The sequence below is a fragment of the Perca fluviatilis genome, chromosome 16, assembly GCF_010015445.1.
Source record: "Perca fluviatilis chromosome 16, GENO_Pfluv_1.0, whole genome shotgun sequence".
Taxonomy (NCBI): domain Eukaryota; kingdom Metazoa; phylum Chordata; class Actinopteri; order Perciformes; family Percidae; genus Perca; species Perca fluviatilis.
In genome coordinates, this window is record NC_053127.1 from 15,739,088 (window position 1) to 15,843,186 (window position 104,099).

The 104,099-nt window shown below is 39.1% G+C and overlaps 1 protein-coding gene across 2 annotated transcripts; it reads left to right on the top strand.

Annotated features, from left to right (window-relative positions):
- Positions 1 to 4,820: 4,820 nt before the first annotated feature.
- LOC120543959 (rho GTPase-activating protein 26-like) lies at positions 4,821 to 97,315 on the top strand. Of its 2 annotated transcripts, none has more exons than XM_039777400.1 (24): positions 4,821 to 5,545; positions 51,586 to 51,681; positions 54,750 to 54,811; positions 55,066 to 55,137; positions 58,826 to 58,927; positions 59,029 to 59,040; positions 59,942 to 60,046; positions 60,584 to 60,713; positions 61,887 to 61,987; positions 63,227 to 63,321; positions 65,031 to 65,109; positions 66,568 to 66,604; positions 66,847 to 66,912; positions 68,665 to 68,739; positions 68,842 to 68,926; positions 70,379 to 70,437; positions 77,240 to 77,345; positions 78,718 to 78,877; positions 80,269 to 80,413; positions 81,472 to 81,655; positions 89,897 to 89,932; positions 90,034 to 90,144; positions 91,403 to 91,494; positions 95,237 to 97,315. In XM_039777400.1, the coding sequence occupies exons 1-24, from the start codon at positions 5,392 to 5,394 to the stop codon at positions 95,323 to 95,325; spliced, it is 2,253 nt and encodes a 750-aa protein (XP_039633334.1). In that variant the 5' UTR covers positions 4,821 to 5,391; the 3' UTR covers positions 95,326 to 97,315. The 2 variants fall into 2 exon arrangements, with proteins under 2 accessions (XP_039633334.1, XP_039633333.1); XM_039777399.1 differs by having other exon boundaries at positions 4,822 to 5,545; positions 59,029 to 59,139.
- Positions 97,316 to 104,099: the final 6,784 nt, after the last annotated feature.

Below are 104,099 nucleotides of genomic sequence, written 5' to 3' on the forward strand. Positions count from 1 at the left end.
TGTAAGTTGTAATACTGTCTAGAGAATATGCAGCAAAAAAAGAGTTCACTGCCAAAAACTGGAGAGCCTGACCTACTTTTCTCCCACCTGTTTAGTGCTGAGCTGCTTAGGCCTTTTGGAAAGAGCTGTGTTACCTGTCTAAACCAGGAGGTGGCAGAATAGGTCAACTATCACAATCAGAAAACCTGCTTGGCTGCTTTTTGTTGTACTACACAACATACAACCTTACCACAATTGATCATAAAAACTGAAAACTGTAAAGTTCCAATGACACTTTAGTTGGCTATAGTTCCCTTTGCACGGTACGTGAAAATAATCAGTCGTTATTTATTTTACCTTGGTTAGGGAGCTGCGAGACCCTCACTATTAGATTGAAAAAACACATTTAGATGATGCTGTATATACACACACACACACACACACACACACACACACACACACACACACACACACACACACACACACACACACAGGAAACACACTCATTTCAATAATTTTCTTCTCAATAGTTGACATAGTATCCCCATACTTTGAGTGTTTGAAGTGTTTGACGTTGTGTTTGGATCTGCCTGATGAATTTGAGTCACTCTACACTCCTTTTAGCACGGTTTTGCTCTCCTCAACTCCCGAGGGAAATATATGGCTCTTTAAGTGCTAAATGCTATCACTGTGTTCAGCAGCTAGTCTCCAACTTCACATGTGTATAATTTGGTGCTGCGCAGGTAGTGTAAAGTGGCTTTCATCAGAGATTTTCCACTACACAATGAGCTGAAAAGACACTGAAAAGCTCCATAAAGCTGAGGAGAACTACAGTCTGGTGCTAACTCTCTGTGGCATATATCTGACTCCTTTCACATACACATATTAATTTGATCCATTGTTATTATTGAAACAGGCTCTAAATGTACTTACACACAAATACACAGGAATCCACTCTGCATATTTAAAGACATATTACTCATACAATTATTGTACTCATTGCAGTGGCAGGATATTGTGCTCAGAAATTAGTTTTTATCAGTCCTGTTTTTTCACCGCCAACTGACTCTGGCTGTCTTCATGCTTTGGGCAGAAGGACATCCTCTGACTCACCATAGAGGAAGCACTTCTGGCTGAGAATATGACACAAGTGGGTCTCTGGCTTCACTGTCCTCCTGTTGAAAGAAAAAGAGGAAAGAAAGTAATGAAATACTGCAGGGAGTGATGGAGAGCTTGAGAAAAAATGAAACAGGACTATGAGGAGCTTGTAAAAGGGATCCTCTTGAACCAGTCCCACCACTAGCAGTTGCTTTAAAGCTGCAGATCTATATTTTAGATTCTAGTCAAGATTCCAAGGTTTCCTAAATGCCAGTTTAAAGTCCAAGCAAATATGTAGAAAATGTTGGAATACTCAGGCATACTTTTCTCCCATTTCATATAAAGATGGCTTTTGAGTGCAGTGCAACATTTATAGAATATAGCTTGCAGTAGTAAATTTAAGATTGTACAATGTGGAAATTTGTTTTCTGACTTTAAGGGGGCTTCAGTTGAAAGTTGAGGAGGATATTGAAGTTATGAAGGGCTGAAGAACTCAGCTTGTCTGCTGTCATTTGCCTAATGTTTCTAAAGAGGAAATGGAAAAATGCATACATATTTTTAGCTGTCGATAATATGGTTACCGTTCTCTCAACAGGAAGCTTTCTTTGGGAGGAGAAGTTGATGCAGAGGATGAAATTAGAGAGGGGCAATACAAATCTAGTTAACCATTATGGTCATCTCAATGACCATAAAGCATCTTAGCAGTGATATTGAATAAGCCACCATCTTTAAATACATTCAGTGATGCTAATGTGAATGGAATTTTTTTTTAACTTAACCAATCTCCAGAGAGAAGCCCGAAGTCAGCATCATTTAAGAAACAGCAACAATTATAACTTTATTAATGTATACACTGTTTCTAAACACTGGCCTCACTACAGACTTGGTTTATGTTGTACGTTGGTGAAGATTTCTTTCTAACATACTGTAGATCAATTACAGTACATGAGCTCTTACAGGGACTAATAGTGTGTGATGGCTAAACATGAATGTGACATGTATTATAAATGAAAACTGATTTCCATTGCAAGATGGCTTAGGAAAAAAAGGATGTTTTCCATACACAAGTTACAAGTTATGTTCTTTCAGCATGGCAAAGGTAGCCTAGTTGACACCAGACCCTTCTCAGTTGTAACTGAGAGTGGGTCTGGGAAAGCTTCATTCACAGCCCATTTCCAAAGGGGTGTCACCAGCGGACGCCGCTCAAATGCCTCTGGGCGCATTGGATAGTCCTTCAACCAATCAGACCAATGGGTGACAGCAGCGACAGCGGCATCAACGGGTTGCTGCGCTTCGGTGGCCATCATGTTGAATGTAAACAAAAAGCTGCTATCGTCAGCGTATAAAGCCTGCCTCAACGGTTGTGATTGGTGCCTCGATTTATAAAAATTGGAAATGGGCTTGAATGGGCCCTTGGCCAGACTGACTTGCAGAGCAAATCTCAAATTTGCCGGAAGTTCGTCAGGGTTTTCCTAGGCTATGTCAAAGGATAACCTGTGTTCTGTTTCAGATGAATGATATCATAATGAAACTTTGGGATTAACCAATTGACATAGGTTGCTATTCTTTAAAGTGTCTCATATTGTTTTACTCTAATTTTGTAAGACCCACGATCACTTTTTAATAGTGAGTATTTTCATTTACAATATCTGACAATAAACTGGTTTAATCTGGTTCTTGAGCTAGCCTCCCGCATCAGACTTCATACACAAACAGCAACAGGCCGTGGTTTCCTGTAAATGGCTATCTCTGTACACCACACTGTGACAGATGGAGAAATGAGCAGGCGGCCAGTCGCTGTGCTGTGCTTTGGCAGAGGAAGTAGCGCGCCTAAATCTGAGCTGTTTTCACACAATAACCACAAACCGTGCATGTGTCAATGGCATTGATGTAATGCTAAAACATGCCATCATTCGACATCGAAGCGACTACAATATGCAGTCAGTACATTTTAGGTTAGTCTGAAGCAGATCCAGTGGGCTTGGAGGCTATTTGTCCTACAGGTTTATTTATTAGTTTGTCTTCTCGGAGAATTTAACATGTAGAGGAAAACATACGTTGTTTGTGGCTTTCCTATCCCATCACAAGTCAAAGTACTAATTTTAACTAATTAAAACCTGAACCTGTACTTTTTAGAGTGAAAGAAGTCACTAAAAGTTGCCCATACAATGTGTTGCAGTGCACCGTCCCGCCAACAGAGGGCGCCAGAGAGTGATGGAAGCTTTAATCCAAGGCAACACAGAAATTCCCTGCTCTGGCTAAAATGACATCAGCGTCTCCTCCCACCAACCAGTTCTCCCAGCCCGCTGCATGCAAAGATTGTGTATGCTCGGTGAGACGGCCCTGCATGCACTCTAACTCTACTACCTTCTAACTGTGCTTCCATTACTTCCCTCACATTATAAAATAACATTAAATGCTTAAACTGGGTATGTTGTTAGCTTTACTGACTGATGTCTGCAGTCCAACTTTTGTGATTGTCAACTTCAGCTCCACCAAGATTACAATCTACAATAGCTGCACACAAATATGTGACATGCTTGTATCTGAAGTATTATTGTTTGGAAAAGACATTATTACTCTCTCTCGACTGACTAGTGTTGTATAGGATGATTTTTGTAGTGGTTTTTCACTGGTCTCTCCTGAATGCAAACACTCATATTATTATTATGCCTATTATTATTTCCTGAATTTACAAATTACTTAGAATTACCTGAGCGCACCCGACGTGTGCACAATAGATTCTGGGATACTGAGAGCTGTAAAAGATTAATTGTGCGATGTCATCCCCAACATGGCTTTGGGGATGGCAATGTTGGTCTGTCGGTCAGTCCTCTGCTTCTGTCTAGACCAAACAACTATTGGATGGCCATGAAATCTTGTACAGACATTCATGGTCCCCAGAGGATGAATCCCTCTGACATTGGTGGTCCTCCCTATGAGACTGATATTTTTGGTTTATATCTCCAAAGCTTTGCCTTGTTGTGAACTTGCAACGGATCATGTTTGGATAGATTCTAATGACTTTGTTAATCTGCTGACTTTTTATCAAGTACCATTATCAGGTCAAAATTTCAGTTTCTAGTTTATGACCATAGCCTAGAAATCTAGACGCACCCTAGCGGCAGCAAATTTTATTTGATGTGGGTCTGGCTTGTCAGGCTATTATGACCATTGAGCCCATGCAAAGTAATAACATTCATGTGAGCCACTTAGTGCTAAGTAGTAAAATGTTAGCATAGAACAGGTTAATAATCTATTACCTGCAAAATATCAGCATGTTGGCATGGTCATTGTGAGGGTGTTAGCATGATGTTAGCATGTAGGCTACACCCTCACAGAGCTGCTAGCATGGCTGTAGATTTTTCTAGTTTTCTAGGCTACAAGTGCTACATCATTTGGAGGAACCTTTGGAATGAGACAATGATGAGTTGTGTCCTCAACAAAGTCTGAATTGAACTGAATGCCTAGTTGAAATGCAACCTTTGAAGACTGCGGCAACTGCTGGGATGCAGCAACACAAACTCTTTCCAGGAACAGCATTTAGAGAAACAGGATCAAAGTGAGCCCTCCTCGCTATTTTCAACATCTCTGTTTTAGAGTAGCTCACCGCACACCCGCACCCCAAAAGGGGGAGGGGGGGTCAGCTCTCCAGCCCGGCCATCTCATTGGCCGAGAGAGACGTCTATCAGGAGATCATCCGTGTCTGGGTAGGTTGATTACGGTCTGCAGTGCTGAGCTGAACGGGGCAGTGCAGATAGCAGCGCATTTAAAACCGCCCAGGGAAGATACCGCATTTACGAGGCTAGTTTTGTTTTTTTGCTTCCTCCCTCCCTCCCTCCTCGCCCCGGGTTGACTCTGTCCGGTCCACAATGAGTTGATCGAGAGATAGGCAACACCGGTTTACCTGAGGAAGTCATTTTTTTTTTTTTTTTTTTTAACCCCACCAGACACTTACTCTGCTGTGACTTTTATTTCATTTCATTGGATTCCGTGTCGGACTGCTGCTGCTTTTGCTGCCATCCTGAAAGAAATAGGGGGACTCTTGCTTTTGTCAACTCTAGAGTTTGCCTTTTGAATTTAAAGAAAAGCAAGGTTATGTAGGTAGGCATTGCTGTCGGGTACATCACCGCTCCGTTGTTTACATGTTGTAATTGGATTTTCCATCATTTCCAGCAGCAGCAGCAGTAGTAGCCTAGTAGTAGCTCAGGGTTTCCTCTCTTCTCCTCCTCTTGTTCCTCCGTCTTCTGTTTGGAACTTTTTTGCCGGGTCGTCCAGGTTGTGTCGAGGCCGGTGGTGGTGGAGAAGAAGAAGATGGGACTACCTGCTCTGGAGTTCAGTGACTGCTACCTGGACAGCCCGCAGTTCAGGGAGAGACTCAAGTCCCACGAGCTGGAGCTGGACAAGACCAACAAGTTCATCAAGGAGCTGATTAAAGACGGCAAGGCGCTGATCCTGGCTTTGAAAAGTAAGTGTAACGTCAGGTGGAAAGGTTTGTTTGTTTGTGTGTGTGTGTGTGTGTGCGTGTGTGCGTGCGCGTTCATTCACTGACATTTCATCCGTGCTGTGTCCACATTGACCCCATATTGGTGCATGTGGTTTTGTCACAATGAGTCACAGAAGGCTTGAGATGCCTTCAGGTGTATGTGAAAGAGACTTCGCTGGAAGTCCTATCTCGGTCACATTGGCATCGCATCTGCGTGTGCGTTAGCCCACTGATAAAGCACATTTCAGAAGTTAGGAGGCAACGCTGGTGAATTTGAGTGAGCCCTGAAGCTGTCAGCACATTTGTTCCCATCAGCTTACATTATAGGGCATTTAGAGGGAGTGTGTAGTCAGTGTATGTTTTACTCTCACGGTATAGTGTTAAAGGCTGTGATGCTGGTTAATGTTGATAAGGGGGTTTAACTACTTTGTCCATCCTATAAAATAACTGTTATAACTGACAGCACTTCCAGATTGCTGCCTGATAGTGAACATGCACAAAGAGACAGTCTGGTATGGTTGCAGCTGCCTGGACTCAACCTCTCTGCTTTTGGTGCAGACAAGCTGGTAGTGAGTGCACCACAATAGATTTGTATTTATGTCAACTTTTACCTCCCCAGTGCTATTAGTGGACTAATATTAGCAACATACTAGTCTCGCATTGCCAGACCTACTTTCACAGCGCTGCGGAGGAGGGTCTGGCGAGTCCACACAGCATTCCGGATTGGGAGAAAAACATGCTCTGGTTTATTGGCATTTCTTTAAACCAATCCCAATCGTCATGGGCGGCGCTAAGCGCCGTACAGAGCAACGGCGCCTCTAGCCTCGGGAAGGAACTTGTTTTGGTGGAACATGTGTACGTTCAAAAGTTGTTTTAGTTGTGCAACAGAAAACTCAGATTGGACAGATAGTCTAGCTAGCTGTCTGGATATACCCTGCAGAGATCTGAGGAGCAGTTAACCAAAGTCCTCTTAAAATGACTGGAGTTTAAAATGCCAACACAAGAGAAGCCCAAGGCAACGGATATCCGGCCTAAATGAGTGAAATCTGGCGGAAATTTCGTCGGCAACGTAGCAATCCCGGAAGTGGAATGTCGTAGGTCTATACTAGCAACATACATATGACAGGTTATCTGGATAGAGGAGGAGTTTGCCTTTCCCATCAGGGAAGACTCCCTCTCCAGCTTTCATCTTATGTGCTTCTTGGTTGAATCCTTGGACAATGCCTAGGGAGTTCAATGAAGCAACCAGTCTAGAAGGGAGGTCAGTCATTGTCATCACTTGAGGATTGCTAAAAAGCTCCATCCCGATGAAGAGGAACAGATCCTTGTATGGCTGATTCACAGCAGCATACTGGACTTAAGTTGAATTTTCAGAATCCGCTTTATGGGCCAATTATGTTTACATGGAATTTGACTCCAGTTTCTAGTTGCTCTCAATGTCGGCCTACTAAACACAGTTCCAAGAATTATGTTCAGGAAGGAACAAACCTAAACGTATAATTTATGTGCAACCAAGCAGGAATAAAAATGTACACACAATATACATTTAATGGCAGGGTTCGTTGCTTTGAATTGAATTTGTGTTATCCAGAAAAACTCTTAAAGGAGAATTCTGGTCGATTTCAACACGAAAAACGAAAACAATCGGTGTTGCCTACACCGTGTTATCCTCCTGCTAACGTTAGCACTAGGGCTGGGCGATATGGAGAAAATCAAATATCACGATATTTTGGACCAAATACCTCTATCGATACCACAACAATATTGTAGTGTTGACTATTTGTGCTTTCACAAAATATTTACACAGTGCAATTTTTGATAAATAATCAGTAATGGAGATCTAATAACTAAGTGGGTAAAGGCAAATAATAGAACAGTTAAAACAGTCTGGTAAGTTGAGAAAATGACGTAACTTTACTGTAATGCAGCCTTTAAAACCAGGAGAAGACAACACTTATGCCATATTATGATATAACGATATCCAAAATCTAAGACGATATCTAGTCTCATATCACGATATCGATATATTGCCCAGCTAGCATAGTTAGCACCCAGGAGGCTGAAACCAGGCAAGTTTTAAACGTGCTTTTAGCCTTTTAACATGTTCAAAATGTCATTACAAGTGGCTACCCATGTGAAGTGATTCCTTCCGAGTGAACACAGTGAATCTGACTGCAGTAGATGTGAAAGAAATGCATAAAATTTGTGCTAATTCAGCTCTGTTTAGTTCCGGTGTCGAGATGGTAAGACGAGTGCTTTGGGATCGTTGTACTTTGTATACAAAGTACAACACTGAAAAGAGATCCAAAAATATTTTCAAAAATAGGCATATGCTTATTTTTTAAAGGTAAGTGCTGTAGTACAACTAGCAGGAGACAAGTTATAATTGAGGTAAGTTTGGAGACACTACCTTATTTAATCATTAAATTAATAAATATTTTTGGTGTTGTACTTTGTAGACGGTCCCAAAGCACTCGTCTTGCCATCTCAACACCAGAACTAAACAGAGCGGAATAAGCACACATTTTATGCATTTCTTTCACATCTACTGCAGTCAGATTCACTGTGGTCACTTGGAAGGAATCCCTTCACATGGGTAGGCACTTGTAATGACATTTTGAACATGTTAAGAGGCTAAAAAAACACTTTTTAAACTTTCAGCCTCAACACAGTGTTGGCAACACCGATTGTTTTTGTTTTTCTCGCTACTGACAGCACTCCAAATTTACAAACAACAGCTACGTGTTGAAATCGACCGGAATTCTCCTTTTTAACTCTTCCCTTTTGCAGTAACAAAACTGGCAGGTGTTTCCACTCTATTTGTTAAATGTGTGTTTAGTTTGCATGGTGCAAGGCTGTACATGCACGCTCCTGATACTCTAGATACTATTATTTGTTTTGGTGTATATAGTGTATTATTCACACTGCTCATAGCCTGAACGTTCCACCCTTGTGTCATCGGCTGTACCTTTTTTTTTTTTTTTAAAACAAACTGCCCAGCTCTCTTGTCACCACAAAGCTCGGTCAGCTGATGTGTGGCTATAAAGACAATTCTGCTTTTGTTCATTGGTGAGATCTAGAAATCAAACAGCGTGGCCTGACTCGCTGCAGTTGGGATGAGAGTGAGAGTCATTTGCTTGTTCTGTGCCATTGTAGCAGGGTGCTGCCTAACAAAGAACAAGTCAGCAGATTTTCCTAGTTAATCTTTTTATAACTGTACTACACAGTATTGTTGGCCTTTACTGGCACATGAGATGAAGCAGTTGCAAAAGGTCTTTTCTAACAGCACTTTGAAGTTCTCCATGCAGCTGCACTGTAAATCTTTTCTGCTGCATCTTTCAACACATCTCGACACCCTCTGACTAGTATTCAGAGGATGTGTGACTGTCCTGGGAAGCCACTCATATTTTGTTAGTTATTAATTGCTGCTGGAGGAGGAGCCCCAATGTCTCCTGACCGCTTTGACATGTGTTTTTATTTAAATTTAACCACGCATTTTACCAGAGAAGGACAGAACATGTTACTCAGAATGTATACAGTGCTACCGTGGACTTACTGAAGCCTGTTCCTCTGTTGCTGCCTTCTTTGGGGTTTTCAAAGTAGTATTAGGGCCGTCAACATTAACACATGCGATTTAATCTTAAAAAATAAAATTATATATATATTTTTTTAATGGAAAGTAATAATTTTCAAGTTTGACCCCAAACTCTTCTCGTTAGCGCAGCGCGGATGGTCACGCTTCGGTCATCAGCAGTTATTAGATGTGTTTAGCCACTACAGAGCTCTGCATGCTGGCTACGGTGCTCCGCATGGTGCTCCGCATGGTGCTCCGCATGGTGCCCCGGTGCTCCGTTGTATCAGCGGTAGTTGGTGGTTCAGTTACCCGAGAATAGGTGACTTTGAGCCGGGTACAGAGAACCGCGAGCTGACGGTCATTTCATCAAACATTACGTTATATAAGTAATATATAAGTAATAAGTAATACATAAGTTTAGGCAAATAAAAGTGACCGTTATGCAGCGAAGAAAGTTAGGTTTAGGCACCGAAATGATTAGTTAAGTTGAAAAAATCGTTACAGCATAGTATCGCGATATTTTCTGTGGAAATAATCTATCGATACACGGACGCCAAGTATCGATCTTTTATTAAATAGTGTTGGTCAGTTTGTCTGCTTGACCATCCCATTTTGCAGCAATACAATTGAAGTGAGATGAACAAAACAGAGAAATGTATCTTTTTAGATAAAACAGATGTTGACAAAGTTTCCTTTTGGGGACATAATTCGAAATTGGGGAAAAAATTTAAGTTGGAAAAAAGGTAATAAATTGCACTATATCGCAAAATATTGCAATATGTTTAAAATCGCAATAATATCGTATCGTGACATAAGTATTGGGATGATATCGTATCGTGAGGCCTCTGGTGATTCCCACCCCTAGTTAAGTTTAGGAAAAAGATCGTGGTTTGGATTAAAACACTCCCAAGGAACACCCATTTCCCCGGGAAGCATACTCCGCTTAGCCTGACAATCCAGACCCACATCAAGATGTTGGGTCTGGGAACTCACCTTTGGCAGGGCTCAATCCGAGGGGCGGGATAAACGGTTGTCTTTCAAATTCCCTCTGCACTCATAGCCAACCAGAGCAACGCTAGTTGATAGATTAAACTTTTGCCGTATCCTGTCGGCAAAACTCCGAACACATCTTCCTTTTTTTAAGAAGGACTTCAGTGCTGTTCTTTGTACTTTTCTCAAAGAAAAGCTGAACTCCAAGTCTTCCAGAGCCGCGGCCAAAGCCGATTCGAAAGACTGCTGTTCACCAGCAGCAGCAGCCATCTTCTTTGTTTTCAAGTAGTAGGGAATTCAACGCGCCATAACTCTGCCGTCATTATGTTAAGTCCCCCCAACGACTCTATACACGATGTGATTGGCCCGGCTAGAGTTTGGCTTTTCCAGCTCGCAAGCCAACGGAGAGTTGCTAGACCCCCTGGCTGCAAATTACATTTGCTGCCGACAGGGTGCGTCTAGATTTCTAGGCTAAACTCCGCTCCCTGGCTTGAAAGAAGAAGATGGCCCTCCTACTGATGGGCTCAGAGTCAGATTCTGATGATGAGGTACTGTCCACAGATAAACCTCTAGAGAGGTACAAAGGCAGAGGCCTGTGTCAGCATGGAAACATGTCCACTAGAGTTGTGGTTGTTACAAGCAGGTGCATATGGTAAGCTGGCCCATATTGCAAAAAAGTACTGGGCTACACCTACCTCAACAGTGGCATGTGAGAGACTGTTCTATTTGGCAGGCAACATTCTGCAGAAGAAGAGGTCAGCTCTATCATCTGAAAATGTGAACAAGCTAGTCTGCTTGAGCAACTGGTTAAAAGAAGAGTAGACTGTAATGATTGGTTGACAGGAGGCATGCTGTACAGATGCACACTGTTTGAAGTAATTATCTTTAACCAATGTAGAGACTGTTCCCTCGATCTCTTCACATACATTATGGCATTCTATTTCTAAAATAGGCCTACTTACTGTTGCATTCATTTGAGTTGATGTTACTATGCAAAAATATTACAGGTAAGCTTTTTGTGACTTTGTAGCAGACATTACTTACATTACTTTGGTTACTGCTAAATATGTCTGCAGTTCATAAGGATGCCTCAACAAATTAAGATTGTTATTGAACACTTGTTTAATAAATGTTAATGGTTGAGATAAAACTGAAGAGTTTGTCATGCATTTATTTATTTCAACACTGCATGTTTACAAATAAATCCTAGTATTTTAAATTTGCGATTAATCGTGATTTAATCACAGCCCATGACTGTGATGAACTTGATTACATTTTTAATCAATTGACAGCAGTACAAATATATATTATTTAAAGCGCCCATATTATGCTCATTTTCAGGTTCATAACTGTATTTTAAGGTTTTACCAGAATAGGTTTACATGGTTTAATTTTCAAAAAACACCATATTGTTGTTGTACTGCACAGCTCTCTCTCACTGCTGCAGATCCTCTTTTCACCTGGTTTCTGTTTTAGCTACAGAGTGAGACCTCTTTTCATCTTCTTCTTCTGTACTATCTTTGATTGCACTCGCACATGCGCAGTAGCTCAGATGTAGATCATGTCAGCTAGCTAACTCTAGAGACAGTAAAAGAAAGCTTGTTTCTCCAACTTTGGTCAGTTACAAGGCAGGATTAGCTGGGAGACTTCTAAATGAGGGCGCACATGTAAGTAGTTCTTTTGTAGATTATGGTGAACTTGTGTGTGTTGTAGCAGTGCTTTGCTATTGAGAACAACGTAGCATGCTAGCGCTAACGCTACGAGCTAACGGTTGTGGTTAGCCAGCTCATTTCGGACTGTGACGTCACATTCCGAGGCCGATTTTGAACAGCTCGCTAGGAGACTGAAAGCAGGACACATTCAGAAACCTGTATCTCACTCAAAACAGCATGGATGGATTTTTTTCAAAGTGTGTATGTGTGTGGAAGCACCAGACACACAAAAGAACACCCCAAATCCCAGAAAAAGTGTTTCTTTCATAATATGGGCACTTTAAATATAATACAAAATGTAATAATTTTTTTCATTTTTGAAACCACACATTCCAATCTGTTTTGTCTTTAACAACTGAATCACTTAAATTTACTGTATCATATTGTATATCAATATGAAATGACATACATATAGCCTATGTCATTTTATATTGACATGTACACTTAGTTTGTTGGGTACAGAAACAGATGATGAGAAAGAGATGAGTTTCTGTTATTTAGATGTGGTGGACATAATAATAGGAACATCTGTCTGTATAACCACAATACTGTTCAACAGCAACCCAAACTGCAGCCTCCAAAATGACCATACAGATAAAATCAACACCTCTCTACATTTGAACCTTTATGAAAGTAGAATGTATTGCAGGACTGTTGTGTCAAGATGGATTAGTTTTAGCTAAGTGTACCTAACAAACTATACTAAATGTGTTTCCACATAGCCCTTCCCTAGACTGTACAGCACATTTCTAATAATAATCAGATGTCCCTAACAGGAAATATAACCGTAGATGTTACTAAACATTGATTACAAATAATCTGAATATAAACACAAATAAAAATGTCCTCATTTTTGCATATATGAAAAAAAACCTACACTGATACTGATGTATCTTTTTATAAGCTAGTTTCTTCTTTTGTTATTAAAGTCAGACATTTTGACATCACATCGGCATTAGTGTAAATAAAGGAAGTTTCACCCAGAGATCACAACTATTGCAAATTAACAGCAGCTCTTTGTGGTTGTCAAACTGGTTTACATATATGTAGCAATTCACACACACACACACACACACACACACACACACACACACACACACACACACACACACACACACACACAGTTAAAGTGCGTGTTAGCCAGATGTCATTTAAGGGCAGATCTAGCTTGTTATTACGGAGCCTGTAGAAATGTTTGATTCTCTGCTCCACCTCTATCATGACACAGCTCAATCCGTTAAACAAACCCTAATTGCCAGCTTGGCATTCACTGGTGCTGTGAGAGGAAATGAGACCCTGTGTTTAGACAGTTTATGTGACACTGACACATGATGTTGCCATGTTTTCAGCTAAAAGTGTAAAGAGCAGTTATTTTGAAGTTCATGTCACTTGGCTCAGGAGAGTATGTTGCCGGTCGTCTGTTTAATGTGTCTGAGTGGGACACCAGACCTTTTTCTTTACTATCACCATCCTCACTATGTAATGTGGCAGAAATGTCATAAAGCAATGTGTAATATTACCAACCAGATCTGTTTTGTGTTGCAGTCACTCAAACGCCCCCGTAGCTTTCCAGAAATGAAATCATTAATTTCAAATAAGCATGGATCAATAGGTTTGGAGGTACTACTGTTAGAGGTACTATATATTATCACTTTCAAATGTTCTGTTATTTTTTTTATCTGTATTATCCTATGTTTCAGTTTAGCTTTTTGTAATTCTTAAAAAAAAAAAAAAAAAGTAAATATCAGAATCAGCTTCAGTTGAACCAAAAGTCTGACAGACTAGTGGTAATCTGTCAGTCAGTACATAATTTACTCAAAAAAACAATTGAACAATCAATGATTGCAGTAATGAAACAAAGCTAGAACCTGTATCTATACGTGTCCAATGCCCATTAACAGCTTGGAGTCTCAGGGCTCAGCTGTCATGGACTAGTTTTTCACAATGAGGTCATTCTCCAATGCACTGACAGCGCTGTTTCCTGGAGTTAGGGATGTTTTAGTCTGAGAGTCATTGTACCATTAAGACTGACATGTAATAATCACACACACACACACACACACACACATACACACACACGTTACAGTGAAAGCGTGCCATATCATTATGTCATGTAGGTTATTTTTCTTACCCATTAAATAGAGCTTTTAGGGCCCGGAGGGCTGAAACATGAGCGAGCACAGCTGGTTGGTTAGATTCCACTGTTAGTGTTGGCTGTGTGTGTATGTATGTGTGGTTTCATATTTGTGCATGTATGATGTAAATATGGATATAGTACATTCCTTATGTAGAGTAGTATTTATGTGGCCTAGTGACCCCTTTGCACACTGTGGCCTACAGTGTGCAATCTGAGAGTGTGTCTTCTGAGCTTCAACAAGCTGATGAGATGACGCTAATTGATGGAGGGTTAACATGTCAGGATGGCCGATACACTTTACGGTGATATAGAGACATACAGAGACAAGAAAAGGAAAACTAGGTGGGCTATAACATCATTTGTCAAAATGTTTTGAAACATACTATCTCAACTTTTCACCAAAAGTAGAACATCATGTTGAAAAGACAAGTTATACTAGATGATTTCTCATATATAAGGTCGAGGTTAGGTTTAAACTTGAGAAGATGTCTTGGAAGTAGTGAAAAAGTCAAATGTTTCTTTTTGAATCTTTAAGGAATTGCATACAGGTTTATTTGAGCAGAAAAAAACAAAGTGAACTTGAAATTGTTTCAATTTATTAAAAGCTAGGGCTTGACGTGGAAGTTTGTCTCTGGTTTAATTTGGACATAAAGGGTTTGGCTGAACCGTAACATTTTAGCCCTACATAATTGTACAGATTTAACCAATAAAACAATGGAGAAATAGTTGATGCCTAAACTTTTAAAAACATAGTCCAAAACTAAAATGACTCTCCAAGAACCACTGCTTTATGAAAATGACCAGAGGCTTTACCCTAAAAGCACACACATATTGTTCAGGCATGTGTGCTCCATTGCATGCAGCCTGTTACTGGTTAAGAACAGCCCTCCACCCATTAGCACCGTCTTAATAATGGCTTCGTTTTCAGGCATTTGCTCTGGCTTCAAATTGAACCATTAACTGCCCCTAGCAACCTCACAAACAAGCTGCGGGCTATGAGAGCTTGTTAATGTCCCAGAGAAGGAGAAGTGGGAGTTCTCTGCGATATCGCGCACTGTTCAAATCCATATCTATCTCCATCTCCTTCTCTCTTTACTTTCTGTCTTTGTTTTCCTGCAGCCACCCACTGTGCTGTTGGTGAGTAATAAGAAGGGTAATAGCAGTCATTCCTTGACATTTCCTCAACTGTCAACTGTGCTGACAGATGAGGGTCACACACACACAACTGCACACCACACCATAACTAATTCTCAATTATGGCAGATGAAGGGAGTGAACCCTCTTTTAAAAAGGCCCAGAGCAAAGGAAGAGTATGTGCCAAGGGGCAAAAGAAAGAGAGAAAAAGAGTGTGCGTGAGAGGGGGTGTTGTCTTTCACAATGGTGTTTAAAAGCCGACATGGCCTTATTTTCTACCCGCCTATAGAGGAGCAGCGCAATGTAGGTTGTGGAGAGGAGAAGAGGAGGGGAAGTGTAGAGGATGGAGGAGGAGAGAAACGAGAATCTGGGAGAGAAAAGCGAGACGGGGTGTCACTGTCTGAAGGCATGCCTCTGCAGACACATAGGAACAAAGAGGAGAGAAGGGTGTGTGTATGTGTGTTTTTATGCATGCAACATATTGTCTGCAGTTATTAAGTGTGTGTGAGTACAGCACAGTGGGGGTTGGGGGTCTAGCTGTGACGTAGCGTGGAGGAGAAGGAAATTAGGGCACGACTCAGCCCAGCTCTGGTGCTATTGTTGCCTCGCTTTTGTCAGGGCAGACACACACACACACACACACTCTGACTCTTAACATTATACTAGATCAAAATTACATAAATTTGTCCTAAAAAAAATAAGGAGCACCATGCACATTCAGCATTTTGCAGCAGAACACATTGTTCTTTCTGGTGTAACTGATCATTTTTAGCAGAACACTGGATTTTGTAAGAATAAAAGACTAAACAACTTAAAATTTGCCTCAAGACAGTTTGACATTGGCAGCCACACACTGTAACTCCTTATGCACAGGATGGTGCTTCAGAGTAAAGCCTTGACTAATAATTATTTGCATACTAAATTTGCATGTTCTCCTCGTGTCTGCACGGACATCAACCCATGTGGTATCTTTTCAGTCTGTGGTTAGAAAATGTCAGTAAGTTGGGATCAAGGTCTATTGTTGCACATTAGCATGTTGCATTACATGAGCACATATGAACTTCTTTAGATTTTCAGAGTAACAGTGGGATTATGGGAAAACTCCTTATGTTTCATCAACATATTGTTTTCATTAAGTACAGTTGTATGTTGCCTACTACATCTAGAATTAAAAAGCTCATTATCAGGGTCATAAATCTGGTCCTCTATTGTATTTATACTGCACATCTAAGCAAACAGACTTGTTACAGAAATGGCACATGTATATACACATCTACAAAGATCCTCTATACTAAACATAGCGCATTTCAACCAGCGCCAATGGTATGAAACGGTACACACTTCCTGTCTCTTAAAGGGGCGTGGCCTCGTTTGAACGTGTAGTGAACGTCGTGTGAATGAATGAAAAGTTGTATTTGAATAATTTATTATGTTCTTTTGCTAACGTTAGATATTTACACAGGTACAAATACATATTTAGCATCATGGTGATTAGTTTTGTAAGGGCGTTCACGAGCTGACGTTAGCTTCTCTGTGTTGCCAGATCTCGCGAGAGTTTGGTCCTGAGACAGAAACAGGTCTCAAACAAAGTTAATTTTTTCCTGATGTGTTACTTTGGTGACTATGGGGCAAAATAATCGCTCATAATCTGTGTTCACATTCACGTCGCCTGTTGGAATCAATACAAATAGACGTGTCTCCTAAAGAGGCGTGGCTGTGGCGGAGCCCACGTGACACATATACAGGAAACTACTGTTTAGTTTACTACTGTACTAGTTTCATTAGTTGAACCTTTGATGTGGATTATTGGCCTTGGACTCTACCTTTACTGAAGCTGGTAAATATTTTAGCTCTGGGGCTTATTTAGTTACACTACCCAGCAATGATACAGTGACTCAGCCCCTCAATGCACTGGTATTACTCGCTTGTGTGTTTTCTCTCACGACAATATGGGACTTATTTTGCTGGTGTGCCACCTCCATTATAGGCCCTAAAGAATGTTTCAACAAGATGACCTATTTCCCTTTTTTCTAGGCAGGTGTTGCCATTCAGAAGTCTTACGTGGAACCCCTTTATCCATAGTTTACTCTGGTTCTGTCTTTAGGCCGTCTTCAGAGAAGAACAACTTTGTCCCCCCATTCTGTATCCGTACCTTTTTATACAGAACAGCGGGGTAGAATAACGGCGCAACATGCCCATCTTTAACAGGCTGTGTGAAAGGCGCTATAATTTGATTGCGTATTAAATGTACAGTATGATTTTGGACAGAGGCAAGAGAGAGGAATGTAGATTTACAAAAAATATTTAGGAATGTAACATTTTTGAGATTTACTGGGTTTAATAGAAATTGTTCAGTCAGAGGAACTGAAAGAGGAACTGCAAAAGAAATACGTTTGTTTTCTCATGGCACATTTATAAATACACTAGAGTTAAGAATTAATTATAATTCAAAATGTTTTAAGAGTACATGAAACTGTAAAGAAGGAAGTGGGATTCAAGCATAAACCAGTATACACCAGTTTGTGTAAATTTGAATCTCTTAACGCTTCAGCACCATCACATCACCATCAGTGAGGTAAGTTAACAGTAAGTTAATTGCAGAGCTGTAAAGGCATCTGTGTCAGTGTACCTTACATAGATGACTCATGCTGTATATCTGCTCGGCCACAAAGTTACAGTTCTGTTTTAAAGAGAACGCTGAGACAATTTCAATTTATCTCATGCTGCTCATTATTGAAATAGAAATCTGGGGTTTCTTGTACAGTGCCGTTTCTACAGAACCACCTTGACCAATATACACCTACAGTATAACAAAGTTGTTTTGTTGCACTGGCCTCAATCAAGTAGCGTTACTCCGCCAAGTGTGATAATTATGTTGCCGCATCATTATCTTAACTTGTCCAGGTGTCATTCTTTAAAGATCCCCTCCAGACTTATTTTAAGACGTATCAGAATGTTTGATTAGTGTTGTTTTTGCACAAAAAAGTTCAATTACCTTGTTTTTGATATCTTATAGGTCTGTAATTTGATCATGTTTCTCCATTTTATATTATGTTTGTTTTATGTCTGAAACTGTCTTAATTATACTGCTGCCTGTCTTATTCCTGGTTAAATAAAGGTTTATATAAAAAAAAAAAACAATAGTAAAAAATCTTAAAATTACAGCTGCTCCTTCCCCCGACAACATGCCTCGTATTTCACTGAAAAGTCAATTATTTTTGTACAAATAAGTCCTAAACTGAGGTTTAAGGTGAGCACAGAAAAACGTCCTCTGTTTAGCAGATGGATGTGAAAACAGTTCCCTAGTGTCAAACTCTGCACATACAGTACATCATTTTGAACAGTGAAGGTCAAACATTCAAGTATGACGTAACAATGAGCGAAACACATTTCGAGTGGAGGGGGACTTTTAAGGAGAAGCCATGGTTGTGTGCGTGGAAAAATGAAATACCTGGTTTGCTAAATGAATTGGTCAAAGGTATTAATGAGTTGTACATGCATTTTGACGTAATAATGCAAAATGTAATAATGTGAATTGTAGAAAACAAGAAAGGAGTTGGTCTGTGTGTGTCTGTGTGTGTGTGTGTGTGTGTGTCTGTGTCTTAAGGTCATTTGCAACTCTATCCTGGCTGCACCTTGTTCCACCTGACTGAGTGTACTTTGTGCCTTTGCAGCTGCACATAAGAAATACCCATCTTAACGAGTTCCAGTGATTTTATTCATAAACTTAGCTCAGTCCTAACCGGTTCCTTTTCTTAAAAGAAATGAAGCAGTCTGCCATTGAGGTGAGATAATGTCTCTTGTAATCCAATGAAAACCAACTTGAATTCAAGAATGTTCTCGACTTGAGCATCAGTTTCTTCTTACTGCTGCAGCTGTCAGGCTTGTTCTCCCTTAAAGATGGAAATGGTTCTGTTAAACTTGGAAAAATGGGATTGATTTTAGAAAAACCTCGCTCCAAGAGTGAATTTGACGCTTGGGGACAAGCACAGTTTTGCTGACTACACATGAATTTGATTACATTACTCTACTCTTAAGACCATAAAGCACCAGGAGTGAAGCAGGAAGAGAGGAGTGGAAAGTGAACTCTGAAGGAATGCTCTTTAACTTTCTGCACACGGCTACCTGATCACTGCTGTTTGCTCATAAAAGCAGACCGCTGCGCTTTTCACAGTTGCTCAAAAAACGGCTTTTACTGCAGGTGGTTATGGACACAAATTGTTTAATTGGAGCCATTTAAACAGCAGATGGAAGGTGGTGAATTACTATACTGTACCTGACACCCCACCCTCGTCCTCCTGCACGACAAACGAACAGTAGCATGACGGAGCTTTTGTGTCAAGTGTGTGTTTCACTTGAAGATGTATGACAAAGGTAGACACAGAAGGGCTGTTATTATCTTTTTCAAGAAGCAGAATTTTACAGTCAAATGGCAGGTAATGCCAGATAAAAGATAAAAAGGTTTTTCCATGTACATTTAACGTCTATAAGTCTGGACTCATTTTACTGAGTATTTGATTAAAATAGGGCTTTAGGAAATGTTTCGTAACGGGCCAGAAGCCTCCAGGAAGAGTCAAAGGTTACATACATACTGTATCGTGTGTGGATCTGAGCTCATCATAGAGCTGGGCAATATATCGATATTATATCGATATCGTGATATGAGACTAGATATGACCTAGTGTTGTCTTTTCCTGGTTTTAAAGGCTGCATTACAGTAAAGTGATGTACTTTTCTGAACTTACCAGTAGGGGTGCACCGATCCGACTTTTTCAGTCCCGATACCGATGCCAGGGCTTTGTGTATCTGTCGATACCCGATACCGATCCGATACCGTTGATGAATTAATAATAAACTGTATACCTTCCACATCATACCTTCCTTCCACCATGTGGAAGAGACTAAAGGCACCAGACCTTCCTAACTAAACATTACTTTCCTAACTAAGACAAAATAACATAGATGTAATGTATTGAATTCTTATTTATTTGTTATTTAAAAAACAATTGTGCATTCAAATCGAAAATATAATGTAATCAAACTTCTTAAAATAAATTTAAATACATAATAATGGGCCATCAATAATGGGCCACCTTTATATAGGTTTATAATGACTTATTCTACTGTCATGAGTACATAGAATATCACAAAAACATGTTAATGTCATCGTGTTTACTAAAAGCTTTGATTAAGGGTTTGCTTGGCTCCACAGTTACAGAAGCTAAACTATTTGTATTGTGCAAACTGCAAAGTAGTAAAATAAACTCAAATCGAATGAATAGCCTACACATACAAACAACTTTAACACCGTTTCCCTTTCAAAACTAAATAGTTGTAAGCTAGTTGTATAACCACTACCTTGGCCACAGGTAAGTTAGGTTGTAGTAGTGTGGTTGTAGTGGGGGACTGAACGTAGCTCCGCTGTCAGCCTCCTTCGCTGTTTGAATAACGTTAGTAGGTTGGCGGACGCATTTCAGCGAGGCAAGACATCTTAAATCCAGAGTTTTAGTCATTGCTCTGAACCCGTCTTTCTCAACGGCCTGTAGCGGGACCGGAGGTGGATTGCGTTCCTAACGTTGCTCCGCTGCATGCTTGAAGTGACAGGTCTTTAACGTTATCGCAGTAACGTTAGCACGGCCGAGTAACGTTAGAGCGACGGGCAACAACCGTGGCTAAATTATGTCCGATTTGTTAGAAAGAAAAAAACTTGGGAACAACAGACGGCTCCTCTCTTGAGCACATGTTGTTCTGGTGTATCTCCGGTCTTTCTTCATCCTCTAGCTAACTTTCTTCTAGGTTCTTGTGCAGTACCGACCGTAGCCTCTCCCAGCTTAAAAGACTGTTATGCTACCTGGCTAGCTAGGCTAGCAGCTGTAATGTTACCCAACATGCCATTCGGCGGTGTAGCTACATTTGTAAATGTAAAATTATTAGTGTTAGAAACTGTTTAGGTCTCAAATTGTTATATGCTTTGGTGTTTTATCCTTTTAAGATAGTTAGTTGTGGGTTATTAATTGTTGTGTTATAAAGTTACTACCATGAGTGAGAAGGGTATGCAGTTAACAGGGGCCCCGGTGCTGCGACGGAGTGTGAAAAAATAAAAAAACTACTGCAATATCGGGGCCGATATCCGATCCTAATATCGGATCGGTGCACCCCTATTTACCAGACTGTTCTAGCTGTTCTATTATTTGCCTTTTCCCCACTTAGACATTATGTCCACATTACTGATGATTGTTTATCTAAAATCTAAGTGTGAAGATATTTTATTAAAGCATCGATATTGAGGTATTTGGTCAGGAATATCGTGATATCTGATTTTCTCCATATTGGCCAGCCCTAGTTCATCATGTGTTTGGTGTCTCTGTAGATCTGACCTATGGCAGTTTTCTTTCTTTTTGGTTTAGGGGCAATAAGCCGTATTTTCAGTGTCACACCTGACAGGGTGTTGTGCTGGATGTTGTTACTGTCCATAAAGTGTCACAAGATCTGAATGACTTTGTTTTGCAGAATTTTATGATTGTTAAGGAGAATAAAATGCTTGAATGTAATATTGCCCAAACAGGAAGCTACTGAGTAAGGTTAATTCTTGTATACCATGGGAATGAAATGCAGGTATTTTTTTTTCTTCTAACCTACATGGAGAAGAAATGCCAGTGGAAGACAGGGAGATACGTATATCTGAACCTCTTAGTAAGTGAAGTAAATCTTCAGCTCTGGGTTTCTCATAACTCCTTGGCCTGCAGTGTTGAGCAGTCAGTCCCAAATTCAAGACGCGTGTGATAATGAACTAGAAAATCTCAGCCCGCGGTGGAGTAAAGGTGTGGCTCTGAGTCGCTACCCTTGAACAAGAAACCTTAGGCCACTGTAGAACTTGCTTAGGCCACACACACACACACACACACACACACACACACACACACACACACACACACACACACACACACACACACACACACACACACACATATACATGCTGACACATGTTGATAAAAGAGCTATTTTCCTCCCACATCAAAGCTCTTAAAGTGAGTCAGAGCAAAAGGAGAAGAGCCAGTGTTACAAGTCCGAGGCCGCCGTGGTGTTTGTATCCAGCCCCTTTTCAGGGAACCGTGAGTCTGCAGGTGGTTGTTGTCCAGGAGGGACGATACTGTCTTTGATACAGGAGAGAACAATCCCTTTTTGTTAGGTTTAAGAAGCAACTCAGATTATATGGTAAGCAGGGTTTCAATGTTTTGAAAGTTCACTTTCTTGTGGGCCTGAAGGAGTAAACAAGTTTTGGTTTCCTGTGGCCACTTGACATTATGTGGATTGCATTTATTCAAGAACTATATTTAAGTACTGTACTTAAGTACCAATTTTAGGTACTAGTACTTTACTTTCATGCCATTTTATACTTTTCAGACAGAAAATTCAGACACAACTGAATACAATTCAGACAGAAATATACACTTATCTTACAGCTATAGTTTGTAAGTACTTTACGCCTTGTGATATTACATGCAAAACATAAAATGAGCTTATAAAAATATGCATTGCTATAACTTAAACTTCAGCAATAGATTTACCTGGACCAACTACAATAAAATGCTTCTAAGCCTTAATGCATCAGTAAAAATGATGTAATATATACAGTAATAGGATAACATGAGTACCTTTGATACTTAAAGGACATTTGCTAATAAATGCATAGTGTTACTTAAGTAACAGATTTTTAACAGTTGACAAACAAAACTTCCTCTCTGTTGTTATGTCTTGATTGCAGTGTCATTTCTGTAAAGCTGAATGAAGCAAGTTCAGGTGTGCTCCTATGAGGTTGTACAGGGGCATTATGGGAAATGTAGGACATCTAGAAATTATGCAGATATATACAAAGCAGCTTGAGGGTCACACCAAAAAGAGGTTATGTGCTAAATTTTAGCTCAAAGAGTAAGATTGTGGTTAGCACCTACAGCCTGCCAGGCTCCTATGACAGCCTTACACAATCCTACTTGTTGGATTTCTTCTTATTAAACTCTTGGTGTTTTTGGAGTTTAACGCTTTTCTTTTTTGTTTCCAAGAAGGGAAGATTAATAAAAAAAAAAAACGTTCACCATCTGTTGATGGATTCATTGTTGTTTGAGAAAGAAAATAACATTAAAAGGTTAACCCGCTGCCTTCCTTTCCATGGTTATCTAGGAAAATCAGGAGTTTGTTTTTAGATGAGAAATTTTACATTTGAAAAAGTTTCAAATGTCATTGGGTTTTGAGTAGAGATGCACCGATACACCGGCCGGTGACCGGAATTGGCCGGTTTTCACGTGCTCGGCCATCACCGGCGACCGGCATGGCTCGCGTGAAGTGTGTGTCCGCGCTATTCTCGTACACGTAGGGAACCTCGTGAATTAACCTGCAAAATGTCAGCTGTTTGGAAATTCTTCAGCGTGTGTGCAGAAGATAACAAGTTTGCAATATGCAAAACCTGCAAGGAAAAAGTAGGGCGTGGAGGGACGACCCCAAAAACCAAAATCACATTTTTTTTTTTGGGATATTGGATGTCAATGGAAGGAAATGGTTCCAACATTGCACTTTAGAGTAATTTATATAGTTCTATTGTTCTATGTTCTGTGCAAAATGGTGGTTAGAAAAAATTTAATCGGAATCAGCTAAAATCTGTATCGGCTGGCCAACTCAATGAAAATCGGAAATCGGAATTGGCCGAGAAAGTTGTAATCGGTGCATCTCTAGTTTTGAGAAACATAATATATGACTGTACTTAATGTTCAATTGTAGGTTATTATCAGAAAATGGTTTATTTCAGAGGGCAGACTTTAAACCATCTCCTCAGTATGAAGGTAAATATGGTGCAAAATGTAAGAGCTTGTAGAATACAATATTCTTTCCGTGACTTCAAATTCAGATCACGTGTGTGCGAATATTTTTTGCAAGTGCAAATGTTAACATACATGTTCAGATTTTTTTGTTCTGCAAGTTCTCACATCGTATTCTCCAAGCTCTCACATTTTGCACCACTTTCTTTACATCCTCAATATCTTGTGTGTTACTGGCAAAGATTTCACATGTCTCCCCCCTAGCATGAGATCTTGTCATTGTGTCACAGAAAAGGCTGACTCTAATTTCCTTCACCAGCTCTCCCTAAATGTTTTTAATAAAGGCATTGCAGCATGTGTTAAAGCAGGTAATGATTACCATGTAAAATTGAATGTAAACATCCCAATCTTCACCTTGAAAAAGGCTTTTGTTTATCACAGCTTACTCTGCTATCAGCATACTTTTAAACAAGTCATGAATGAAAGGCAAATACATCTTAATAGCTCTCATTGTGTTCGGCCAGACTGGCATTGAAGGAGACAGTTGACCTTCCAAAACAATGATTCTACTTTCCCCTTCTCCTCCTCTTCCTCTTGCTTCCCCTTTCCTCTTTCCTCATACACACACATTTCCACATATTAACCTCCTCTTCCTTCACCTCCTTTTCCTCATCCTCCTGTCTCTCCTCATTTCCTTTTGTCAACCTGACATGGAAATGCCTGTTACCCTTCTTCTTTCCTCCAGTCTCTGTCATCCTGTTTCCCCCCCTGATCTAACTCTGTTTCGTGTTATTAAAATAGGATAAGTGCTTGCAGAGAAACCTGACTTGGCCATTATAGGCCATGTCGAGGCGGATGAGTGAAGGTATATTAAATGAAATGCAGGAGCCCCTAACTCTCTCCAGCACTCCCATTGTTTCATTCTGTATCATGGCATGACCGCTTGCTGGCCAGGCCTTGTGATGCATTTTGCCAGAGGTTGTGTTATTTTTATAATGACGAGACATAAGCAAACCCCAACTGTGGTGAAGTAATCATACCGGGCATCAGTCCGGAGCACAGTAGGCTAGTGTAATGATGTGATTCAGAAAATCTCCCGCAGTCGGTACATTGTTAGTTGTTGATATCATTTCTGATTCTGAGACACACGCATAATGAAAGCTGTATTTCCATGTGTGATCACACCCAGCCAGATATCTTTTATACAGTATAGATGTTTACCCCATATTGATGTTTAGGTCTGCAGAATACTTTCATAGATAGAATGTGTGTGTGTGTGTGTGTGTGTGTGTGTGTGTGTGTGTGTGTGTGTGTGTGTGTGTGTGTGTGTGTGTGTGTGTGTGTGTGTGTGTGTGTGTGTGTGTGTGTGTGTGTGTGTGTGTGTGTGTGTGTGTGTGTTTTGTTTTTTTTGTTGTTTCTTTTTTTTTTTTTCTCCCCCAAACCAAAAAACACAGTCACTCCGGCATGGAGAGTGAGGAAGTGTGTGTGTATTTAACAGTTTGCATGTCTGCGTTCAGCTCCCATCCTGCTCCAAAAATAACCCCCTGCTAAGAATATTTAATCCCCCAGGTTAACGCTCTCTCTCTTTCCTTTTATGCTTTGCTCTTTATCACACCCTCACACATTTGAGGTGCCCACTGTACACACACTCACTCACACACGCACAAGCGTGGGGGGGTGGGTCTACTGGTACAAAACCAGTCAAAACTCAGGCTTAGTGGGGATAATCTGGTAGGTAGGTCCTTTATTGCGTGTGGTTGGCCCACCCTGATGTCTGGATCTGGCTTTGGCCTAGAGGATGAGGCACTCTCTGTATTTTTTTTATTTTTTTTCTGTCTTCTTGAGGATTTGAGAACTATATTTATTTTATTTGTATTTTAGATCTTTTAAATCTGCCCTTTGGTCCTGGTCACATCCTGCAGAGACGCTGATGGGACTCGGGGTCAGGAGGGCAAGCCAAGATTAATGCTAGAGAGTTGGAGGATAGGATTGGGGGGGCAGGGATTTGCTGTATGTCCATCTCTGCGGGAAATTATAGCAAACACTGAGCGTTTATGGGTTGGCTTGTGGTGGATGCTGGTGGCAGAGGGTGGGGCTCTTCTCTGGTGGACCATCAGTGTTTAGTAGTGTAACCATATCACTCATAATTGTAGAGGTTTTGACTGTCAGGTTATACTTTAGCCATTTCAGGATGTGATATGTTAAATACGGAAATGACCCAGAGATGAAGGGTTGTGCAGTGTCCTCATTCCGCTCCATTCAAGGCCAGACGTCAGGTGGGTGATGTGGTCATCTTTCACCTGCAAGTTAAAGCTGCAATCAATGAGCATCTAGGCAGTTTAATGTGACTCTCTGTTAGCTCTGCCAACCTAGGAACACAAAGTGTGCGCTATCTGAGGAGCGTGTGTTTATTATTTACTAGAGCTGCACGATTATGGTCAAAATGATCATCACTATTATTTTGATCAATCTTGAGATCATGATTATTCATTGATTTTTAAGGACAAAATGTTTTGATTGCACCTTCACATTTAAATAGACAGAGCACTGCTTTCCCATGTTGTGCTACATTCCTGCTAAACAGCTTTGCATCTAAAATGGGTAGGGCTGGACCCAAATATTTGACTTTTTGGATATTCATTTGTTGGGTAGGTTTTATTCGGTTTTTCATTCTTGTATTTAGTTTTTCAATACAGTAGAATAACAGAATCCTTAAAATGGAATGCCTTTGCTTAAACTGAAAAACAACAATGTTTGGCGAAAAGAAAACATGCATGCATGAGTCTTTCTTAAATCATACCGATTGCATGGGATTTTAGTTGTGATTTTAGTTGTGACATTAATGAAATTGACTGGCCTTGACTACCTCAACATATCCCTTGTATAAAATTGCCATTTGAAAAATAAACTTTAATCTTAACCTGACTTGCTAGATGAACTAGACTAGATGTATAGTTGAGTGTAGTCTGTGTGCTGAGCTGGCTCAGTCTGCCTGAGCGTTAATCGCTGAAAAATAAGCGGTGTCACTGTGTCATTAAGCATACATTTTAGCCGCCTGATTATTACAGACGATTGAAGAGAAATATACGCATGTATCTTGGGTTAATGTATATTTGTATTGTCATTTGGATGCATTAAATGGCTCCATGTTTTCTTTTTGGAAGCAAGAAATAATAGTACATTCAACTGGGATGTGGGGCAGAACTGAATATTGAAAACATATTTGTTTCTTACTCCAGTGGTTAGTGTGTTAGTGCTGAAACCAAACTTTAATATGTTTATGTTGTTATATATTCCCCGCAGGATTTTTAACAACCTCCTAGACAATTAAGTGACTTTTAAGAAAAGAAGAACAGTGAGTCATATGCAGTATCTGGCAGCTGTATTTGATGATGAATGGTTAATTTCTTTTATTTTAAATCTTTTTTTGTACAAAATTTGACAGTGTTTAAGAGTGTTAAGATGTCTTTGTGTGGAAGTTTCTTTTGATTTCATCACTCTTGTGGTGTCACCATCTCCTGTGCTGATACCCTTCTCATTTAGAGAGACGCAAAATTGTAATTACGTCTGGAATTTGCACAAAGAAAATTCTTCTCTACTCTAAATTTAGACCCTTATATAAACGGACAGAATCTTTCCAAAAGTGAATTGGTTTGTTGTGGCTTCTTTTTTTAAAAAGGAACATAGCAAGCCAAGCAAGGCTCTGACTAAATGTAAATACTGTAAATAGCATAGAAGGAGTAAACCGCAAACCTAAAAGATGAATGGAAGCTGTCATGACTCCAATAGTGCACATTTCTTGATCTCTCACATTTAAAGTTATTTTTTTATACCAGCCTTCACTAAATTCAATTACATAATAAACTTTCTCATTACATGATTTTGAGATGCTGCAGTTTGCAATATTGTGACATCGGTTCTTATTTTCATTTGTACAGGAAATGTAATAATTAATTGCCATTACTCCTGCTTTACATAGCTGACTTTTTTTTTATTAAATCATCTTGTAAATTCAACATCAAGAGCCGTGCAATGGAAATCAAAAGCTCACCACAGGAACTGCTGAGGATCATATGGTGATAAAAGCACTTTTTCTGGCCCACAACTGGAACACCAAAACCACAATAATGTAAAGCTCATTTGTCTCGCTGTATGCTGTAGGTCCCACAAAGTTAGTTTCCCATCCACTGTCAACAGACCATCACATGTTGGACTCTTTATCTGATTTCCAGCCAATTGGAGTTATTCAAGTTTCTTTAAGTGGCTATTGATTAGACTGTTCTAAACCAAACGAATAACAAGGTAAAATGGTAAATTGAGTGGAATTCCCTTCCTAGCTTCTCTGTAAACCTTATTTGTAGGTTGTCCAGTATGATTTCACAGATTGACATTGAAGTCTTACACTGACTGAGATGTATTTCCCTTTCAGCTTCCATTTAAAAACACTCTGAATTCCTTCACTGCTAAATTCATTTTGGGGTAATTCTTTGTGATGCCTTTATAACGGGCTACATGTAATTGTATAAATAAGGTAAGGACAGGCGATTGCCTTATTTGCACCCACAATTTCAGATTTGTACTTTAGTCTATTAAAGTAGCAGTATTCAATGTTTGCACATTAACATGTCTATGAATAGCATGTAGGATTATTAGAATTATTAGTTTTGGAGCCTGTGCACGTGCCTCAGCCCCCCTGTCTGCCTGCAATATACTATATTAGCCAAGTTGTAGTTTCTCACAATGGTTTGTGGTCAGCAGGAACATTTATTCAGACATTCACCTCCGTTAAACAAAATAACACTATTTGTTCATGGCGGTTCAGGTCAAGCGTGTTATGTCCAGCCACATTATGTCCGCGTGTACTTCCTTGCACAGACCAAGGTGTCAAAGGTCTGCAAGGCTTCTTGCAAAACTTAAGTACCTGACAGAATATAAAAGCTGTGGAGTGTGTAGTCTTAGTTCTTCTTATCCTGTTAAGAAATATCCACCTACAGACATATGCTATATAGGGTTGGGTAACGTTTGGATTTTTACAATTCCGATGTCGAACCGGTACTTTTAAAACGATTCCGATTCCTAACCAATTCCTAAAACGATTCTTGAAAAATGACATCAAAGAAAGGCTCTTTTATGGAGTTTTTTTTTTTTATTGAAAATTATTTAAGTTTAACAATATATTAACGTTTTAAAGTACTTCAATATAGTAAACCTAAGTCACCTAACACATTACTACAATAATTTAACAAATAACCGTTACGCTATTAACAAGTAACAACAAAATAAATGTTGAGTTGGTATGCCAACCAGCTTCAAACTTTAGCAGTTCTTTTGCAGAAAAATGACCATATTTGCCTTCTCTGGCAAGATACTACACCTGTCCTGACTTATGGCGTGTCCTGCACAGGAGAAAACTCTCAGACGGTGTCCAAGAGGCCTGCACACACCCAGGTAGGAGTTTGAAAGGGCAGACAATTTGGGGAGGCTGTCCTGCCTCCCCCACCACCAGGCTACAGGGTCTTGTCCTGAACGATAGACTAGCAGAGTAGGTTAAGTGTAATATGTTTACTAACGATCAGTGAATGGTTAATATGCTTTTACGTCCGTTTTGGTGAGCCCAGAGGGAAAATATGGCATTTTAAAAGTAGCCTACATTTACGGTGGCTAGCTAACGTTAGACTACAGAGAAAGTGTGATATTTTTACGTCCGTTTCGGCGCGTGTACAAAAAGCCGTCTATCAAAAGTGATTGTAGAGTGCATGTCCAAGAATAGCGCGGACACGCGCTTCACACCGTGAGTGGGCACGTGCGCCACTCGGCAGAAAAGGGAGAAAGAGGGGGAAAAAAAGAGTCTGCCGCTGTCCGGAACGACGGAGGGAAAATATTTCAGTCGGAACCGAAATTTGCGTTCTAATCCGGTCCGACTACTACCGTTGGTGTAGGAACCGGTTCCATAGTGGAACCGGGTTTCGGTACCCAACCCTAATGCTGTATACATACATAATTAGAATACTGTCTCTGTACATTCAGTACCTTTCATGGTCAAAACTCCACAAATTCATCAGGGTTGATGCTAATTTTACCACTAGCATTTTGCTATCCAGTGTAATTTGGCACCATTAGAAGTTTCTTCCCTCCTAGTCTCACTTTGCCAGACCATCCACACACTGCGGAGCAGAGGAGAGTCTGGCTACTCGTGCTCTGGTTTATTGGCATTTCTTTAAACCAGACAATCGTCTTGGCAGTGTTAAGCTCCGCATGGAGACACTGTAAAATAGTCTGCGAGAGAAAACTCTGATTGGACAGAGAGTCTAGCTAGCTGTCTCAATTTACCATGCAACGATCTGAGGAGCAGTTAACCACAGTCCTCATAAATCCACCGGAGTTAAAAATCCCAACACAAAGAAAGCGGATGGAAATGGAATTACATGCATCCGGCGGAATTTCCTGCAGCACTGGAGCAATCCTGGAAGTGGAATGTCAAGGATATATACTACATCCCTCTTTACATACAGTGCATTTTTAGTAATGTTCAGAATAGAATATTTCATAGTATGTTTTGTGACTGCATAGTTGATAAAATATCGGCCGTTTCGCTGTCCGCGACGAGACGAGATAGACATTCACGGTGCATAAACTTGAGGCAAAAAGCGTAATGTGTTTTCGAAGTTAGACTTCCAGCTTGTTCCTCCCAAACTCTGCGTGAGTGCATTTGGCTTGCCACTTCATACGTTGTCTCACTCTGTTTTGAACCTCCAGCCTTATCATCTTTTGTGTCTCTCTCATCTCTGTCCCTCTCTGTGTCGTGCTGGCCTCAGAGGAAGGACTTAAACTGACAAGCCACCGACCAGCAGCCACTCAGGCGCAAATCCCCCAGGCTGCTGTGATCTGTCCTGACAGAAAGGGAGACACAGAGAGAAAGGGGTGAAGAGAGGCAGAGCAAGAAGGAGTAATGGCTACACTAACAAAAGACTGTAACAGACTCAGAGGACAGAACATTCTCTCTGAGTGCACAATGTAATAGCCAATGAACAGAAAAGTGTGTTGTTGTGTGTGTGTGTGTGTGTGTGTGTGTGTGTGTGTGTGTGTGTGTGTGTGTGTGTGTGTGTGTGTGTGTGTGTGTGTGTGTGTGTGTGTGTGTGTGTGTGTGTAAAGCGTATGATGGTACCTTCAGGGCTGCTTTTAGACTCGTACTGGGTGAGGGACTGAGGGGAAGGCAGTTGAGGTGGTCAGGTTCTGCATTTTCTGTAATAAAATCAGATGTGTGTGTATATAAGACAAGCTTGTCAGTAGTGCTTTTATTACCATTACTGTGAAGTGCTGTAATCTGCTGTACTGTAGTTTCTGTATTTTCTCTGATCAATCAATCAAACTCATCTTTCAGATAGTTAAGGTTATGTCTTGTATTTTTGTCCTAATTTTTGTTTTACTGAATATAAATTCATTAGAATTTGGTAAAAACTGGTCAGCGGGTGCTGTTTATAGTGATGAAAGGCTGTTTTTCCTCAGACTTGCTAAGCATGCTTGAGGATTATAGACGATTTTTGGTGCTTTGAAAGTCGGAAAATTTCAAATTCACAGTTCTGCCGTTTTGCATTTCCGTGCGGACTTCTTGTTATTCAGACTGGGAGAATAACAGTTAAGTTATAATTTCAACCATAATTATAGCAAATTACTGACTTAAGTTTATTTTGATCAAGTATTAATTAAGGCTATAGCAAATTTAAATGTTGGAGTACTTTCCACTGCATCATGAAGTGCCTTTTCAAAGATTCTTGTATGTAAAATGTAAAACGTCGTCCTGATGATGTAAATATTGCTGGAACGCAGTTCGGCTGTTGATTTGTCTACATTGCGATAAAATCTATACAGAAAAATATATCTAATCGAAAATTTTATATTGTTTTGATGACATGTATATATCGTCATATTGCCCAGTTACTACCTTGATCAAGACTTTTATCATTTTCGAGAATGCCAAAATATGTCTGAACAACTCACAGTGCATTTAGTTGAATTTGCAAGACTTGTTAAATTGCAGTAATGGTGTAATTAATTGTCATTTGCACCATCCGGCCACCTTTCCTGCATGGAAGACAAAGTGTATGATAAAACAGATGGACAAGAGAGACAGAAATAGGGACAGAAAGTGTTAAACATGGCAAAGGGTATGAAAGAACAATGGCGGGTATTCTTGCATGCATTTCAAAATTGTTAATAATAACCGAAATACAGCCCTGTTTCCATTGGCTGGATATGTTTCTGAGTTTATCCCTCTATGTTTTGACACAGCACCATCAGCTCAAGGCTCACAGAGATTGAGCCACACATATAAGAGTCATTTTGTTATTCAAGTAAAGTTAAAATGTAGCAAAAAAAATCATTGAAATTGGCACTGTTTTTGGTCTGGAGTGGAAAGGGCAAGGAGAGCATGATTTACATGTAATCAGGAGAAAACGTCAGTCTTATGGACCCACAGCCCACTGCTCTGAAGCCTGGCATGACCACCAACCAGCATATGGTATGGTACAGTCTTCCATGAGTTCACCTGGAAACCTGGAACTCCCAGACAGCAAGCATGTTTAGTTAGTCTGTTTCTCTCTGCCGTTGTTGTTTTTGCACATAGAACCGGTCTGGTTAAGGTTACTTAACTGACGTTATAGATGACAGCTAAAACAAGCGCTGAAGTTAGTTAATGTCAGTAGCTATCGGAGCTAACGTTAGGCTGTGTTAGACAAAGGCAGAGAGAAACAGACTTTACTTTCGGTTTGCGAGCTCCAGGTGAAGTCGGGAAAGCTGTTGCTTTAGATGTAATGTTACTGTAAAGCCAGAGGCTAACTGCGGTCAAGCTAGTCTCACATTGCCAGACCTTGCGTCACAGCGCTGCAGAGGAGGGTCTGTTTAGTCCACACAGCATTCTGGGATGGGAGAGAAACGTGCCCTGGTTTATTGGCATGTCTTTAAACCAATCATGATTGTCTTGGGCGGTGCTAAGAGACGCACAGAGCCCCGGTTCCGCTGCAAAATGGCCTCGGGAAGGATCTTGTTTTGGTGGAACGTGTTCGTTCAAAAGTTGTTTTAGTCGCGCAACAGAAAACTCAGATTGGACAGATAGTCTAGCTAGCTGTCTGGATTTACCCTCCAGAGATCTGAGGAGCAGTTAACCATAGTCCTCATAAATCCACCAGAGTTTAAAATTCCAACACAAAGAAAGCGTAATGTAACGGACATCTGGCCGAAAAAAAGGTCATACGGCGGCACCGGAGCAATCCCGGAAGTGGAAGGTCGTGGATATAGACCGCCAAGCCGTCTTGCACAGCAATGGAGATGCTGGTGGGCGTTCTTCTGCTTCTACAGCAACTAGCTGCAGACTAGAACACTTGTAGTCGTATACTGCTCCTGTCAGGTCCGGAAGAATTGCATCCCCCGGTACATATGGTATTGTAGAAAAACGAGTACGGTCACGTTTTCAGAATTTTGGTACCGAAGTACCGTGTCTCATGACGTCACTTGTCCAACCATTTTTGTAACTGTCCGAAAGCAACATCCGAAATTGACATCCACTTCACGCTGTGAATGGCTAGCCGCGCGGAGGTGATAGAGCCCAGATTTCTTTTTTTAGCTACTTCTGTTTCTAGCTCTCCTTTTTCATTCTTGACAGTATTCATGTGAACTATTAAGTACAACACCATGAATGACTTAAAGGAAAGACTGTGTGAAAATATGTGGTGTTACCTCATTTAAATGATTAAACCATATGAGTAACGCAACATCATAATGTTAGTGCAACATTACTCGACCATTATGTAGTGACTTGGCTCTCTGCGTTTCTAACCTCACAGCAGCTTGCTCCAGGCTGCAGCAGGTGTCAGAGACAGCTTGCTTACACATGCATGAGTACGCACAGCAGGAACAGATTCACGCTGAGACACACACCTGCCCCATTAGTTTGCTATGTAGCTATGGCCACACAAAATTTCGCACATCCACACATTTGCAAATGACACCCAGAGTTTTCTTCTTGCTAAAGTACGGATGCATGTTAGGGAATGATTGCTCAAGGTCTCAAATTCTACACTTAAAGCTTGGTTTATTAATAGGATTGCCATCATAACCTGGTAACATCTTGTCAGGAAAGGAGCGAATAGGAGAAAGAGGGATTAACGAAATAGAGAGGAAAGGGAGACTACAGCTGGAAGGTGCTTAGTCTGCATGGGGTTTGGCTCGCTAAAGGTTGAGGTTTCAGTGCTGGTGATAGTGGGGGTCGGGTGTTGATGGGAATGACTTCGAGGCTCATTCATGGAGCTAAAAGAATATTAATTTAAAGGCATATTTCTCTGCCCCTAGGGAGAGGGAGAAAGAGGGAGGGAGGATTAGCCAGAGTGAGAGAAAGGTTTAAATTAAAAAAATTTAAAAAAGAGATGTTCAGACAGGCACACTAGCAGGCTAGACTCCACATCTAGATCAAAGTGCAATTTCTTATTCCTTCTTCCGGATTCTGTTTGAAGCTGGATTTCTCTGAAAACCTCCCGACACCTCTTGCAAACTCTGCTGCCACAACACATAAAGGCAATGAGGTGCAGGGAGGGGGGGCAGGGTTGCTTGGCTGGCTGGCTGGCTGGCTGGCTGGTTGGCTGGCGAATGTCAGATGGCATTGGATACACAACAAGATGACTTCTCTGTATCTGCTCAGTGGATATCTGGTCCTTGGCCAAGTTAAAGGTTGCCATGTGTTGGCCATTCAGACTGTGTACGTGTTCACTGCCTCAGTGTTTAGTTTAAGCATACAGTTATGGTTATATTCCCAGCCCTTTCCCAGTTTCTTAACAGCAGATCCAGGCTTTGTCTTTTGTGTTTTAAGTTGATGTGCACTACATTATGAATTATACATCGAAACAAATTGCAGCTGTGATGAGTTTTATTTATTTTTGAATAATGAAATTGAATGAACTGTAAAATGTATATCCATCTATTACAGTATGCAACCCTTAATTGCAAGCATATATCAGTAAGGGCAGAAACAAGTATTAGATTGTTTGATTGATTAGTTGATTGACAGAAAATGAATCCGTTTTAATAATTGTTTTTAATGCTAAACATTTTCTGTTTCTTGCTCCTTTAAAAATGTAAGGATTTCCTGCTTTCCTGTTATATTATTGTGAAATTAATATATTAGGGATTTTGACATCATTTGACATGAATTACTTATTAAAACCTCTGCAGTTGTTAAAATAAGTTGTACATGTTGTCAGAAAGTTATCTAATGGATCTGACCGCAAGTAATCGGTCAGTCAGTATTAGTTTAGTCTTTTGGGGAAATAGATAACAGCCAGATTTGTTATTTAAGTGTCAAAAGCGGTGTGAAGTGGAGACTGCAGCAGTCCATTCAGTATGTTACTCTTAAATGATTCATTCTAAATTAACGTTTTGACACCACAGAACACGAGATATTTCCTGTGCTATAATAAAACAGAATGTTCCCCTGTCGGCGAATGGGTTGAGTTTTTCTGGCTGGAAAACAGTCTGGATGGAAAACCCATTTCCTCTTCCTGTTCTTGTTTGCCACTTCCTAGTTCAAACTTCCCAGAGCTACGACAAAGAAAGTGGGTGGCCACTGTAAGCCTGGGAAATCTTTTACTATGAACAACAGGCACAGCTGTAGCACTTTGATATAGCAAACTACACTGTGTGTATGAATTCTGACATAATATTAAAGGCTGCAGGTAAAGGTTATTTTTTTAATTAATCTGCAATTATTTTCTCAATCAATCGATCAATTATTTTGTCTAAAAAATGTCAGAAAATAGTGAAAAACGCCAATTATAATTTCCCGGAACCCAATATATATATATATATATATATATATATATATATATAAGAAATAAAAACCTAGTAAGACCTTGAGTTAAGATTAGAGGTCGTCGTTGTTCCAACAGTTTTTTCCTGCTTGCCACATTAATACTGTATGAAGGCTTACTGATTCAGAGCAGCAGTTTTATGACCACTAGCCACATTGTAAATTCCTCAGTTCACTGCCAATTTTCACTATTTTACAAGCCATTTTATTTGGAATTTAAATAAAGAATACAGTAGTCCAGGGCTTCCATGATTTACCTGCCACAGTGGTTGAGTTAAACAAACTTGCCAATAACCAAATTACAAATTATCATTTATATACACACCGTTTAAAGTAAAAGGTGGCTCTGTTTACACACTTACTCCATTTTGATCCTACTTGGATCTTCTTCTGGTCAGAATGTTTGAAAAATAGAAACCACACCCATATTTATACATCATGCAGACCAATGGGCCAAGATCCAAGTAGGTACGAAAGGCCAATCAACCTTTGTGGCATGGAGTAAGTGTGCAGGCGTTACCTTTTCTTCATTGACACTTCTGATAGCTTTACGCCTATGTGATGTGTGTGTATAATTACCCTCCTTCAACTCATAACCTGTGTTTCCCATTTTTACTTCAGTTAGGCTATGACTTTCACTCTTTTTTGGCTTCTCTCTTAATCCTTATCTCTGTCTGTCCCTGAAGAGTTAAAGAAATGAGGTCAGTGAGGATTTTAGCCGATCCTGTTAGAGACTGCTGATTTATTTCCTGGTTAATGTCGCACAGAATCCGTGTTCAGATTGGCTGTCCTGTCTCCTTCGATGGAGAAGACTGGCATTCGTACAAAACATCTTTAACACTGTCACCACTGGCACTCAGACAGCATGTTGGCAGCTAATTCACTGGTATTTCATCCAAGCATTTAGTTGTAATTGAAGTTGGCATCCATAGAAGGCAACTTGCCACGCTGTAGAGCTGGCATTCAAAGGATAGCCTACTACATTATCCATGTAATGTGTTTAAGACTGGCATGGCAGACATACAGTATTAGCTATAGTTGTAATACATTTCACCAGTTTAAGTCAACATAATGCCAACAACATCTCCTGATTAGGTACCCTGATTTTAGCGATTTTTGAGGCCTTTTATTGAAACTTGAGGACTTACTGTGCTACTGTACTTTTTATTGACTAATGCAAGCACAAATAGGTCAGATTGTGTGAATGTTCATACTTCTTAGGTTATCAAGACAAGTGGGGAATTGTTGATATACAGACATTTAAAGATGTGTACCTAGGAAAAACTCCCCATCCCTTACATAAAGATGGCATTACATATTTTTCATCAACGCCACACTATGAATTATCAGTTTGTATGCTGGGATTTTTAAGTCCATAATTGTTCCAGATATGAATGCAATGTACTAAATAAAAATCTGTTATACTTAGTTAACAGTATACAATAGGGATGCAGGGTACGTTTCAGCTTTAAAGTAACCAGCAGTAAACTATGCCTTTTTGTATAATTGAGCTCACAAGGTCACAGTTAAGCTCTGAGGGCGGGTTGGTGGCAGTGCTTTGCTGTATGTTTGTGTTGTCGTCTGGAACAGAGGTCAGGTTTGTGTCGGGCGTAGGGGAGGAAGTGGACAAAGGCTATTTGGAGACTGGTGCTAATCTGGTTAGTGTGCTTTCCACCCTCTCTTTTCTCTGTCTCCGATCACCACTATTGCCATACTGGTCTGATGATGTGCCCAACAGTCTGCAAGTCCACAGTCAAGACTCAAGTACCGGTAGTGGAATTGTTTTGGTTCATTATTTGAGAACACTGCATTCTGAAGAGATAGTCTTTGGCCAGAGCTGATGGAAAAATGTGTGAGCAAAGTTGCCTCAGCATTGTTGCTTTAGTATGATTGATTCACAACCTCTTGACATATAGATAAAGACTAAATGTTCTTTTTCCAGTGTTTGTGCCTGGGACAGTTGAGTCTCCCAGGCAGCTCAGAACACTACAACAAGCCACAACAGAAGGAAAACTACTCTGTCATCCTCTGGCTCTAGTTTCCTTCTCTGTGTCTCTCACCTTGTCTACGAGAGTATGTATGTATGTGTGTATCTTGGTGTGTTTCTAGCATCCCGTGTTCTCTGCACTGTGTAAAGGGAAGGGCACTAATTCTCTTACATTTCCTGTTTTGAAGAGGAAGCCTGCATGGGCTCTGGTTTTAAGTCATGGTCATCATATCATGGAACACTATATTAGATGACTGGACCACCTGTCATTTTTAAGGCTGCAACAAATATTATTTTCATTAGAAATTAAGCAACCATTAATTTTCTCGATTATTCGATAATAGTTTGGTCTATCAAATGTCAGAAAATAGGGATGTTACAATTTCTTAAGTGCCTTCAAACTAGACGGTATTCACCAAAGTGTGACAGTTTTCTGTGAAAATGAATTACGAGGAACTACTTTCTGTGGCTGAATAATATGAATATTATTTTTCAATTAATATCTTGATCCTCATGTTTAGAAAGCCTGACCCAGTCAATGTTAAAGTCATTTTTCAGACAAAAATGCTCATGCTAATTGGGTGTCAAAATTGTCTGTCATGTTTATGGACTTAACAATCACAAGTTAACCAAAAAGGACAAAGTGGCATAAGTAGTGACTGTCTGCACCCTAAAATCACTACACAGTGGATGATAATGGTTGCTCACCTGAAACAGTTTCCAAAATAAACTGATGATGTATAAATCTCATTTTTCTTTCCCCATTTAATCTTCACTTTTCTTTTTCTTCTAATGCTTGTTGCAGTCTATCTCAACATCATAAATAAAGCTGTAGAGGAAATTCTACTGGATATGGATACTTGTGGTGTCTGTGTTCTCCGGTGTTTTTCACAAGAATGTTATAAAACCAGCCGAAAACTTGGTGTTTTCCTTCAAATTACGAGGTCCGTTTTAACTGGAGCAGGGCATTTCTGGTCCAGTGTCCACTCGGATTCCAAGTCAGATTACCCCACATTCCTGCTGTGGATTTTTCCAGCAGCAGCCGGCAATCCACAGGATGATTTCACCCCACAGACGCTCTTTCAAATAAAATAAAATTAAAAAATTAAAAAAGAGAGAGGAAAACCTCCCCGGTTGTCTCTGTTCGCTGTGTCAGCAACAGGCGTGGCAGTGCCAAACTCTGAGCGGGAGAGAGGTTGAAAGAGGGTTACAGAGAGTAGGTGGAGGGGGGAAGAGTGTGACAGAGCATACAAGTTACTAACTGAAAAATAATGAAAGAGTGAGAGGAAAAGATTGAAAGAAGTAAAGATGATAGATGTAGACAGAGGAAGAAATACTGTATGAGAGACTAAAAGAAAAACACAGACAGGCAGAAACTGAACTTCCTGCTCCTTGTGGTTGCCTGGCTTCTTTGTGCCTGTTGCTAGGATACAATAGCTATGTGGCCTGGGACAAGAGGAGGGAGAACGTGAAAGCCTCAATGATTCTCTCTTTTATTTCCAGAGCCACATAATTTCTAAACTATTACAGGCAATCTTACAATTATATAGACGGTAATATAATTTGACCCACAGACACTGAAAAGTTTAATTCATTGTCTTGTTGAAGATATTAAAGGTCCCATGACATGGTGCTCTTTGGATGCTTTTATATAGACCTTAGTGGTCCCCTAATACTGTATCTGAAGTCTCTTTCCCGAAATTCAGTCTTGGTGCAGAATTACAGCCACTAGAGCCAGTCCCACAATGAGCTTTCCTTAGGATGTGCCATTTCTGTGTCTGTAGCTATTGAGGAGGAGAGAGGGGGAGGGGCAAGGTGGAGGGTGGGGGTGTGGCCTTGACCAACTGCCACTTTGCTCGTTTGAAAGCCATGATGTCTCTCTCATGGGCGGGCCAAATTCTCTGGGTGGGCAAAGCAGAGAAAGGGGAGGTAACCTTGCTCCTTATGACCTCATAAGGAGCAAGATTCCAGATCGGCCCATCTGAGCTTTCATTTTCTCAAAGACAGAGCAGGATACCCAGGGCTCGGTTTACACCTATCACCATTTCTAGCCACTGGGGGACCATAGGCAGGCTGGTGAAACTCATATTAATGTTTTTAAAAAACTCATAAAGTGAAATTTTCATGCCATGGGACCTTTAAGTGAATGGTCAGATATTTAACGTTTATACTGACATGTTGTACATTTGTTAAAGCATGACCCATACTGGATTTTGAGGCAGATACGATTCCAGTATTCGAGAGTAGTGCTTAAAGAATTGATTGATTGAACGCCTAGGCACAATTTTGATATACTGTACAATCAATCGATTGAGTCATTTATCAAGCAAAAATGTTGTTTTGTTGGTTTTGCAAAATTAAAATTTGCTGCTTTTCTCTGTTTTTAAATATGTAATGTAAATTATGTAAACATTGAATATCTTTGGGGTTTGGACTAATCCAGCCAGAAACAGTTACCATTTCCTTCTTCTACAGCTCAGTTCCCTCCATTCCTCACTTAAACTATATGACTTTCTTCCTCTTGTTTCTCCCTGTTCCCCCCAACTCTTCCTGCCCCCTCTCCGCCATCTAACTCTCAGTTCATTCTAGTCAGGACTCTGTGTCATTGTTAGGGCTCTTTTTGTTGCCAGGCTTTATGTAGCCATTGTTGAACACTTTGTTGGCCTCCAACCACCATTCAGCCAGTTTCTGATGAGCGAAGTACTATTACAGGGCAAAAAGAAAGCCATTATGCACTAGCACAGATCTCCATTAACTTTCTGTCTGTGAGATTTGGAGGAGATGAAGTAATCTTGTATTTCTGTGCTTTTCTTTTTCTTTGCTCCTTCTTTAAATTCCTTCCATTGGATTCTTCCTTGGGATGGGCAGTTTGACACTCATTAAACAGGAATGAAGATGCAAGTGGGGTGTGTGCGCACTGTGTGTGTGTGCGAGTGCATGCGAGCTTGCATTTGTATTTTTTATTTATAAAATATATATATAATATTTATTTTTTTGTGTCTGTGTTGTTAGATTGTTTTGCTTCATCAGACCTAATGTATGGGGAAAATTAAAAGGTTCTAACTGTTCTCAGTTCACAGTGACCTTTTACAGTACACACAGTCACACACACTCTCGTACACACAAACACTTGTCCCTTCAGTCACTGCACTGACACATTCAGAAGTGATGAAAGCCATCTGTTAAGATAGACAAAGGGAGTGTTTCCAGTGTGTGTGTGTATGCCGGGTCTGCTTTGTCAACCCTAGTGCTGTGTCATGTGTTGGCCCATGTTTGCTCTTATAAGTGGTTCCAAATGTGGGCAAGTGAGTGCCTCCGTTAGTCCCTCTGTGTGTGTGTGTGTGTGTGTGTGTGTGTGTGTGTGTGTGTGTGTGTGTGTGTGTGTGTGTGTGTGTGTTCACTATCATGACTCCCACATGCGAGGGAGTTCCAACACAGCATAGTGGTGTTTATGGTCCACGGAGCTGCTGCTGGCGAACACGCAAAGGTTTTCACAACATTATCCTTGTAACTATAAAAGCAAATGTTCGTAATCTTTTCATCGTCTTGGACATATAAACAAAATGGATTTGTCACCACGTTACACATGTTTTAGGACTTATGAAATTGAAAGTTTTGAGTCTTTAAGTTGTAATATGAAGAACCCAAATCAAGCCATTTGGCTTAATCCAGTTTACTAAAACAAATGACATATATATTACTTAATATACTAGAAAACTAACAGTTGAATTTTCATTCCCTGATTTTAAATGTGGACAAATATTTTAAACCACTGTCAAATGTAAGTACTAAATTGTGGCTTTAATATTACCTTATTTCCTTCTTGATTGCCTTCTGTGGATAAACGTGTGTTAAAAATAAAACTGACAGTGAATGGCTGGCATTTAGTTGGTGGGGGGTCTGTGTGTCAGCCTGTACTTAAACCACCAGCAGGGATATTTATACAAGTGGCGGCAATTAGTGTGTGATTGAGAGGTATGTAGAAACTCTGTGTAAGTGTGTGTGCACGGATGTGCGTGTGTCTTTTAACATTTTGTCTTTTGAAACAGCTATAGTGGATGTGGTAGAGTACGTTTTGGATTGCCCTGGAGCACGCATTCGTGGGCACCATGCTGCTAATAGGAAGTGGAGCTTTGTGGCCAATTAAAGGCTGTTCTGTATCTGCTTTTTACCTAATAAATAATGTAAACTCTTTATTATTATTATTATTATTATTATTATTATTATTATCTTCATTATCAAAATTGTAATATATTGGAATAGATTGGAATAGTGCCATCGTCAGGTTAGAGTATTATTTTTTCATTACTTTGGTTTATGAACAAATACCTGCAAAACTAACGACATTCCCATCATTCTCAGCTGTACCTTGTGTTTATTGCTAATAATTAGCAAATGTTAGTATGTTAACATGCTGAGGTAATATGGTGAACATGGTAAACATTATACCTGCTAAACAACAGCATGCAATTTTTTTCATTGTGGGCATGTTAGCATGCTGACCTTAGCATTTAGCTCAAAGCACTGCTGTGCACAAAGTATATCCTCACAGAGTCACTAGCGTGGCTTTAGATGTTTCATGTATGCAGCTTTCTAGTATGTTAGTAATGTGTAGGGTGACCAGATGTCGCAGTTTTTTCAGGATGTCTGGTCAGCCTAGTAATGTGACATACAGTATCAGTATTAAAAAAAACATATCTAATTTAACCCTAGATGGTGTGCATATTAGTGTGCGCGCTCATACGTTCATGTATGTATGCGTTTGTCTCCTGCGTGTGTGCAGGGATGTTTGTGTGAGTTAGCCACAGCCTGGTGGTTGTCTCGAGCATCTTGGCAGCAGCTAGTCCTGATGACATATCTATGGACAGGCAGCCAGCTTAGCTGTTGGTAGGTGATGAGATAAAACATAACTCTGAGATGTTTTTCTGCTCTTTCTCCCCGTTTTCTCTGCCAATCTCTCACTCTTTCTTTCGATCTCTGAAGTGACGTTATCGCTGTTGTATCCAACTCAAACTTACACAGTGTTGAAACGGTCTTGGATATGATTTCTCTTGTGTCGTAACAAAAACATTTGAAATTGGACTTTCTTGTTTGTGCCCAGTTGGAATACACACTCTCATGCCATTTTTCAAGTCAACCATGAAATGAACACCACACATGCCACAATATTTCAATGACTGAAGAGGCTGAATTTGATTCTACTGCGATTAGTAATCCACCTTTAAGCACGCAGGGGCTCCATGACAAGGTAATCGCAACATAATGTTACTGGACAGCGGTGAGCTTTTTTTTCTACTGTTCTCCAGCTGTGTTGCTGGATCATATTTCAGGCGGATGATGGACCTGAAATGTTGATCTGTAACAGGATCTCCATTCATGGCCAGATTTGACCTTAATCACTCTGCATCACTGTAGGCACAAGAAGAGCGATGAGGCAGTATATGTTGTGCGTCAATGTACACCGACCCAGTTTACTTCCCAAAAAGCTGACTGAACAGAATGGACAGACGAAGGGTGACCTTTGACCTCTGCTTCAGTCCCCAAACCTGCATTCACCATGGCAACGGCTGAAAGAAGCCATCTCCGCTTCCTCGCCCTCTCTCTCACGCTTTCCCTGTTTGGGGTGCTTATTGGGGGCATGCAAGTCGTGTTTCCTCCCCGCTAAGTGTCAAACTGACCTTGTGTTCTCTGTCTAACAGGAATGCCCGGCCACGTACTGTTGGGTCACTTGATGATGTTCACTTACATTGAGAATTCTTTGTTTTGTTTTTTTATGTAATTTTAAAAGTTGATCTCGAGCCAATCCTGTTTTATTGTTAAGGAAGTAAAGAGGCTAAGCAGAGATTCCATTAGATTCAAACTCACAAGGTTTCAATTTGATTGGATTTGTTTCAGCATAAAGCTGTCAGGATGCCACAGTGATGATATTTGAGTTCGACAGTATTGACCTTTTCGGTATAAGCTATTCTCTTTCTGTGTATGTCCCTCCCTCTGCCCTCTGCCCTCTTCTCTCATTCACACACACACACACACACACACACACACACACACACACACACACACACACACACACACACACACACACACACACACACACACACACACACACACAGAAAATAGTATTTAGGGGTGAGGTCGTTGGCTGTCAGATATTTGGGTTTTTCAGGCCTTTAGGGATTTGGCAGCGAAATCCAACCTTCCTTTACTATACTCTACTGTGTTGTGTCCAACTCAGCCTGCTCGTGTTGCAACGCTGCTCTCCTTTGCCACAGCTAGGCTCCGCAGTGCAGCGGTTCACTGCATATACTGCAAAAGTAGAAATTAGAGTGTGTGAATGTAAACAATGGTTGAAAAAAACTAAACTTAAATCGGCCTACGTATTGTCTCAACTATTTATATTGGTATCGTCTGTCAAAATCTAGTATCAGTGAGGCTATACTGTAAACCCAAATATCTTTTACAGTACGAGAGCAGAGCACTGACAACAATTGAGACAATGGCCAACCTACAATACGTAATATAAACTTGACATTAAAAATGTATTGACTTCCTTTCTTTTTATTTAATGTAGGTTCAGATAGTCTATTAAAGAGTCAATATTCCACACAAAGGACATAGTGTCAATATGTTAAGTATTTTTTTATTATAAATTCTTTTACCCACAGTCGGGCTGGAACGGAACTCAACTGCCATGAAACACACTATAGCTGAAACCGTGCGAACCAATGTTACAGCTATATCCACTCAGCAAAATATTGTACTGTAATATCATCACTGTATAGTATGATTTCACAGTCTTTTCACAAATTCTTTTACTTGCTTGGCTGCTGCGTCATGTAAAGAATTAGATGAGGACACTTGAATCTTGTCTCCACAGATGTGTGTGTGTGTGTGTGTGTGTGTGTGTGTGTGTGTGTGTGTGTGTGTGTGTGTGTGTGTGTGTGTGTGTGTGTGTGTGTGTGTGTGTCCCACTTGATGAATAGGGTTTCTATTCACATGCTTGTGGAACAAAGCTACTGCAGAGTTCAAGCTACTGCTGGATATCCTGTTGATATCACATATATAGGCCCATTCTTTCGACTGTGTATGTGGGTGTGTTCGTGAGTTAATACACATAGCAGCCGTTGTACAGTGCTGCTGCATGGTTGTGGTTAATTACAGATTCCCTTTTGTGTAGCTTACAGTGCTGTGTGTGGATGTGTGTGGTTTTCCTTGTGCTTTTGTGAGCAGGATGCCTCAATCCAGCAGTATCCAAACCCCTGTCCTTCAAATGTCATTGTTAAGCTGCAGGCAGAGCATGTGACTGGCATACTGTATAAGGCTGACAGGATTCCCCTCACCAGTATTGATACACATGACAAGTAAACCAGAAAGGAGTGACCAGATGTAAAAACTAAGAATTAGAAACCACTAATGTTTTGCCTCATGCTGACCACCTTTGGCCCTTTTGTCCTAAATTGCCCTAATTGCTAAGTCTGGAACATAGCATCATTACTACAGTGAAGTTCAATTGTGTAAACCGCTTTATTTGGACGTACAAAAAGTGCATGCACTGAAATGTCAGTAATAATCTCTCATTGCAGGGGGAAGCTGTTTGGCAAGTGTAGTGCATCAAAGTTTAAAGAATAAGTCAGTCTGTTAACTGGTGATGGTTGTTTACAACAGATAGTTTGGGTAATAAGTTTACTCTTTATTTTCTCTTCCAAATAAGTTTAAATATCACAAGATCACAAGATCTTTTTAGCGATGTTGCCACGTTCTCATTCAGTTTGTTTGTGTATTTGTACACGTCTCCACTGGGCTTTTTCATGAGCTCAGGAGGGAGTGAAAGGGAGAAGAATGGGGGGAATTCTGTCGTACAAGTGTGAAAGAAGAGGACAGAGAGGCGAGTGTCAACAGGGCCACTTATTTTTAGCTGTCACTGTCCTCAGCTCTCCTTCCTGCCTGGACAAGGACACACGTACATTGACACACAAACACAGACTCAAACACTAAATAGAAGTGACAGCATGGCATCATCCATGCATTTTGCATCTGGGAACCCCCAACAATGTGGCTTTTTTTCCCCCTTCAACTGCAAATCTGATATTGCATTTTCAAGGCATTTAGAATATTTTCCATCCAATGGTTGATTTATCACTTCAACAACAGACCTACGCAACAATAACAGTGATGGAATGCTGCCGGGCAAAAAAATGTATAAATCAATTGTGTCTTGTGGTTCATTTACAGGGACTGTGCACACTAATGAATGTATGAATAGGCTAAATGGACCAGAGTTAGACCAAAATAGCCAAAAGTCAGGGCAGCCCTGGAGCTTAAGGGTTAAGACACCGACCATTAACTTGTGTGTCCTCCTTTCCTGTCATCTCTCTACAATACTGGTTTGGTACTGTATTAACAGGTCTTCTTTTTGTCTTTTTAGTAATTTGGACAAACTGATGCAAATGGCAGCTGCAATTAGTGGCAATCAAGTCCACACCTCAGAGATTATAAGATATGAATGTGTTTTAGTTTGAACTTGAGCTTGAACTCGTGAATCACTGCAATGAAATAACTACAGTACCATAAATGGTAAGGCTTCATCTGTTCTAAGTAGACCCTTTTTTACACAAAAGCTTGTCTGGACGATGTACTTGTTGTGGCATGTAATTCTTTCTTTATTTTGTAGTAATTAATTTGTGTTGACGAGATCTTACAGAATCATTTTGGCCGACAATGTGTTTTTGATTTAGAAACCTAGTCTGAGTGAGCCGAGAGCCCTCAGCCCTTTGAGCCAGTGCTTGTGCATGTATGAATTTACAGTATATGTGTGTTTGCATGTGTCGAAATATGCTGCTTAATTGGGTAGCTATGGGGAGCGAATATGACATGCATGATGTATCTGCATACGAGCCAGAGAACATTTATTGCGTTACCTCATCACATTGTTTGCCAAAATGTACAGTGAGACATCCTCCAAGGGCAAGTAAGCTTAACACAAAGGCATGCTTGCAAGTTTTTTTTTTTTTTTTTATCCCAGTTTTGAGTGATGCAACCTAAAACTAATTGTTTCCAAAGTAGAAAAAAGTCATACTTTATTTGTTTATTTGTCAATTTACAATAGAGTGGACAGTAAAAGTACTTGTGGCATGTAAATACTACTTGGACCTTGTCAAATTTGAAAACATATTATTTCATTAGCAACTCAAATAACTGATAAACAATAATGCAATCATAATAGTTTCTGTTTTCTCTCATGGTAACTTTTGCAGAATTATTGCAATGCTCTGAACACAAGGAAGGACAAGCCTTTTATATAGTATTGCCCATAGTGTAGAATGTGCTACCTTATGATGTAATGTAACAAGACACCACACATTAGGATAAACCATATCCAGAATGAAGTGCATACATTTTAAAATGACGAGAATAAAAGCAACTTGCATAATTTACACACGCAGATTTTCAGCCTTTAATGTCCACAGAAAAATTACCCTTATTCTCATAGGTTACAAATGAAAAAATTTGAAAATCAAAGTGAAGACTAAATGGTCCATCTTGAGAATGCAGGACGGACTATTTAGTTTCAAGCTTTTGAGACAAAGTTGGCTAACTTTAACACATCACAATTAGACTGAATATTTCAGGGTTTCGTTGAGCTATTTTGTGAAACTGACACTCCAAAGTCACTATAGAATGCGCTAATGCACAATACTGAAAGCAGCCCACTTCCCACTTCTCCCAGATACAAGTCATAATATAAAATCTATTAAAACATTTTTTATAATGTTTAAATGCTCTGCTTGAGGTGTATTTAAATGTATGTCAGTTAAAACAACCACATAAATATGAGTTTGATGCTAAATTAAAGGTATTTGTTTTGATTAAGTTTAAAAAAAAAAAATCAACTATGACCCAGCTGTTGAACTATGAACTGACAATATCCAAGTCTGTCTTTTTTAGGGGGGGGGGGGTCATGTTGTGCTGGTCTTAATGAGAACAGTTTGTTGCTATGAATTCACAAAGTTAAAGTCTAGAAAAACAATGTAAAATGTAAGTAGATCTAAGATTTATAGGGGTGACTTCTGGTCCTGTTGTATGATATTTTAAAGAGGTGAGACATAAGTAATCAGTAATTTAAGTAACATATTTGTAGAAATGGGAAAAGTTCCAAATCAGAAGTGGTTTGTAATGTTTTAGCTTTTGTTCTCCACAACCAACAGTTCAATACTTGAGATGTTTTCTGAGCTGAAAAAACAAACAAATGAATGAGTTTTTCAGTTAATAGAGGAGTTTGATTTCAGCTCCAACAATAAACCATGCACCATCAAAACAAACAGGGCATCAATCTCTTTTGTGTTGAGCATGAATTCTGGCTGTTCAAGGAAAAAAATCTACCCTAAAACACTTGAGCTTTGCTGAAAAAGCTGATATTGTATTAGTGATGTACTCACAGGTGCAGAACATCAGCATCAAACATGTTTTGGGGTGAGTCCCTCTGAACCAGAGAAGGGGCTTCTCTTTAAACTGACTTTGCACAGACGTTTGAAAGTTGTACAGGAAGAAATTCATAACCGACCAATATCTCCACTCACAGTCAAGCAGCAGTCACCATGTCTGAATATTGAAGACACTGTTTAAAGTTCTTTCCAATGTGTGTGTTATGTCAAAATGGCAATGGCAAGATTCGCTGAACAAATATACAAACCTTTTTTTGTTTATATTCCATAACTGCATTAAAGTGGTGAAGAAGCTTGATCTGGCCGTGTCTGTCTATCGCAAGCTGTATGATATGACAGAAACTATTACAACCAAGACAGAAAAGCCCACTTTTGGGAACAGATCGGCCAGACGCTGAATGTTGCTGATGAGTGTTGTGCCTTTATCACCACCATACGTAAGTCATAGAAACAGAACCACGCGTTTCATCAAAACGAAGCGCTCCCCAGTGCCCTGCCAGTGCTTTTCTGCCAGAAAAAACAAAAAAAAACGGACACACACCCTGATATTTCTATGAAACTGTGCCAGTAGAGGTTGCTACTAGCAACAGAATGTTCAACTGAAACCTATTGCTGTTGGCAGCACAAAATGTAAGAAATAGTAGAAGTGGATGACTGTTTATGAAGGAGAGCAGGTGGAGTGTGGCAGAGAGTGGAGAAATTAACGACAGCCACGCTTCACTCCCAAGGTGCTGAGAGGAATTGTCAATGGCGAGGAGAGGGAGAAGGAGAAGGGGGGCAAAAATAAATAGAAAGCAGAGAAGCAAGAGTGAGAAGGACGGTGTAGCAAGAGATACAGTTTTGTGTATAGCTCGTGGACACAGCATGTCATCAGTCACACTGAGGCCACCCAGGTTAGTGAAAAATGTGTGATAGAAAACAGGCACTTCAATAGCATCACATCTGAAAAGTTTGATGCTGTTAGTATTGTGTTGTTATACTGTGTTATACCTGTTGTCAGGGCAACCTCATTTGCTAATATTACTTTATAAGGTGGCTGATTTTGATAATGAAAGTAATATATCAACCAAAATCTACATATAACTACTAAGTATAACTACTAAGTTATAACTAACCCAAGCCTAAAGGGCCTGTGTTTAATACTTCAAGGATTTGGGGTAATGACTTTAACGTTGCACCTGTGCTTTAGAAACATGCAAAATAATGATTCTCTTTCACCTTCATATTTTTTTTTCCTGCAACAAAACAATAACATACAATGAATTATTAACTAATATGGCACAGTCCTACCGTAAAATGTCTGCAGAACTTTTCCTGGGTTGTTGAGTCACTGCTAGTATCTCACAGATGACTTTGCCAGGTGCAGACATTTCTGACTTTCAGAGCTGTGGATGCCCACAGCAGCTTCAAAGAGTAGGCTGTACTCTGATTCTAAAACAGAAATGCCATGCTGTCTGAAACCTGAAGACATTTTCATTTGCTCGACAGTGGGTAACCACACCACAAGTGAGCGTGAAAGAATGTTTCATTTTATTGTAAGTGTACTATTGTGGTGTGAAATGTGACAGTGTACAATGTATTGGAGAACTACTGGAAGTAAGAAACTAAAGTATTTCTTTACTTTACTGGACACTGGCATTGTAACAAGTTTGGAGTGTGGTTTCAGTTTGATCATACTTTAGTTATTTTAACGCTACGGAGCCACTGCGACTGTGTGTTTTACGGAGTCTATCCCAAGAGAGAGAGAGAGAGAGAGAGAGTGTGTGTGTGTGTGTGTGTGTGTGTGTGTGTGTGTGTGTGTTTGGCAGCACATGCAGGAGCTCCTTGGTCTGTGTTTCATTTCGTCAACTGGCAAGCTGCACCAGTTCTTTCCAAATGCGCGCACGCACACACACTCTGCACAGTGTGGTATTTACATGAACATGGTCAATTACACTCTGTCTGTCTTCTCTGTCTACACTCAATGTCCTTTCCCTGACTCCTATCTGTCTTTCCATGAGACTCTTGATCTATGCTCTCGCTTCTTTCCCTCTTTTCTCTGCATCATTGTCTTCATTTTAAGTTCTATCATTAGTTTACAAGACTCCTCTGCAATACACATTTGCTTGTGTATGTTTTGCATAGTTTCTGTCCTCTCTCTGGAAAAGTGGGAGATCCCTGCTGGGGTTGTCCACGTCATATGGTTACTCATTTTTTCTTCTTCCTTTGACCATGAAAGTAAAGTAATAATTAGCCAAAGCGTCAATAAAGATGGTCATGATTTAAAAATTCATGTAACACAGCATACCTGTTGTTTCTCAATATATGCAGTTTCTAAGAAAGTTATGAGAAGTGTCCTCGGCCAGTCTGGCAACTGGGAATATATAGGTGAGAAGGTGACCCTGCCTTGAGTTTAAATGGACGGGAAGCCAAACTCGCTGCGAGTGTCTGTCTCCTAGGAGCTCTTAGCGCCTCATGTATTATTTGTAAGGCATCCATCTGTCCAAGGCTTTTCATCGCCCTCACTTGGATAATGTAGGTGAAGTTTAATGGAACTTTTTGCACTTCTCAGCACATACATACTGTATACATGCACAGACACAAAAACTTCCATTCAAATGGAGGACCTGTCAACCTTCATCACACACATTACTAACACCACTGGGGATCCACTTACAGTATCTGCCTGTCTGCATATACTGTAGCCTCTTTCCACTCACTCTCACTTTCAGTAACAGTATAATAAAAAAGTCTAATCAGATCAAGAGAGAGATTCTCTTTTCCATGGGTGTATTACATGTTTTAAGAACTGTTTAGTTTATTAGTTTATAATATCATGGACAGTCCCCCTTAATTAACTGTAGAGTAAAAGGAGCAGCTTTAGCCTATGCGGCTAATTTCCAGCTGTAGTCCCCTGCCATCTGACAATAGGCATCCTAAAATACAATGGTTAACATATTAACATGAGTTACATTACATTTATAATGACAGCAGGCCTAAGCAAAAAAGGATTAAAACATACAAAGAAGTGGCACACAAACATGTTTTAAGGTGTACTGTAAAGGTGAAATATATGTATTTATATCTTTGATAGTAGTAGGCAATGAATTCCAGTTTCGTATTGCCATAACAGAAAATGATAATTGGCCAAATGTGCTTTTCCTGAATGGAATTAGAAGGTCACCCCGTGTGGTGCTTCTGGTGATCTGACTGTTGTTGTTACGTTGGGTTATGAAAAAATACAAAGCTTCATATGAAGCTTCATATATCTCTCTCTATATATATATATATATATATATATATATATATATATATATATATATATATAAAGCATGCTGTCTCTATCAATGGTAAAATAAACATCAGTAAACCTTTTTTTTTTCTCTTCTCTTCATTCTCTCAGGTCTGTCAACAGCCAAGAGGAAATTTGCTGACTCTCTCAACGAGTTTAAATTCCAGTGTATTGGAGACGCAGAGACAGATGATGAGATATGCATAGGTGAGCTTGCTGTTTTAAAATCCAATGTATTCCCTCTACTAGCAGAAAAAAGCCTGTAAATAGATGGTAGACAGTGCTCTGTCATTAATTAGTGGCTTTAATAGAACAGTCACATCAACGCTGATTTAAAGGCCAGCTTGGTTTTCAATGCTATTATATAGGAAGCCGTCTCAAAGTTTCTCTGCCCTGAATCTGTTTATTATTTCTTTTTAGTATCAAAGCTTATTCTTTTATCAATAGTGTCGAGTGGAATTGATTGGCAAATTGTGAAAAAAAAAAAAACATCATAAGAAAAACTATGTTGGTTTAACTGCAGGGACATTCTCATACTTTCGTGCCTAAACAAAAAAAAAACGTCACATTTAAAGCCTTTTCCGCAACTAATGAACAGTCAAACAAACTAAACAAAGTGGGACTCGTACATTATTTGAACGTTGGACCATTTGGTGATTTTTTTTTATTATCTTTAGTGGCCACCATTCATTTTTCTTTTATCTAAATGGTTTTATTTCATTCCATGGTGGAATATTTAAAGCGCAATGTAATATAATATCATATCATATAAAGTACATCATTACCTGGAAATAAACTTTTCTCTGGATTTGGGCAAAACACAGAAGGTGAAGCCAGTCAAATGATGCAAAAGCTTAATCCTCACTCTTCACCTTCATTTGTCTGTTGTCATTATGTTATATATATATATATTCTCCACAATAAATGCTTAACTTACATAAGACATACAGTCATGATTACAATGTCAATGTTGCCTTATCCTCTATAATTAAAACATGATCAAGTATCTTATTTGAAGTGACATGTTTCCTAGCTCTTGCTTTAAGAGTAACTACTGTTTTTTTTCAACCCGGAACCTATTTTCCTATGTGTTTGTGTCTAAGTGACTGATGGGAACGACAATCTTTGATATTGGTCCAGTATTAAGCAAGATCGCTGCAGTCGGCAGTGGGGAAACAAGCTACATAAAGGTTAGTGGCAATTAGGGCAATCGGCTACCTTTTATATTCACAGTAAGTAAGCTCGTTTTGCCACTGTGTTTGACAACACTGTGTCGGAAACAATTTGGAAACTGGAATTCTAAGGCGACCTAATTTAGTTAATTTTTTTTTTTAAACATAAAAACATCTGCAAAATTGCGTTCGCTAAACCCACCAGACTCCATGTAAATAAACAGTAATTTTAGCAGCGTAAAATACACTTAATTCGAAGTCGACAGAAACAAAGTAAATCTATGAAATGCCGTTTTGGGTCGTCTTTCCACTTTCCAACCAACACAACTCTGAAATAAACACATAGTGTACCAATTTACATGTGAAAATATGTTGGCTCTCACGCTAAAAGTATTGCTTTTTTAAATGGAGTCTGGTGGGTTTAGCGCTAGCGACTTCAGAGCGGTTTCTGGTTAAACAGAAAGGTCTCAAAGAGGTTTTAAAGGTCTATCTCTGAAGGGATCCTTTCCATAATGTTGTCACAGATACTTAGAATATTAATCTGAGCCTGTCAGTGGCAAAACGACCACTTTTGTGAAGGTAAATACAAGCTGCACAATTGCCCTATTAACTTACATTGTAGCTTGTTTCGCCACTGCCAACTGCAGCAATCTCGCTTAATACTGGACCAATGTAAAAGATTGTTGTTCCCATCAGTCACTTAGACACAAAAGCATAGGTCCAGGTTGAAAAAAACGGTAGTTACCCTTTTAAGCCTGTTGTACAAAATCATGGTTTTTGTTACTTCTAAATGTTGCTCTTGTCTGATTGACTACTCCCCCCTCTCCAACCAGTGTTATACACTTCATGCTGACACAAACATACATGAGCATATTAGGTAAAATTGGTGTAATAGTGGTCTATAGTACATGAGCATAAGATTGGACTCATCCAGACCTTGCATTGCTCTTTCTGTCACTGTCCAAGCAGCCTGCTATGAAACATGCAGCAGTCACCACACCCTCCTATGCTGCCTGGCTCTGTCTGTGCAGGCTGCAGCTTCTCACTGGCCTGACCCACCCACTACTGTTTAACTAACCCGAGCTATCTTTCCTGAACAGCTTGTGTTCAACTGGGCTTCACCACGGTTGTTTTTAGGATATTCAGAGTCATACTCATGTCAAAATCCGTTTCATCTCTCTGATACAGATAAAGATTTCACTCCTAATTGATCTATATTTAATGAAATTACTTGTATAAATAAATTAAAAAAAGGTTTCCTTTCCTTACACATTAATGGAAAAATAGCCTACAAATAGTTAATAGTTTTACTGGGTTTATATTTCATTGTTCTCTCAGTATCACATTTTTACTATTCCATGTGATTGATGAAGAATGTGTGATTGAGCCTACTGAAAGGCTTGACTGCGTTTTATGAGCTTTATTTGGGGATGGCACTGTTTTTCAATGCATTCCTCGCATAGTCCAGAACTTCTGCTCCCTTTTAGTTGGATCTAACTTCCAAGAAACAAATCCTGTAACTTGAAGTCTGATGTTGAAAACCAGAGTAACTGAGTGTAAGTGTCTCTTTGTGATGGTTAAGGAATGCACTTGGACTCCACTGTCTATGTGCATGCATGTGTGATTTGAACATGCCAGTGCACATGCTCAGTATGTATGTGCACTCACTGCGTGTGAGGAACTAAGTGTGTGCATGTGAAGTGTTTGACAGGGACGGCGGCACTTGAAGTGGAAACTCTGACCCAAAACAATGTAACCAGCCCTCCGTTGCCAGCGAGTGGGGAAACAAGCACGGAGCTGTGCTCACTGTGAAAGCACCATAGAAACAAACTATCTCAATTGCGGTTTCATTTCGAGTTAATTACTCTGCTGTGTCATGAGTTTAGAAACATTTGTAAGAGGTCCAAGAGCAGAATCAAAGCTTCATCCCCACCACCTCTTGCCAACAGTCTTCAAACACTCTCCCACTTTCTGTTTGCCTGTACTTGTGTGTCTCTCATGAACACTTTTTGAATTACCAACTTTCTCCCCCTCTGTCTCTCTTTCCAATTTTCTTTTCTCTGTTATGTCTCTCTCTCTGCCTACCAACATGTTTGTCATTAGCTAAGTCGCTACAGGAGTTTGCAGCGGTCCTACAGAACCTTGAGGATGAGAGGACACGTATGGTGAGTGACCTATCTAATTGTATGGAATATTATGGGTGGTTGATGAGAGGGTGAGGAGGGTGTGTTTTGCAGATAAAGCTTGTCTTTTCTCAGCAAATATTTTGATGGTGATAGGGCTCACCCCTCGAAGACTAAGGTTTCAGTTTGCCATTTCATAGGAGATAATGAGTAGTCATTATAATTTCACAGACAAATATGCAAATCCATTGTAATCTGAGGTGTGTGTGTATATGTGTGTGTGTGCCCGCCCCCAGATTGAGAATGCCAGCGATGTGCTGATTATGCCTCTGGAGCGGTTCAGAAAAGAACAGATCAGTGCAGCCAAGGTAAGGATACATGCATACTGGTTACAGAAATGGTTTTGGCTACACATGTACTATGCATCATTATTGATAAGCTGTCGGTGAAACCTAAATCAATAAAATCCTTTAGTGCTTTTACAGCTCTTAGAGGGGCACTATTCACCATCTCTCTGTCAGTTGTTAGCTATGTACAGCCACACATTGACTTGCACCGACAGAATATGAGAAAGTGCTTTTAAGATGGGCATGTAATAAAAAGCTATAGTATAAATACATATATATAATATTTACTATATGTGTCAGGGTGTCCCTCTTCTCCCATGATTATCCATTAATCAAGGGCTGAACCATTGCACTGACCTGGATGGGAGATTAAAAGGAATACATAATCCTGCCATAAATCATTAGGGGGGTCTCATAGGCCAGCAGGGCTCCCTCACGGCATGGCCGGTGTTGTCTTAGAGTTTCAGTGTGTATGAATCTCTTTGCACCTAGACTGAATGTACAGGAGGGTATGGAAACATTGAACATAAAAAGTAAGCGAGTAGGTAAACAGGAGGATGTTAACTCAAGATTTACTGTATAAATATTGTGCTCATTTGACTTAAATTTCAATTTATTGCACTGCAGACCTTTAAACAATAAATTCTACAACCCTCTGAAATGAAGCACCATACTGGACATTTTTGGCTAATCCCTTCCCCAATGTTTTAAATATGCCATGTTTCAATGTTCAAATCTCCTTACAGCAGGCCATGGTGCACTTACCCTGTGCAGTCATTAGCCATAGGACCTAAATGAGTAGCCACGGGGGTTCCCCCGATACATGCAGTATTTAACATGTTATCAGTGTATACTCTGCTAATCCATCCCCTTACTGTATAGCAGGTCATTGTTTGATTGTACATGGTGGCCGGATTAAGAAGTGAACGCATAATCTGTGCGGTGAGGTCATCTTGAGCGCTGTACTAATCCCAGTTTAGCCCTAAAAGACCTGACCGCATCTTCGCCTGCCACAGTTTGACCTTGTCCTAAAGCTCCAGAGCTGTCACAAGAGAAGTTTTAGGAGAATCACAGTGAATGGATAAAGAACAGTAGGAACTTGTTTAAAAGAGTTTATTTAAATATAAAAAAACAAATACAAAAAAAACCTCAGGTCCAGGTCCTAACCTTATTCACAGTGGAATTCACGCAAATCAGATTGTGGCAGAAACACTCTGCACAAGTAATTAGATTCCTTCAACAGTCACTGCAAGCAGAAATACTGAAGCACAACACTGCTTTTAAGACTAATATGAGGCTGGCACCCTTGCACTATAAAAGACATAGTTGGTAATGTGAGGCCCATGTTTGTGTAACAACAAATATATCAGTCCTGCAACAACAATAGAAACCTTTTTTTCTGAATAAACACATTGAGCATAAAGATCTACTGCTGTAATGATTTTGGAGAGGTGTTAGGTAAGTGCTATGAATTAGGTCTGATTGTGAAGAATTGCCAAAATAAACACTCACGCATGTGAGCAAAATTAGCAGATGCTGCTTCTGTTAAGAATACCTTTTATAATACAGTACAGTATATGTATTATACTGTGCGGGGAACTTTGGTTCTGCGGTAAACAAAAATGCACCAATAAAGTGAGTGTTTACAAAAAGTTGCCATGTGCTGTATGCAGAAACAGGCAGCCAGTGATGATGTATTGGTTGGCTTCCTGTTTCAGTGGGATTTCCTAGTAATTGTTGGCACGATAGAGCAGTGGATTGTGGAGTAAAAGTTGAGTCAATCCGGTGGTAGGGCATGTTCCTGTATCAAAACATTCTATTTTGTTTACTCTTCTGGAAAAAAGAAAACCATCAGTTAGCATTCATACTGGGAGTAGGTTGCCACCTGCTGGCTGAGGATAGAAGTAAATTAAACCAATTTAAAACCCCTTATCTTTTTTTACCTACAGTTTGGGTTCAAAGAAAACAGTAATTGTTAGAAAGCATGACATTTATACTGGCTGTGTAATTTGTGTTTTTCCCTCACACCTAACTTTCACAAAGGAAGTCCGACAATCTAGCGTGCTTAAGTTGAGTTGTTAAATGTATTTTTAGTCAGAATTATGTCATGAAACCCATAATGAGGGACAAACGGGAGAGAACTGCAGCAACATTCTTTGCAGACATGATTTCCACAGTGAATATATAAAAAGTAAAATAGGCAGACTTAAAACAGAGGCCTTGTTGTTTAGAGGAACGTTCATCATCTCTGATGCGTTCTGCAGCTGCTGTCTGTTTCTCCTCTGGCCCTGAGGACTCTTCTTGTTGTTGAAACTGGCTTGGCAACTGGCTTGGCAAGACCGCGACAGGGGTTGACATCACCTCATTATTGCCATTGATTATGGCATTATTTCGATGTTTTCACTGATCTGGTTTAGTTTTATTTCTTTGGCAAATATTTTTCCAAGAGGCGTTTGGAAAAACTAATTCTGCTAACACAAATAACCAGGCAGGGAGACTGGCGAGTCCAGCAAATTGCATACATGACAGATAAAGAGAATTCAACACATTAATGCAAACAATCCTGTAACTCCCAAAATATCATAAAACAGTGCTGATTAAACCTACATTGTGTAATTTTAGTGTAATATAATTTATTGGTTATATTTTGTATTGTTAATCTGAATCTTAAAAGTAACTAGTAACTCAGATAAATATAATGGAGTAAAATGTACAATAATTGCCTCTGGGATGTAGTGTAGAAGTATAAAGTAGCAGTTGGCAATATTACTTGATAAGTGATTAATGAAATAAGTTTGTTTTCTATCAGTTAACTAAAAAGGGGGTTGTGAGTGTTTTTTATGTAAAACTTGAACGATAGAAGTACCAAATCTTTTAGTATGCCCCATGTTTTTGACCTTGTTTCTGAAGCTCCAGCCTGATCTAGTGATGAGTTTGGGATAAAGAAATGCAATAATGTTAACTAATGTTAACTGGCCCAGGACAGATGTACATAAATAACCCCAGGGCCTCTCTGACAGAGGGAGAGACCCACCCTGATCTGCCCTTCCTCTGTTTGTGTGTCCACTTCTCTCCTCTTGTTTCCCTTTATGTCTCCCTTCACTGATATCCATATCTCCCCCTTCAACTGGCTTGAATTGGATTAAAGTTTAATGATCCTCATCTAACGTGACCATGAGAACATGGTCAGAGAAGAAACAGCTGCCGCATGTTTTTTCCTCATGTCTGTCTTGATCTTCTTGGACACTTTTCTCAGTCTTTTTCAGTCCAGCAATCTTAGGAAAGATATAGTACACACCCTGCTCTATCTGTCCCTGGTTTATCATCCATCCATCTATCTATCTGTCTCTTATGTCAGTGATGTCAGCTTTCATGAAACAGTCTGTTGTTTAATATGCAGCTGTGCGGAGGAACAATCTCATCCCTGAAAAATGGAAGATATTATGTGAAAGCTAAAATAAATTCACATTAAGGGAAGCTTGTCTTACTCTCTCTTCTCAACATCTGCAGTTCAGATTGTCTTTCCAACTGCACAAGGGCTACAGTATGGTTGATTGCAGATGGTAGTCACTGATCAAATTACTTGTAGAGACCATGTTAATATGATGCAAATTAGAATAACTGTTTGGTCTGTTGAGTTAGCAGAGATGAAGCTTGATTATTCTGCCAGTCACCCAAATAAATTTCTTTTTTGTTTTGTCTGTTATAGGAAGCCAGGAAAAAATATGACAAAGAGACCGAAAAGTATTGTGCAGTGCTGGAGAAGCACCTTAGCCTTTCAGCAAAGAAGAAAGAGTCACATCTACATGAGGTAAGATGCTGTGTCCGAGTTCACATCGTTTTCCTTTCTCAAACCTTTTTTCTCCATAAATACCAGTCTGTCAGTTTTCTTATTGACCTTCCCCGTTGTAGGCGGACAACCAGGTAGATAATGTACGGCAGCATTTCTACGAGGTTTCTCTGGAGTACGTCTTCAAGGTGCAGGAGGTCCAAGAAAGGAAGATGTTTGACTTTGTGGAGCCTGTAAGACACTTGTTTTTTCTTCCTCTTTTATCTAATAGGCCTGTTTTCTTTTTTTTTTTATTCTTTTCCCCACTTATTGTCCAGTTATTGTGCACACATGCATTTTTTTCAGCAGTGGTTTGTATTACATTGACTTGCTTTGACATATCCACACCTAGCAGCTGCTCACTACAATCACAGTCCTCAGTTGTTGACAAACAGGTTTTGGAGGTTTTGGTGCCTTGCTCGAGGGAGAGAAATTTGGCAATTTCAAAAAACATCACACAAAGATCACACAAGCCGGTCTTTGCAAGTGTGCTCTAATTCACTGCTTCTGTTTTAAGTTCTGTCTTTTAAAATGTAAAGTGTTCTTTTTGTCACATAGCAGACCATTATATTTCACTATTGGCCATAGTTTTGTGGAGCATACTGTACATAGTTGCAAATTCTCCTTACTTCTTGTTCTATGAATCTGCTAGTTAAAACATCTATTCACTTTTTCTACATTTCCTTCTGTTTCTTCTTTCTCTCTTCCTTTTCCACCTCCTCCACTCGATCTTCCCCCTCTTCACTAACCCACCTGTGTTTACTCTTTCTCCTTTCTGCACATTTCTTCTCTCTTCCTCCAAATGCTCAACCTTATCATCCTTCTCCACATTCCTATATTTCCTGCTCTTCCTCTTTGTCTACTCACACTGCATCTGCATTTACTCCCCATCTGTGTTCATTACCTTTCCATATCTTTCTCCTTTTCTCGGTTTTCTATGTTTACCCCTTCCTCTTCGTTCTTCATCTACTTAATTTTCTGTTTTGTGTCCCTCAGCTGTTGGCATTCCTCCAAGGCCTGTTCACCTACTATCACCACGGCTATGAGCTGGCAAAGGACTTCAACCACTTCAAGACTGATCTCACCATCAGCATACAGAATGTAAGGTGTCTCACACACACACACACACACACACACACACACACACACACACACACACACACACACACACACACAAAATAACCATGAGCACACACAATCTTCAACTGAAAAGGCTACTTCACACAAAATGCTACATTGAAGCATTGATGTTGAAAGTTCAAGGGCCATCCAAAGTCATTCTGTCATTTAGGTCTGCTTCATTAGCACGGAGGAAACATTTTAGAATGCATTTTGGACGTCTCAAAGAAAACAATTGTCCAAATGTGAAAAGGCTGCAGGCTGAAAGGAGTTCAAAGGTCAAGCAGTTACTCAAAGAGTCGTAGGAAATTGAAATCGAGACTTAAAGGACATCCAAAAACCTCACTACAAAAAAGGGAGCTAAAAAAAAAGGACATTTTTTTGTTTCTGTAATATAGCTTTTTTTCCAATGTATTTCTTATTCTGCTAAAACAATAGATACACTGTGGTTCCAAGTTAAGCTGACTCACAATCAGCCCAATAAAAGGCCTCTGTGCTCCTCTGTGTTCGTGTTGACAGACGAGGAACCGTTTTGAGAGCACGCGGTCGGAGGTGGAGAGTCTGATGAGGAAGATGAAGGAGAATCCACATGAACACAAGAGTGTCAGCCAGCACACCATGGAGGGATACCTGTTTGTGCAAGAGAAGCGTACGTATCGGCCCACTTCTGTGTGTGTGTGTGTGTGTGTGTGTGTGTGTGTGTGTGCGTGTGCGTGCGTGCGTGTGCGCGTGCACATGTTAAGCCGCAATTCCATCAAACACTTTTGGTGTAGTATGTTTAGAACCGTATGTAACCCGTATGGAAAACACTAGATCTTTTCTGTGTTTCCGCTGCAGACGGTACTATTAAATGTAGGCGGTGTTGTTACTGGATGGTAATAGCCGTGGACAGCCATGCGCTGAGAAACGAGCTGAAAAACGAGAAAACGAGCTGAAAAACCTATTTATTCCTCACTGCTCCATCCATTCCTCAAAAAAAATGTACTAGGTTCTCCCGTCAGTGCCCTTGATCAAGGCACTGGCTCAGATCTGGAGTTGGTCCCCGGGCGCTGTAAATGGCTGCCCACTGCTCCCTTGAGGGATGGGTTAAATGCAGAGAATGAATTTAAATTATGAATTTTAATTTTGGTAGGCGGTGTCTGACGGTGCCGGTTGGGGGTGTAATGAACAGTGGCAATTATAGTCACAATAAAGATAATGGAACTATGACTATGAAAAAGTAGTTGTAGTAGACAACAGAGGGGAAGCGAAAAAAACGGAATGTAACGTAGCAGTTCTTTTCGTACCATCCACAACTTTTGACAACGGAAATGCAAAAATAATCATTAGAATGTGTTGTGGAAATAAGGCTTTACCATGAGGGCACAATTTGGCAACAATTGACCGTACCATGGAAACATGAATGAGTATGTGAGTGGGTGTGGTGTGTATATTTCGGCACAGTATGGTAGGGGCATGTTGTTTGGCACACGCGTGCACACACACACACACACACACACACACACTGTCAGAGCAGCAGGACAAACAAACCCTAATAAACCTACGGTTGAGGGAGTCAAGTCTGATCCATTGGAGACGTGACAGCAGCTCTGACCGCGTGCGGTTACCATGGTAACCTATCTAGCACCAACGCAGGCATGACTAAGACTCCTGCCTTTCCCATCTTTTTTTATTTTAACCCTGTCTCTCCCCCCTTCTTTTTTTTTTTTTTTTTTCTCTAACTGTTTGACGTCACAATTTTCTCTTCATGATTCTCTTCTTCTCTGGTTTTGTTTTTAACCTTCTCTTCACCTATCTCTATTTCTTTCACTCTGTCCCTCAGGCTCATTTGTATCTACCTGGGTGAAGTACTACTGTACGTACCATCGTGAGCCCAAGAGGATCACCATGGTCCTGTTTGACCCTAAATCGGGAGGGAAAACGGTGAGTTTGGCCATTTAAATATACAGATAAGTTTAAAATGTCACTAAACATCCAGGCTATCTGTCTAGATATCTACATATATATTTATATGCACGCAAATGTTCCACATGCTTAGACACACAGACACACTAATACAGACAAGAATGTCACTTCAGTCTACAACACAACAAGCTCTCTTTGCATGTTTGGGTATATTGAGGGAAGCTACAATGAAAATTTGTGAGCAGAAAACTGTTAAACTATTTTAAATCATCAACGGAAAATGCCAAGTTTTGGTTCAGTCCTTTGGCAACAAGAGGAGGAGCGTTTCTGACGCATGGTGCCATTTTACACCAGCATGCAGTCGTACAGAGAAATATCAGTTTTAGAATAGAGCGATAACAATTTCTCCCACTACTGCAGCCTCAGTAGATGAAAGTGCAGAGTCGCCAAAGATGTTTTGACTAAGCAACATGACTCCAACTAATTTCTCAAAGTGTATTCTGTTATTATCACTCTCTCCACCCACAAACTGAAAAAGCCAAAGCTGATGCAAGTTCAGGCCTGTTTTTATGCAGGTTTGCACGGAGCATTTTGATTGGTTAACTCAAGGAAAAGTAGAACAAGACATATAGAGGATCAGAGTCAAGATGATAACATCAGATCTGGGCCATAACTGTTTCGTAAGACAATCAAACCTCACGGAAATTCTGTGTGTGTGTTGATTGTATCTGTAAAAATGTAAATAAAATATTTACAACAAATATGTAAAAAAAAAAAACTAAATACTATATATATATACTAAATACCAGTATTTTGAGGGCCAGAAGTGGAACTTCCCAAATTGTCCATGTATACTTAACCCTGTTAGTGAAGAAACTAACATTACATCAGACAGCCACTTACATCATATGACAAACCTAACATTTTTACATGAAGAAACGTTTTAAGCAGATGTTGTTCTTGCATGAAGCTAAGGAGCGTCTCATGAAGAGTGTGTGATGGGGTTCAGTCTTTGATGAGGCAATGCTCAAATCGTTTCAATTGCTTCTGTCTGTCCAACATAATCTCAATGTGCTTAGTTAGGCAAGTTGGAAAAGCTTCAGTTGAAGTTGAGTCATGAGAGGAATGTGAGGGAGTTCTGTCCAAGAAAACATCCTTCATCATCTCAAATGTTATCCATGGTGTGGTTAATACTTCAAAATGATAGTAATACACTATGATGTTTTTTGTGTGGATCTTTTACTCTCTCTTTGTCAGGGAGAAGAGGAGAGCTTCACCCTCAAGTCGTGCACCAGGAGGAAGACCGACTCGATAGAAAAGAGGTTCTGTTTTGATGTGGAGGCTGTGGACAGGTCAGTGAGTGTGTGTGATTTGACTGTCTCCGGTTCAAACCATGGACTTGCCACACGATCTTCCCTTGACCCACCTCCCAACTGCTTCCTGTCCACATTGTTCTTCTTTATCTCTTATCAATACAACACATTTCATTTCTGTTTATGGTACACAACCGTATCTTTATTTTGGAGTTTGATGAATTATGTAGGAATTACAGGGATATGAATAAACAAGAATCTGTTTCACAACTTGTTTCACACAAAGTACAAAAGGTAGTGGTTTCCAGGTGATTTTTTCCCCCCAGCAACCCAACAGCTTTCTGAAAAAGACACAAGCAAGGCCAGGGAAGAGTTAAATATTTAGGGCTTCTGACTTTGTTATAGAAGGTCACGGAAGCGTCATGAAATTTGACACCAGTGAATTCTGTCATCATGCAACTAATTACAGCTAATAGGCCACCAGTTCAGTGAGTGGCATCAGGTTTTCTTTTCTTACTTGGTGTTATTACAGCTAACCGACACATGGGGGTGCTCAGTTAATTTGGACTTGAAGACGAGACATTGTGGCTGTGGCTCTCATGCTCGGCCCCCTGCAGTGCTTCTCTTCCTACAATCCTCCTCCTCCCCCTCCTCCTTCTCCCTCCCTACTCCTCCTCAACAACCCTTCCTCTTTCAAATATACACAATTATCACATGCTCTTGTTTCCTGTATTACCTGTGTGTGTGTGTGTGTGTGTGTGTGTGTGTGTGTGTGTGTGTGTGTGTGTGTGTGTGTGTGTGTATGTATGTGTGTGTGTGTGTGTGTGTGGTGTGCATCTGTTGGTGTGTGTTTGTTTGTCCATCTCTAAAGTAGAATAAAGTATTTGATTACATCCATTTTGTAAACAGTTGTTTTGCTTTGCATGTATTTGTATGTGTGTGTGTGCACCCATGTGCAGAACGTACTGTAGCTGTGCACATGCATGTGAGTGGGATTGAACTCTGGGTGGTGTGTCATGATTGAAGGACAGTGTATAGATTGGTGTGTGTTGAGGGGGTTGTAGTGCTGCAGAGGTGACGGCTGAAGGTGAGTGTACTGCCAGTGACAGGATGACAGACTTTATAGGACCTATTGAGAACCTTTAGAGGACTAGGTGGACATGACCTGTGTGTGTGTGTGTGTGTGTGTGTGTGTGTGTGTGTGTGTGTGTGTGTGTGTGTGTGTGTGTGTGTGTGTGTGTGTGTGTGTGTGTGTGTGTGTGTGTGTGTGTGTGTGTGTGTGTGTGTGTGTGTGTGTGTGTGTGTGTGTGTGTGTGTGCTACGCCTGTATCAGGGTGATCTTTGTTATGAATCCTCTGTTCATTTTCAGGCTAAATTCTTTGTCCTTTTTGTGATCCTTTTATGGTGAGAAAGCTGTTGATCATCTGTTTTTACTGGAAGGTGATCCAGTAGTCATACCTCTGGCACCCACAAATGAATATGCTTTGCCCTTGAATATGTATGAGATTTGCATGCAGAGATCTTTTTACACGACTGTGTTCATCTGAGGGGTGGCTACAAGGAATTTCTTTAGGCGAGAAGTTTTAAAGTGTGATGCTATCATTGTTATGACAAAGTATTTGCACGTTTGTCTTTGTGTGCGTTCCACAAGTATTTGCGAGTTTTGGTGATAGTTTTTGACCCAGTTTCCACTGATCTTGATGTCAGATAAGCTAATTGTACCTCTTGTGTGTTTGTGTTTGACCAAGACCGGGAGTAATGACCATGCAGGCTCTGTCAGAAGAAGACCGCAGGCTGTGGATGGAGGCCATGGATGGGAGAGAACCGGTAGGTTACCAAGGTTACCAGTTAGAACATGTCAGCTAAGCAAAATAAGAGCTCAAATAATTTTTTGAGCATTGGCCGGACTTTAGCAGCCCTCCCTCTGTACATACCGGCAGAGCATACATGCATTACCGTTGCGTTACCTGCCAACACAAAGATAAATCTGAGGGGACAACAGATGATTAATGAGATAGTAAAGGAGACACAAACACAACACGTTTCTCTAATCTTCTAATAATCTTTTAATAGAAATGCTGGGTAATTTAGATACTTCAGACCTTAAACAATGAAACAATCAGTCTATGGTGCTGTTGCTTACAGCTCTTCACATACAGTATGCAACCTGTGATAGGGCTTCATTTAATAATTTATAATTTAATAATTTATACTCTTTATTGATCCCCAATGGGGTAATTACAATTAACACTTTATTACACACTACACACAGGCCTGAAATACTCACAAGCAAGAAAGTTTTGGGAACCACTGGCATTATCCCATAGACAATGTTGGTGTTCATGTTCCTAATAGAAAAGTTGACTGACAGGCAGTTTCACCAACTCTTGGTTAATGCCTTCTTATTATACCGCTTTGTTTGCCCTAAGGCTGGAAGTGTGCGTTAGTGCTTCGTTTCACACTCTTTATTTAGTTACGTTCATGTCCCAACACCTCCCTAATGCTCGTGTCTGCATTCAAACGTGCAAAGGTAATCACCATCAACAACGCCACTGCAAGATTCAACAAGCACTTGCTGAGCACAGGCAATCTGTAATAAAACAAGACAAGGTTGATGTTTCACTTAAGCACATCCTACCTTTGTAGTTGTTGAGACCTCTTCTTTGTCTGTTACTGTACCTTCACCTTGATAGTCAATACAAACTCGCCACTAAACCACAGCTACAAGGTGCACACCATGTCCAATTCATCCTGATCAAGCCCAGACAAATGGGGTGGATTCGAGCGTCAACACACACAGTCATATATACAGTAGCTCAGGCATAAAGATGTACACACCATTACCATGGGAACAGAAGTTATGCAGATTGTTGAAAAGCCAAAAATAAATGTGACATTTGTATATGTTCCTCAATATCCTGATGTATCCCAGATTTTATGTTCAGGTTTTCTCTATTAAGGGAAATAAGCAGCATTTGCTAAAAAACATTCAAAGCATAATAGGCACATAACTAGGCACATAATAAGGCACATGTAGAAAAAATAGCACAACAGCATGTGCTTTTCTTTTTTGTGTAAAATGTTGACTACAGATGTGATGTTCAAATATATCATGGCCCCAATAGGCTTAGCTGTAAATCATTTTCTGTGTGTGTGTGTGTGTGTGTGTGTGTGTGTGTGTGTGTGTGTGTGTGTGTGTGTGTGTGTGTGTGTGTGTGTGTGTGTGTGTGTGTGTGTGTGTGTGTGTGTGTGTGTGTGTGTGTGTGTGTGTGTGTTTATTTGCAGGTATACAATCTGAACAGAGACAACCAGGCTGAGGGCAGTAAGTAGCTTTAATTGGTATCAATAAACTGTTTATTCAAGGGTTCAGTGTTATTTAGCATTATCATCTGACTGTATGTATTGGTAGGGTTAGGGTTAGCTTAAATAACATGGATACTGCATTTATATATGAATATTAAAAATGCTCTGTATGTTTTGTTTTTTCAAATATATTCATATTTCATAAATCAAACGCACTTCTTCTGACTCTGTAATCATCCTGTTTGTCTCCCTCTCCATCAGTGGCCCAGCTGGATGTGATTGGTTTCAATGTGATGAAAAAATTCATTTATGCAGTGGAGACTCGAGGTACAATGTTAACTCAGATTCTTGTCTGTGGATTTCCTGCTTCTTTAGTATGATGCACTCAGATGTGTACTTTTCATGTCCCACCACAGTGGTATACAGTCTAGTGGATTGATAATCTTTTTGTTTTGGATTGTTGGTCATACAACACAAGTTATTTGAAGAGGTCATCTTGAGCTTTCGAATACTTTAACAGCTATTTATTATTCACTATATTCTGACATTTTGTAGACCAAAAGATCATTCAAGAAGTCACTAATTTTAGCCCTAAATTAATACTACAAATCAGAAATTGTGAAACCCTTTGTAATGTAGACAGGATCTGTGAGCGGCGAAAGCTTTTACACTATAATTCTCTCTTATAAAAATGTATCTATGTATGTGTGTTGGAGCACCTTGTAATAGTGTGTTTGATGTATAACCAAACATATAAAATATAACACATTTTTATCCTTGATACTTTGAAAGTATATGAGTATGTAGTTGAAATGAATACCAACCATGAGTTATGTGGAGAGAAATACAGTATATTGACATGGATATATTAGCAAATTAATCATGACTTTAATGACCTCATTAGGTGAATATTAGGACATTGATAACACCACATTACATACAATATACAAAAAAAAAAACGTTACCATACGTTTATGCAGTATGTGTACATATATACTATGTATTTAGGTGCACAGCTATGCAGCGAGCTAAAATCAGTAAAGCTTTTACTGGAAGCTAATGTGAAACTGTATAAAACTGTATTGGACAACAAATTCAATGACAGTAAAACAAAGTATCACCGGTGAAAGATCAACATTTAGTTCTATCTCCAGAGACTTCTTGGTAAGGTGTGTGCATGGTAGAAATATAATTATGTACAATAACCTCAGCATCGTGCAGCACAGAAGCTGTTAGAGGTTGTTTTTCAGAGCTTCCATACAAGTTAATGAGTGGGATTTAAACCGTCTCCTCTGAGTATGTTGTATTCTGATGCACCTGGAAGTATTTCTCTACAGACTTCCTTCTGAAATGTCACAGTAAAAAGGTCCACATGTGCAATATCACTCCCTTTCCTGTCATAGACTGCATTCAAAGCATCTATCACGGAACATTCTTTGGCTTTTCATCGCTCTGCAGACGCATTTACATTTTGATGGTATAGAACGCCATTGTGTTTCTGAGATGCCAGGATTATTCTTTACATGGGGGACATGTATGAACATAAAAATGGAACAAAGAAAATGGTTGTTGATAAATGTTGATAAATCAAATGTCAAGGCAAATGTACATGTACTTAGATGTTAAAATCTACTTTTATTATACTGAAATGGTTTGTCATTTCAGTAATCCTTGCTCACTGTCCTGCTCTTGGTTCTCATGAAATGTATGCTGAGTAATAGTCTTCCTACACCTTTTTAGATTCAGCAGTTTGATTTGATATCTGTGATGTCATATTAATTGAACAGCAGTCTTTGAGTGGTGCCAGGTTTAAAAAACCTTCTATGTAAGCATGGAGACGTGGCATCTTATTACCATTAATGCCTTCTTCCTGATGTTAAACCAGAAAACTGCCTGTATTTTTTTTTTTACCAACACCATCTAGTTTAGGATTGATTGTCAGTGGATAAATTAGCATTTGCTTGGTGAAATTCTCTTGCTAATGTACTTTACCTTTTATCTTCAGTAATTTTTAAATGCAGCAAGTGTAATGCTGCAGGAAGCACTTAAATTAAGAACGGGGTAACCTCTCTTCTGCAGGTATCGATGATCAGGGCTTGTACAGAATCGTTGGCGTCAACTCCAGAGTACAAAAACTACTAGGCCTCGCTATGGGTAAACACACACTCACACAAATTTAGTCAACCTGAAAATAAAATATATTTTCTCTTCTGTAATATATATTTTTTTCTTTCTATCTTCATTTTTGTCCATTAGATCCTAAGACATGTGCTGATGTGGAGCTGGAGAACTCAGAGTGGGAGATCAAGACTATCACGAGTGCTATCAAGCACTATCTCAGGTTTGTGTAAAAGCTTACAGAAATGCATTTACATTATAAAACATAAAACAATCTATAGATGTAGATAATACAAAAGTAAACCTCAAGTATTACTTATGACCCACTACAAGTGTGTGGTAGTATCTGTATCTTCAGGGGTGTAGCATAAACTTCTGGGCCCTGTAAAAAGGCATTCTCTATGGGCCCCTCCCCATATCCACAATTATTCATTCTAGCATCTTTTTGGGCCCTCCTTACAAGAGAGCCCTGGGTACTCAGTCCCCTTTTCACCCCCACTCTGACACCCCTGTGTATCTTCAGTGACCCTGTACTCTGCCTGCATTTTGTCTTCCCTTTTTATTTTGATCAGTCGGGACGTTTTGGGCTGTTAACAAAGAGCCTTTGGGCCCCACGTGGGTGTGTAACCCCCAGGCAATAACAGCCAGTAGGTTGTGCAGCCCCTTCTCATTTCCAACTGCTGCTTTGCCGGCATCGACACACACGTTTAACTGACACAGACACACATAGAAACAGACAGGATGAAACTCTGCATTCACTCATATTCCAGCAATGTGGCACCTTCCCACAGAGGTGTGTGTTTGTGTGTTTGTGTGTTTGTGTGTGTGTGTGTGTGTGTGTGTGTGTGTGTGTGTGTGTGTGTGTGTGTGTGTGTGTGTGTGTGTGTGTATTCCTCTGATTCACTGCTTTTTTCAGTGCTCCCTATCTTTATTCATTCTCTAGCTTGCTCGAACACTGCTGCACCAACTTTGAACTTCCTGTGTGTTAACAAACGGTTAGGCATACTCATTACATAATATGCCTTTAAGGGAAGTTTAGTGACATGCTTTTATATTATCGGCAAGAAGTCAAATATCTTTGACTGTATTATTGCATGTCTCATATAGCTTTCTCATTTACAGTTTGGTCAACATAAAGTCAGCAAAAAAGTCCCTAAGCCATCGTAGACTTTAGTAAATCAAGCAAAACAAATATCACATTTTTTCACAGCCCGAATATGAAAACTCTCTTTAATGGTAACAGGATTGCTAGCAGGACTTTTTACATGTTTACACATGTAAAAAGTGTACACATGTACAGTTACTCTTCCATTGTATGGTGGAACGGAGGCACTTAGCTCAAATGCAAATTGCTGCTTTCTGTCTCTTGTATAAAACATCTTAGGCCTGGATCCACCTCAATAAATTGCTAATCTTCCAGTTTTTTAAAGCCAGTATTTGCTTGTTAAGCCTACTTTTCTTTTAGAAACTTTATTTTCCCATAGAGGGATTATTCGTAGCACCAACTGTTTTTTCCCTCTACTGTGGAAGCTGGCATGGTGGAGATGAAAGACGAGAAGGAGAACATAGTTAGATGAGTGCTCATCCACAACTGTCCATATTCATTGATTTTCGCAAAGCTCCATTTTCCAAGCTGATATTCTCCACCTGACGTCTCCGTCTCCTGTGTTTCCAGAGTGCTGCCCGGACCTCTCATGACGTACCAGTACCAGAGGAGCTTCATCAAAGCAGCCAGTGAGTTTTTTTCCTTTTTATGTGTTATGTCTTATTTGCCTATCAAATGTGAGTTGAGTCAGCAGAATACTGTATAAAACGGACTCTCTTGCAGTTTGAGGTTGTTTGATTCCCACTGTTAACCAAATAAAAACACTGCAAACAGCTATTCTAAGACCACCTTGGATTAAAAAAAAAAAAAACTATACTGTAGTGAATAACGGACCATACGGTTTACATGGAGTGGTTACAACAAACTGCTAAGGAGGAGAATCCTTAAGTCCTTTGGTGTGTTGAGTCATATCATGTCGATACAGTATGTGCAGTTTATTAATGGATTAAAGATGGGTTAGAGGTTTTTTAATTTTTGTAATACTTGAGACAGTGATTCGTTGTCCTATTCATTCCTCTCAAAATACATGTCTCTTTAAAGCAATTTCTTAAACATTCCTCCTTGGTTTAATTCTGAGAATATCAAACATATCATATGAATCATCTTGTGACTGATGCCATGGTTTTCTATTAAACCAGTTATAAATAGATGGTTCACCTACTGGGATAATAGGGCACCCACTGTGCCACCATGCCCCCTCTGTCTGTCCTGTCTGCTCTGGTAGCTTTATGTTGTGTTGGGTACACAGTATGTTACTGACCTTCTGTGTGAAGTGTTTGTACACAATATGTATATGCAAATTTAATTCAAATTCCCTAATGAAGGGGAAAAGCCTCTTCAGCTGATTTACCTAATGAAAGTGTCTTGAGCTTTGGTGGGTCAAACAGCCACTGCAAAATCTCTTTTCACCAGCACCTGATGGGTGTGGTGTATTGAGTCAGGATACATAACTTCATTTTCAAAAAACACTCTGCTGTCTTAAAGACAAATTGCCTAAACTCTCCCAACAGTCACTGCAATCATTTCAGTGTATTTTATTCTTGTCATGTGGCTCATAGGCTACAAAAAAACTTTACAAGCACTTATTGATTTAGACCACTAAAAAAGAGACTTTGCATGATGACTCTTGACAGCAGAATGTAATAGTTTCTATTCCAAGTTTTGTCTGGCCTTGTTTGATGTAGTTTATTTGGGCCTGATTAGCCTGGTTTCGTATGGTCTGGTCCATTTTCGTGTAGCTATTGTATCTGACTTGAAAATTGGTCTTATTCTAACGAGCCCAGGTGCAGTTAAGTCTAGTCCGGTCCAGTCTGGTCTGCTTTGTTACAGGATGTGTCAGTGACTTTGTTTGCTTTGTTTGTCGGTAGCTAAGCCTCTAGAAAGCCGAGATGACAGGGGAAGGAACGCCAGGAAATGACTATGTCTCTGGCAACACTACCAGGAAATGGCTCCATATTGAGGTCAACTGGAGAGAAAACTGGGTTAAAGTGTGTATTGGGAGAAAGCGTGGCAGTTAAGAATGCCAAGGTAGCTGGTTTGATACTAACTTGGACCACCAATCCTATAATGCATTCATGGTTTTGTAATAATCATAAACTATGTCACATGCTTGCCAACTATTTATACAAGTTTACAGATTTATAGTCTTTCGTTATGTTTAACTTCTTCCCTCTTCTTTTCCTCTACCATTCATTGGCTTCTGTTTACGTGGGTGTTTGAATATGCATGTCATAAATTTGGGGGTGAATGCATATGTGCAGAATGCATGTCTGCTTGTGTGAGTATGCTTTTGTATTTTTTCCAAGGTGGAATTTTGCAGAAGCAGCGGGGTGTTTTGAGGACAGCGTCCTTGGTTGAGCTCCCTCTTTCAGCTCTTCCCTTTCTCCTCTCTTTCACGCATCCTCTCCAGCTCCTCCCACCACCCTGTTCACCAACCTTATCTTCCCCCTCCTCCTCCTCCTCCTCCTCCTCCTCCTCCTCCTCCTCCTCCGGTTTCGTCTCGGCTTACTCTCTCCCATCCCATGCTAATCTGGTTTAAACGGAGAGCTTAGTGTTTTCAGGTTTGTTGGGTCAAACAACCGCTGCAAAACTTTCCCCTTTTTTCTTCTTCTTTACCAGCACCCGATGGGTATGGTGTATATTGAGTCAGGGTAAATAATTTTGTTTTCAAAAAAGACTCTGCTGTCTTGAAGACAGATTGCCTAAACTCTCCAACAGTCACTGCAATCATATCAGTGTATTTGATTTTTCTCATGTGGTTCCTAGGTTACAAAATTGAGTTTTTGCAGCACTAACTGATTTAGACCATGAAATAGAGACTTTGAGAGAAAGACGAGGAGTATGGAGAGTAGTGCCACCTGGATTTCAGATACCTGCATAAGGCATGTACCAGCAAGAAAACACACAGTAATTAATCTCCAATCATTAGGTTTTGCTTGAAGTATCTCATTCTCATTAATTCATCAATTTTCTCCTTATATTTCACCTTTATTCCCTCTATTTTCTTACTCTGTCTCCTATCTGACATTTTCACTTGTATGAATTGCCTGAATTCCTTCCACTTGCTTTTCATTTGGCTTTATTTGTCACTGCTGTGAGGTGAAGTTTTTTGTAAAGATACTAAAAAGCTGGACCAAACATTATTCATGTTTAGCTTCATAAAGTCCATAAAAGAAATAGATGAAAGGATGAGAGATGATACAGGGGTGGAAGATGATCACCATGAGTTTGATATGAAGCCAATGTAAAGTTTGACATTGAGAGTCTTACCTGCATAGCCCATATTTCACAGGCTTCAAAATATCCTATCCCTCTTTTCAAGCAGCCAAGCTGACAAAAAAAACAGTACCATGGATCAAAACCAGTCAGTCTCCTCGTTAAACGAGTAACGAGATGGATCAGGAGTTTTCCTATTTTACCCTCTGTTATCAAAACATAGGTTTTTTGTTTTCCATCCATCCATCCACCCATTCATTTTCTGCTGCTTATCTTTATTATCTTTATCTTTGCTTCCTGGCTTTAGCTCTATATTCAATACACAAAAATGATATTGATATTGATCATGTCATCTAATTCTCTGCAATAAAGCAGATAAGCATATTTCCCAAAATGTTGAATGAATCGCAGAATTTCTGAATGAATGTGTTTAATATAATTAATGACAAAGTATCTGTTTGTGTTTGACCGACATGTCGGATCTACATACTGATCTTTGTCCATCACATCAAACTGTGACGAAAGATAAAATTCATGTAAATTAAAATTGACCTCATTGGTTAATCATATTTAATTTACCTGTTTATCTCTCTTCTGGTATTTGATAGGCTTTAGTGGGAGTTAATTCCAGAGCCTGGTGTGATTGGAACATTATGTCAGGGATTAAAAACCAGTTGAATTCTGCTCTAAATTCACTCCTAGATGGAATGAAAACATCTTCAAAATTGGTAAACTTGTTTTTCTGAAAAAGTGATACATACATTGCTGTGCATGCATGTACCATATTAGGTTTGAAGGAAGAGACGACTGTGTGCTTTAGCATAATGTGTGTAGTGGTGGACACCAGAGAATGCATAATAGGGAATGATGAGCGTTGCTGTTTTAATGTGTATGCATCCGTTTGGAGGCATATATGGGTGCCGTGGACTTGTAGATGCATGTGGATGTTATAGGTATTTAAGTTCTCGCAATCGACTGGCTCCGCAGCCATGATTTATTATTGTCATCCATCAACAACCGGTTCCTCTGCCTGCCTGCATGTGTGTCTGCCCTGCATATCTATCTGTTAATCACCAGGACACAGAGCAGTCCCACTTTGCAACGGAGTTGAACACTCCGTGACTAAAACTACCTTTTCATTTGTCTCTGACTCCCATCACTCCACACTTTTTTGTCTTATTCTGTGTCTCCCTCTCTTGTAAAAAAATAAATGATCTTTCAGTCTATATTATGAGTGTTATAAATTACTTTATAATTCTAATCACATAAACCCTTATTCAAACCTTAAGCATAAGTGTGGTGTTATATTTTTCTTATTGTCAACCTATCAAATGAAAAGACTAAAACAAGTCCGTCCCTAGCCTTGTGTAGTCAGACCTATCTCCACTGTGCTGCACCCAATATCATTCTGGTATAGAGGGGGAAAAAACGATCTGGCTTGCTTGTATTTCTTTAAACCAATCACAATCATCTTGGGCAGCGCTACTGTAAGCCCAGGATGCAGCGACTGTGCCCTTGCAAAATAGATGGCGGAGATAGCCAAAGGGGAGGAGAATTTTGTCTGAAATAAGCATCCAATAGCAGGCTGATACCAACAGTCTACATCCGGTGAGTCAGACTAGTCCATCCCTGAATACTTTCCATCATCCATACCCTGTCTTTGGCACCCAGCCCCAAGCCCATTGGCTGCTACTGAAGACATAAGATCCAGTACTTTACGGTACTCTGGTTATTTTTGTTCTTTTTTTTTTTAAAAGAAAAGAACATTATTAAGGCAAGGCAAGGCAATTTTATTTGTATAGCACAAAGTGCTTTACACAAGACATAAAGACACAGTTAAAAATATCATACAAATTGGTACCAGATGAAGAAACCGTTATAAAAAATGAATGAATAAAAAATTCAATTTAAAATTTTTAAATTTAAATACAAAAATTTATTAAGAAAAAGCAGCGTTAAAAAGAAAGGTCTTCAGCCTTGATTTAAAAGAGCTGAGATTAGGTGCCGACCTACAGTTTAGCGGTAGTTTGTTCCAGATGTAGGGACCATAGAAGCTGAACGCAGCTTCCCCCTTTTTTGTTCTGACTCTGGGTATGGCAAGCAGACCCGTCCCTGATGATCTCAAGGATCTCAACGGCTCATAGTGTAGTAGCAGATTCAAAAGGTAAATTGGTCCTAAACCGTTTAGTGACTTATAAACTAACATGAGTATTTTGAAATCTATTCTTTGATGCACAGGAAGCCAGTGTAAGGACTTCAGAACTGGAGTGATGTGATCTATTTTTTTGGTATTGGTAAGGACTCGTGCAGCAGCGTTCTGAATCAGCTGCAGCTGTTTAATAGACTTTTTATGAATACCTGTAAAAACACCGTTGCAGTAGTCAAGTCTGCTGAAAATAAAAGCATGGATAAGTTTTTCCAAATCCTGTTGGCACATAAGTCCTTTTACCCTTGCTATATTTTTAAGATGATAATAGGCAGATTTAGTTACTGACCTAATGTGGCTGTTAAAATTCAGGTCAGAGTCCATAATTATGCCATGATTTCTTGTTTTGTCTGTTGTTTTTAACATTGTTGTTTGAAGATGAGCATTGACTTTTAATCGTTAATTTTTTGGTCCAAAAATGATCACCTCCGTTTTATCTTCATTTAATTTTAGGAAATTCTCGCACATCCATTCGTTGATTTGTTCAATGCACCTGGCCAGGTGTTGTATTGGACTGTAGTCTCCGGGTGACAAGGTTATATAAATCTGTGTGTCGTCCGCATAGCTGTGATAGTTTATGTTGTTGTTTTCCATGATTTTAGCTAGGGGCAGCGTGTATATATTAAACAGTAGAGGCCCCAGGATGGAGCCTTGGGGAACTCCACATGTCAAACTTGTGCGCTCAGATGCATAGTTACCTATTGACACATAGTAATATCTATTCTTTAAATAGGATTCAAACCACTGTAGTACTGTTCCAGAAAGGCCTACCCAGTTTTCCAGTCTGTTTAATAATATGTCGTATTAACATTGTGTTTTTTTTTTCCTCATAACCCTTGTTTGTACCATGTAGTTAACTCTGTGTGGGTTCTAGGCTGCTAGCATGCATACCATACATGAAGCATAGCGTAGGTTCTCGCAGGTCACGGAGTCAAGCTCGGCTATTATCTCAGCTGACCATTCCTAAGCAAGCATCTCTGCTAGCGCTTGCAATCCACCTCCACCCCAGCTCCTTCTTTTAAATTGATGTTGTCTGTCATTGATTCTGCTCTGTTCTGTACCCTATGGGGATTGCTCTCCCGGCTTAAGGCTTTGGAAGGGCAGGGAGGTGTGCTCTCCCTGCCTCATGCTTTCCACGTATGCACGTGGAAGAGTGGGGAGGCCCCAGAACAGAGCCATACCACTAAATTGCAGATGAATGAATCTATTTTGACAAAGTGGTCCTGACTGAACTGAGGTGGATGGGTCAACGAGAGATGAACTACGAGCTAGGCATTCGAAAACTGTGCACTTCTCCGCCAGTATGTGATGCACTTTCGCTAGCCATTTGCCCTAACATGCAAAACACGTGTTGCACTTGTGACAACGAGCATTGTCCGCATTGACCCTTGTGAAGTGTAACCAGACTTGAGAGCAAATTCTCTCCACCATTGCCAGTAAGAGCTGTGTGTGTCTGTCTGGGGTCCGTTTATTAAGAGGTTTCAGTACCTATCCCTACAGACAATACTTAGTTAATAAGATCAATTCATTGTTGGTTTTGGTGATTTCATGTTATTTATTGACAATAGGAAAAATCAAGAATATTGCCAGCCTAGTCCTTCACACCTTGAGTGATGACATTAATATGCTATAGTTATGAAGACCTTTGCATAATTGATCCACTGAATCTGAGTGATATTTACCTCGTAAAAAAACTGATATTTAACTTGAAGACCTTGTATGCGATTCTTTTTATTTCTTAACTCATGCTTACAAAGTTTGACTTTTTGTTTTTTTTTAAAACAATTTTTTTATATTTTTTTTTTTTTTTTTTCCTCTTTTTTTACTTTTTTTTTTTTTTAAAAAAATCTTCCCCATTTCAGAAAAAAAGACACTTTAGTTTACCCGTTCAGTGTTTCTGCTCCTTACATGTACTGTATGGGTCAATGAAAAAGTAATCGAATGTGACACTCTGAAGTCTTTTGTCTTCAACAGTCTCTCCCTCTGTCTTTATATCTGTCTTTGTCCAGAATTGGACAACCAAGAGGCCAGAGTGACAGAGATCCATGCCCTGGTGCACCGGCTGCCTGAGAAGAACAGACAGATGCTGGAGCTGCTTATAAAACACCTGGCAACGTAGGTGGAGATGTCACACACATGGACAACTGTAGTCATTCATTATGCTGTATCAAACCTTGTGCAGTTAAAAAACAGCACAGTATTTACATTTAGCAGGTTCTATGTAATGCATAGGGAACTCTCTCCTCTCCTTTTCTCTCATGCCCTCTCCTCTTTCTCCATCCATATTGCTGTTATGCTCCTCATCTTTATTGTTGTTGTTGTCCATCATTGGGGAGGATTAGGGCTCTGTATAATCTCTTGACTGCATGCATTAAGGCAGTGTGTTCTGAAAAATAGAAACCCATCCAGGCCAAATCTACTTTGAAGGGAAAGAAGGGTTAATGGTTAGGTGAAGGTCTTTCTGTGGATGCCAGGAAGTGTAGAAGCTACTATGGCCGCAGCCCAATAAGAATTGGGTGATTTGCAGGTTTACAAGGTTTTAACAGGTCTCCATGTTTAGGGTAAAACTGGGCCATACATTTTGTTTACTTATAACTTTTGTTTTAATGGGATTTAAATGACTATATTTCATTCAAGCAGGTATAGATATAGATATACTTTAACCTGTAAGTCACCATATCAGTGCTTACTGGTAGATAATAATATGCTACTCACCCCTGATTAGAACTCAATGTTTTTCTCAAGGACATTTCAGCAGCGCAACTGCTGATGATTAAGTTCAACAAATTAGTCACAAGACTCATGCAAAGATCTCATATTTCTGTATAAAGGCCACTGACAATTGCCTCTTTTTCTCCCAGGACTTCAAATCCCACCTTTGCCTCTACATTTTGGATTGTTTTATACTCTACATAAGCAACAATATACTGTATAGACAAGAACATTTGTGAATCAAACAGGTTGTCTGTCTGTAGATTACATAACCACAAGCTGCTGCAGCCCATAAGCTAAAAAACAGGGCATGGCACAGTTGGCTTATGTGCAATTATTCCTCTAATGCAGCTGACTGGCATTGTGTTTTTATTCAAAACCCCCATCTAAGCCCTCTTGCTTTGTGGGGCTTTTCTTCAACAGCAGCAGCATGATATAATGTGCGATAAATGGGACATCAGCCAACATGTAGGCAAGCGTGAAATCGGGTAATCTGAAGACATGCACATTTTTACCTGGGCTTAGTGCATTACACCAACCGGCGGTCATCTATGTCATCATCACTGGCCTATGGGTTGAATGGCTGGATCACAATAAACACACCTTAGGTCTCTGTCTACTAAACTGAACCAACAACAGTAAATCCTACCTGGGTTAGAATGTTCGGTTTGTGTTGAAACTGTATTGCTTTATACAGAGAGGTGTTCTGTTATTTAGCATGTACTCGTTGATATGAATGGGACACACTAACTCTCTGTCTACCCCCCCTTAACAGTGTGGCTAATCACCACCAGCAGAACCTGATGACCATCGCCAATCTCGGTGTTGTCTTCGGTCCAACTCTGCTCCGCCCACAGGAGGAGACAGTGGCAGCCATCATGGACATCAAGTTCCAGAACATTGTAGTAGAGATCCTCATAGAGCACCATGAGAAGGTAAGCGGGAATATGAGTGTGTAGGCTACGTTATACAAATGAGTAGCATAAGCAACAGAGTTTGGTGATGTGGTTGAGGATTAAATTAATCACTTGGCTTTATCAAGGGGATTAGTTTATGCATTTAAACAACAATGAATGCACCTAACTATTTATATCTGAAATAGCACATGCTACAAACACAGAGGATCAGCCAGTGAAGGAAACAAACGATCAGACACACACACAAACCTTTGTAGGTTTTATGTGATCTTGCTTATGACGTTTTATTGCGCTTTTCGGCAACCAAAACAACAAATCCAGTGTGTTGAAATGGGTTCTCCAGCACTCCAATCAGTTTTTTTTCTCAATTTTCCTTCTTGAGTGGAGTTTAGGGTGTGGGGCTGGCTAAAAAGTCGAAAAAAAGGCAATGACAGATGAATGGATGGTAAAATGATTACATTTGACTTAGGCTGAAATAACAGACTTACACAGAGCAGCATTACTAGAAAAAAACATAGTGATACATAATTGACAAAGAGCAAAACAACTTGAAACAGTGCAGTATATTTTTATCATAACATGGGATGTTCTGCATCTTGCATAATTGTGCTTCAGGGATTAGAAATAAATGTCACCAATGTTACTGCATATGTCATTATTCCCACTTAAAAGAAGTTGTATACACAGCCGCAAGCAGCTTTGTCGTTATGTTAAACAGAGTCTAAGCTGCAAAGGTTGAAATTTTGTGGTATGAATCCAGGAATTAATTAATTGAGATATATATATATATATATAAGCTCACGTTAGACCAACTCTCATTTCAACAGAGAGCATGATGGTAAGAATTAACTAGGTATAAAGTGAGTCAACTTTGTATTGTGTCTTGTTGATTGTTTTACTGTTTTTGTATCAAATCACCATCCATCCGTCGTCATTCGCTTATCCGGGGTCAGGTCTGTGGGGCAGCAGCTCCAGCAGGGGACCCCAAACTTCCCTTTCAGGAGCTACATTAGCCAGCTCTGACTGAGTGATCCCGAGGAGTTCCCAGGCCAGGGTGGAGATATAATGTCTCCACCTAGTCCTGGGTCTTCCCTGTGGCCTCTTCCCAGCTCGTTGTGCCTTATAAGATGCCTAAACCACCTCAACTGGCTCCTTTCGATGCAAAGGAGCAGCGGCTCTACTCAGAGTTGACTGAACTTCTCACCCTATCTCTACCCTCTCAGCCTCTACACAGACTGTGTATCAAATCACAATCTTGCATATTGTTGCATTTTCTTTCTTACATTTAGGCACAACATTGTGATCACTGTTTCTATGCTGTACACATGTTGTTTAATGGAGTAAAATGTATATATTGTTTCTTTGGTTATACTCACACACACAACAGACTGTCTGTCTTGTTTGTGCAGATATTCAGGGACGTGCCGATTTCTGTAGGTGGTCCGACCAACATGCAGCTCAACCTGTCCAGGAGGACAAGCACCGAGAGCAAAGCCCCGTCCTGCAGCGAGAGGCCGCTCACACTCTTCCACACACCAACACATTCCCAGAAAGGTGAGCTGAACCACCTAAAAAAGAATCAAATGTATTGATTGTTTTCCTTCCCTTATTTATTTTTTTTTTCTTTTCATTTGCTCACACCTGCTATGTTTTGCTGTATGGTAAGGCGCTTAGCGAGAAAAAGACCTATAACCACCACTTTTTGTTTAAAAATCTTTAACAATAAGCTATCAGTGGTCAGTATTGCAGACTGCAGAGAGGGTTAGAGGGACTAAGCTTCCTTCCATGGACACCATATACACACAGTGATGCCGGAAAAGAGGATAGAGCATCATTACACTCACTCCACCCAGCTCACTCTCTGCTCAGACACAAACACTGCACATACAGACTCTGACACAGCAGAGCAGACACTATCACTACACATAAAACACAGTTCTATCTATTTATTATTCTTTATCTAACAGTTTTCTCCCTGCCACAGTCAGACTGATGGCAAAAACAAAATAAAACACTGAACAATTCACTGTGATTAAATGTGCAATAATAGAAAGTGTTTGCATTCTTTTGTATAATAACTAAGTTTTTTGTCTTATTTTATTTAAATTTATTTAGCTTGTATTTTTTTTATTTTAGTCGTGTGCTTTTCTTTGCCCTTAACTCAAAGAGCCTGCATAAGAATTCCTATTTGCCTGGACGTTTTGTGTATGCACAAATGACAAATAAAAATCTTGAATATTTAATCTATTGCTTTGAGTCAGTTAGCTAATAATCAGAGAGAGTGGTCAACAGACATATGGTCTTACAACAGGAAAAGGCATGTCAGTATAAAAGCCCACCAAGAGCCTGGGTCTGTCCGAGGTTTCTGCGTAAAAGAGAGTTTTTCCTCGCCACTGTTGCACTAAATGCTTGCTCTTGGGGGAATTATTGGAATTGCTGTGTCTTTGTAAATTATAGAGTGTGGTCTAGACCTACTCTATCTGTAAAGTGTCTTGAGATAACTTTTGTTATGATTTGATACTATAAATAAAATTGAATTTAATTTAATTGAAAAGTGGCTTTTTTTGCCTGAAAAATCCAAAGAGCCTGTAAATATTTCACTATTCTGGTAGGTGAAAAGAAGAACAGTGTTGTCAACACCACGGTCGCTGAGCTGCAGCAGCCGGTTTCTTCCTCTACCAACTGTAACAGCAGCAGCAGTAGCAGCAGCGGCGGCAGCCAAGGTCGAACCCCGAGACACAGCCTGACCAGCAACGACGGAGAGCAGGACACCCGGCAGATCCGGCCCAGCTCACTGTAAGTGATTATGAATCTGGAGTTAACCTTCTGTTTAGTTCCTCAGAGATACTGTAAGCCATAATTTTTTTTGACCCATTTGTATATACAGAGACATACATGCAAACGTGAAATTTAAATACAATCAAAAGCACAACACATTGGTTCAAGAACGTACACACGCACTTTTTTTTCATGCTCACAGAAATTCATAGGAGTACATGAGCATATACACACGTTAGCCCACATAGGTGCATATGTGGCAGCTAAGAGCTTAGAGAAGCGGTCTTGTGACTGGCAGGTTGTCTGTTTAAATCCCAAAAGTGTCTGGAAAACATTTGCAGAAAGGAGTACACATCAGTCACATTCACATGCACACATACATGTATCATGTAGCAGGTACAAAATCAATTTGAATAAGTGAATCTTTAATACAATCCTGTACCTGGCATGTATTTCTTGGATTTATTTTACACAGTCTCGGTGTCTGGCCAGCAGTTTTATATTTACACGACTGAAACCAAAGACCAACTTAAACAAAAATATTTTCACAACAAGCATCTCCACCATATAAACACTGGACACACCCATGCTGAGGTTATTAACGGGGGTAAACACACGCCTGCATATGGAATTCACAGCGACATGAGGCTGAGCACGCACACACATACAGTACAGGCCGCCATTGTGGGATTGTCGGTCCCATCCCATCATGTTGTTTCTACAAGCCATTTTGGCGTTGACATACACTTTGTTAGATCAAGAGAAGATACACAATACCAATCATCTATCATCCAGCTTTTGTTTATGTACTTACCACTAGATGTGATTTGTGTGACACTGTTATGTATTGCTCTGTCTATTCAGTAATGGGATCCCCCTCTGGAAATTTGCTCTGACTGACGTGATCAAAAAAAGCAACATGTTTGAACAGCCACCACACTGGTAGCAATCAATTTAAGTCATTCACTTAGTGAAAGTAGACTTTTTTCTTTTTTTTTTTTACAGTGTTAGCAACTGTGAAAATCCAGCCTCATACCTTTTTTTTTATTGAATGAATTTTATACTTTCACTTTTAATATGTGAACACCATAGAATGTACATTGAGTACATAAAAAATGCGGTAAACAATTGCACTACAGTAGTCCTGATTCTCTTGTATATGGTATCGTTCCCTTGGGAAAACTTATTTTAGGCTTTATTGCGCTGTAGATCAGCCCTAATTTAAAAAAACAAAAACGCATAAACAAGTTATGCAGTACTGTATGTACAATATTATGGAGTACAATGACCTTAGTCCTTAAATAGTGGGATTTGGAAGCACTGAAAAACCATATTATCATAAATTTTGCTTGTGAACACTATAGACTGACAAGAACTCAAAATGAAGGACCACAGACCACACCTATCCATGTGCATGCATTTATGTTATTAACCCTGAAGTGATACCAGCTGAAATGAAAAATCTGCATTTAATGGCAGTTTTTTTGCTGTATTGCAGCTGCTGGAAATGTTCATATAAACCCCTTTACAAGCAGCTTCATTCTCTAAATGACACAAAAATGTCACATAAGTTGAAAAGTTATGGTCCTTTCAAAATGAGGTTTGTGGTATGCATTTAGTCTGAACTTGATGGAGAAAAAGGACACACTTTCAAAGCCAGGTAAAATTGTAATCCAGTTAAGTATTTTCTTTTTTTATAATAATTAGTTAGCAGTGACATGTACTGTATACGCATTTTTGGCATTTCTTGAACCAAGGCCAGGTGTTATGGAAAGATTGAAGAGATATGTCATCTACTTGTTGGTGATATCAGAAGGTAAGAAAGCCCAAGGACCTGAAAGAGATATTCAAGAGCATGGAGAGCAAATGAGCCACATTAAAGAGGCATTTAAAGACTGAAATGAACAACCTGTTGGTCATTACAGGGCATCTCATAATGCATGCTAAGTGTGAATAGACACACAGCAGAGGATTTTATTTCCGATTTAAAGATACAGTAGGGCTGTTGAGGGATTTTTCAGGGAAGTCAGTATGTATAGTAGAAATAAGCTACTCATTGCTACTCATTCTTTGCTGATACTTTAGGTAATGATGATAAAATGAGCATGAACGGTGTATATTTGCATCAAAATAACGGACAATATGTCAAACTAAAAATTTAGAACTGCTATTTTACCTTAGTACATTTATGGAGAAAAAATGCATAACATTTCAGCATTGTGATTAAAAACAAGTACTAGATTTCGGCCTCTCTATCTGATCTAAATTCACTCAGTCAGGAGGCGATGTAGAGCGGGATTATGGGATTATTTGTTATTCTCACACACAGAAACACTCATCGTAACAAATACAATATAGTTTGACAAAAAACACAGTTCTTTTTTTCAGCTGTGAAAAATCACATACCATCCAATAATAGTCATAATAAGTGGCCTAGTGCACAGTGCAGTAAGATATTCCGATAAGGATATAGAGCCCAAACATCAGTTGAAAAGGAAGTTTAACTTCAAGTTGAGGCAAACTAAGCCACAAATGTCAGCTCTTATGATCATTTAGATCATTAGAAACTAAACATCAGTTCTCATTATGTCTCTTAGAAAGTTGTATTGTGTTATAATGAAATTAATTATTCAGTGAAAATTCACATCAGCTCGCCGTGACATTTAATTTGTAAAGTGAGAGTGATTTTGGATGTAATACCTGGGAAAGTAATTTAAATGTTAAAAAAGGAGATGGATAGTTAAGTTTCCACTGTTATTGGAGCTTATTTCATATTGGGAACTAAACGTCAGGATATTTCAGTCTCTACTGCTTTGATTTAGATTTTTCTCTTTTAATTGTGTATCTTTCAAGTCCCCCAATGTACTGTAATTGCTGGTGTATCCTTTTTAAACCCCTGCAATAAAACCTGTTTAATATGCAAACTTAATGACCAATAGTTCTCATTTGAAAAGTAGCTAAAAGATTCCCAGGATCTGATTTATTAAAGCCAATGTACAGCATAAAATCAGTCAGTCTGGGGTTCTTGATTCCAGCCCAGACCATGTTTTCTCAATCTCCCAGAGCCAGACATCATGGATTTCCAAGAAAAACCAGTCTGCAACCTCATCACAGATAAGCGCGAGGTACGAAGGACAGAGGTTAACAACTGGGCCTTCAAAATCCCCATATTCCCCTGAGGTGGAGGTTATTTTCAGTTTTGGCACCTAAAAAATTGTCAGTACTTGTCATGTTCTTTAACTATAGTTTGTTTTTTAAAATACCACTTTTAAGTTCTCTCACATGCAAATCACATCCCCATGACTCTTTATACTAATGCAGCAAAAAAGTTAATAAAAAAAGAAAAACAACTAAAAAATAAAGTCATATTGGCAAATAAGGCTAGTACGCTAATGTAGGACCCAGTGAGCACAAGTTTACTGACCCCTGAGTCTGTAACACACTAGCATAATTAATATGATTAATAATATGATTATGATTATGACTCCTGACCTCGTGGACTTGACCTCTGACCTGATGTGCTAAGGTAAAAGTGTAAATGGCAAAATGTCTCTTTCTGTCCTCCTTGTGTCCCTTGGGGAAGGTCAGTGAATGTTTATTTATTCCTCCTGTCTGTTTGGTATTTGAGAGGAAAGACAAAAAAAGAGAGAGAGTTGTAAATATTTGTCAGTTATGAGGTCTTGTAACGACCACAACCATCTCAAGCTGCACAGTCATGAGTGTGGCTACGTGTTACAACTTGATGACTTTTTTTTGGATGATGATGAAAACAACACATCAGCACGCAAAATGATAATCAATAAGCAGAGAAATTAATCAACAAGTGAGTATGCTTCATTATTCCAGTGAATGAGAGTGATATTTCTGTTAGAGAAGAGAATCTCAGAGCAGCAGAGTGGTGGGTATGACATGACAGTGCTATGGAAATGGATAGTATACTGACATGATCAAGACAACAGGTCAACATGGAGGAAGTGAGATTGCAGTTAGAAGTCTTCAGCTGTATGGTAAAAAGATAAGATGGTGTTTCATAATGGAAAGGTGGCACCATTATTTTCATGTCATCAAGCAGCACAGTTTATTAGCCAACCTAACCCGTCTAACATCTTGCCTGTCCTCTGTATTACTGTAATTCAGATAGAGATGTTGGACTCACTGATGCCTCTGTGATTATTGAAATATTTCTGAGAGCTGTTTGCACGCTTGTTTTTCTTTTAGTCCAAACTTGATATTTGCAGGTCTTACATGCTTATTTAACAAATGGCCTTTAAGCAGTTGATGAAGGCTACTTAAGGGATCTTCCCAAGGTTATAAACCTGAACTGTATTTGTCCCCTGAAAAGGATATGGTATTTGTCACTGTAAAAAGAAATGCAATCAACAAGAGAACACTGGCCAAGTTGAGGACAAGAATTGCATGCTGTTGTTGCAGTGCAACAGCATTTAATACTTTATTTCTGTGTATTTGTCAGCAATAAATACAGACACATACATTTTTCATACACAATGCCAATATGCAAGTTGTATCTGAGAAAGAGAAAACACTATTGATTTATATATTGCTGTGGAATTCTCTAGGTGCTGATTTTACAAATCAATGAATCAATAAATCATATTGGACCGAGATGGTGCAATATAAGATCTTGGTAACACTTTACAATAAGGGTACATTAATTAGCATTACTTAATGCATTAATAAGCATTAGTTAACCTTTAATTACAGTTAAATAAGGTGTCTAATAAACATATAATAACAATGCTCATGTTTGTTCACGTTAACTAAGGTATTAATTAATGCAATAATTAACAGTTTACGGCTTAACAAATTGTTAATTACAGTTAACTAAGGTGTCTATTTTACCATTAGTTAATGCAGTAATAAGCCTTGACTGGTAATAACAGTTAACTAAGGTGTCTATTATATCATTAGTTAATGCAATATTAAGTCTTGAATAACCATTAATAAAAGTTAACTAAGGTGTCTATTATATCATTAGTTAATGCAGTAATAAGCCTTGACTAACTGTTAACTACAGTTAACTAAGGTGTCTATTTTACCACTAGTTAATGCAGTAAAACAGTTGGTCAAGGCTTATTACTGCATTAACTAATGGTAAAATAGACGCCTTAGTTAACTGTAATTAACAATTAGTTAAGGCATTCACTAATGGTAAATAGTGCATCATTAATATCTTAGTTGACATGAACAAACATGAACATTGTTTATAAATGTTTATAAGACACCTTATTTAATTTAATATCTTGGTTGTCAACTGTAATTATTGGTTAATTAACGATTATTAATGCATTAAGTAATGCTAATTAATCTACCCTTATTGTAAGTCTTACCAAAATCTTTTAAATCAAAATATCTTGGTTGTCAGCTGGAAATCAGGTCAGTTTCCAAGTGTATTGCTGAATTAAAAGGATATCACTTCCTGTTCTGTTTCAAATCTGTTTTTGATATCAGTCAGAGCTCCATTTGTGTAACACTCGGTTGAAAACATTCGAATTGTTGAGAATTTCAAACCATAAGATAAATTTTACATTGTCATTTTACAATGTTGATAGTCTTTCCAAGATTCACAATGCTGTCAACGCAAACATCCATCATCCGTGCGATTCATTGGAAAGCTCCAAAACACTGAGTGGACCAGAAGTGAAGTTGTTTTGACAATTAAGGTCAAGAATGAACTTTCCACCTCAAATCCATCACTCTGTCTATGTTTGTCACTCGACGACATGTGATTCCACTGCAGAGTTATAGCCAATGTTATCTGCTGGAGTGCATTGATGGCATCAGCAGACGGACTCCTTAGAGCATGTACGTTTACCTCTGTGTTATTGAATGAGTCACAGTATTAATGGTGATTATTGAGTGCAACATGCATTTGTTCCCAAAGAAAGACAGACCATGATTATCCCAAATCTAGCCTTAGGCTATAGCAGCGCCACTATGGCAACCACAGTTCACGTCATCAAAAAAGGCAAAGTATGCTATTAAAAAAGGCCCTGCTGTGAATGAGTGGATGTTACTCAGTGTGCAAAGTGGTAGATAGGAGAACAAAGCACTAATGCCCTGGCTCACCTATGTGCTTTAAAAATATATATAGGGAGGGAACTGTCTAACACCGGCAGGATAATTGAGTAATATTCTGCCTTTGCTCCAAAGTACTTCAGTTTTTTCAAATGATATATGCTCCAATCAATATTTTTATATTAACAATGGATGAAATAACTAGGTATAATTTAAAAGGAGTCAAACCTACTGTCTGTCACCTGACTCTGCAGTTCCCCTTCAGCTTGTTTTGGCAGACAGACAAACTTAACGACTAGCTGGTGAACATAGTGGAGCATTTATTCGCTAGAGAGACAGATGTTTTTCTCAGGAGTTGGTGGAGATCGAACCAGTGCTGAAAGACTTTTGGACTCCCATTCACCAGGTGGCCTGAAACATGACTCCAAATAATTGCTAATCTTGCCTTGTGTCTGCTGGATATGTAAATGAGCAACTGTTTACAAGCACATAACATGGGAATATGCCAATATTTTGTTTAACTTGGTTAAAGAAGTGCCCAAAAATCTATTTCTACTTCACCCTTAAGTCTCCCCAACTGTCAACATTTGTTTTTTGGATATATATATATATATATAAAAACAAAAAATCCTCATCTAAGGATCATCTCGGTAAAGAGCTTTTTTCCTCTCTCTGAGCTCTGTGCCATATCAACCCGGTCTCACGTGAGGTCGTGAAATACGCAATTTCTGTTTAGCCCATATATTGTCAGCCCACTGAATTAAACATAAAGATTGGTTTTAAACTCCAACCACGTGGCTCTAGCAATGTTCAAGGCAACATAATTCATAATTAGCAGTAGCACTTTTTACTTACACTCATGGCTTCTGGAGGCATCAGCTCTTGGAGAGGGTTTTTGTTCCACATTTTCACTTTCACACATAAACCCTGGCGTGAATACAACTGAATGTCAGCACTATTAACTTCAATAGCACCATTTAGCTCCATTCTGGCAACATAATGTTTGTGATTATTGGGGCACTCGGAGTGCGTAGAGTGTATTTCAAACTCAATAGACTGATCAGGTAGGAACCTGTTGATTTCACAGCTTAGATCCTGTTGGTGAACGAATCAGGAGAAAATGGCTTAAGAAGTGGTTTTGAAGCCTACAACGGAGGCAAATTGTTTTGCCTTTATGTAATATGATTGACTTTGAATAGATTTTCTTTTCTTTCTCCCTTTTCCTGCCTCGCTGTTTCGTCACTCCAATCTTCAACAAACCTCTCTGTCTGTCTTTCACTTTCTCTCACTCTATCATTCGTCCTTAAGAGCAGCCGGTGATGGATAGCGGCCTGCGTGTCATTTCTGAAAGACTGTGGTGTGTGTGTGTGTGTGTGTGTGTGTGTGTGTGTGTGTGTGTGTGTGAGATCATGCGGCATGAGATTACAGTAGATGGATGGAATAACAAATGGCTCGACAAAGGCACACAGCTTGGCTAGTTAGAAGGATGAATTGTTATTAGAAATTAAATTACTGTGAATACACACTCTTCCTTAAGCTTGGAAAGAGTCCCACTACAACTATGTTAAATTACAGTAGATAGATGAACCAAATTTAAATAATTTTTGACTTTTACCATGCTAGTCCTGTCAATTTAATGTTACATGTGTGTCTTCACTATCGACTGTAAAAGGCAGCAATTAGTTCATCTATTGAGTAGGTACCAGTTGCATGTTGGGACCAATTGTATCCATGGTGAAGTCCGCTAAATCTTTCATTTGTTTTGACTCTGGAAGCTCACCAGAATGTACAGTTTTTCTTCATCCTGGTTATTAGCCTTCATTTGAGGTTATTATTTTGGTCAGGGCAGGAGTACATTAAGCGACTTGCATCAACCATCAAGAGTTATTAAGGAGTCAGTTTCTCCTTGCAGCTAAATTATTTGGGTTTTAATTTAGCTTTTTTTGCCAAGCCAGCTGTGAGGTCTTCTCTGCAGACTTGTCATTTGTTCCTTTGTGTGCTGGAAAGCTAATACAAGTAGATCTCTGTGAGACGACAGTGAGAAGGGAAAACCCCTCAGTAACATAGTCACTCTTGAGACATAATGTCTAAATTAATATCAGGTTAGTTAAAATAGCTTTGTTTTGTTTTTACAAGTCCAGAAACATTTAGTACTTAACGTTATTGGTCCTTCATTTGGATGGATTACTTCATCTTGGTTTTTATTTCATCTTGTGTTTCCAGGCTGAACCCAAAGTGTCGTGGCAGCATACCAACCAGGTAAGAAAAATGTCACCCTAGTCACATAATAATATATATTTTACTCGGTACAATACTGCCAGTGCTATAAATTGCACTTTTTGTGTGTATGTGTCTATCAGCCCAATGTCTCCCAGCCCCACCTCACCACGTTCTCCCTCCTGGCCGATGTTCTCAGCCCCATCAAGTCCGCAGCCGACATCCTCTGCCTCCAGTGACTCCTCCCCTGTCAGGTTTGTCCACATTGTTGGTGTAATGATTTAAACACGGCTTGTTACTAATCACAGTGAAGTATTAGACAATCTTTCTCAACAGCAAAGGTGTGTGACGTGTGCCAAAGAGAAAAGAAAACAACTGGATATTTGTATATCTTGTATACAAGACGTTCTACTTCTTCAAGTGTTGGAGTGCCTTGTAATTTGACTTAAGCACTCGTCAAGTACTATTCAGTAAATGATTTGAATGCTCTTAACAATATGCTAATATGCTTTAATACACTTAGCACGTAGCTCCTCAAAAGATGATGTCTCAACTGTTGCCAGTTTACTTTGAAATCATGAAGAACAGCAAGATAATTCAAGAAAAAGCTCTTTAACCCAAAGGCTTATTAAGTGTCTTCCCTACTGCAATGTCCTTGCTCAAGACCATTCCTCCCTACAAGCTTCAAGGAGCCATCATATAGTAGGCCATGGCCTCTGATCTTTTCAATGAAAGGAGGCTATTTAGAAGGCTAAATTACTTCTCATGGGATCAATACAGACATACAGTGCTTCAAGTTTCAAGTTTGCTGCTGCAGAAGCATCTTGCCACTGCTTTGTATCCTCAAAACCCCAGCCTTTCCTTCAACCACTCCAAATGGTTTCAGTTTTCTCGATTCTGTGACAGACCCTGATTCTGTAAATGGTACAGGAACATAAAAGAATGACGTGTAAGAATAAATCTGTCTTAAATTTGAAATATATGGCCGTTATGTGTCAAATACAAAGGCAAACGCAAGAACTGGAAATCCATAAAAATCCAAAATGCTTTATCATTTGTGAATATAGCCATTCACAGGGACAGCAAAAAATGCAGAAAATACATAATCTTCTCTACAAATGAAATAAATGTCAGACTGACTAACACGTGATATGTATTCTTTTTAGAAAACAATTCGTTTTTAGAAATGTCTCATGATATATTGTCTCTAGAAGTGTATTATTCAACTTTTGTTTTTGGTAAAGACAGAAAAGAAAATCGCAATACTCAATACAATCGAATCGCAATACCTCTAGAATCGCAATAAATGAAAATCGCAGTACAAATCGAATCGGCACCCATGTATCGTGAAAGAATCAAATCGGGATAAAAGCATATCGTCCCAGCCCTAATGACCTGTTTGTGGTTTGACATGTCTTAATTAACCATTGTTTCAAACTGAAAGCGGTCTGTTTTTTCCCCTGAATCAGCCCAGAACCCACTGTCTCACTCTCACTCTCTGATTGTCTCCAGTATTGCAGGCAGGAAGGCTCGAGCACTGTATGCCTGCAAGGCAGAGCATAACTCCGAGCTGTCCTTCATCGCTGGGACCATCTTTGAGAACGGTGAGTCAGGCTCTGGACTTGACCGCAGAAAAGAAAAAGGAAAGAATGTGGGTTGGTGTTTGAAAAAAACAATTACTGTCAAAACGAAAAGTCAACTTTGGGAGTTTGGACTTCATTTAGTCGTGTTTTAGTTGACACCTTGCTGTTACTAGGAGCCTAAATCCATGGGGTGTGATATCTTTTTCTGTAAGTGTAATTTTATCCACCACTTGGTTTTAAAATAAGCTTGGATGTGCACTAGCTCTTATTGCACACTTCCAGAGAAAATTAGAGGCCGACAAGGAGACTGGAGTATAACAGATGCAGTTGTGTGCAATGCATTGCTTTTGCATGCAGCCAAGTACTTAAGATCTAAGGAGTCATTTGCCTTGTTTTGGGCAAAAACAAGTATATATCTCTCTCTATATATATATATACAGTGCCTTGCGAAAGTATTCGGCCCCCTTGAACGTTTCGACCTTTTGCCACATTTCAGGCCTCAAACATAAAGATATAAAACTGTAATTTTTTGTGAAGAATCAACAACAAGTGGGTCCCAATTATGAAGTGGAACGAAATTCATTGGCTATTTCAAACTTTTTTAACAAATAAAAACTGAAAAAGTGGGCGCGAAAATTATTCAGCCCCTTTTACTTTCAGTGCAGCAAACTCTCTCCAGAAGTTCAGTGATGATCTCTGAATGATCCAATGTTGACCTTAAATGACTAATGATGATAAATAGAATCCAGCTGTGTGTAATCAAGTCTCCGTTATAAATGCACCTGCTCTGTGATAGTCTCAGAGGTCCGTGTAAAGCGCAGAGAGCATCATGAAGAACAAGGAACACACCAGGCAGGTCCGAGATACTGTTGTGGAGAAGTTTAAAGCCCGGGATTTGGTACAAAAAGATTTCCCAAGCTTTAAACATCCCAAGGAGCACTGTGCAAGCGAGCGAATATTGAAATGGAAGGAGTATCAGACCACTACAAATCTACGAAGACCCGGCCGTCCCTCTAAACTTTCAGCTCATACAATGAGAAGACTGATCAGAGATGCAGCCAAGAGGCCCATGATCACTCTGGATGAACTGCAGAGATCTACAGCTGAGGTGGGAGACTCTGTCCATAGGACAACAATCAGTCGTATACTGCACAAATCTGGCCTTTATGGAAGAGTGGCAAGAAGAAAGCCATTTCTTAAAGATATCCATAAAAAGTGTCATTTAAAGTTTGCCAAAAGCCACCTGGGAGACACACCAAACATGTGGAAGAAGGTGCTGTGGTCAGATGAAACCAAAATCGAACTTTTTGGCAACAATGCAAAACGTTATGTTTGGCGTAAAAGCAACACAGCTCATCACCCTGAACACACCATCCCCACTGTCAAACATGGTGGTGGCAGCATCATGGTTTGGGCCTGCTTTTCTTCAGCAGGGACAGGGAAGATGGTTAAAATTGATGGGAAGATGGATGGAGCCAAATACAGGACCATTCTGGAAGAAAACCTGATGGAGTCTGCAAAAGACCTGAGAGTGGGACGGAGATTTGTCTTCCAACAAGACAATGATCCAAAACATAAAGCAAAATCTACAATGGAATGGTTCACAAATAAACCTATCCAGGTGTTAGAATGGCCAAGTCAAAGTCCAGACCTGAATCCAATCGAGAATCTGTGGAAAGAACTGAAAACTGTTGTTTTTCTTTACAAACCCTTCCCCCCAACCTCACTGAGCTTGAGCTGTTTTGCAAGGAGGAATGGGCAAAAATGTCAGTCTCTCGATGTGCAAAACTGATAGAGACATACCCCAAGCGACTTACAGCTGTAATCGCAGGCAAAAGGTGCGCGCCAAAGTATTAACTTAAGGGGGCTGAATAATTTTGCACGCCCAATATTTCAGTTTTTTATTTGTTTAAAAGGTTTGAAATATCCAATAAATTTCGTTCCACTTCATGATTGTGTCCCACTTGTTGTTGATTCTTCACAAAAAATTACAGTTTTATATCTTTATGTTTGAGGCCTGAAATGTGGCAAAAGGTCGAAAAGTTCAAGGGGCCGAATACTTTGCAAAGGCACTGTATATATATATATATATATATATATATATATATATATATATATGAAAGAAACCCTACACTCACACACACAAAGAACACAGGAAAGTATTATTTGTATTTGTATTAAGGCTTCCTTTCTTTTTTTCTTTCTTTTAACCTCTGCATAAGAATCTCGATACATACAGTCTCAGGGTCCTCTCCAGGGTAATTTCAGCCCCTCCAACCTTCACCCCCAAACTATAAATCACATTTATCTCCTCGCAGTTTTCTGTGGCTCAACTCTCCTAATGAAGACCAGATTTGCACAAATTTAAGGATAACTAAACTACTTAGGCAGTACTTACGCGGCAGTCGTTGTCAGGCAGTAGAACAGTAGAACTTAATAGTTATCATGGTACATTGTAAAGTCCTACAGGGGAAATCTGCAGACACACACTTTTTCTTATACTGCAGCTTCAAAAGAATTAGCGGTCATAAGAATAATGTAACAATACAGTGTTTTAATGTGTTTATCTTGGCTGCTATACAGAATATCACCACAGATTAGATTCATACTTTGTTGCACAAACTGATTTGTTTAAATGGGGCAGATCCATGCAAATCAAAGACAGATAAAAACCTTGTGCATTGTCTCCTGTTAGGTTCACATTTGGTATCTTTCTTTGATGTGACTCTGTGGAAGCATGGTCTGCAGCATTTATGAGTTAGATTCCCTCTGAGGACAAAATGTGGTTCTGCAGCGATATTCTTTTAACTTCCTGTGTTTTACCCACATCTTGCCCGAGGTCCTCTTGTTTATGTGGATCTTTAACCACAACATAACAATCTACTGCACACCACAGCAACACACAACTAGCTCAATTATGTTGCATCCTTATAATTGCCTTGTGATTTTAGTTCATACGTGTCAAGCCCTGCAGTATTACTCAAGAAATCAGTTTGGACATGTTTACCCTCAAATCTAAATCAGCTTTTCAGTCTGTTTTCTTTTAATAAGCTCAACTTCAGCTTCAACTTGCCTATTATTTATAGCTTGCACCTATTGCATCCTGTCTTCCGGTTCTCAGAAACCCACTGTACGGTACATGCCCAGCACCAAACAGCAAACAGACAAAGGTGGTGACTAGCTGGTGAAAATTGCAGAGCATTTAGCAGCTTAAGAGCCAGATATTTCCCTCAGGAGGTGGTGGAGACCAAAACAGAGTTAAAAAAAAGAGTGAATATTGGACTTAAATTTGTCAAGTGGCCAGAAACAAACAACTCAAAACAAATTGGCTGGATGTGTAGACAATTCCCTATATGTTGGCCATATCAACTTTATAAGGCCGAAATAAAACCACAGCTTTGGTTTTATACCTTCTCCCAAAATATGATACCATTATTTAGCTAGTTCTTACCCTCATCTGTCCATGCACATATTTCATGCTCACTTATTAGCAGCTATTGCTGTGTGATGTGGCTGCCAGAGATGTCCACTCAAAATATTTAGATACAAAACACTTAGATAATGAGCAACATGTGAAATTGTTGACTGCCCTGTTCTTAGGTATTGGCATCTGTCTCTTAACCCTCATTCCTTCACTCTTTCCCTCTCACACTATCTGCACATGTTCTTGTGTACATGTGTTCATCCACTGTGCTGTTTATGGATATTTTCCATCTATCTTGAAATGTTTAAACACAATCAATGTTTCTTTCTCTCTCTCCAGTTCATGCCTCCAGGGAGCCCGGTTGGCTGGAAGGGACTCTGGACGGGCGAACAGGATTGATACCAGAAAACTATGTTGACTTTTTATAGTCCAGGGCTGAGAAAAAGTCTTGAACTGGACAATACTGGACTGGAGTTGACTGTAGAGGACTAGATTTGACTGGACTGGATCATTGTTGATGAGGCCTCTCTTGTCTCTTGTCTTGACAAGACTGGGAATTGAAACTGAACCAAGCAGAAACATATGGAATGGATATCAAGCAGGGCCAGAGAAGGACCCCTTGAATTGCACTGAAAAAAACAAGAAAAAAACAAAGATGAGTCCCACTGTGGTTCTGCTGTTATTGGATTAGTGTAGATTACTTCCCAAGTCCTGGTGAAGATATTGTGGTAATGAATCTGGAATGTGTGTAAAAAGAAAAGTGTGTGTGTGGGGTGGGTATAAATGAGTTGATAATTCTGAGCCGTAAGGCTTTTCAGCCCTTGCTTTATTACTTTGGACTGCACTGCCATTCCTTTAGAATCTCCTCTTTTTATCAGCCAGAAATATAAAAATCGTCCGGAGGAGATGATGGAGATGATGACAGGGAACAAGATAAAAAAGCAAGTGGCCTTTAACTTTGGACTTGCTAGTTTACCTCCTCACTGTGCGCTGTTTGAACCGGACCGGAGCTTTTAAAGCCAATTTAAATGATTGGGTTTTGGTTGTACGGCTGTAAATGTGTTTGTGAGCACTTGCTTTGGTGGTCTGGTAATTCCCCAGTACAAGACTCAACCTGGCTATTGTTTCAGAGCTCTAGTTCAGCAGCAGGAGCCCCAGGGCAGATCAGCTCAGGATGAGGTCACCTCCAAAACAGTTCACCAAAAGGTCATTGTTGGGTCTATCCTTATTTATAATGCCTCTCCCTGCAGAACCCTCACAAAAAAAATGTGAAAAATTTAAAACGAGCACCACAAGCAGATTTTACAATGGTTTGTAATGGTTTACAGTGCAGTGTAGGAGTAACAACTGATTCCTGCTGGTTAAAACAAGCCCAGCTGTGATGCCTTGCTCTGCTTCCCCAGCTAAGTTATTTTTTGATTGTTGGAAGTAATTGGATCCAGTATTGTATATAGTGTTGAGTCATGTTAGAACCATTTCAGGATGTTGTATTTTTCACATTGCAGGTCACCTGTTTACTAAACCATCAATGTTGTTTTTCAACCTCATTTCAGAAATACGTTTAGTTTGATTAATCATATGTATTTATTTGAAGCCCGGATCTATTTCTAGTTTTAACCATCATGCAGATTCAATCATTGAGCAAACAACTGAAGTAATTTCAAAGATAAAATATGCATTAGGTAAGTGATGACTCAACACAAAGGTCTTTTTCTGTTACGTAGAATCACAAAGACGATGCTAATGTAATTATCTGAGGACGGACATTTGGAACCAGAGTTTACAGCCATGGCTGTCATTTACAAGTTAATGAAATGCAAATGTATTTTTTAGAGAATCTCAGTCATTTGAAATCATTTTTCAGAATTGAGTAGAATTGAGAAAGTTTTGTACTGTATATGCTAAGCTGGTCTGCTTTGGGGCTCCAATGAATGTCCTCATTTCATGAATCAAAGCTGAACTTTTTCTTTGAACCACTTGGTGAACATCTGTATCAAAGGTTTTTGTTTTAGTTTCTGTTAGGACAGAATTTTGAAAGACCATTTTAGCATTTTAACATAAAAATCAAATGGGAGAGCAAAAAATCTAAACTAAAATGTGAAATGAGACTACTTTGTTTAAATCTGAACTTCTTATTTATGAGAGTTTCTTACAGCCTCAATCCTGAATTGTATTCATTTTAAGGTGTTTTTTTTGACATTGTAAATAAATACACAGCATTTGATAAGGTATAATTTTTTTAAGTATGACATTTTATATTTTGTATTTTTAGCATACTAACTTAATTCCTTAATTCCATCTTTGTTGCTCAGATGATTTTTGTATCATTTAAATCTATCTACAGCCTTAAATATCATTTCAGATGTTTTGGTTAATTGACAAGATTGTGCAGAATAAAAGACAAATGTTCAACAGCTGCAATGGCTTAATGTTTTTTTTTGGATTTAGTGCCTGGATATTTATACGGTGGCTGTATTCACACATGTTGCAGTGCTTTCTTTGTATTTTAATTTCAAAATCAAGTAATTTCAATGGAATAGCAGCAATAAATGAATTCGCTCACGGCTGCAAAGTAAATTTGTGCCATGCAACTTGCGTGCGCTTTGACACACAGACGCTTGACCAATTGTAAACCGTCTTGCTAATGCTGACTCATGCAGCTATGTTGCACGACCTGCAAATAATTGCTAAATCACCGAGCTTCCTTGCCCTTACAGTCCTGTCCCATTCAGGAACTTAGGCTTTTTTTCTTCTTTAAAAGGAAAATACACTTATTTGCTTTCTTGCTGAAAGGTAGATGAGGTGGCCAATAACAAAATCATGTCTGTGCGTTGAATCAAGAGGCAGTTAGCTTAGCATAAAGTTTGTAAGCAGGGGGAAACGGCTAGTCTGATTCTGTCCGCTGGTTGCTTCCAGTCTTTATGCTAAGCAAGCATACTGTAATTGCCTCCTGACTCTAGCTATACTTAATACAAATACATGAGTGGTATCAATCTTCTAAACCAGGGGTTCCTAAAGTTTTGAGTGCCAAGCAGGAAAAGTGCACACATAAAACAAAATATCTTTTTCATCTCACTTTCACGTTAAACTGACAAGTTGTCCACTGATAATACTATTAATAGCATATATGCAAATAAACACAAGAAAAGACTATCCATAAGATGACTTATTTAGACTTAATACACACTTGTGTGGACAAGAAAATGAGAAAACCAAGATTGTTAATAAAAAATGTGGCCTCTGCTAAGTGTATTCATAAATAAAAACTTATTTTTAATAAAGCAAATTCCGGCAGTAGCATATAGACCTACAATTAAAGTGCAAAACAGATGACCACATTGGTTTCACTGGAGACCAGAGTAATGTTGTGTGGGACTCGCATGTGGCACATGGGAGAAGTTTGCCTTCAGAGCTTACTGCCAGAAAGGGCCTATTAACTCAAACCATGATCTTTTCCTAAGCCTAACTAAGTAACCAACCTAAACAGATATCAGGCAGAAATGGCTTTCTGACAGAAAGCCATGAAAGCTAACTTCTCCCATGTGCAACTTTTTTATGACTGTTTTATGCCATATAGTTTCATAACATACTATGCTATGAGATGAGTTTTTATCACTTTTTATGACATATTTTACTATGACTTTTATATGACTACTTTATGACATACTATACTATGACTTTTTTCATAATTTTTTTCATACCATATTATGGCTTTTTATCACTTTTTTCGACATACTATACTATGGCTTTTTTCAACATACTCTACTTTTAATTTTTTATCACTTTTTTCGATATACTATATGTTTTTTTTCATAACTTTTTTTCAACATACTATACTATGGCTTTTTTTCGACATACTATACTATGGCTTTTTTCTCACTTTTTTCGACATACTATACTATGACTTTTTTATTAATTCTTTCGACATCCTATACTATGACTTTTTATCACTTTTTTGACTTACTATACTATGACTTTTATCGACATACTATACTATGGCTTTTTAACACTTTTTTCAACATACCATGACTTTTTTCTCACATTTTTTAGACATAATACTATGTCTTTATTCATTACTTTTTCTTTTACTTTTACTTACTTTTTTTAAATCTTTTTTTGACACAGTAAATTATGACTATTTCCGACATACTATACCGTGGCTTTTTTAGACATACTATACCGTGGCTTTTTTCGACATACTATACCGTGGCTTTTTTCGATATACTATACCGTGGCTTTTTTCGACATACTATACAGTGGCTTTTTTCGATATACTATACCATGACTTTTTTCGATATACTATACCGTGGCTTTTTTCGACATACTATACTATGGCCTTTTACATCACCTTTTTCGACATACTATACTTTGACTTTTTAATCACTTTTTTGGACATACTTTACTATGTCTTTTTTCATCACTTTTTTCGACATAATATACTAGGACATTTTTATCACTTTTTTCGACATACTCTACTTTTACTTTTTTATCATATTTTTTGACATACTATATGTCTTTTTTCATAACTTTTTGCGACATACTATACTATGTCTTTTTTCAACATACTATACAATGACTTTTCGACCTACTATTCTATGGCTTTCTTCATCACTTTTTTCAACATACTATACTATGGCTTTTTTCGACATACTATACTATGACTTTTATCGACATACTATACTATGGCTTTTTAACACTTTTTTCAACATACCATACTGTACTATGACTTTTTTCTCACTTTTTTAGACATAATACTATGTCTTTATTCATTACTTTTTCAACATACTATACTTGGACTTTTTTGTTACTTCTTTTGACATACTATATTATGGCTTTTTTGTTACTTCTTTCGAAATCTTATACTATGACTTTTTTATCACTTTTTTTGACTTACTATACTATGAATTTTTTTGACATACTATACTATGGCTTTTTTAACACTTTCTTCGACATACCATACTCTACTATGACTTTTTATCACTTTTTTCGACATACTATACTTTGACTTTTTTCGACATACTTTACTATGTCTTTTTTCATCACCTTTTTCGACATACTATACTATGGCTTTTTTCGACCTACTATACTATGGCTTTTTACATCACTTTTTTCGACATACTATACTTAGACTTTTTTATCACTTTTTTGGACATACTTTACTATGGCTTTTTTCATCACCTTTTTCGACATACTATACTATGGCTTTTTACATCACTTTTTTCGACATCCTATACTATGACTTTTTATCACTTTTTTGACTTACTATACTATGACTTTTATCGACATACTATACTATGGCTTTTTAACACTTTTTTCAACATACCATACTGTACTATGACTTTTTTCTCACATTTTTTAGACATAATACTATGTCTTTATTCATTACTTTTTCTTTTACTTTTACTTACTTTTTTAAAATCTTTTTTTGACATAGTAAATTATGACTATTTACGACATACTATACTATGGCTTTTTTCATCACTTTTTTTTTGACATACTATACTATGGCTTTTTTCAATATACTATACCGTTGCTTTTTTCGACATACTATACCATGGCTTTTTTCGACATACTATACCGTGGCTTTTTTCGACATACTATACTATGGCTTTTTTCATCACCTTTTTCGACCTACTATTCTATGGCTTTTTTCATCACTTTTTTCGACATATTATACTATGATTTTTTTCGACATACTATACTATGACTTTTTTGGACATACTTTACTATGTCTTTTTTCATCACTTTTTTCAACATACTATACTATGACTTTTCGACCTACTATTCTATGGCTTTTTTCATCACTTTTTTCGACATATTATACTATGATTTTTTTCGACATACTATACTATGACTTTTTTCGACATACTATACTATGACTTTTTTCGACATACTATACTTTGACTTTTTATCACTTTTTTGGACATACTTTACTGTGTCTTTTTTCATCACTTTTATCGACATAATATACTAGGACATTTTTATCACTTTTTTCGACATACTCTACTATGGCTTTTTTCAACATACTATACAATGACTTTTCGACCTACTATTCTATGGCTTTTTAACACTTTTTTCAACATACCATACTGTACTATGACTTTTTTCTTGCTTTTTTTAGACATCATATTATGTCTTTATTCATTACTTTTTCAACATACTATACTTGGACTTTTTTGTTACTTCTTTTGACATACTATATTATGGCTTTTTTGTTACTTCTTTCGACATCTTATACTATGACTTTTTTATCACTTTTTTTGACTTACTATACTATGAATTTCTTCGACATACCATACTCTACTATGACTTTTTATCACTTTTTTCGACATACTTTACTATGTCTTTTTTCATCACCTTTTTCGACATATACTATGATTTTTTTTGACATACTATACTATGACTTTTTTCGACATACTATACTATTGCTTTTTTTCGACATACTATAACTATGGCTTTTTTCTCACTTTTTTAGACATAATACTATGTCTTTATTCATTACTTTTTCAACATACTATACTAGGACATTTTTATCACTTTTTTCGACATACTATACTATGACTTTTTTCATCACTGTTTTCGACATACTATACTATGACTTTTTCATCACTTTTCTCAAGTTCTATACTATGGCTTTTTTATCATGTTTTTTGACATTTACTATGGCTTTTTTATCACTTATTTCGACTTACTCTACTATGGCTGTTCATTATCACTTTTTTGGACATACTATACTATGACTTTTTTTGACATACCATCCTTTGGCTTTTTTATTACTTTTTTCGACATATTAAACTATGGCTTTTTTATCACTTTTTTGACATAGGCCTACTATACTATGGTTATTTTCAACATACTTTCCTCTGGCTTTTTCGACATACTATACTATGACTTTTTTATCACTTTTTTTTTACATACTATATTATGACTTTTTTATCACTTTTTTCGACATAATATACTATGGCTTTTTTCAACATACTATACCGTGGCTTTTTTCGACATAATATACTATGGCTTTTTTCGACATACTATACCGTGGCTTTTTCGACATACTATACTATGGCTTTTTTCATCACCTTTTTCGACATACTATACTTTGACTTTTTTATCACTTTTTTGGACATACTTTACTATGTCTTTTTTCATCACTTTTTTCGACATAATATACTAGGACATTTTTATCACTTTTTTCGATATACTCTACTTTTACTTTTTTATCATATTTTTTGACGTACTATATGTCTTTTTTCATCACTTTTTTCGACATACTATACTATGGCTTTTTTAAACATACTATTCTATGGCTTTCTTCATCACTTTTTCAACATACTATACTATGGCTTTTTTCGACATACTATACTATGACTTTTATCGACATACTATACTATGGCTTTTTAAAGGTCCAATATGTAATATTTGTACTGTAATAAATCCAAAAATGACACCAATGCCTCATCAGATATTAAGGAAACATGTTAAGCTGAAATACTATCTTTTCTGACAACAATGCTAATGTCAGTATTTTTTCTTTTTGAAATTTACATTCCGTGACGGAATTTCTGTTTATTTTTTGATCTGTGTGTTGTTATCAACTGCCCAGTTTGACAGCCAGGCCGGATTGGCGGATATACCTGTAAAACGTAAACCCAGCGCCCCGCTGTAACTGTAACGGTACCACGCCATGAAACAGCAGCACAAACGAACAGGATAAATGGAGATAGATTCTACCCGACCTAAAAAACAGTTGCGTGACCAGAGACGTAACACCCCTGGTAAATAATGGAGATGTATTTGAAAGATGGAGACAGCTTAGATCCCAAAGGGCGAGAATTGGCTTATTTCCTCCTGAACAGGTAAGCATAGCTTCAGGCTAATTTATCACAGCCACTAGGGACGGGCATTTTATGTCATTTCAACATTTGTGTATTCACATTGAATTATATAGCTAGAGTACCCGAGTTGGTTACTCGCAAATACAATTGAGACATAGCCAGTAAAGTGATCCCGACTGGTCCTGGCTAACGCCGCCATGCTAACCCTGCTAACGTTGCCGGGAGGACCAGGCAAGCGGGCCATGGCTGTTTACAACGTGTAGTTCCAACCCGGTCTCACGGCAGTTCGTGTAAATATCAACGTTATTCTTAATCTATTGATACGTGTTCACGGAGACGTTTTCTCGTTTTTTACGTGTAAATGTCACGTTATTTTCTTGGGGAAAGGACGCCGAATGTCATGTTATTTTCTCAGGGAAAGGACGCCGGGAGGCGGCCGAAAAGGAAGCTCCATAAGCCGGGAGGCGCCTGCGAGGCGGCCCGCTGGGGACGCGCTGGATGAGGCGGTCGGGAGGCGGCCGATTCGTGTTGTCGGTAAAAACCGACAAAAACGTCTCCGTGAACACGTATCAATAGATTAAAATAACGTCACATTTACACGAACTGCCATGAGACCGGGCTGTTCAGTCGGCATGCTGGTAGTATTTTTAGCGGTTCCTATTGTAATTCTAAGCCGAGGAAGTGTGCCTGACTGGTGTGTGGAGAGGACGGTGATGTTGTTGTGTTTTTAGCGGTTCATACTGTAATTTTAAGCCGAAAAAGTGTGTCTGTCAGTTGCTTACAGAGCTCCGCGTGAGCACGGGCTTTCATTACTGTCAATATAGCCAGCATCTAACGTTAGCTACTCTGCTGTGCTGTGGAGTAATGTCTGGCTATGTGAGAAAAGCGTCTAGCAACATTGTTGTGAATGCTGCGGTCTCAGCCTGGCAACCTCCGTGAACTTCGAGTCTGGGCAGGAGGGGGCGGGGGAAACGACTCTCCAGTATTTTGAATTGGTAGTGCAGTAACTATTTTAACCGCTAGCTGCCATATATTACATATTGCACCTTTAACACTTTTTTCAACATACCATACTGTACTATGACTTTTTTCTCACTTTTTTAGACATAATACTATGTCTTTATTCATTACTTTTTCAACATACTATACTTGGACTTTTTTGTTACTTCTTTTGACATACTATATTATGGCTTTTTTGTTAGTTCTTTCGACATCTTATACTATGACTTTTTTATCACTTTTTTTGACTTACTATACTATGAATGTTTTTGACATACTATACTATGACTTTTATCACTTTTTTCGACATACTATACTTTGACTTTTTTCGACATACTTTACTATGTGTTTTTTCATCACCTTGTTCGACA

What these genes read in the sequence shown, in the direction of transcription:
- LOC120543959 (XM_039777399.1), top strand. Translation starts at nt 5,392, where the DNA reads ATGGGACTACCTGCTCTGGAGTTCAGTGACTGCTACCTGGACAGCCCG. An exon ending in ACTACTAGGCCTCGCTATGG is followed by an intron (nt 68,740 to 68,841) that starts GTAAACACACAC and finishes TTTGTCCATTAG; the next exon opens with ATCCTAAGACATGTGCTGAT. An exon ending in CAGATCCGGCCCAGCTCACT is followed by an intron (nt 81,656 to 89,896) that starts GTAAGTGATTAT and finishes TTGTGTTTCCAG; the next exon opens with GCTGAACCCAAAGTGTCGTG.